Source organism: Arvicanthis niloticus, chromosome 2 (genome assembly GCF_011762505.2).
Source record: "Arvicanthis niloticus isolate mArvNil1 chromosome 2, mArvNil1.pat.X, whole genome shotgun sequence".
NCBI classification, from domain to species: Eukaryota; Metazoa; Chordata; class Mammalia; order Rodentia; family Muridae; genus Arvicanthis; species Arvicanthis niloticus.
In genome coordinates, this window is record NC_047659.1 from 103,561,010 (window position 1) to 103,702,635 (window position 141,626).

At 43.2% G+C, this 141,626-nt stretch overlaps 5 protein-coding genes and 2 long non-coding RNA genes across 13 annotated transcripts in view; 3 read left to right on the forward strand and 4 right to left on the reverse strand.

Moving 5' to 3' along the window:
- Positions 1-5,699: 5,699 nt before the first annotated feature.
- Positions 5,700-18,473, reverse strand: Trmt6 (tRNA methyltransferase 6 non-catalytic subunit). 2 transcript variants are annotated; one of them, XM_034494941.2, is made up of 11 exons: positions 18,221-18,473; positions 14,010-14,137; positions 12,733-12,842; positions 12,166-12,257; positions 11,955-12,038; positions 11,555-11,679; positions 10,561-10,916; positions 10,098-10,183; positions 8,804-8,906; positions 8,618-8,704; positions 5,700-7,103 (listed from the first exon to the last, which is right to left on the reverse strand). In XM_034494941.2, the coding sequence occupies exons 1-11, from the start codon at positions 18,349-18,351 to the stop codon at positions 6,897-6,899; spliced, it is 1,509 nt and encodes a 502-aa protein (XP_034350832.1). In that variant the 5' UTR covers positions 18,352-18,473; the 3' UTR covers positions 5,700-6,896. The 2 variants fall into 2 exon arrangements, with proteins under 2 accessions (XP_034350832.1, XP_076785923.1); XM_076929808.1 differs by lacking the exons at positions 12,733-12,842; positions 18,221-18,473.
- A 72-nt stretch (positions 18,474-18,545) lies between these two features.
- Positions 18,546-48,424, forward strand: Mcm8 (minichromosome maintenance 8 homologous recombination repair factor). Of its 4 annotated transcripts, none has more exons than XM_076929806.1 (19): positions 18,546-18,679; positions 19,521-19,689; positions 20,149-20,232; positions 21,866-21,948; positions 22,236-22,385; positions 23,646-23,749; positions 25,612-25,810; positions 27,170-27,255; positions 28,744-28,895; positions 29,214-29,409; positions 31,748-31,778; positions 32,630-32,770; positions 35,944-36,085; positions 37,609-37,804; positions 38,180-38,399; positions 38,927-39,136; positions 40,590-40,666; positions 43,710-43,899; positions 44,733-45,162. In XM_076929806.1, the coding sequence occupies exons 2-19, from the start codon at positions 19,542-19,544 to the stop codon at positions 44,823-44,825; spliced, it is 2,502 nt and encodes an 833-aa protein (XP_076785921.1). In that variant the 5' UTR covers positions 18,546-18,679; positions 19,521-19,541; the 3' UTR covers positions 44,826-45,162. The 4 variants fall into 4 exon arrangements, with proteins under 4 accessions (XP_076785921.1, XP_076785922.1, XP_076785920.1 ...); XM_076929807.1 differs by lacking the exon at positions 44,733-45,162 and adding an exon at positions 48,293-48,424 and having other exon boundaries at positions 18,553-18,898; XM_076929805.1 differs by having other exon boundaries at positions 18,554-18,797.
- Positions 48,425-48,511: 87 nt separating this feature from the next.
- Positions 48,512-50,287, reverse strand: LOC143441438 (uncharacterized). Its single transcript, XR_013108827.1, has 3 exons — positions 50,018-50,287; positions 48,896-49,069; positions 48,512-48,585 (listed from the first exon to the last, which is right to left on the reverse strand). It is a non-coding gene; the product is annotated as an uncharacterized LOC143441438 (long non-coding RNA).
- Crls1 (cardiolipin synthase 1) lies at positions 49,063-65,088 on the forward strand. Of its 3 annotated transcripts, none has more exons than XM_076929810.1 (8): positions 49,063-49,524; positions 52,282-52,419; positions 57,388-57,517; positions 58,735-58,820; positions 59,856-59,924; positions 61,625-61,716; positions 63,101-63,202; positions 64,123-65,088. In XM_076929810.1, exons 1-8 carry the CDS (start codon positions 49,219-49,221, stop codon positions 64,208-64,210), a joined length of 1,011 nt encoding a protein of 336 aa, XP_076785925.1. In that variant the 5' UTR covers positions 49,063-49,218; the 3' UTR covers positions 64,211-65,088. The 3 variants fall into 3 exon arrangements, with proteins under 3 accessions (XP_076785925.1, XP_034352654.1, XP_076785926.1); XM_076929811.1 differs by lacking the exon at positions 49,063-49,524 and adding an exon at positions 51,640-51,901; XM_034496763.2 differs by lacking the exon at positions 63,101-63,202.
- Positions 65,089-67,887: 2,799 nt separating this feature from the next.
- Lrrn4 (leucine rich repeat neuronal 4) lies at positions 67,888-79,267 on the reverse strand. The gene is made up of 5 exons (XM_034493724.2): positions 79,089-79,267; positions 77,429-78,109; positions 76,258-76,462; positions 70,317-70,454; positions 67,888-69,194 (listed from the first exon to the last, which is right to left on the reverse strand). The coding sequence occupies exons 2-5, from the start codon at positions 78,087-78,089 to the stop codon at positions 68,003-68,005; spliced, it is 2,196 nt and encodes a 731-aa protein (XP_034349615.1). The 5' UTR covers positions 78,090-78,109; positions 79,089-79,267; the 3' UTR covers positions 67,888-68,002.
- Positions 79,268-97,463: 18,196 nt separating this feature from the next.
- On the reverse strand, positions 97,464-141,423 carry Fermt1 (FERM domain containing kindlin 1). Its single transcript, XM_034496958.2, has 16 exons — positions 141,303-141,423; positions 140,691-140,986; positions 137,458-137,626; positions 135,111-135,344; positions 131,717-131,863; positions 130,511-130,724; positions 128,965-129,067; positions 119,160-119,267; positions 118,434-118,565; positions 116,743-116,792; positions 111,172-111,296; positions 110,077-110,183; positions 108,528-108,749; positions 107,819-107,943; positions 103,942-104,083; positions 97,464-101,203 (listed from the first exon to the last, which is right to left on the reverse strand). Exons 3-16 carry the CDS (start codon positions 137,606-137,608, stop codon positions 101,030-101,032), a joined length of 2,034 nt encoding a protein of 677 aa, XP_034352849.1. The 5' UTR covers positions 137,609-137,626; positions 140,691-140,986; positions 141,303-141,423; the 3' UTR covers positions 97,464-101,029.
- Positions 141,424-141,452: 29 nt separating this feature from the next.
- The window catches only part of LOC143441439 (uncharacterized), an 8,842-nt gene continuing 8,668 nt past the window's right edge, over positions 141,453-141,626 (forward strand). Inside the window, exon 1 of the long non-coding RNA XR_013108828.1 lies at positions 141,453-141,626. This exon is cut by the window's right edge and continues 6,605 nt beyond it. This is a non-coding gene — a long non-coding RNA (uncharacterized LOC143441439).

Here is a 141,626-nt window from a genome sequence, read left to right on the forward strand (position 1 = left end):
GGACTTGGACTAGGAAGAGAGACTGAAGAATAAACGGGATTGAATCACACTCTGTCTGGTCTCCATTCCTCTGTCCATCCTCACTCTCTTTCTTGCTGAACCCCGACCCTCAGACTGGAGCAGCTTGGGGCAGTGCAGGCTCTAACAATTTAGCCCCCAAGGCTTTTGGCAGTGAGGGTCCCAACATTGACAGAGTGGTCCGCAACATCTTGGTCCCCAAACGTGAGGCAGCTTGGGTCTCCACATTTTTGGCTCCTAACGTGGGGCAGCTCCGTCCGACAGGCTTGTGGTTTGGTAAAAAGCCCATCACCATCACAGTGGGGGGAGCATGGGAGAGTGGAATTGAAAGCTGACAGCTGAGGCTCACATCCCAAATCACAAACAGTAAACAGTGAAGGCAAGCTGGGAATGACTGACTGGCTTTTTGTTGTTGTTGTTGTTTTGTTTTGTTTTGTTTTTCGAGACAGGGTTTCTCTGTATAGCCCTGGCTGTCCTGGAACTCACTCTGTAGACCAGGCTGGCCTCAAACTCAGAAATCCGCCTGCCTCTGCCTCCCAAGTGCTGGGATTAAAGGCGTGCGCCACCACTGCCCGGCGAATGACTGGCTTTTAAACCTCAAAGCCCATCCCCAGTGACACATTTCCTCCAGCAAGGCTACACCTCCTGACCTTTCCCAAATAGTATCACTAACTGAGAACCAAGTATTCAAATGTCTGAGAATATGGGACATCTAATTTAAATCGACATATAAAAAAACTAGCTGTGGTCCACATTTGGCTTGTGGGCTTTCATATTATATATAAGCATGTCTTACTTTGTGTCACTCACAGGGGATAGAAAAGGACTGTGAGAAGCCACTTTACCCCCTGCCTTAGTTAGGGCTTCTATTGTGATAAAATATCATGACCAAAAACAACTTGGGAGGAAAGGGTTTATTTCAGCTTCTAGCTTCTAGTCTACTGCCCAGGGAATCTCCAACATCGCCTGGTAATATCAACATTGCAATATAAAACATTCCAACATTTAAAAGATCCAGAGCATTAAAATCCAAACACCTTAAATGTTCAGTCTCTTAAAATATCCAAGGCTCTCTAAAATTCTGAAGTCTCTCTAGAATTCTAAAGTCTCTAACTGTGGACTCCTGTAAAACAAAAAAGTTAAATATTTTCTTATTGTAAGAGAGTACAGTTAGGGCTTTTTCCTATTTTAAGAGGGGACAGTCACAATCAAATCTAAGCAAAACCAAACTCCAATAGTGTAAAAAGCTCAGTATTAGATATCTGGAATTTACTCACTGTCTTCTGGGCTCCATTTTTCCAGTTCTGCCATGGTCTCCTAGGCCCAGGCTGCTGTTCTTAGTGGTTGTCACATGCATGGTACTAGCATCTCCAAAATGCTGGGGTCTTTGCAACTGGCTGCACCTTTACCAATACCCTCTTTTGGGCTCTCTTCAAGGACTCTGACTACATCACATGATGCCAAGCCTCAACTTCTCTCATGACCACTCCAGTCCTAGGACTCTGACTGCACTTGGACTACACTTTCACCAGTGGCCTCTTCTGGGCTTGTTTAAGAACTTGTACCATGCCATGCAGTGCCAAGCTTTAGTCTCCATGACCCCTGCAAGCCTTCAAAACCAGTACCACCTGGCTGACTTCTACACATTACCAAGTTTGGCTGTCAGCATAAGATGCAGACTTGACCCTTGCTGGACTACAACTTTCATGTGCTGACCTAAGGAAATACTCCCAAAAGATGCTGGCCTCTTCTTAATCAGTGTTAATTTCCCAGCAGAGCTGAATGAAGCATTCCAGTGGGAGTATGGGATTCAAGAATAGGGCAAGAAATGTGGAAAATATAGGCTTAGCTTATGGGATTTCAGAGGGGAACAAGGAACTAGGAATTGGGCTAGAGGCCATTTGTGTAATATTCTGGTACAGGATAAGATGGTAAGATGCAAGTTGGAAGGGATCTTGGTGTGCTCACTCCAGTTTGAGAGAGCTGTGGAGGCCAGGCAATGTATGGCAGTTAGAGACCCAGCAAAGAGAGGAGGGGGCACTGTGTGAAACTGTGAAGATCAAGCCCAAGATTTCATGGAGTCTGTAGGATGATGGAGATGCCAGAACCATGGGGCATTATGGGACATTTAGGGAGCAAAGCTGTATGCATAGAATAGAGTTGGCTCAAGAGACTGTGTGCTCCATGCAGTAGAGGTTCCTTTGTAACCTAAATAATTCTAACCTGAGTCCCAAATGCTAAACATAGAGCAGCAGGATCTGGTGTTTGCTCAGTGTGGTCTCTTTTGTATTAGGGGTGTTTTACTGTCATTGTATTAAAATTGTGGATTTGTTTTAGAGATTTTTTTTTTTTTTTTGAGATAGGCTGTCTTGGACCCGAAACTCACAATATAGACCCAGCTGGCCTTGAACTCAGATTTACCCGCCTTTGACTTGGAGTGCTGGGGTTATAGTGCTGGGGTTAGACGCATGTGCATTGGTTTTATAGGAGCTCACAGTTTAGAGATTCCCTTGAGTCTCAGTTGAGACTTGGACTTTGAAGCAGTGGTGGAGAGCCCGAAAAAGGGTTCTGCAGGTAATGGCTTTTGCTCGGGCCCGATGACCAGAGTGCAATTCTCACAGTTTACATGGTGGAAGGAGAGAACCAACTCCTGCAAATTGTCCTCAACCTTCACATGGACAGTAACCCTCATGCCTGCACAGAAATATGTATAAATGTCCACAATAAATAATGTAAAATTAAAGTTCTGGAAATGTGAAAGACTTTTGACGTTGGGCCGAATGGATTTTTGTATTATGAGATGATTATGAGATGGCCAGGAGCTCTTGTGGACAAGGTTGCAGCTTAAAGGTGACAAGTTGGAGGCCCAGTGAGATGGCCCAGCAAACAGAGATGATCACACACAAGCATGATATTCTAAGTTTGAGCCTAAGATCCCATTAGGCAGCAGGAGAGAACCAACTCCCTAGAACTATCCTCTGATTATGTGTGCTTCAGTACACAAACACCCATACACACACACACACACACACACACACACACACACACACACACACAAAGAAGCATTTTAGAAAGTGCTCTGTTTGCTGGGCATGGTAGTTCTCTCCTTTAATTCCAGGACTTGGAAGGCAGAGGCACATGGATCTCTATGAGTTCAAGGCCAGCCTAGTCTACATAGTGGCAACTAGAGCGCTATAGTAAGATCTGTATCCAAAAACAAACAACAAATCCCCCAGAAAGCAAACAAGCAAGCAAACAAACAACAGCAAAACATCCACAACAGAAAACTCCTCCCAAAATAAAAAGTGCCAGACTCCAGGTTAGTAGACAGGGGTAAACTTCCTATAGATATTGTCAACAACAGGGAATCTACAATAACTGAAGAGACAAGCCTCTGGGTGAGTTTGTGTGTGAAGGATTATCCAGATTAGGTTATTTGGGGTAGAAAGACCCACCCTAAACACAGGTGGTAATATTCCCAGGGCTGGATCCTGTACTTGGTAAAAAGAAAGCTGACAGCACCACTTGCTGCTGCCTTCTTCAGTAGTGGACCAACCAACAGCCTTATGCCTGTCTCCATTTCCTCCCTGCCATAATTGCTTCTCCCTTAAACTACAAGCCAAAATAAACCCTTAAATTGCTCTGACCAGGTATTTTGTCTCAGCAGTATTAATAATCAATACACCAAAGAAACAAACCACACCACCAACACAGATACCCTTTCCAGAGTGGAAGGATCACAAGATATATTGGAGAACTAAACAATGTGACAGTCGGCAAAAATGGCATGTCTATTGATTCTGAGTTCACTCAAAGATGACCGACCATTCAATGATAAACCAGATGACTTAGGACGAGTACACAGATGGATGTATGCAAGCCTGTAGGGCATTTTCTTAATTAGTGATTGATGGGAGACGAGTCCAATCCATTGTGGGTGGTGGTGCTGGGTTCTATAAGGGAGCTGAGCAAGCTATGAGACCCAAAGCAGTAAGCAGCATCCCACCTTTGCCCTCTCCAGTAGCTCCCGCCCCAGGTTCTTGTGTTCATGAGCTCCTGTCCTGACTTACTTCAATGATTAACTGTGCTGTGGAAGCTAACAAAGAAACCCTCTCCTCCCCAGCTTGCTTTGGTTAAGGTGTCTTAATCATAGCAATAGAAACTCTAAGGCAGACTGTAATTGTGATTTTCAAAAGTTGTTTTTGTGTGTACCATGTGAGTGTGGGTGTGCATGTACATGATAGTCAGTTGACCATCTCAGAAGCTGCTTCTTCATTTTAGAGACAGGGTCTCTTCATTGTTTGCCACTATGTAGTCTAAGATAGTTGGGCCTTGAGCTTCTGAAGGATTCCTGTCTCTGCCTCCCATTTTACCATCACAACACTGGCGTGACTGTGTTTGGCTTTACATTGTTCTGGAACTTCAAGTGTCATGCATCGATGGGTATCATTTTAACCACTGAGCCATCGCCCTAGTATTTACTGTGATTATTTTCCCCCTTTAAAAAAAAAAAAAGTTGCTTCAGGGCTGGCAAGATGGCTCAGGGGATAAAATACTTGTTGCACAAGACTGACTACCCCACATAGAGGAAGAATTGCCTCTTGGGAGCTGTCCTTTAACCTTTACATATACATCATGACATGCATCATGACATGCCATCACCGACACACCAGATACACATACAATAAAATGTTTAGAAATTGCTTGAAGTACATGGGATGAGAACACTTAGCTGTAAACTCTGGGGTTGGTATAGTGTTATAAAACCACCATTTGAAGACCTCAGATTTGGTTAAAATATTTATTCCAATGAAACAAAGGCTCAAAAAGCTGTGGGTACCTTATAAATGTTAACAGGATAGCTAACAGTTTGTTCCTTGTTAAGTAGCTGTCTAGGCTTATAATCTGACCTGTGCTCGGAGTTAAGTCCAAGTAAAATGTGTAATTTAAGAAACACTAACTTGTGTATGATGTGTGGGTGTGAGCACACATGAGCCACAATGTGTGTGACCAAAGGCCGGCTTTGTGGAGCTGGTTCTGTCCTTCCACTCTGTGTGAGTTCTGGAGAACTCAAATCGCCAGGCTTAGGCAGCAAGCATTTTCACCCACTAAGCCACACAGCTGGTCCATGTAATCTTTTATTTTCTTTAAATAAAAATGAATATTATCCTAGAGCTACTTCCAGGAAGGAGATTGAACCACACAGCATGCACCACAAGATGAAGGCCTGATGCTGCAGATCCTGGGTTTTAGGATGGTGTCTCTAGCGTTTGCACGGCTGCAGTGTTCATAACCAATACTCCCAAACCGCATGCAAACACTTGTATTTTCATGTGTTCAAGCTATGACTCAACCTGAGCCCACTCCCTTCAATCTCCCCTCTCTTTTTTCTTTTTCGAGTTATTTGCTAGTGATCTGCCAGTAGCTGAGACCTTAGACCCTCAGACCTCTCACTGGAGAGCGGACTAAATGATTCAGAGAATGGAACAAGTTCTGGACACCAGTTGAGATCATTTTTAACAGTGACCAGCCCCACTGGACAGTCTCATCTGGCCAATCTTACATTCTCCTTAAATGAGACTTGCATGTGACACATTCCAGTGTGTTCTCCACCAGACAGAGACGTGTCACTGTCAGCTCAATGTAATAAACGCAGCATTGTATCATTAATGACTTAAGGCTCAGAGTAGGAAAATTTTATTCTTTAAAAGCAACTGTTTAGAGACAAAGGAATAAAAAGCAAAGTTGGTAAACACAGCGGCCTTTATCAGAACAGCACAAGCTATGAGGAAAGCAACTGTTTTCTTCCAAGATGCCCCACGCTGGCCAGGCTTCTAGGATGACAGGAACACTGCACGTGTCCCACTGCATAAGACAAGACTCTCAAGGGGACAAGAGTCTTCAATTACTCTAGACATTTTTATTCCTTACAATGGAGATGGTAAAGGAATTTGATTATACTTCTTTCAGAGCAGATAAAGACACCCACCTCACGCCAGCAGATCTATACAACCAGTGTGAGAAATCCCCAGAAGGCACTTGAAACACACTTGACAAGGAGTGACAGCTACATACCGAGAGCTGCTGTCCCGCACAAGTCTTTACCACAGTTCAAATCAACATGTATTCATTCTCTATCCCACCACAGGGAGTACATTCCGTCCATGCTGACATATGGATACATCTATATGTATGTACATATGCCAACACCGACATACGTTTCTGTGTGCCTGTGTCTAGACAGGGAAAAACCCAATCGTTTAATAGTACACAGAAGTTCTAATCACTTCATCCAGAACAAAGGAGAAGCTTTCACTGCAAAGGAGCACCCACCAGACCGTTCTACGCACTGAAAAGGGGAGAGGCAGGAAGAGAAATACCTGGATCTTCCTCAGGCCGTTGACTATTAAAATAACAAAATCTAGTATCTAAAAGAAAGCTTCTTCCATTGCAGGGCACAGGGTAGACATTTTTGGTACTGTAAATCTCACAGGCTCACACATCCATATTGCTTAGGAGAAAGAGAGTGGGTGAGAGGAAATTCCCTTCCATTGCTCACCAGGTTTTAGCTAGTTCGTAGTATTCATCTTTGCTTAAAATATAAACAAAGACTTACACATCAACAGTTTCCAGGTGTTGACATCCCCAAGGTATCTGCAGATGCTTTAAGTACTGGGTCTGCAGTGATCCAGAGCTGCTGTACCAGTCCATTACCGTCCATCAGAGTTGCAGCCCTGACTGATCCTTCTGCATCAGAGGCAAACGAAAGGCTACTTCTTCCCAGGAACAGGTGCACAGATACTCTTAGGACAAGGAAAAAACTTTAGTGATGACTCTTAAAGTTTAATTATCAGCTGCAGAATGCCTTGGAGCAAACATTAATCTCCTGAGAGTAAAGAGGCAGATTCCATGCATTTCTGTTTTTTAGCTGCTGGCTCCTCAGGCTTGTGTGAGTCTAAAGTGCCTGTGCAGGACTTGAGGCTGGGGTCTGCTCGAAGGCTGTCTGAGACAACAGTGAATCCTGACAGAAGGTACCCTCCACCTCCACTCATCAACAATTTGGGATGACTCCGGTCTGGCAGAACCTAACCGAGACAGAAAAAACAAACATTCATGTATTTCTGCATTCTTACAAACTGTGTCAACAATCCAACAAAAATCAGAATTTAAATGACAACTCTCTTGGTGATTTACAATGACTAAGTTTTAAGAAGACCACTTCTTCATAGGACAATGAAGAAAGTGTAAAAACATGGGGATTTATTTATTTTAAACAGAACACACGAAGTTCTGTTTCTCTGAAACTGATGCTAGTTTGTGTGAGAGGAGAGTGTGAATGGTTTCTGTAGTACTCTAGCATATGCCCTGATGTCGTCCTTCTGATTTCAGGAAGCTTCATAGCCAACAACAGGGTTTAGGGTGTATGGAGAATCAACACTGGATGGCTACTTCCTGCTATCTGTTAATTCTGCCAAGGGCTCTCCTACTTGTCACCTCTGCCACATAAAAAGGTAGTGTCACCTCTTGCCCTCTTGCTCTTCCCTTCTTGCTCTCGCTCTGTCCCCTCACTCCTTCCCCCCTCTCCACGTGCTCATGGCCTGCCTCTACTCTTCTACTTCTCTATTCGCTCTGCCTCTCCTACCCTCTTAATTCCCCTCCCCCATGCCCTGAATAAATTATTCTATAAACTCTATACTATAAAAAAAAAAAAAAAAAAAAAAAGGCATGTGGTGGATAGCCCTAGCCTCTTGTTGTCATGGTAATTCCACTCCTGGGAGGGGCTGCAAAGGAGGAGTGAATCTTGTAAACCTTCTGTCCAATCAAATTTGTTAAATAAAGGCTACAGCCAGTGATTGGGCAGTGGAAGAGGAGTGGGAGGAGCCAGAGGCAGGGAAAGAGGAGAAGACCAGGAGAGCAGTTGAAGGGAAGAGTAGCAGTTGGTGGAAGAGAGAGCAGTTGGTGGAGAGAGAGAAGACGAAGAAAACCTTGACCTAGGAAACCGCAAGTTGTTAAGAGCTCTTTTAGCCGGGGAATAGTGTAGTTTAATGGTAAATCTGCCCAATCTAGGCATGCAGCATTCATTTGATATTTATTGACTTGTGTCGTTATTCTATGGACTCCCTATGGGCAAGAGATTTACCGCAACAGAGGCAGTGTTAGGTTGGACTACTGTGGAAGACACTCCAAACAGCAGGGTAGGGCACAAGGTAACCCAGGTCCTCCCCCCTCCGATCTCCCTTCCTGAAGGAACTGGCTATGAAGCACTCAGGCAGCAAGGCCCCTCCAGCTGCTGTGACTTTGGGATCATACGGAGGGCAATCAAACTGAGCCCGGGCACAAGAGCAGGAGGTCTGACAGTGGAGCAGTCTGTACTCTCGGCTTCTCACCCGCCTGCCTGAGAATTTCTCCAACTATTGATGTAGGCTGTTCTCTTTCGCAAGCACTCACCTAGCTCATCCCATTTCCTCTCTATTTTTTAAAGGCAGCCATTTCCACAACTACCACTGTAAAACAGTGGCTCTATTTAACAACATACAGCTTTGCTTGAGAAGCCAGGAACCCCAGACCAACTCTAGGGACTGGCAGTGAGAACACTTACCTGGTAATTTCTGAGCCAGGTTTCAGACAGCCTCAGGTTAATGACTCCTCCTCTTTCCCGAAGTTTTGTGTAGCATTCCAACAAAGGCTAAGGGCAAAAACAGAGTCCTATTAGATATATCTCAAGCTACAGTAGGAAGGTCAAAATTTAGATGTAGGAATTCTGTCCATTTCACCTCAACATTACCTCTTTATACTGACAATAGACCACAAACGGCCTTGACGGGGCTACAAAGTCCAGCAAAGACAGCAGCAGGGGAGTGGGGTGGAAACGACTAGCCACAATCAAACTGTAAGGAGAACAGAGAATATTATTCGACACCCTCCAAGAGGAGCATGAGCTTTCAATGTATTTAAAATGATCAGGTTTTAAATCATGTGATTTAGGCATGATTGTACATAGCTAAAATCCTAGTACTCAGGCCCAGACAAGAGGACTGCCTTGAGATCCAGGTTGGCCTGAACTCTATAGGGAGTACTAGGCCAGTGTGAGCTATACAAGTACAGGGCACTTGACAACATTCTAGAACTCAAAGCAGAAGGAAATCATGAGCTATTTATCTCTAAGAAACAGGGTTGTAAGTGCTTGTGCTGTCTGACAAATACATGTTGGATATTCTTGTTTTTTCTTTTAAATCATCTGGAAGCAAATCCAATACTATATCCCCAAATCCACCTCCCATTAACAAGTGTTCTTTTTCTTTAAAGATGTATTAATTTGTGTGTGTGTGTGTGTGTGTGTGTGCGCGTGCGCGCGCGCGTGCGCATGTGCGTGCGTGTACCTGCAGAGGCCAAGAGTGTAAGGTCCCCTGAAACTAGGGTTATAGACAGTTGTGGTAAACGCCAGTTCTGTGTAGAAGCACAAGCACTTAGCCTCTGACAGAGGCTTCTATTAGCTCTGTACTGGCCAGTGTTATAGTCATTTTAATGGCCCTCCCAACCCCTGCACCTAGTAGGACTATACAGTCCTACATGATAATCATTACTGAAGGCTGAGATTTCTTTGATTCCCCTCTGCCAGACTTGGACTTTCTTTAAAACCAACCAACCACAAAGTACTTATTTTTATTAGCCTTAAAATAAAAGCTTTGATGAATTAACTATTTTTTAATGTTATGAATGTGTATGTCTGCATGTAGGTATGTGTATGAATGTGCAAGCTTCCAAGAAGGCCATGGTGTTGGATCTCCCTGAAATTGCAATTACAGATAGGTATGAGTCACTGGGCAGGGTGCTGGAAGCACAGTGCTGGCCCTTTGTAAGAGCAGTGTATGCTCTTAAATGCTTAACCATCTTTCCTGCCCAGACCCAACCTTCTTTAAAGCAAAACACTCCACGCCCCCCACCCCCCACAGCCCCCACGAAAAAAACCCAAACAACATCTCATTTCTCAACAATCAGGGCAGATAGTGGAAAGCGCTGCTGGATTCAGAACAGAATGTGACAGCACTGGAAGTGCCCCGCATCCTTTATCAACATACCCATCTGCATTTCTTTCTCTCAGCAGAGCAGCAGCCTCCATATGCCTTTTCCTCTGCTCTTCTTGTCTCCTTTGTTTTTCCTGAATCTTTAAAAACAGCAAGAAACCAATGTACTGATGGCACTGAGCCAGATTTACAAAAATGCCCTGATCTATCTCAGAGTGGAGCAGTGGTGTTCAGTAGACAACAGGAGGGGCTGGTCTATATGGAAGGTGAGGACATACAAGGAAGCTTGTTCTCAAATGGCAACCCTCACGCTACCAGAACACTGCTGAAGCAGCCACTAGAGTCACCCAGAGTTCCAGCCCAAAGACTAAGTCACACAGCCATGTACAAACACACCCATTTCCCTAAGTGTTTCTGATAGTTAGCATCCGGGGACCTAAGTCAACCCAATCTCACAACTTAAAACTCACCGAGGCTCTGAAGTTATTACAAGAATAATGACCCTTGCCATGCTTACATGATCTCTTTTGCTTCTTTTTTCTTTAGTCTCCTTATTCTCTGGGTCCCCAGGAACAATTTCCATCGGTCTCTGTTCTCCCGTGTTGCTTTCTGGGGCATCTGCAATGTTGTCTTCATCTGCCTGTTCAGCTATCTGTTTTTCCTCAAGCTCACCGTTACTTTCTTCAACTGGTGTGCTGTCTTTAGGCTCTGAGGACAGCATTTCAGCAGAGAATGTTCCATTGAGGAGACTGTTTACTTTGTTGAGAGGGAACTCATGAAGACCACTGAGGAAAGACTTGGGAAATCCAAAGCAAGCTGTTGCTGCCCGAACTGGTCCATCTCCAGGGTACAGCTGAATAATGGAGCCAAAGCCTGAACAGACAGACAAGCAAACATTTGCACAGTGGAGGGAATCTAGACTTCCAATCCTAAGTTCTCACAAGATTCTTCTCCCATGTTTAGAGGTGGAGAATGCCAAAGCCCATGTAGGGAGTGTGGTCCTTAGCTCACTGATATTCCATTCCCTACAGAGAGAGACCCAGTGATCTTGTTCAGAGGTCAGATGACTTGGGCTTATTTTTTTTTCCTTATTCATCCCCACATAGGGTGGATGTAAGCGCTTCTACAGAGTCAGAGAAATCTGACAGATCAGCTTGTGAATTCCAAGAGAGAATTCCTCCTAAGAAGCCCCCCCCCCCCCCCCCCCCCCCCGCTCAGCCCCTCAGTTCCTGACAACACAGTAAACACCAGCTGTTTTATTAACATTATTAGCCAAATGTAGTTCCAGAATCACCCCCCCCCCAGACACCAAATCAGGAAAGGTCAACATCACGAGACATCAACACATCAGTGGGGAGAAATGGACCACACAGGAAGATTCTGGGAGAAGCCATAGAGGCCTACTGAGGTCACTTCCCTATTTTTAAAGAAATTCAATCTGGCTCTCTGAATTTAAACTCTCAGACTCCTCACAACGAGGTGGACTACAGAATTTGAAAACATCATCTTACCCCCCATTCGTTCCATCATGGCACCCAGTACCAAGCCTGAACACGTTTCCATGACAATCATTTTATTCCCAGCTCGGATATTTCCCAATGTCAACATCTGGGCTAGCGTATCATACCTCATGTGGCTAAGGAAGAAAAAAACAAAACAAAACAAAAAACAGGAAGATTCGCTCACTTTTAGCTAAGAAAAGCCTGACACTTAATAACAGCTTTTCTAGTTGTTCTGTAAGAATTATGTCGATAAGATTATTGTTTGCTTGAGGCGACAGTAAAGGACTTACAATTTATGAGGAAGGAGGATACTTTAGCAGGTGAGCAAGCTTTTCATTTTACTTAAAATCATGACTCTCTTAAAAGACTTATTTCCCCCAATTATACTTTGAAAGGAAACAAAGCGTACTTAATTTTTCCAGGTTCTCTTGCATAATACATAATTGAAAGAATACGAGTAGACGGCTTCAAAATAGTAACGATGGCTTCATATCTAGGGGAATTAAGAGCAGAATAGCAATATGAAATAAAAAGATTTAAAACATCTTGTTTTTAGTAATATTTACTCAGTGAATAGAAAACACGTACTATCTTCAACCATTTCAAGCAATGAGACTTACTTTTTCTTCTTCTTTTTAATATATTTATCTTGGGCAAACTCTGTCTTGTCTCGGAATGTTGTACTATTTTCAATTAGCTGTTGAACTATTTCCTGGAAGAAAGGGAGCAAGCAGATTTCCTGAAGCTTCATCCTCTTACCCCAGCACTCAGCCAAACGTCTCAGCTCCAGTCTCTCTCCCACGGAAGTGTGAGCGGAGAAACTGCATTTCCACTTCCACGCTCGGGATTTGGAACAAAGGCATTAGAGCTCCACTTAGACTTTCCCCTGGTGCTGGGCATGAGTACCAGGGCCTTGTTCACAAACTTCCTTCAAACCAAGCTAAAGGAAGAGAGACTGCCAGGAAAGGCAGACTACAGATGAAGATCAGCCAAAAGCAATCAAACATGAGCTGTTATCTTCCACTAGTACTTTGAGTGTGGTCACTCAGTCTATTATTCTTGCATTAAGAAACAAAATCCTGACGTGTTCGACTGCACACACATTATAACTGACATTCCATCTTACCTCAAAACTGACATTAGACAAATTTGTTACATACAAATGAAGGGAAAGAACCCGTTTTTACCTCTCCTTTAATGCCCTTGTCTTTCAGAGCTTTTATGTCATCTTGAGTAAGTTTCTGGGACTTTCCATCATCAACTATATTTCGATTATCAGTGCCCGCTTCTTTGGTCTCTAAGGAAAGAAATTGCTCTATGGTAATTTTTGATATAAAATTATTATTAAAGATTAACTTTAATTACTTAATTTTACACGTATCTGTGTACGTGTAAGGGCTCACACAAGGCATGGTGCGTGTAAGGTCAGAGGACATAGTTCTTCTCTTCTACCATGTCTCAGGGGTCAAACTGAACTCAGGTTGTCAGACTTGGTAACAGGCACCTTTACTCACTGAGCCATCTTTTTTTTAAAAAAAGAGCTGGGCATGGTGGCACAGACCTTTAATTCCAACAGTTGGGAGGCAGAGGAGGATCTCTGTGAGTTAGAGACCAGCATGGTCTACACTGGAAGCTCAGGGCTATATAAAGACCCTTTCTCAAAAAGAAAAAAAAGAAAAAAAAAAAGAAAGAAAGAAACATTTTTGAATATTTAATTGTATGTGTTTGAGTGTTTGACTGTAAACATGTATGTGTACCAGATGCATGCCTGGTGCTTGAACTCAGAAGGGCATCAGACCCCTGGAACTGAAGTTACAGATGGTTGTCAGCCACCATGTGGGTTTTCAGAACTGAACCTGGATCTTTTTTTGGGGGGGTGCGGGGGGGGGGGCTGTTTCGAGACGGGGTTTCTCTGTGTAGCTCCGGCTGTCCTGGAACTCACTCTGTAGACCAGGCTGGCCTCAAACTCAGAAATCCGCCTGCCTCTGCCTCCCAAGTGCTGGGAGTAAAGGCGTGCGCCACCACTGCCTGGCTCCGAACCTGGATCTTCTAAAAGAGCAACAAGTACTTATGACTGTGGGGCTAACTCTTTAGCATCCTGAAAGACTATTTGAGATAAAGTCTCACGTAGCACAGGCTGGTCTCAAAGTCGCCACCTAATTAACTTGAATTCTGACCCCTGACATGATCTCTCGAGTACTTCAATGACTTGTCCAGTTTATGGAGAGCTGCAGATGAGCCTGGGCTTCAGTGTGCTAGGCAAACCCTCTGCATGTCTACATGCCTGCACCCGCAATCTTCTTGTCCTGAGTTCCTACCCACACCCAGGCCATCAGCTCCTCATGTCTGGTCTTCGCTTCTCAGGACCACCTCTTGTTTTAGCTAAGTTTCCTTGAAAGTGTCCAAATTAAATGGAAGTCTGCCAAGCTAACTAGAGAGTGCCCATCTCATCCCAGTGGTGTACCTGATGTGGGCTCTTCCAGCTTCTTCCTGAGCTGAAGACTTCCTCCACTGCTCACTTCAAACGTTGAGCCGTAACTATGGCCAATGGCGTTATCCAGGTAGAACCACTGTTTTTCAAAAGTTACTTTTCTGAGGAAGAAAAAGCAACCAGTCAACTGATTTCTTTTGCATTTCTGCTACAAAAAGTGTGCTAATTCTAATTTATTTCAAGAGTTCTCTTGATAAACAGTTAATAGCATTACTTCTGTGAGGACAAACTGACAAACGAACTAGAGAGAAGCAGGCTGGGGACAGATATAAACATTAGTAAAGAAGCTAGGAAAACCCTGACTGTTAGAAGAAAAGATGTGCTTTTTGTAGGACACAGGTCTGACTGCATTTTGCATTGTCACCCAGGATATTTAAATTTACAGACTCTGCAGATCCCAACAGACTGACAAGATTCCCAGGCCATAAGTATGCTTTGTGATGCCCCATGCAATTCACAGTAGAAAATCCCCAACAAAATAATCACTGAGGTGACAACAAGTTTTAAAACTCTCTAGTCTCTGTCTAATTGACTACTCTATTAGAAAAGTAGGAAATCCAAACAGTCTGTATTAGAGTAAATGTTATCGGTAATCTACACCCTGGAAATGGACATAGCACTAATGAAGGACTGCCTCGGGCTGGGCATTCGGCTTCCTATCTGAGATCTGTCTCCTAGAGCAAGCTCAAAGACAAGCATGGGACAGAAACCCTTTCCTTTCACAGAAATCGAGCTAGCACCTGCTGAGTAACAAGTGGTCAGCAGTGTGCATCCTTCATTCTCTCAGCAATCCTCAGGCGCCCAGGGCAGACACCGGAGCCCTGGGAAACATACTGGTCAAGGGGCAGTTACCTGGTGTGGTGGTACACACTACTCCCAACATGCAGGAGGCAGAGGTGGAAAGATGGCAAATTCCAGGTCAGATTGGCCTTAGCTACTGTTTTAGGATGTTCCTCTGAGTTACAGCACTCTCTCCAAATTGAAATATTTCCTTTAGGAGGGAAGGAGACACTCACCAGCCTCAGGGGGGCAGGCAAAAGGTTACATGTCTGGAGAGCAAAAACCTGGAATATTCTTGAGGGTCCCCTAACTAACGAAATAAAAAGGAGTAAACAGTTGCTGTGTGCTGTGTGTGCTGTGTGGTGTGTGTGTGTGTAGAAATGACAACTGATCAGTCAGGCTGCTGAGAGAAGTTCAGCTTAGGAGCTACTGGACAGCTTCAGAACTGTAGGGTTCTGGGAGTAGTTACTCATGTTGAATGGGCTTTCTCATGATGCAGCTTCCTTTGAGTTATCCCTTCTCCTTGCAACTACCCCCTCAGCCATACTTCTGTTAATAATGCCAAAAAAAAAAAAAAAAAAAAAAAAAAAAAAAAAAAAAAAAACCACAACAACTCATTGGTTCACCAAACTGGACATTGCTGCAGTCACTAGTTTGGTCTGTTGTGGGTTCCATTTCTGAGGTGAACTAATGTGTATGTGTATCGACTCTCCAGAAAAACGATGTCACATAATACAAAATGACAGCTGGATACATGTTTGTGTGAGGAGCTAAAGCTGCAGGAGTCATACAGGTCTCCAGATAGTTTTTTAAATCACATGGCATGGTTGACACAAAGAAAAGCTGTGTACCTAAGGAAGCTTCAGAGTCCAGCTTACATGCACAGAATTCTGAATTCTGGGACCTGTCCTGTCCCGGTGAATTCTGTTTGTGCTCCGCATCGATTTCATTTCATCTTTCCTTTTCAGTTCTCTATCCCACCCTATATTTGTATATCACATCCTTTAAAAAAAACATAGCTACTTTTATCCTCTGTGTGTGTGTGTGTGTGTGTGTGTGTGTGTGTGTGTGTGATGTACATGTATTCGTGCTTGGGTACCACAGCATGCACAGGGAAGTCAGAAGATGAACTCAGGTACTGGTTTCTGCCTTCCATCTTTCTTTGAGACAAGGTTTCTCTTGTTTGCTGCTGCATGTCAGGCTAGTGGCCTCAAACTTCTGGAGATTCTCCTGTGTCTGCCTGCATCTTACTGTGGGAATGCTGGGATTACAGAAATGCACTACCACACCTCATGCTTATGCGAGTAAGAGCTTTACCCTTTGAGGCACCTCTCATCATTCATCAAATGTCACTTGAACCACATGAATGAGGTTTCATGATCTCTGAAGATGTTCCTGACTCCCAATTCTTACTCTTTGCTAGATTTCCAGTAACTAACATCTATTTGTACCTCTTATCCTTATCCTTGAATTGTGTTGGTGTTAATGAAACATTGAAGCTGAGTTGACGTATGCCTCTGCCAGCCTATCTTGTGCAAAGGTGTGTGTGTGGGGGGGGGGGGATGTGTGTATGTGTGTGGGGATGTGGGGGGAGATGCACTCAAACTGACTGCCTGAAAGCTCAGGAAGGACTGTGGGAGGCGGTCTGATAACTAGTGAGCTGCACATCTCCTGGGAAGGAGGAAGAGCTGCAGAGCCATGAGCGCTTTGGTGATAGAGAGTCTGGCTGGGGATGAAGCGTGGGCATTTCCAAAATAAAACAAAAACTACTATCACGGCTTTCCTAAGAACAGGGGTAATAAAAAGAACTTTCAAGTGATTTCTAAAGAGTACTTTTTAGGGAGCTGAAGAAATGAGTCAGCACTTGAGAGCACTTACTGCTCTTCCAGAGGATCTGACTTTGGTTCCCAGCACCTATGTTGTGTGGTTCACAATTGTGCCCCTTGGAAGTCATCTTTATCTTTATCATGTTCTAATCTAATGGCCACCCACACCCTAACAATCACTTGAAAGTCTATCACAGATTTTTTTCATGGCTACAGACACATCCTTAGTAGACAAAGGGCAGAACAGAAGTGCTGGGCTGTTCCTCAAATCTAGGTCCCCAGGAGGAGCTAATGGTAACCCCCTGTGTCCCTTCTCTGTATTACTCCTGCCTTCCTGCTATTTCTAAGCTCTTCTCCCAAATAAATAGCATTTAACCAAATCATTGCTTCCAAAGGAATCTAAACTGACACATCATCACTTGCCATATATTGATAATTCTAATACTATCTTCTCGGTTCCCTCATTTAGTATCGGTCAATGAACTTTTTCTTAAAGGTCCAGGATGTAAATAATTTCAGCCTTGTAGACTGTATAGACTCAGTCTTAAGTATTCAACTTGTAGTGTAGAAGACAGCTGCTAACAACATGCAAATGAATCAGGTGGGGGTGTTTCACCAAAAATTTTCAAAGAAATATCCTGCCTCGTTTGCTAATCTTCTATATAATTAAAGTAAAGGGTCCAGAAAAACTCTACACACAAACACGCACACAATTTAAAACAATACTAGTTTTTTCTGTTGTTGTTTTTTTGAGACCGGATTTCTCTGTGTAGCCAAACAAACTAACAAAAAGAGAGTATTTTTTTTTAGAACTAAAGATACAGTATGCCTTATTGGTAACAAAAAGGTATCATCTAATAAAGCACGTTATAAAAACGACATTCAAATAGAACATGAAGCAAGCTGAACGTGGTGTAGCAGACCTGTAATCCCACCACTTGGGAGGCAGAAAAAAGTGTTTGCTTCAGTTTTCCATCAGCAAGCTCGAATATGTACACTGGGCTTCAGCCATGCACACTGTAGTACGTTCTCTTTTCTTACAGTAGCCAGATTTTTCCCATTGGGCTCCAGAGAGCACTGCCTACCTGCAAGCCAGGCTAGGTGTAAGAGATCTTTCTTTTCCCTCTCCCTTCTCTCTTATGGAGGAAGTTGAATTTATGGAGAAGGTGGGGAGCTGGGAGGAGAGTCAGACATAATGAAGAGATCTGAATGTGAAAGGTTGAATAAGTTTTGTAAGAACAGATAGGGCCCCCAAGAACCTTTGAGAAAGCACCTTCCAGGGTGGGAGTATCAAGAATGGAATTCTTAAGAAGAGAATCTGGCACAGAAGGTAGAATAGAAAGTTGGGGAATGAAAGGTAGAGTAGAGGCGAGTGCAGTTGGATGAGAACCGTACAAAGGAGATCCCATAAGTCAAGGATGCGAAAGGATCCCAGTGGGAAGGCCTCTGTGATAGGAAGACCCGAGTGGTAGCAATAAAGGCTGGGGAGCGGGATTCGAAGAGCCGAGAATGGGACACAGGAGGGAGTGATTATCTGGGTGGTGGTGCGCGCTGTCCAAGGCCAGCAACTAGACTCACTTTCTCCGCTGGACTTGCACTGCTTTGAACACATCTTCTCGCTTCAGCACCACGAAGTCGCCGTCATGGATGTAGTGGTCCCCGAGATGCGGGGGCTGTGAGCTCGGCTGCTCTGCTACTGATGCCTCCATGGAAGCCAGGCAGTCTTCAACCTCCGTTCTTGCTCCAGCCGCTAGGAGCCCGGCACAACCAGAAGGGACCTGAGACTCCGCCGGCACCGCCCCCACGTGCTGCACGCCGCTTCCGCTTTCCGGTCCCGACCTCCGGACGGCTTCCGGGAGCCTGCGACTTCCGTCCCGTCCCTCTGAACTCTTTGATTGGCTACATCCTGCCCTCCAGTCGCGTGGCTTCCTTAAGCAGAAGCGCGTCATAGACGCGCCAAAAAAGAACTTCAGAGGAAGTCGGAGTTTACCTTGTGGTGTAGTGCTCGGTCTTCCCTGCTCTGCGTCTCGCGTTCCGGTGCGCGGTGACTCGGACACCGGGCGGCTCCGGAGACGGAGTGTCCTCGAAGCCCTGCATGGGCGTGCGTACCGCCCACGGCTCTGTCGCGGGCTGGAGGGCTCCGGGACTCCGGAAAGTAGGACGCGAGAAAGACGTGGCGTGAATGAAGTCAGGGAGTGCGGGTGGCTTTTCTCAAGCTGCTTCCCTATGTAGATGTTGGAATTGCCACCGTTCTCAGTATGTTATCCTATTGGATCGATGTGGAACGTAGTGTTGCGATGGAATGTCTCATCCTGAGGATCCTGAAGACTTGAGTTTTTATCTCAGGGCTATCACAGGCAACCTTGAGTTTTATTAGTTTGCATATTTGCGAACCTTTTATTAATTAAATCCTCTTAAGGTTGGAACAGGCTCTCTTAATGCATTGCACCACAGTGTATGAATCTATCAGTAGTTTGTATCTATGGATTAGGAATTTTTAAGTGGAATTATTTTCTTTTGGAATACTTTTAGGACAGCTTGCCACAGAAAATAATACAACGAAGATTGAGCTATAATGTTTCCCTAATATCATGTTGGCGAGGATTGTGTTTAGCCGATACCGCCCGATATTAGTCTCACACTGCAGACAGGTTCAAGCTACTGTCTTGATTTCTCTCTTGGTGGTTCATTGGAAACTGGTGCTGAATAAACGTCTATGGTGTACCTTAATTGTGATGGAGTTTAAAAGAATTAACTACATAACACATAAGGTTTATACTGTAGCATAGAACTTGACAAGCCTGAGTGCTAGTCTAAAACACAGTGCGTTAACCACTCCCCCCCCCTTTTTTTTTTTACTGTGTTAATACACTTTTAGGAGTGCTATTGACTTTTAGACATGAGTGGTGCGTATAGAGGCAGAGGGTTTGGACGAGGAAGATTCCAGAGCTGGAAAAGAGGAAGAGGTGGTGGGAACTTCTCAGGAAGGTGGAGAGAAAGAGAGCACAGAGCTGACCTGAATCAAGCTGCAGGAAAGCATGCTTCTGGTAAGTGCCATCAGGGATCCATTTGTTTTCTCTCAGGAAAGAAACAATTCAAAGGCTAGTAGATGGCTGAGTAGGTAATGCTGCCAAGTCTGAGGACCCTCAGGTCCCTCGAACCCACATGATGGAAGGAGAGAACTGACTCCACAAGCTGCTGTCTGACCTCCACATATGCACTGTGGCATGTGTGGACCCACAAGTGGGCACAGGCAACACAATGTAAAAAAAAAATTACAACCAATGTAAATGATGGTAATGATATATGCCTACTAATAATAATGCCTAGTACATAGCAGGACAGTTTAACTCAAACTTCAAGTCTGGAAGTTAATGTTTATAATTCTTATTGAAATACCTAATTTAGAGTCTATTAATGGACTCTTGTAAAAAAGGAGAAACTAGTTGGAGAAAAAAAGAACCCAGTGGTTTGTTTTTTACTAACATCATATGCCACTTTTTCAGAACAAGCTTCACAACCTTTACGTCAACAGTCAACATTGGATCAGTTTATACCGTATAAGGGCTGGAAGCTTTACTTCTCTGAAGGTAGAGTTAAAGAACCATGAGTTTATACTTTCATCCTTGGATGCTACAATGCGTGTGACCATGGCTCTCTTGACTTTCTGCTATATGCCTTTCTCTCGCTCTTCCAAACATCCGTTTGGAGCATTATTATTATGTAATGTATCAGGAAAACAAGAACGGATGAATGTTTCAAAAGATTTAATACAAGGAATTGGATATCAGAAGTTGGGAGCACGGAGATGGAGGCACAGCAACGGCGTCGTTTTCATCGCAGGGCACCTTCCAAAGCTGAGCTGTGTCACTTCCTGATGAGGATACAGATGAATGAAGCTGATGGTCCCTAGTAGCTGAGGACTGATCAGATATTCCTGGAGGCTAGAACTATATCATCCTGTGCAGTAGCAGGAGCAAGGGGCTGGAGAGATGGCTCAGAAGTTAAACATGCTTGCTGTTCTTCTAGAGACCCTGAGCTTGGTTTCTAAAAGGAAGCTCACTCTGAGACTCTTGTTGACCTCTGCAGATACCTGCATGCATGGCATGTGCACTCGTTCCCCCCTACCCTGCTCATATACACACACACTTAAAAGTAAATCTTATCCAAAAAAAAAAAAAAAAATGAAAACAAGAGTAGTTTCTTGCCACCTTCCAGACCGTCCAGTGTTTGCAATTGGCTGAACCTAATGATTCAATAGGAACTTGGGCAAAGATGACAATCAGACAGCAGGGAACAGCAATAGGCTTCTTACCAAGAATTGGATGGCACTTAATGTTTGTAAAGTGTGGAGATGTTGGCCTTTTTTTTTCCCTATGGTATTTACATTTATTATGATATCTCTTATCAATCTTAAGAGATTACCATATCTCTTAGGAGTTGTGGTTTTGTTCTTGCTTTCTTTGTAGCTGGGGGTTTTCCCTCTCCAGTGTACTGTAGTGCTTGTAGTCTAGGACCGCGTCTTATGACAGACTTTCAGTGTTCATTCTGTGAATGAATTCTTTTCCCCTCCCTATTAGTTTGATAGATGTGTTTTCTAATGTATCCTTTCTTCCTTTAGGATTCATTAGCCACCACCATTTTCATCATTGCCCTGATAGCTAGCTAGCTCAGACCACCGTGAAGTGATTTCTAGATTACTAAAGATGGAACTCAAGGGACACCTTGCTTAAAATTGACCCAGCTGCATTTCAGTAGACTGTTTCTATGAGAAAGAAATTTAAAGATACAACTTTGTAAACATATTAAAAAGTAGCATTATACTTTTGAGATTACAGTTAAGCTTTGGGCTGTCTCCAGATCTTCAAAAGTAATTGACAAGTGGCAGTTAGAGCTAACAATTTACTTTATAAAGGGAGCGATTGTCTTCAGCTTCATTCATGTATATGGCTTTGCATTTCTTATACTTGAATTGATATACCCTTTAAGGAGTCTAAGACTCAGAAAGTTTCTCACATATTTGGACTTTTATATATATTTTAGGTTATTCAGACATTAGGTTTTTTTAGATCTCAAGTATTCATACCAGTATTTATCCAAGTACAATCACAATATGAATTAAGCAAGGAGGAAAAATTTATGGGGTTTCTAGGAATCTGTCTCAGCAATATAAAATGTTTCCATCTGTGATTCTTGGTGCTAATGCTGCATTTGTTGGATTAGTTTACAGTAATAGCTGTCCTTTTATTGAGAAGATTGAAGCATTTGAGAAATTTTTCACAAGGCATATCGACTTATACGATAAGGCAAGTACTTTCTATAGCAACTTTAGCAGTCTGCCTTTATGAGATCGCTAACTGGACAGTGCTTGAGGAACTAGTGAGCATGAGCATGGCAGTTGGGGGAGAGATGTTATAAACACCAACTTCAAAAGTCTGTTAAGTATGTGTATGTAAATATATTTCCAATATTACAGCTGTGTAGTAAAAATTAGAATTATTACTGGGTGACTATTACATACTTTCTGAAGTGTATACTAATGATGATTGACTCAAAAAAGCAATTGTTATATATTAATTTTAATCTTTTATAGGATGAAATAGAAAGAAAAGGAAGCATTTTGGTGGATTTTAAAGAATTGACAAAAGATGACGAAATAACTAACTTGATACCAGATATAGAAAATGCACTAAGAGATGCCCCTGAGAAAACACTGGCATGTATGGGGCTGGCAATACATCAGGTAAATTTGGCAAAAGTTTTAAAAGGAGATATCATGGTGTCTATACTTTTTGAAAGGTACTTACCTTTTGCTAACAGATGTTGGTTACAATTTAAGGATTGCAGTCTTCCCCCAAGAGGTAGCAAGTTCAGTCTATGTACAATAACTTGAATTAGTTTAATTTCACTAAAGATACAGAAGTCATACTTCCTTTTTGAGGAAGTATATTATTTCATCGGAAATATAAAACAGTCATGGAGTTAGGAACTTGGAGAAAAAGGACTTACCTCACATGTAGTTTATTTGGCATTGGGAAAATCACTTATTTCCCTTAGAGTCCCATATGTAAACTGGAAGTGACAGTAGGTTCTATGCTTGTATCAGTTGTTCTTAGGGACAGGTGACACAACTTTCAAAAACACCCACATAAGTGCTTTAAAGTAAAGGGAAGCAGATCCCAGGACAGGCATCTTGGCTGCCTTCAGAGGCTGGGGCACAATGGGGAGGGCCAGAGGAAGATGTGGGCTTATCATAGGTCTTAAGGGGATATGTAGAATCTGCACACAGCAGGGAAGTCAGAATACCCAGGTGCGCAAACAGATAACCACACAATTATGTGTACTGCTAGAAATCCTGCACTGATAATCTCACTTCTTGTCTTCAGACTTGTCCAGTCTGTTATTTCTCTAGTCAGGCAACCACATCATCTCTCTACTCAACATGCTCTAAACCACAGTTCCTTTCCATCCTTCCTGCTCTGGCTTAGACTAAGGTACACCCTACAGAATTCTTTTTAGTGGAACCCTGTGTGTCATGACATAGAGGGCTGTTATGTGTATGAGTGTTTTGTTCATATGTATATATGTGTTGTGTGTGACTAGTGCTCAAAGTGGTTAGAAAAGGGCATTAGTTCCTCTAGAACTGGAGTTAGGGTTGGTTTTTGAGCCACCATGCTGGGAACTGAACCTTGGTCCTTTCCAAGAGCAGCAAGTGTTCTTAACTGCTGAGCCATCTCCCCAGCCCCTACTGTAAGATTTTTTTAATGCTAAGTTTATTTGGGACAAAAGTAGTAAGTAAGTAGGGGTGCTGAAGTGTTCTGATACAGGTTTAAGAAAATCCCAAGTAAATTAATCTTCTGCAAAATAAATAGTCATAATCAAATACCAGTCTTCTAAATGACTGTCAGGGCACTGTTTCATTTTTTTCTGAACTGCTTATAAACTTTGAGTTCTATGAGGATTTTGCTTAAAGAGGATATTTATTTTTCAATTTTCGACTTAGGTATTAACCAAGGACCTTGAAAGGCATGCAGCTGAATTACAAGCTCAAGAGGGATTGTCTAATGGTGGAGAAACAATGGTTAATGTGCCACATATTTATGCAAGGTGAGAGACGTGATGCTATTTTTTTCTCAGTAACTTTTTGATTATTGTACAAACAAATGGGTTTCATTGTGAAATTTTTATATGCATATGAAATGTTACTTTGTTTTTATTTTCCTCACATCCCCCACTGGCTTTTATTTCCCTCGCAACTTTTGGGTGAACCCCTTCCTCCCCTCAAACAGTCCCCACAGAGATTCCATTACCCTCTCTTGTTTTTCTCTCTTATCTCCCTTCAGACTTGTTCCCCGGCTCTCATGACTTTCTGCGTTCATGTCCTCTGTCTGTGTCTGTAAGTCTGGATTTCCTATATGTGAGCAAGCATGCAGTGGGTGTGTTTCCGTCTTATATATTTTGCTTAATGAAATGATTTCCAATTCTATCCATTTTCATGCAAGTGTCATAATTTTATTCTTGTTTACAGTTTAATAAAATTCCATTCTGTACCTTACTCGTTACAGACATCTAGGCTAGTTCCTTATGTTGGCTGTTGTGAGTAGTACACAATAAGTAGAAGTGTACAGGTTTCTGTTGTGCTCGCTCAGAATCCTTCAGGTATACTCAGTAGTGCTATAGCTGAGTCATTTGATAATTGGGATCTCTGTATTGATTACCAGTTCACATTCCCATCAGTAATGTATAAGGAATCAGATAGTCATTCTGATTGAGATGAAATCTCCAAACGGTTTTAATTTGCTTTTCCCTGATGTCTAATGACAGCAAAATCTTTTTGTGTCTGTTGGTCGTTTGTATCTCTTCCCTCGTGAACTATATTCAGTGTATTCTTTTTTGCTCGCATTATTTGGAGTAGTGGGAGGTGTTTAAGAACAGGAACCTTGGGTTACTGAGATAGCTCCGTGGATGAGAGGTGCTGCCGTTGAGCCTGATGGTGTGGACTCAGTCTCCAGAACCCATATAGTGGAGGGAGAGAGCCAGCTCCCCCAGGTTGTCCTCTGACCACCGCATGCATGCTATGGTGCACACACAAAACAGGAAAGGCCAACAACAACAACAAAACCAGATTGAGAATGTCAGTTTATATAAACAAGGAAACTAATGTTTTTTACTAATTTGATACCGTAATCAAATCAGTCTGCTGGGGATTATTCAAAGACATTATACATAACATTTTTCTACTCAGCTGATTTTCCAGCCTGAAAAAGTTTGGTGAAGATTGGTTTTGAACTTGTCAAGAGTACTGTATAGATGTAATAATTTGTGGAGTGTACTTTGTTAAATTCTTAGAGTTACATTGATACAAGAGAATAAATATTCTCCAGTTTATCTTTGTAATATATTCGGTTTTTAAATACTTTAAACTTCAGAGTTTCATTTTTCTCTTCCAAAATTTATAGAAGATATTATATAACAGTGCACACCATTAGTCCCAGCACCCAAGAAGCACAGACAGGTGGATTTCTGAGTTCAAAAATTAGAAACCCATAGCATTTTTCTTTGGGAATATATATATATATATATATATATATATATATATATATATATATATATATAATTTTTGGCTTTTGAGACTGAGTTTCTCTGTGTTGTCTCTGTTGTCCTGGAACTTACTTTGTAGACCAAGCTGGTCTTAACCTCAGAGACCTGCCTGCCTCTTACTCCAGGTGCTGGGATCAAAGGCAAGCACCACCACACTTCCTTTTCTTTAAAGAGGAAGTTCTCCCACTTTTCCCCTAGACAGCAATATATGGGATTTAGCATTTTTCATTTTTAATAAAATTTAACTTGTGAGGTTTCTGGTATGCAGAGGGATGGATTCTGTGGCTGAGCCTAAAAGGAACTTGTGAAAATACAACTCTTTTTACATTGTAAGTTTATGGAGAAACACATTCTTGTTTTATTTTTAGGGTGTACAACTATGAGCCCTTAACACACCTCAAGAACATCCGAGCAACTTGCTATGGAAAATACATCTCTATAAGAGGGACTGTGGTTCGAGTCAGCAACATAAAGCCTCTGTGCACCAAAATGGCTTTTCAATGTGCTGCATGTGGAGAGATTCAGAGTCTTCCTCTTCCAGACGGAAAATACAATGTTCCTACAAAGGTGATATGTTCTTTAATTGACTGCATCTTTTTGTCTTCTTTACTGAGAAGCCACATCAGTTTACAGAAAATTTACCAGTGCGTTTGAACAGAGCTATTGCAGAGCAAATGGCCATACACATAGAGCTCAAAACTACAAGACTTGATTGTGTTTCATGATTCCCTGGTTTAGAAGGCTGTAAGAACCCTCACCTGGGTAATTCTTCCCCTGTGTCTCTATGGAGTTGCCATTACAAAATGGATCTGGTAGACTGAGGTATCACACCTTTCTTATGGGTTGGTTTTGGTTTTTCACACACATTAGGGCAGTTCAGAGCTCCTAGTCAGTCTAATTATGGCTATGACAACTGCTATGGAAAGAGATCAGTTGGGAGGCAGAACGCTGTCTTTCATAAGCCAGCCTCAGAAATCATGTAATTCCATTTCTGTCATGGTTGATTAGTCAGTCACAGACTGCCTGGATTCCAGGAGAGAAAACTAACTCCTGCTCCTGATAGGAGTTATACTGTTGCATATATGATACAATGTCTTAAGCTTATAAATGCATTTTGAGCTTCAAACGAAAAAAAAAAAAAAAAAAAAAGCATAGGAAAACTTGAACACAACTTGCTTATACAATGAGAAGTACTTGACAAGTGACTGTACCACACAGACAGTGCAAGAGGGTTAAGTTTTACTGCTTTGAAGAGACACCACAACCACGGCAACTCTTATAAATGAAAACATTTAGATGGGCTGGCTTACAGTTTCAGAGGTTTAGTCCATTATCATGGTGGGAAGTATGTGGCATGCAGGCAGACATGGTGCTGGAGAAGCTGCTGAGAGCTCTACATCTTGATCTGCAGGCAGCAGAAGGAGACTGGAGCCACACTGGGCATAGCTTGAACATAGGAGACCTCAAAGCCCGCCTCCACATTGACACACTTCCTTCAACAAGGCTATACCTAATAGTGCCATTCCCTATGGCCAAGCACAAGAATCTGTGGGGGCTATTTCTATTCATACCACCACAGGGGGCTAGAGGAGAGCTGAGGGTTAATGAAGATCCATAGTAAAAGGCTTTTCAAAAGTTGAGGGTTGGGTCAAAGCATATGGCCTGAAGGAGGTGGTGTAGTCAAGGAGCCAAGAACTGGGAGACTGCCTGGGACAGAGGAAGCAGTAAGTACATGATACAGAGCTAAGTGGGGAGCTTTGGCTACTCATAGCAAGGGGAAATACAGAGGATGAGGAGGGTCATCTAGAAAAAAAACAAGAATGACAGCTGAAGATGGTAGCAAGAAGTGGGTGACGTTATAACTGAGTTTTCATATCATGTGATCATGGCTTGTCTGAAGCTGACTGTAAATGGCTTGTGTTGCAGTGTCCTGTGCCTGCCTGTCGAGGGAGGTCTTTTGCTCCATTGCGTAGCTCTCCTCTCACGGTTACAATGGACTGGCAGTTGATCAAGTAAGCACTCAAGACCATTACATAAAAGAGAAGCTCCCGTTCTGCTGAGTAAATGTATGATGGCAGTGATTACTGATGAGTCTGTGCTTTAAAATGATAATTGCGTCTTTGAAATTGATTGGTTACTGTATTCTAGAGAGGAGGCAGCCATTACCCCTCATTGCTACTGAGAAGTGGTTCATTTCCTATCTAAATGATGTTATTCGTTACACATTCCATGATGGACTGGGATAATATTGAAGTTTTAGATAAAGGCTCACTTAGAAGTGGCCTGTTTGATGGCATGCTCTCGTTTTCTGTTGAGCATGTTATACCACTTATTATTGGCTTGTTTTGCTTTATTTGCTTTGAAAGTCAGGCATTATTTTTGTATTTTTAAAGAAGATTGATTTGTGTGCAGTGTGTCTCTGTGAGTGTGTACCATGAGTATGAGCACCCATGGAGGTCAGAAGAGGGCATTTAAGGGCAGAGGAAGGGGATTGGAGTTACAGGCAATTCTCAAGTGCTGGGAACCAGACTTGGATTTTCTGGTAGAGCAGTGAGTACCCTTAACCATTGAGGCATCTCTCCAGCCTCATTATTTGTTTTCATCCAGTAATTCTAGGTTTTCTTGATTATATGTCATATGTCCATAAACCATCCCTTTAAAAAAAAAAAAAAGACCTGAGTTGGGTCTGTGTAATTTTCCCTGCTCTTAGTGAAACGTTCAATGCTATTCTGATGCTCATTCCTCTTAGGTGCTAGACGCTTCTGCCCCACCCTATAATATCTTTATTTGTGTAGTTATGAAGTGGTGAAGGAATATTCAGTTTTCCTCATGGGTCTTGACACTTTCTGTCCTGGAGTGTCTTTAGCTGTCCTGTATACTGTCCACTGTTTTCTCTTTGGACTTCCTGTCAGATGCATCCCCTAGATTCCCATTGCCTCTGTTTGCCTTACCCTTTCATATTTCTGTGCGCTTTCTAAATTAAAGTGTCTTTTTGTTCTAACATTTCTAGAAATGCGCGCTTTGTCGTTGTTTTGTAGCCATGTGTAACCTTGCACCACTCTTCCTTAGCTTCCTGGGACTCTGCTGAGAACCTGGGTATCCACTTCTCTATGCCCTTTCTCGACAGCTGTCTCTCAACAGTGATGTGTTAGTTTGTTTCTCTGTATAAGATACATTAGCACCTCAGTAATTAAGGAAATTACTTGTGAGTTTTGTTTGCTGCATTCTGGACTTCATTTTGCCTTACCTGCCACTTTCCGATTTGATGTTTTCAGAAAGAGTGAGTCCTATTTGTTACTTTTTGAGGGGTGCTAGGTAAATGAGTACACAGATTCATTCTGCCATCCTGAATTGGAAACTGCTAACGTGATTTTTTTATATAGCATTGAATTCATTAAAAACCAGCTTGTCTTCACCTAGAACAGCATTATACAGATCCTGAGTTGAAGAAACAACTGTATGTAAAACATACTCTAACTGAAAACTTTGGAATGCCTTAGAATCCAGGAGCTGATGTCTGATGCACAGAGAGAAGCTGGTCGGATCCCTCGAACGATAGAATGTGAACTTGTTCATGACCTTGTGGATAGTTGTGTCCCAGGAGATACAGTGACAATTACTGGAATTGTCAAAGTCTCAAATACTGAAGAAGGTATGTTGTAACTTTCTCAATGGCTTTCTCTCAACAGTGATGTGTTAGCTTTTTTTCTTTGTATAAGATATTTCTGCATCTAAAATAATTTAGGAAATTCCTTGTTCCTTATGTATGATGGAGTGTTTGGTGGCTCAGGCTTAAAATTCCACTCCTTAGGAAGCTGAGGTAGAAGGATAGTCACAGTTTGAGGTTACTTTTGAGGAAAACACCTCAAGTGACGGAGTAGATAAAGTCACTGTGGTACATATCTTTAACACTCTAGTCAAGTTGTATGGAAAATGAAACACTGATTTAATATTTTGTTTGAACTTACAGGTTCTCGAAATAAGAATGATAAGTGCATGTTCCTTTTGTACATTGAAGCAAATTCTGTTAGCAACAGCAAAGGGCAGAAAGCACAGACTGCAGAGGATGGTTGTAAGCACGGGGCCCTGATGGAGTTCTCCCTTAAAGACCTGTATGCCATCCAGGAGATCCAGGCTGAGGAGCACCTGCTTAAGCTCATCGTCAAGTACGTATTAAGTTACCTGAAGCTTTGTTAGGGATATGCATGGCAGCTTGCCCTTGTTACTAGTCAAAAAATCTAGACAGAATGGTTGGCAAACGTGTCCATAAGCCAAATCTAGCTTGCTATCTTTTGTTTTAGAACCTGTGAAGGTTTTTATATTTATGAATGGTTTTTAAAAATAATGAGTACTTCATAGCACATAATTATATGAAATTCATATATCATATGGCATTTGGTATCCATGAGTAAAGCTTTATGAAACAGAGCCACCTTCAGTCACTTATAGGAGTTCTTAGCTGCCTTTGCACTGTGGTGACAGTGAGTGGCAGCAACAAAACCATACACTTGGCATCGGGTATTTATACTGATGCCTTTTCAGAAAAGAGTGGTACCTAGTGTAAATGAAGACCGTCTCTGACAAGGTTTTCATGATACAGTGTGCTTTGGCATCCTGGCAGTTTGGGGCTCATTGTGGAACAATGAGGACAGTCAGGAGACTGACTTTACCATGCCCAGGAGCAGTGAAGAGAGAAGACTTGGAATGTGGTCTGAAGAAATTGGTCCTGTCCTGCTCCCTTTTCCCCAGGCTTTGGGCTCCAGAATTGAGACTTTATCTCTCTGCTTGAAGTATGTCAGTTCGACAACTGGGGAAAGTTTTGAGTTACTTGAGTTCTTGTCCTTAAACTCTCAAGACTTCCCCTCCATTTAGGCATCCCAAATGTTACTCTGTGACAGCTAGTGCTGTGATCGGGCAGCAGATGTAAGCTACACAGGAATTGTCTGTTGTCACGTTGAGGCTCAGACACCTCATCCTTCTTACCAGTTTTAAGTGAAGTTGCCTCTTAGCAGCCTTTTGACTCTCGTCAACAGTTTGCCTTTTCCCCTTCTGTCTTCTTGTTTATGATTTCATCATCCAAAGTAGAGTTTTTCAGGGCCCTTCACTTTATCAGAATATTGGCAAATGAGGCAGGGTATTTCTTTGAAGATTTTTGGTGAAACACCCCCACCTGATTCATTTGCATCTGCCTTCTACACTACAAGTTGAATACTTAAGACTGAGTCTATACAGTCTACAAGGCTGAAATTATTTACATCCTGGACCTTTAAGAAAAAGTTCATTGACCGATACTAAATGAGGGAACCGAGAAGATAGTATTAGAATTACCAATATATGGCAAGTGATGATGTGTCAGTTTAGATTCCTTTGGAAGCAATGATTTGGTTAAATGCTATTTATTTGGGAGAAGAGCTTAGAGATAGCAGGAAGGCAGGAGTAATACAGAGAAGGGACATGGGGCTGTGGTGCCCTAATGAGCAGGTGGTCACCATTAGCTCTTCCTGGGGACCTAGATTTGAGGAACAGTCCAGCACTTCTGTTGTGCCCTGTGTCTACTAAGGATGTGTCTGTAGCCGTGGAAAAGTCTGTGATAGACTTTCAGGTGATTGGTAGGGTGTGGGTGGCCATTAGACTAGAACATGGTAAAGATGAGTTCCAAGGGGCACCAGTTTCTGTTTATATTTATTAAAGGAAGTTTCATAGTTTACTCCTGGCTTCTACCTTATCCATTTTTATTTGTCCCTTGCCTACAAAATGTATATACAAAAACTGTGTTTATGTGTGTATGCATTCTGTATGTTCCTTGTGTTTCTGTTGGTAAGTGTTTCTGTTGGTAAGTGTCTTAGGTTTTGAGTCTGTCTCTCAGTGAACCTGGAGGGTAGAGGTTAACTGGCCTGGCAGTGAGCACCAGGGATCCTTCTGTCTCCACCTTCCCAGTGCTAGGATTACAGTTCACCTGGCTTTTCACGTGGGTTCTGGGAGTCTGAAATCCATGTACTTTCACAGCTCGTACTCTGAAGGCTGAGCCATCTCTCCAGCCCTTGTAGATTTATTTCTTTATATTCACATTCTTAGTGTGACTCCTCTGAAGTGAACTGAAAAGGAATGAAATTTTATACCACCTTCGAATACTAATATTTGTGTATTAGTGTTTTCCTTTCAGTGACTTTACTATACAGGTCTCAAGATGTCTGTTCAAACAAAACAAATAACTGGGATATGTATTTTAAGTGTTAGTTCTGTCAGATCAGCTGTGTGCTGAGTTACTTTAAGATGGTTTGCAAGTACTCCCTTGGAGCATATATTTTAAAGCATTCTTTCCTTTATAGATTAAATAAGACTTTAAAAAGTTTACTATAAGAATTAAAATTATGGGGTTGAGGAGATAAAAATTTGCCTCCCCTTTGATACTGAATAAAGGAGATGAAGCAAATTGTAAAGTAGTTTTTCTAATGGACCTGTACAATTTAAGTGAGAATTTAAAGGTTGTGTTCTGTTTTTCAGCTCACTTTGTCCTGTCATTTTTGGTCATGAAGTAAGTATATTACTTCAGTTAATTAAAAAAGTATATCGTTGTCAATAGTGATACTTTAAAGTAGTGAGATTCTCTTACCAGTCATTAATATTTTAATACGAATCATCATTCTCTATAACAGCAGTTTTCAACCTGTGGGTTGCAATTTATAACAGTAGCAAAATTACAGTTATGAAGTACTGTACACTGAAGTCGTTTTTTGGTGGGGTCACAACAATGTGAGGAACCGGATTAAAGGGTCACAGCATTAGGAAGGTTGAGAACCACTGATCTGTAAGTTTATGTGGAAGGCAAATAATATCCCTGAAACTGTCGACACCTTTCAAAGTGACTAGACACTAAGTAAGCACCAATAAGAGTTTGGTGTTTCTCACTTTGGAGTGGATTGTTGTCTTACAAAGTTGTTTTTAGCAATTGCTAAGATCCCATTGATTTAAATACTTCCAGTCTTGGTTTTAATCATTTGTGTTAATAGTAGATTGATTCTAAACAAGCTTTTTTTTTTTTTTTTTAAGTTTGCTTTGTTGCCCCAGATAACCTTGAACCCATAATCTTACTGTGTCTGTATCTTAAGTGCTGGGATTACAGACATGCTTAGCTTTGCTTTTCAACTTCTTTGTAAAACAGTGAAATTCAGTCACACTAAAAAGTATCCTGGCTGGTGGTGCAGCTCAGGGCTGAGCACCTGACTAATTAGGCACTGAGCCTTGGTCTCCATCAGCACTGCTGAGGGGAGACTCCCCAGACAAACCAGTGCTGTAGACATGCAAGATTGCCCCGTGCCATAGGCATGAGGAGTGCCTCCTGCTGGTCATCTTTATGTTTCTCTCTGTTCTCTCCTTCCACTTGAGCTCGTCAAAGCAGGCCTGACGTTAGCACTCTTTGGCGGTAGCCAGAAGTACGCAGATGACAAAAACAGAATTCCCATTCGAGGAGACCCACACGTCCTGATTGTTGGAGACCCAGGCTTGGGGAAGAGTCAGATGCTGCAGGTAGAAAATCAGTTATTTGGTATTTTGCCTTTTTCTTATATAACTGGCAAGTGACATTTCTCAAAGTATGGCATGTTTGGGTTGTAGAGGAACTAGGATATACAGGTACTGGTGTTTGTGTGAGTAATACACACTGTGTATCTGGCCTGATTTTCACTCCTGCCACACAGACTACATAGACATTTTGGTCTATGGAGGTCTTAACTATGATGAAACATAGTTTCAACATTATTATACCTGGAAATGCTATTGTGCTGTAACTGCATCAATGACCAGATAGTGAAGGAAGTAAAGCTGGGTCATGCATTCTCTCTAACAAGTACATAAGCTTCTTACTACTCTTCAGAATAGTCTGGTAAAGGTAAGGGATCCATCTGTGTACATCTCCACTGTTTCTCTGAATCCAAAGCAAAGCAGCTTCTCTGACCAATCAGTCAGTTTTTAACCACCAAGAGGGTTCTGTCTCTGCCAGCCAGAGTCTGCTGCTGTTTCCCTCTTAGGTTCATAATGGCCCTAGAAGGTGCTTTTTGTTGGAAAGCTGTGGTTTTCTCAAAGTGATACCTAGTAGGCTTGATGCTGTGTCCTTCTTAAGGATGCCCTTCCCCACTCCTTACCAAGGACTCCCTGGCACTGAGTTGCAGAAGGTCCCGCAGTTGACGGTCCCCCAGTTGATGAATCTTCATCCAGCAGTTGAGCACTCTGGTTGTGTCTTGCAGTTATGTTTGAAACTTGAACATGGTATGGGCAGCCTGAAGCCAGCACTTGTGTATATGTAGTCCCCCAAGGTGGTCCTGATGTGCAGACAGGATTGATGTGATCATCCCATGGCATTGGCATCCCACCGTCCTTCCTTCCCATGTGTCTTCTTTATTCCCCTTGGCTGAATATTAAATCAGTCATTTTAATTCCTTTAAAACATTACATCCTTGTTTGGGTCTCTTTGTCCAGAAGAGCCTGCTTTAATCTGTTCTGAGCCCTTGGAACAGCCTATATCTGAGGCAAGATTGCCTAGTCGTAAATGAAACAAAGTTTATAGTAAATGTGAAAACAGAGTCTGAAGAGATGGTTCATTGGTTAAGAAGACTTGGTACTCATGTAGAGGACCTGGATTTGGTTCCCAGCACCCAAATAGTAGATCACAACTGTGTTTCTAGTTTCCAGGGGGGTGGGAGGGATTGATGTCCTCTTCTGGCCTCCAGGGGCACTGCACACATGTGCTTCACTTAATACATGCATGTAAAACACTCATCGACATAAAAATAAATGAATAAATAAGTTTTTTGTTTGTTTGTTTGTTTTGGTTTTTTTGTTTTTTTGTTTTTTTTGTTTTGGTTTTTCGAGACAGGGTTTCTCTGTGTAGCCCTGGCTGTCCTGGAACTCACTCTGTAGACCAGGCTGGCCTCGAACTCAGAAATCCGCCTGCCTCTGCCTCCCAAGTGCTAGGATTAAAGGCGTGCGCCACCACCGCCCGGCTAAATAAGTATTTTTAAAGGGAAAATGGTTAGCCAGATTTTGCAGGAAAAGGTGTATCTGTCTAGGACTATGAGTTGGTGAAATGGTTAGCCAGATTTTGCAGGAAAAGGTGTATCTGTCTAGGACTATGAGTTGGTGAAGCTTTCTTTTATGGTTTGTGGAATTGTGTGTGTAACTTTTGAATTAGTGCTATATATGTGGAAGCCTGCTTTTACTTTCACAGTAGCTGATTGTCTGTGTATAGCCTAAAATTTTATTTATACGTTTTGTTCACAGTGCAAAACAATTGTATTTTGGCACTTCTTTTTTTTTTTTTTTTTTAATTTAGAAGTTCCTCTTGCTAAGTAAATGGTTCCAGAATATATTTGTTGGTCCTAAGAAAAATTTAATACCAAGAAATGACATTGTTAATTTTAGTTTAAACATAGAATGATGCTTTTAAAAGTCCTGGTCAGCCTGGGGAATGGCTCAGGGGGTAAGAGCAGTGCCCGTGTAAATAGCTCTGCATGGCTGCACATGCCTGTAACCCCAGCGCTGCTGAGGTCAACCTCAAGAGCTTACTTACTGATCCCAGCCTGGATGACAATGGTAAACTTCCAGTTCAGTGAGCAGCTCTGTCTCAAAGCAGTAAAGTGGAAAATGATAGAGGAAGACTGTCATTGACTGCGTGCACACACACACACACCACCAGCACCACCACTGCCACTACCACCAACAGCAAAAGTGGAGCGTGATAGAGGAAGACAGTCATTGACTACACAGGCACACTTGCACACAAAATCCAAAAATAATTTTAAAGAGCTGTAACATTAGAGGCCAGGTTTTTAAAGAAATAGACCACTACTAACACAACCTTTAACATTTACATTCCTACTTTTCTTTTGATCACTTAGGAAACCACCCCAGTATCAGCATTGTCAGGATTCTCAAAACAGACTAACAGGGCTGAGTTTATGGCTCAGTGGATAGAATGCTTGCCTGGCTCACACAGAATGACTTCTGTGGTGTTATACCCCTGTAAAACCAGCACTTCAAGGTCATTCCTTGAACCACAGTTTCAACTACATGAGACCCTGTCTCGGGGAATAAAAGTGACTCAACAATTAGGAGCATTGTCTGTTTTTCTAGAGGACCCAAGTTTGGTTCCCAGTACCCATGTCAGTTGGCTCACTTCATTTCTAGCTCCAGGAGGTTCAGTGCCCTATTCTGGCTTTTATGGGCATCAGCACATTTGTGACACACATACACTTAAATGTGCACCAAAACCTGAAAGGACTTAGCAAAGGAAATGAGATACAAGTTCGGGGATTGAGCCATTTACTGATGGTCAGCGATTCTTTATTGGGGTGTGTGTGTGTGTGTGTGTGTGTGTGTGTGTGTGTGTGTGTGTGTGTTACTTTATTGAGGCAGTCATGATGTTGTCAGGTTTCTTCCTCTGTGACTCTGCACCTTATTTTGTGAGAGGGGGCCTCTCACTAAACTCTGGAGCTTATTGTTTCGGGTCAGCTGTTGGACCAGCAAGTGCTTGGGGTCTGCCTTGCTGATCTGAAGTGCTGGGATTATGAACTTACGAACGTTACACTGCTATGCCCAGCTTTTACAAGGAAGCTGAGGATCCAAACTCAGGTGCTTATGTTGTATGGCAAAGACTTTATCTTTTCCAGCCCTCTGAATGATTTTGAAACCTTTGTTTTAAATAGGCAGCATGCAACGTGGCGCCACGTGGTGTGTATGTTTGTGGAAATACCACCACCAGCTCTGGTCTGACTGTAACTCTTTCAAAAGACAGTTCCTCTGGAGATTTTGCTTTGGAAGCTGGTGCCCTGGTACTTGGTGACCAAGGTGAGAGACCAAAGAGACTAATGATTCTGGGGCTTACTACCTTTTTCTTCTTGAAAGAGTTGTCTTGCTGTATAGGTCAGATTGCCTCAAGAGGCATCCTCCAGCCTCTACCACCTAAGAGCTGGAATTAGAGACATGTGCCACCACCTCTGGATCGAGCTCTTCATTTCAATGAATTGACTTTTAGTTTGAGAGTCATTTCAACAGTGCTGTCCCAACCAGTGAATTGACAATGAGTGTCAAATAATAATGGAAAATATAGTACTATCATTTTTATTTCTATTATACAGTTGAAACTGGTGTTATTTTCAGAATCTTATAACAAATATGTCAAAATTAAATAATCAGATAAAATACGGATAGTTTCTACAGCTCCAGCTTTATAACCCTGTTACATTTGTGATCATTTGTTTGGAATTTTATGGTAAGTTCCGTATGGAGTCAGTTTGGACTACCCTGTGGATTCTCATTCCTGCTGCCTAGTGGTGTGTGCACAGGGAGTGCTCGTTGAGAGCACTACTGCGACTTAGCTCACAATAGCTCTAGTTACCTTGAAACAGGAAGATGATGCATGCTGTGTTTCTTTCTATCTAGAAGGATTGCCCCATGAGTTTAGAGCTGTAACTTTTAGTGTTCCACTGTATTTAACTTCTTCTTAGCTTTTTTCTGTGGCAGTCTTTTCTCCTTAACTCGGCTATCTTTCTTTTCATAGCAAGTATCACCACTTTTTCAATAGTCTGCCTCTTGTGGGTCACATATAATGTAAGCTTCACAAGGCAAAAAAAAATTATTTGTTTTTTGGTGCTGTTCTGCATGCCTAGAACATAGCACTGGTGTACAAATAATCAGAAAATATCTACTGAAGCAACTGCTTCATCTGAAGATACTACTTCATCTGGTATTCATCAGAAGCAGCCGTGTGTCTGCTAAGATGTCAGGAAAAGGCAATAGTGCAGAGAAGGATACTTAACTGTCAAACTGTCAGATTGTATTCATTAGAAGTTGGAGTTGGTTAGCGGTTTAGCTATACAAACAGCTAATGGAATTTAAGATATGAAATGTTAAGTCAGTGCCATATATTTTAAATAAACTCATATATATTTAAATAAAGTAAACATTATGAGGCTAAATAGCACTGTTAAGGCAGGTGAGAGGATAGTTACAGAGGAAAGGCTTACAGCAACTCCAGTGACTACCCAGTGGTTTGGGGAGTACATTTCTTAGATGTTTGTATCTTACCTAACTGGTTAAGTCTTATTTGATCCATTTAAAGACTTACATATCTTCATATATGTGGCTGCCACATGTGCTATCCATGGAGGGTGGAGAATAAGTCGTGGCACAAGGCTTAGTAATGAGAGAGATGCATCATTTGCTGTAAAACATGGCAGTCCTCATTGACATTTGATAATTTAAATTCTAGAATCAAATGGAAATAGCCATTGTACAGTAACTTCTGCCTTACAAATTTGGAAACTGACCAGAGAAAAGTGATTTTGCCTATTTTTCTACTGTGCTTGTAGGCATTTGTGGAATAGATGAATTTGATAAAATGGGGAATCAACACCAAGCCTTGTTAGAAGCCATGGAACAGCAGAGCATCAGCCTTGCTAAGGCGGGTGTGGTCTGCAGCCTCCCTGCAAGGACCTCCATTATTGCTGCTGCAAACCCAGTTGGAGGACACTACAATAAAGCCAGGACCGTTTCTGAGAATCTAAAGTAAGTTTCTCCCACTGTGTGTGCTGTGAGTCAGCGCGGAAAGGACAGTTGAGTATATCCGTAGAGAGCTCACAGAAGTCAGGTCCTGAAGACAGCGTGGTCGCCCTGATGGCCTGCACAGAACTGGCCTAGGTTTTAGATGCAGTTGTCAGGGTTAAGGGAGTGGGAAAGAATCTACACATGCTCAATATGTAGGAAACCACCTTGTGTTACTGTGTGCATTCTGTTATTCTAGCCACTTGGCTTAGGAAAGCCTGATTGTGATTAACAAAATGTCTAGTGCAACATTGTTTATCCCCATCAAAAAAACTGGAAATTGTTTAAAACCTTAGTAAGGCTGATTTCAGATATTGCTTCTTCTTTCCTGCTTCCTAGGATGGGGAGTGCCCTACTGTCCAGATTCGATTTGGTCTTTATTTTGTTAGATACACCAAATGAACAGCATGACCACTTACTTTCTGAACACGTGATCTCGATAAGAGCAGGGAAGCAGAGGGTGGTTAGCAGTGCCACAGTCGTTCGTGCACTCAGTCAAGACTCAAATACGTCTGTACTTGAAGTTGTTTCTGAGAAACCATTATCAGAAAGACTAAAGGTATACATGTTTCTTAAATATTTAGTTTCATTCTACTTAAATGTGTGTGATGGGGGCTGCAAGTATGTCTTAGTGGTATAATGTGTTTATCACATACAGGGCTCACTCTAGATTTAAACCTCAGCATTTACCCCCACCCAATAAAATTCACCTTCTTCCTCATGCCTAGACATTTACAGCATACTTTTGTATCATCTAAGGCAGCACTTTTCAACCTGTGGGTCATGACCCCTTTGGGAGTCACATAGCAGATATCCTGCATTTCAGACATTTACATTACAGTTCATAACAGTAGCAAAATTACAGTTATGAATAACAAAAAAATAAATTTCTGGGGAAAGGGGTCCCCACACCATGAGGAACTGTGTTAAAGGGTCGTGACATTAGGAAGGTTGAGAAGCACTGATTAACTAAGGTGATTGGAGCTTTAACCATAGTGCTTGGTTTATTTGGAGAAGCTTTAGAACTTTTTTATTTATCTAAACAAACTAGAAATTTTCAGCCATTTTTTTTTCATCCTACTCTAGGTGGCTCCTGGAGAAAAGACGGATCCGATTCCACATCAGCTGCTGAGGAAGTACATTGGTTATGCACGGCAGTATGTCCACCCAAGGCTATCCTCGGAAGCTGCTCAGGCTCTTCAGGATTTCTACCTGGAGCTCCGCAAGCAGAGCCAGCGTGTGGGCAGCTCACCCATCACCACTCGGCAGCTGGAATCTCTGATCCGTCTGACAGAGGTTTGCATTTTTTGCATTCAGGCCTTTTGTGGCTGTGGGAAGAGGGAAGAGCCTGATGACACAAACCTATAAGCTCAGTTACTCAGAATGCTGACTTTGTATGAGACCTGTCTTGAATTAAAAGAGAAAATGATGTGATGTAGTTCAGTGGTCTTGAGTGTTCGCTCAGCGTGTACAAGGCCCTAGGTTCAGTCTCCAGCGCTGTGAGAGGCTGAGGGTGTGTATGTTATTTATTATTTCCCCTTGGATCAGTTTTCTTCACTATCAACCTTCTAAATCAAAAGTGGGTGAATAAAAGATTTTTTTAGAAGATTTAGTCACTTTTGTAACATATCAAAGTTACAGATTTCTTTCTAGGCAAAGGACCAGTTATACCAAGCAACTTTTATTTTTTTTTAATGACACTGTAGATTTCTAAAGTGTCTGCAAAGTGGTGAGGTTACTTAGACTCCTGGGCTTCCAATATGAGCACATGGGAATGTGGAATATGTCTTGACTGTTGGATTATGTGACAGGTCCGTAGGCTTAGGAAGCCTTTCTAAGAGCAGTACTGTGTATCATATTGCACAATGCTTCAAGTACTGTGGCATGCGTCAGATGTTAAGGTTCTTTTGATCCTAAAATATGATAGACTCTTCTGTTATTTTAGTTCAAATAAACTGATTTCCTGATAGTAATGTAAGGCCCCCACGAAGGAGGACCTCACCCAAGCCTCAGGAATTTGCGGCCACCCAATAACTCACAAGACACCAAATTTGATGCAATCAGCAAGAGGTATATTTTGATCCGCATGCTGAGGTCAAGACCCATGACCCACGCAGGGGCAGTGGGGTCTGACCCCCGGGCTTTAGAGGCAGAGAAAATTTAAAGGCAAAAACCACAACCCAGGGGGGAAACCACAACCCAGGGGGAGTGAAGGGAGGTTATTGGAGAGTACCTATGGAAAGTCCCAGCCCATTATTAAGTTTGTGACAGGGTCCAAGGAACAGTCATGGGGAACATTTTGTATAGGCTATTCTCAAGAGCCTATTCGTAACCAACCATCTATCTTGTGGTCAGCCAAGTTCCTGAAACACAGAGCTCACGACCAAGCTGACCTGCACTCTTGGTTCTGCTCAGCCTGTTAGGAGTTTTTGAAAAATTTTAACCCTTTCAGTAAAAGGCATTAGGAAAACACATTTTCATAATCAAATCTCCTGAAATGAACACTTACTAAAAATATTAGTAGGCAAAGGTAAGTTTTGGCTATATTTTAAGCTATGTGTGCAGTTTTCTAATTTTTTAAAAAAAAAATTTTTCTGTTCTTTGAGAACTGCCTGCATGAATACAATGCATTTCAACGATAGTCGGTATCTAGCCCTCCTTATACAAAAATTGATTAAGCTTTGAGATACAAGCATCTGCACAAATGGTGAAAGTATTTATCTTTTAAACTAATTGTTTTCTTTCACAGGCACGAGCAAGGTTAGAATTGAGAGAGGAAGCAACTAAAGAAGATGCTGAAGATATAATTGAAATTATGAAGCATAGGTAAGATTAACACTAATGTTTTTATGTGTGGGTGAGGAGCAGTGCATCTTCACGTGTGGTCATCAGAGGACAACTTCTGGAAGTCAGTGCTTCCTCTGCATGGGTTCCAGGGATTGAACTAATGTCAGTCAGTCTTGGCAAACAACTTTACTTGTTCAGTCATCTTTCTGCCCATTACTTAATTTTTTTAGGAATCTGTTCTTCCCTTTCTCTTTTTCTTTCTCATCTCCCTTCCTAATCCTCACTCTTTCCTCCCCTCCTCCTTTCTTTCCATCTTCTTCCCCCCTATCCTTTCTTCCTTCCATTTGATGTTTTTGCTAGGTAATATCTGTTCCTTCAAAGGCAGATGTATAGATACAAGTTGCTTCATGTCAGAATCAGGGTGCTTTGCTAGTTCCTCTCTGCTCCTGAATATAGTTTATATAGTTGAACAAGGGTTTTACAGCCCAACTTGAGGCTGCCATGACAGGTTTTACCACAGGGCCACAAGTAGAAGTACCTGGCATACAAATCGGACGATTTGATTCCTGGAAACAACGTAAATGTGGAAGGAGAGAAATAACTCCACAAAGTTGCTCTCTGACTTTCACACTTGTGTTGGGGCATATGTTCACACAATAATAGTGTTCTCCAGTACTAGTGTAGTGCCTATTAGTGGGCACTCCCGTCTGTGCCAGATTTGACCCTATTAAGGTGAGACCACATAGATCCTCTGCCTCTGACTCATACCATGATCAGGTCAGAAGTTACAAAGAAGTTTTAGGGTCCAGCACTCATTGCTGTCCTTCTAATCAGTAGGGGAGTGGAGCCAATGATCATTTGCTCTCTGTCCCAGCAGGGAGGCTTCACCTCACTTTGCTTATGCTCACTATGGCTTCTTTCCTCTGCTTATGGGTAGAAGGGCACTCTGCTTCCCCCTAAGACTTGAGCACCATCTGCAGCTTGTTTCCTGCGTTTATAGGCAGTCTGTCAGCAACAAGGGGAGAGAATAGTTTGATTCCAAGCGGCTAGGATTGCCTGGCATTTTCAGAGATGGAGAGCCAGCTAAACATGTCCCATTCAGGTCTGTTAGACTTATCGTGCTTTCTCAGTCTCTGAGAACAAGGACCTCATCTCATTTACCAGTGTCTTCAGGGCCAAGAATCATGGCTGGTACATGGTATTAAATGTCCTTCATACTCAAAAATGTTTGCTCTTTTGCAGTTCCTATCTCTTCTGCTTCAGTGAAACCATGGTTAATGTGTTATACCTGTAAAATTACATTTTTAACTGAGAAGCAGAAGCCTGAGCAAGAAAAATCTAAGCCATGACATAGTTCATCTGAGTTAGCATAGTACATATTTGTACAGTTTTTGAAAAGTAAATGTTTCTATTTAGTAAATAGTTTACGTTTACTAAATATGGTTTACAAACTTGAAACTATTGTAGAAAGAAGAATAGTGCTACCTCCTGAGAATAGGTTGCTGAGCGCTTTTCCACTTCTGGGAAGTATGTCAGATATTTTACAATTCTTTTTTTTTTTTTTTTCAAATGGAAACAAGGTAGCATGGATTAAAATCCCAGGTGTCAGTCATTAGTAATGTAACATTTAGAAGTCATTCATCCTTATGTGCCAACGCTATCTCTATTTTTAGAACAATTATAATTCCCCAGGCATAGGGTTTCTGGGAGGATGTGTGGTAAATAAATAGAATCACCATCTGTCAGTAACTCAAAGCATTTCCAGCAATAAAGGAACATTAATTTATTGCTTCATTCAGGTGGATTAAGCCTGAAGGTAGTAATTATGTGCACTGAATCAGGAAATGGGTAGACCTCACTGTGCTGTCAGGTGCTCCTGTCTTACTTTATGTTATGCACATTTCTGTTTGTACAGTTTCTCATCTATTCAAGGAACAGACCTTGACTATCAAGGTCATCCCTAAGGACGGGGCTAAAATCTGTTCCTTTCACCTCCCTGCACATCCTAGTGGGTGACCAATATATATTTGATAATTCCTGAGTAAACACTTTGCCTGTTAAACTGCCTATGTCATTTTATGTCCCATTGTACAGATGGGAATCAGCAGTGGAGCTGGATTACAGGGCAGTTGATTCCATCACTAATGGGTGCTGCAGACTCCAGCCAAAACTCACTGTCAATGCCTATTTCTCTTTCTTGGTGTTTCTGTAAAAATAAGAGAGGCGTGGGGTAGAGCCTGACTGTTACCACCGCAAGTCATCATGGGCTGAGTTATTTTCAAGAGTGTTTATTTTTAAGATTTCTCCAGGAGTACAGTTGTCTTGCCTACGCATATCTCTGTGCACCATGTGCATAGTTCCCTCAAGAGGCCAGAATAGAGAATGAAGTCCCATGGAGTTGTGGATGCTCTTAAACCCCTGTCCTCTGCAAGAGCAGTCTGTGATCCAAACCATGGAGCCATTTCTCCAGTCCCCCACTAGATTTTTAAACATCTTTTCTTTGCAGATGCTGTGGTAGGAAATACTAACATGCCTTTACCTAGGAAAGCCTAAAATATTGTGCTCACAAAGTTTAGTTTTCTAAATGAAAAATGATGTTTTTGGTATTTATAATACTACTTTTCAACTCTACACTTTTACATTTCATACATACTTAAAAATTTGTTTCGGCGTTTTGAGATAGGATGCCTTTCTCCATATCCCTAATTGGCCTGGTACCTGTTAATGTATTTTAGACTGTCTTTAAACCCAGGGAGTTCCCTCCATATCCCTAACTGGTCTGGTACCTGTTAATGTATTTCAGGCTGTCTGTAAACCCAGGGAGTTCTTATGCTTTAGATCCTGAGTACTGGGGTTATGGGCATTTACTGCTACTCCTGGCAAAAGTTTGTGGTTGTGGTTTTGTTCTTTTAAAAAATCAGTAATTGTGTTCAAAATACTTTTATGTCAATCTATATCATAATGAATTTTAAAGTGGCTAAGTCTCACAGCCAGTCCCAGACTTCTATTATGAATTGGAACCCAGCCCAAAAATGTCTGTAGCCCTGCCACATGAGATAATCCTTTCTTCTCTATCTTTAAGCATGCTAGGAACTTACTCAGACGAATTTGGAAACCTGGACTTTGAGCGATCCCAGCATGGCTCTGGGATGAGTAACAGGTCAACAGCAAAAAGATTTATTTCTGCTCTCAACAGCATTGCTGAAAGAACTTATAACAACATATTTCAATTTCATCAACTTCGTCAGATTGCTAAAGAACTAAACATTCAGGTATGATGACTTAAATTCTAAGGTTCTTATTAATAGAATAAAACCACTTGTGTTTTGTTTTTCTAGCTGTTTTCTCTGTGTACAGCTCTGGCTGTCCTGGAACTCTGAAGACCAAGCCAACCTTGAACTCAGAGATCTGTCTGCCTCTGCCTCTCTGCTTCTCTCTCTGCCTCTCTCTCTGCCTCTCCTCTGCCTCTCTCTCTCTCTCTCTCTGCCTCTCTCTCTGCCTCTCCTCTGCCTCTCTGCCTCTCTCTCTCTCTGCCTTTCTGCTTCTCTCTCTACCTCTTTCTCTGCTTCTGCCTCTCTCTCTGCCTCTGTCTTTCTCTACCTCTCTCTCTGCCTCTCTACCTCTCTGCCTTTCTACCTCTCTGCCTGCTGCTGCCCCTCTACCCCTCTGCACCTCTGCCTCCTGCGTGCTAGGACTAAAGGCAGGCATATCCTCTTCTCAAAGGTTTTGGCATTTCAGACAAGGGACTTTTTCAGCAACACAGAATAGCTCTGTCTATTCTGGAGCGTCCTGTGGCTACTCATTGTGCTGGCTCTGAATTCTCATTTGGTGACTCAGCGTGATCACTGCTGCTCCTACTTTGTAGTTCTAGTGGAAACTAGTGTAATTGCACTTTAATCATGGCAAGTAGTTTAGATGTAAGATCATGCAATTTCAAAAGCTAGTCTAAGTTGGGCTTTCAGTTAAGACGAAGGATTCTTTATTTAATGGAGTACTACCTGAAGCACACAGTTTTTGTTCGTTTGTTTGCCTGGGAAGCTGTTGAGAGGTTGAAGTCATATTTGGCCTATTACTGAATGCACTGACTCTTAATGTTTACTTTCAGGTTGCTGATTTTGAAAGCTTCATTGGATCACTGAATGACCAGGGTTATCTCTTGAAAAAAGGCCCAAAGATTTACCAACTTCAAACTATGTGAAAGACTTTACCACGTCAGGGCTTCCTGTGGTTTAAAATAGTTCAGAAGTATCTTAATTCCAAAACTGAAAATAAAGGTTCTGAAAAACGACACAACTCCCATAACAGAAAAAAAGGTGTATCCATAGTTTATCCAGAAGAATAAGAGTAAACTGTTTCCATTATTTTATCTAGATAACATAAGTATTATTTATGCTTTTGACTTGTCATATTTTTAGTAGTGGTTTTTAGTTTTGTGTATCAGATGTCTAGCAGGCATTTAGCCAATACGTAAACAAATTAATATTTGTTCAGGTGAAATTTTACTTGAAACCTTAAACTTTGAATCTCATAAATTATTCAGGTCACAAAAACTCTTTGTTTGTTTTTAACTTTATGGTTATGGGCAGTGGGTCTGACTTGGCTTTTCATTTGAAAGTAGTGGAAATTTATTGACTTAATTAGAAGTCTTTTCTGAAAGGTATTGCTTACAGAATTGTATGAATGCTGATGATTAAAAAAAAAACTCTTCCAGGAGTAGTGCATAGAATAAAACTAGTCTATGCCATGGTGCTTAAGGCATTCCTGCCTCTGTAGCTCATAGATGCCATTCCTGTACCTGGAAGAGTCTCTGCAGAAGGTGAAGGGATGGCTCGCCTGCACCAGAGCAGCAGCAAGAAGTACTCTTCATCAGCCTCCTCATGTTGCAGAGTTCAAAAGAGAAAGCACATTCAGAAACGTGGGCTTGAAAAGCCGGGTTACATGCTGGGGAGTTTCTTGTGGTCTGCTTCAAGGAGGCAGGACCAATGAAATCACAATTCACCATATTTTGTGAGTCTTCAAATGGAACTGGACCTCTAGCCAAAGCATTCTTTGTATACATAGCCAACAAACACTTTAGCATTTAAGAGCCAGTGATTGGAAATTAGTTACTTAACTTCCAGGAAACCAGGTAGATGACAAACTAAAAAACCAAAATACCCAAAAACTGAGTTGGGGAGATGGCTCAGTTGGTAAAGTCTGAGGACCTATACTCAGATCCTCTTATAAAAAGCCAAGGATGCTTTATTTGTAACCCTGCTGAGTGTGGGTAGGAGAGAGGCAGTTCCCTGAAGCTCACTCATTGGCCAGCCTGAACTAGTGAAGCCACTTCATAGATAAAGCCAATCTCCAAAAGGTGAGGTGACATCATTCAACATCAGCCTCCGCCCCAAAACCTACACACATACAAAAAGCAGTGTGCATTGAGTAACCAAAATAAAACCAAATGCTAATATTTTACAATGAATATTTAACTGATAGTAAATTCAAACTGAAAATGAAATGTGGGATGATATGCCATAGAATACCATAAAAGTATTAAAGCCTGACTTGAAGGAAGCAAATGGTAGCTGTTACTATAAATATGTTCAAAGTCAGTTGGTCAGATTTAGCTACAATCAGCTCCATTAGTTGGCCCATCCGTCCCATCAGTTGGTGATGTTCACTTTGTCTTGTCAACTCAGTAGATTGTTGTGAGAGAAAGATGGGCCTATCAGACCACTGTATTAAAGGCTAAGACTATGTGCACTATATGCAAAGGGATGTAACCCAAATTTAGAACAGAAACTGTAGCCTTGGCTGTCCTGGAATTGACAGAGATCTATCTGCCTCTGCCTCCCAAGTGCTGGGATTAAAGGTGTGTACCATCACTGTCTGGATTTTTTCCTCTCCTTTTTCTTTTGAAACAAGATCTCATTGTGGAGGCCAAAGTGGTCAGAAACCCTCCTGCCTCTGCCTCCCATGTGCTGAAATTAAAGGTGTGTACCACCACTGCTTGAAGTTTTTTTTTTTTCTTCTTTTTCTCTTTCTTACCACTGCCCAAGTTTGCCTTTTCTTTTTTCTTTGTCTCCTTTTTTTTTTCTTTCTTTTTTTTTTTTTTAATTAAAAAAAAAAAAAAAAAATCCCAGGCTGGCCTTAACTTCCCATATAGCCAAGCTCTCTACCTCCAGAGGAATTACAGGCCTGTGCTGTCACGCCCTGTACTAGGGACTTTATCCCAGGGTTTCCTGTGTGCTAGATAAGAACTCTGCCAATTGAGTCGCACCCCTAGCTGAATGTTTTCTTGTAGTTTGTGCTTGTTTGATTTGGTATCTGCTGTCACTGGACTAAACTGATAGCTAAAGCTGTTTTCTTCTTGACAGCCAGCATTTTTAACTCCAAAGAAATCACAAATCCTCCAGCCCAAACCCCATTTGTATTTCATCTGCTCACAGCATCTCATAAACGGTCTGGCCTCTGCTTTCTTTTCCTTCCTTCTGCCCACTTCTCACAGGATGACCCAAAGTTCGTGCCTATGTCTGAGAAATACATGAGTAGTTCTAATGGTAGTAATTTAAAATTTTAAAAAGTGTCTTTCATTGCTAGCATAACATTTTCACATTTTAAAAAATTATACAGATTTTAAAATTATTATTTCAGTCAGGGTTCTCTATGTAGCTCCTGGCTATCCTGGTACTCTCTCTGTAGACCAGGCTGGACTCAAGCTCACAGAGATCTTGCCATGGCCTCCCAAGTGCTGGGATTCAAACCACTGAAAGTTTTTAATATATGTATATAATATATAAATATGTATATAAATATATATATTAAAAAATATATTATATATAATATAAATATATATATTTTTAGCATGTATGGATTTTTAAAGATTTCCTTAATTTTTAATGTTTTGCCTGAATTTATGTCTGTGCACCATGTGAGTGCCTGGTGGGCAGAAAAGGGCATTAGATTCCCTGGAACTGGAGTTAGCCTGGGAACCCCCAGGTGAGTGCTAGAAATCTAACCTGGGTCGTCTGGAAGAGCACCCAGGGCTTTTAACCATGGAACCATTTCTCAAGTCTCTAGATTTTCTCTTAATAGCAGTCTTCAAATATGCGTACAAGAAATTAAAGACAGCTGGGCCTCCCAGCACTTGGGAGGCAGTTAGGCAGATCTCGGAGTACAGGCCCAACCTGGTCTACAAAGCAAGGTCCAGGCCAGTCAGGGCCACACAAAGATTCTCTCTCAACAAAACAAAGATAAAGATGACCTTGATAGAATGCTCCTTAAGCCGGTGAGATAGCTCAGTAGGTAAAGGTACTTTGCTGGCAAACCTTAAGACCCGAGGTAAATTTCTAGGTCTCACATGGTAGAGAAAGACTGGCTTCTGAAAGTGATCCTCCATATGCATGGTGAGCATGTACAAACACACTAAAATAAATAAATGTGATAAACATTAAAAAAAAAAAAAAAAAAAAGAATGGCCAGGCAGTGGTGGCACACGCCTTTAATCCCAGCACTTGGGAGGCAGAGGCAGGCGGATTTCTGAGTTCGAGGGCAGCCTGGTCTATAGAGTGAGTTCCAGGACAGCCAAGACTACACAGAGAAACCCTGTCTTGAAAAACAAAAAGAATGTTCCTTAAGTCTACAATTGTCAAATGTAATTTGGGCTTTATGAACAACTTTCAGGTGATTGTATGCCATCGCAGACTGGGCTGAAGAGTAGTGGAAAGACTGCAAGACCATACATTGCTGCGTGGTGTTCTTCCACTGGTTTGGTTTTAGCCCAACCCGGGAAGGCCCTGGGTTCAAGCTCAATCCTTTGACAAATGGTAGGAACATTTGTAAGGTTAGGTTTGTAAGGTTAGGAAGACAGTGCACCAGTAACATGTAATTTATAATAACAGGTTCATTTTTTGAACTGATTTATTACTAGTTCGGACTTCTGAGAATAAGCAAGTTTCTTCTGTACATGGGTTTACCTGTAAAAGTAAAGGCAAATACAGAAAGTATGTTAGAGTTGTTGAGAGGATAAATAATGGCACTATAACGTATACAGTAAGCACTTTCCCAAGTAAACAATTAGTGATTGCTATCATTGACATATCTCTTTGCTGCTTTGGACCTATTCATATGCATTTAGTGCTCAAAAAGCAGAGTAAGCACTTACTACTTTGATGCCAACACTAATGCTTTAAATCTCCTCTAGTGGTAATACAGAGCCACGCGCACCAGCCGGCCACTTGGCATCAGGCAGGGCCTGAGATAACTGCTTCCTGTGGTCTTCCCTACCTGTCATTCTTCTTAGCCTGCAGGCACAAGCAACTCTGCTCTCTAGCCACGTCTTCTAGCCCACTGGCCATAGCTGCACGTGCTTGTCGCTGCCGCCTGGGAGCGCCATTGAGCCGAGCTGCAGGGTGTCGTGAAAACGTCGTGAAAGCGGCCTCCCTTGGCGGTTCAGACCACCTGTATAAGCAGAAAGTGCCAGAGTGTAGAAATTAGTATGGAGCTATCCGTACGGCCTTGGCACCGCTCGATTTCTATAGAGAAGCTGGCGGCCGGTGCCAGAGGCTTCTGAGTTCTCGACTCTTGGATTCCGTGGAGGCTACAAGGCCATGCTGGCTTGGCGCGTGGTGCGCGGCGCGTGGGGGCCCCTTCGCGTGGCCGTCCGGCCTCCGGGGGCGCGGCTCGGCAGGGGCGGCTCCCGCAGGGCGCTGCTGCCGCCCGCGGCCTGCTGCCTGGGCTGCCTGGCCGAGCGCTGGCGGCTGCGTCCGGCTGCGTTCGCCTTGCGGCTGCCGGGTGCCGGCCCGCGGACCCACTGCTCCGGCGCGGGGAAGGCAGCCCCGGAGTCCGCCGCCGGAGGAGGTGCCGCCGCGCAGGCCCCCAGCGCCCGGTGGGTTCCGGCGAGCGCCGCCAGCTCGGTACGTACGAGGGTCGGCGGAGCGCCGGGACGCAGGTGACGGGCTCGGCGCTCTGTCGCGACACTCACCCTGTGTTCTGGGAAGTTACGGGCAGCCAGGGCGTTCGATCTCGGTGAACTTCAGGGGTCCCTAGGCGGGTACAGTCTCTGGCCAAGTTGGAACCCACTCTAATCCCCTTCTGTCCACACCCGCTAATGGGAGGTGTGTCTGCACGTTGCATTGGTAAAAACAACTATCGCTCGTCTAGCTAAAAATCTATTTTTAGTGTTTTGAAGTGAATCTTCAGTGTATGTAGGTTAAGTTCCGCGGAATCTTAAGAACGGCCCTTCTGTTCGTTTGTGCAGATTTACATCATCCTTTGGTCTTTAGTAAACTTATATAGTAGCACGAAGGGTAATTATTTGGCTTAGGTTGTAATGAAAAGATCTTTCAACATTGTATATAGAAAACTTAAGACTATCCTTGACGTAACAGAAGGATTTGTCCACCTTACCTGATAAGATAACTTCCCAAGCAGGTGACACCAGAGCATGAGTGTGGCCCAGCTTTTGATGTCATGTTAACAAGCTCTTGCAATTATTACATCTTCAATTGTTAGGTCTTCAGAGGCCACTCTACTGCTCTGCTTTCAGCAGTTACACAGCATGGGCTGAGGTGGCCACACCCCGGCAGGGGTCACAGCTTCAGGAATAGCTTTAAAACTCTTGGAGCTTGAACGCTGGATGCTTTGAAGTTGCCCTCAACCTGGCTGAAGCCCTTCCCAGCACAGTTGGCCGAGTATGCCACAGGTTATCTGGTTGGGTAATTTGAGATTAAGCTTTGTCGACTTTTACAAATGTACAAATGTAATAACTAGATATTAATGAACTTTTTGTAGGTTTGTTTTTTGAGACAGCTCTTCTCTGTGTAGTAACCCTGGCTGTCGTGGAACTTGATCGGCTAGCCTCGAACTCTGTAGATCCACCTGCCCTAGCCTCCTGAGTGCTGAGATCAAAGGCCTGCACCTGGGCTGGTGAACTTTTTTTGTAGGGCGCAGATATACTCACTGGCCCAATAGCCAGCTGTAGTTGGGTCTTTACCAAGGGAAGTGATGAGGCTGCTTGCAGCTTTCAGTTTAGTCTTGCTCTGTCGGTAGTTAGACTAACTTTGGAGCTCTGCGTTCCTAGCTTTTGCTTGCTTGTTTTAGTTTTGGGACGGTTTCTGTGTGTAGTCAGGCTGTCCTGGAACTGTAGACCAGGCTGACCTCTACCTGAGATCCACCTGCCTCTGCCTCTTGAGCACCCAAATTAAAGGCTTATTCGACCACAGTCTGACAGCTTTTGCTTTCTAGCACAACCCTGAGCTAGCTACCTTTCTCTCTCCCCAGCCTTTGTGAGTTGCTATAATATTGGGTCAGTATTTGACTTTGTCCTACAGTGTGGTCAATAGCCTTACTCTTTTTCTTACACATACAAAGGTCAGGGCAAATTCCCTGAGCTGTCTCACCAGCTTGACACTTTTTCTAAATTTCAGGAACATTTTAATCTTTGAACCTGGATGTAAGTGAGCGTGTTTTCATACAACTATACAACATAGTCCTACTTGAATAGAAGATTCCAGAGTAGAGGGTTGTATTGCTTCTGATATGGCCATTGTCCCTGTAGAATTTGAAGTTGTATAATTTTCAGTGACAGTATTCGCCACGTGACTCCAACAACCACCGTATTATCTATCCCTCTACAGCAATACGCTTTTTGTTGGGTTCTTATTATAAGATGCCTTTTCTTACGAGGTGGGTGGGTAGGAGATTTTAAAGATGATCTGAGGAATGAGCATCGCCACTTTTTTCTCTCGGTTCATGCACACATACTTGTTACTGAACAAACATAATGATCTTGGCTGCTTCCCTGGACTGTCTTTTCACTCTACACGTGTGTTCTGGAAACTGAGGTGATCAGAGTGGGCAGCAAGAACCCACACCCAATGAGCTCCCCAGCCTGCTTTTTTTTTTTTTTCCTAAAATGGTTAAGGTTTAGGCAAGTTGGTTACTGATTTACTGATTTGAAGAGATGTTAAAATGGTTCTTTGAAGACAAAGTTCAAGGGGGTGGAATCTTGACTAATGGAGAAAACGGTTCAGGCTCCAGGGAAAGACCTTGTCTTGTTGTTTCTATGCCATATGGCACAGAGTGTTTCAGCTTTGCTAGGCTGGAAAGTTTAAAAGTTGGAGTGCATTCGAGAGTTATCTCTTTGGCAGTGTTGTCCTTCAGCCCAGTTGCCAGGAGCCCTTTCAGTAGTGCCAGTGTCTAACAGCTTTGCTCCATATGAAGTTTCAAGGAATCGAAAATCCCAAGTGGGAGCTGTGAATGCCCTCAGGTTTTTACTTGAGGGAGAAGAAGGTGTCTGAACATCTCCATCACTGCTTTGGAGAGATTTATTTAACTCTCCATTTCCGTGTATCTCTGTCTTAGATTTAGCAGCTTTTGATGAGAGTACCTGGAATTGATAAATTGAATTTTTTTTCCTGACAAAATTCTAGTCTATTTGGCTACTTAGATCTATCAAATCTTTTGCTTTAATGAAGTCATGAGAAACTAGTTTATATGGTGAATAATGCATGTTCATCTTTTATTTTTAAAATTTCTATATATATATATGCTTATATATATGTGCTTATAAGTATTAAAGTTTATCTTCTTACCCTTCAGTTAATAAAATATATATTTAAAAGTATGAATTTATAGTATTTTATTCAAATTGTGCTGTCTTTCTCTTTCAGTATGAAAATCCATGGACAATCCCAAATTTGTTGTCAATGACGAGAATTGGCCTGGCCCCAGTGTTGGGCTACCTGATTCTCGAAGAAGACTTTAATGTTGCACTAGGTGTTTTTGCTTTAGCCGGGCTAACAGATTTGGTAAGTTATGGATATATTTGCTTTTACTCCCTTTCAGATCCCATGCTGTCTGGAACTCCCGTTGTAGCTTGGCCTTAGCTTTTTCTGCAAGGGTGTCCTCAGCATAAGTGGGATCTAGTACTGTGTGTAAGGACTTGACTTTAGCATCCATATGAAACTGCTTTTATATGATTTACGGGAGCGTGTAAACAGAGAGCCCTATGAGAAGGCAGTCTTTATTTACCCTTGGTGTTTAACTTCTTCAAAAGAGAAACTGCCGTGGAAATGCTCAAGGCTGAGTGCTTGCCGTGGAGTAAGTGAAGAGTGAGCAGGCTGGACTGCTTATGTGCTGTGCAAGGAGTAGCCTGACGTGCACGTGGTGGGATGTGAACGTGGTGGCTGGTCATCACGTCCCAGGGAACCAGGGTGTGCCCTGCGAGCTGGTGCAGGCCCATGTGGAGGCTGGCCTGCAGCTGCTCACCTCTGACTGCTGTGCAGCAAAGGCCTTGGTTTAGGATGAGACTAGACATGCTTTCTTCTACTTCCTCAGCATGTGACATGGAGGGGGCTTGAGAGTGTGATATCAAGGTAGAATTGGGAAAATGATTTTATGATAAAAGGCTCTGTTACCTTTGCTGACTGACCACTACCATCATATATGGCTGTATTATTTACCTTTTCACAAACGATTTGAAGTGATTTATAAAATTCCAAGCCTACAGACACAATTGGGAGAGGTGAAGGACAGAGGAAAGACTGAGAGATCAGGGCAGTGTGAGCATGTGGAAATAGAAACAGTATCTTCCCATACAGGGAGCCCCCGGGTAGGGGGCGGTTTATATGTCTTCAACCCTAGTTGTTTTTGTTTTTTTTTTTTTAACATTTTTGCTCAGTATTTATTTAATGATATTAGAAAATTCATTTCCCAAAAGTAAAGGTTGTGTAGCACTTTAAAAGCGTTTGCTTTTCCTTTTGTGGTTCATAGAGGCAGTACTTGCCTAGTAGCAATAGCATTAGTGGTCAGTGTGGAATTAACTGAAGGTTCTGAAGGGGACAGAGGTGAGCAATTACACTGTCTTACGTCGTTTCTAAGTGTGCACAGGTACAGCCTTTCACACGAGCTCCTGTCCTTGCCTGAAAGATGTTAGTCTTCCCTTCTCACTATCTCTCCCCGCTTCTTCAGTGCCTACTTTCCCACTGAAGGCCAAAGATCACCACTCATTATTGGTGTGGGCTGAAAGACTGTCCTAGAATTTTAGACTGATAAAAATGTTTTAGCTTGTAAAGTTTCTTGTTTTCAGATATTGGGTTCACTTTTTATATTTGGTAATTTGTGAGAGTTTTGTGTGGTAGGGAATCAACTGCCACATGAAATGGCCTCATTGAATGAGGGAAGAGCCCCATTAACAAATATGACATGATGTGTAGAAACCAGAATTAATTGGCCCCACACTGTGTACTTTTTCTGTGGAGATTTTGATTCTTCTGCACTCACCAGCTTTAAACAGGGGAATGGTAGTAACTGATTGTGGGGGGAATAGGCTGCGTGCTGATATGTTGATATACCAGACAGGTGGATGGGAGTGAAACAGGTTTACCAAGGTACATGGAAGTAACACTTTCGGGGATGGGAGGCATGAGACAGAACAGTTTCGGGAAAACACCAAGTTTCTATGCCTGCTCGAGCTGAGACAGTAATGTAGAGCAGAGGCCTTCAGAGGGGGAGCTGGCAGGATCTAAGTGAGGAAAGTGGTGTGAGGGAGAGGAGAGGGAGAGGTGGGCAGGAGGAAAAAAACAGAAGCCTGGCGGGGGCGGGGTGTTAGGAGAGAGTGGGAAGGGGAGTTTGGGCAGGAGATGTCCCAGACTTGGTAACCAGCTATTGTGCTGAGCTCACCTGATAGCACAGGAGTGGTCTGCAGGAGAACTTTCTAGAGACATGAGGAAGATTGGCCTAAGCCGATAAGCAAATGAGGGGTGGTAATAACTGGCCCTGCTTCTAAGGAAATTTTGCTCTGTAGGGGAACCCTCTGTAAGGGGCCCTCAGAGAAAGAGAGCCAAGGAATGGTTATTTTAGAGATAGGTATACTGGGAAATATTTTGCATTAGCTGAGTGATAAAAGACCCTGTGGGGCCAGGTAGTGGTGGCGCACGCCTTTAATCCCAGCACTTGGGAGGCAGAGGCAGGTGGATTTCTGAGTTTGAGGCCAGCCTGGTCTACAGAGTGAGTTCCAGGACAGCCAGGGCTACACGGAGAAACCCTGTCTCGAAAAACCAAAAAAAAAAAAAAAAAAAAAAAAAAAAAAAGAAAAAGAAAAGGTAGATGCTGTCAGTAGATGTAGGGTAGCCAGGAATTGAGTGCCCACAGGTACAGTCATGAGTTTGTGGGGTCGGCCCATTTATGTACTTTTCTTGAGCAGTGTTTATGCATAGCAGTGGTGTTGAGGGAGGAGTGAGGTGCAGTGAAGGAGTTGTACGTGTTTGCAAAGGAAAATTGTGAGTTAGGAGAACAGTGAACACAGGAGATGATGGTGAAAAGTGGACTGCGAAGAACAAACTACAGAAAGCCAGGTCTCGAAGGCCTTAGCTCCCACTGCAGACATTTTATGTCTGATTTACTTAAGAAAATAGCGGAGCATGGTGCTGCAGGCCAGTAATCCCAACACCAGAGGCAGGCTGATCGATGCAAGTTTTGGACCAGTGAAGTCTGCATAGTAGGTTCTGGGCTGCAAAGTAAGAGAACCTGTCTCAAAAATCAAAACAGACAGACAAAAAAAAAAAAAAAAAAAAAAAAAAAAAAAAAAAAAAATCTAGAGGGTGAGGGGACTGGGAAGGGGGCAAGGAAGAGGAAGAAAGCTGATAGATTGTTCTGATTGTGATTGGAGTAGTTAGTAGCTGCCTTTTTGAGGACTTGCTAAGATTAGACTGAACAAGTATTACTTGCTGAAGGCAGCCAAGGCGTGTGTAGGTGGGTATTACCTGTTTTAAAACAGGAGTAAGGCCAGGTACCTGCTTGCTCAAGGTCAGTGCAGGAAGGGAATGCAAAGCCAGGTCTTGAACCAGTTAATCCTCTCTGCTGTTCTGTTTGTGTTGTTGCTGATGGGTTTTCTTTTGCTGTGAGGCTAGAGATCACCCCCAGGCCTAGGCCAGTTTCTTAACTACTCCTGTATGCCTGTCTCCTTGAACTTACTGGAATACTTGCAACGAGGAGGACTTACTGTCTTTTAAAGGTATCATGCCTAATTGTAAACAAGTTAGTTTGTATTGTTTTCATAGAAATTTCAAACATTTGTTTAAATATAAAGTTAAATAAAGTGAGTACCATACATCAGAGCCTGGGCTAAACAGGACATTTGTGTCTGTGCAGGGAACTAGGCAGCACCTGGTTTTGGCTCTTTTGTGGCCCCCAATGACCCAAGTCTGGCCCTTTCTTAAATTAAGCTGGAGATTCAGTTTTTATGGTAAAAAGTTTGTCAACCAAGTGTGTGATCTGTGCTTTAAAATATCGTTTTTAATCAAAATAAGTAATAAAAAAAATTTGCCAGGCATGATGTTGATGCTTTTAATCCCAGCTCTTGGGAGGCAGAAACAGGAGAATTTCTGAGTTCAAAGGCCAGCCTGATCTACATAGTAGTGAGATCCTGTTTCAAAAAAAGGAAGGAAGGAAGGCAGGAAAGAAAAAAGAGAAGAGAAAAAAGCCAGGTAGTGGAACACACCTTTAATCCCAGCACTTGGAATGCAGAGGCAGGTGGATCTCAGTTCAAGGCCAAACTGTCAACAGAACGAATTCTAGTACAGGCAGGACTACAAAGAAAAAACCTATCTTAAAAAACAAAACAGGGCTGGAGAGATGGCTCAGTGGTTAAGAACACTTGACTGTTCTTCCACAGGTCCTGAGTTCAATTCCCAGCAACCACATGGTGTCTCACAACCATCTATAGTGAGATCTGGTGCCCTCTTCTGGTGTGTCTGAAGAGAACTACAGTGTACTCACATATACAAAATAAATAGATTTATTTGAAAAAAAAAAAAAAGAAACGAAACAAATCAACAAAAGATAATTAAGTATTAGCATTTTAACTAGGATAGGTACAGAGGATTAAGTTTTGATTGAAATATAGGTAATACAAGCATAATCAGAACATTGAATTAATAGTGGTACTAAAATTGTGTCTGTGTCAGAGAAAGAGAGGGAAGGAGAGAGGGGGAGAGAGAGAGAGAAACAGAGAGGCAGGTGCAGGTCATTAAGCCCAAACCCAGAGCCTCACAGGAGCTAGCTAGTCGGCACTCTTCACTGAACTCTAGCCTAATCCTTTGAACACAATAAATTTTAAAATTGAGAAATAATCTTACAATGAGTTAGATAAGAGAGATAGTTCTGCCAGGACTTGAACCAGTTCAGTGGACCTGAGATTGAATTTCAGTACACACATCAGACAGCTGCCAGCTGCCTGTACCTCCAGTCCAGAGGATCTGACAGTCTCCTTTGGCCTCTGTGGACAGCCACACACACACACACACACACACACACACACACACACATTGAAATAAAGAACCCACAAGAGTCAGATACTACAATAAAACAAGGATGTGAAAGCTGAATGTCACAATTAAAAAGTAGTCCTGAAAGGTGTCCACTTCGGCTCAAAAGAGGAGGCTTCTAGTCCCTCTCGGTCAGTCTGCTTTCTTTGAGTTTTGTGGGGGTTCCTTATTTCTACATCTATGTTTGGGCTCATCCCACACGGGTATGTTGTAAAAATAGTGAGAAATCAGTAGGACACCGTGATGAAGAAAGAACAGTAGTATAAATATGAAATTCATTTCAGACTAATTTTTTCAAAAACTAAAGGAGTAAGAATGTTTGGGGATAAGAAATGAGATTTTACTGACATTTTCTGAAAGTATAGTTGTTTGTCTGGTATCTCTTAAGTTTCAAATGATCTATTCTGCTTGAATTATGATGTTTATTTAAAAAAACACTTCTATTTTCAGTTGGATGGATTTATTGCTCGAAACTGGGCCAATCAAAAATCAGCTTTGGGAAGTGCTCTTGATCCACTTGCTGATAAAGTTCTTATCAGCATCTTATATATTAGCTTGACCTATGCAGATCTTATTCCAGGTAAGAAACTGTGTGCACATTAAATATCAAGGAAGAACAATGGAAGTGAGCTTAGGCCTTTTCTTGAAAGAAATGATTTCTCTTCCAAAATATATTTTCAACTTTAAACTGTTTCCTCGATTTTAAATAAACTGTTTTACTTATCACAGTCACACTGTTTATTACAGAGTTTGTATCCTTGTTATGCTAGATAACTTTGTTTAAAATTAATTGAGATAGTAGTCCATGATTCATAATACTCTAGAAAATTTTTGGTGATATGCTGTGTTTTAGTGCCCAGATATTTGGAAGTAATTTAAAATCTTTGTAAGTCACTGATTTTTCTTGTCAGTTTTTATTTAATGTATGTGGTATGTGTGAGTGTTTTGTCTGCGTGTATGTCTGTGCCCACTTGGTGCCTGGTGCTTATGGAAGGTAGAAGAGTGTATCAGATCCCCTCTTCCAGAGGAATTACAGATAGAGACAGTGCAGGAGCGCTTCACTGCCCGAGTCTGCACGCCATAGACCTCCACAGTTCGGAGTTTCGGATTGTTTGGGGATTAGTGATGCTCAGCTGACAATATGCAAATATTCTAGAACTTAAACTGAAATCTGAAATGTCTAAGCACATTGGACTCAGCCTGTGATAAAATTGATTGACAGGTTGGTCAGGGAGAAGGAGAACACATGTCTGGGTAGAAGCTAGCTCAGCAAGAGTGGAAATTTTTTGTATTTCGGGGAAACTGTGTATGTAAAACTCTAGAGAATAGACTAACATTCAGAGACAAGAAATTCTGAGACTTCCAGGATATTTCAGCTTCTCTGACATGCCCCTTCAACTCCTTATTGTTGCTCTTCATTGAATTCCAGTGAACATGAGATCTTTTTTCTAGAAACTCAAAGCTGACAAGAGTCAGGTGTGGGAATGCTGGGTGTAGCTCTCACTATTACATACGGACTTGCAGTTTATAGACAGACGCACGAGAGAAAGCCTGGTGAGTGGATTGGAATTCTAGAGCTAGCTAAGTCACAGAGCCAGAGCCTGCAGTTCATTCTGATTATAAGAAGGAATGGAAAGACCAGGGCTTCACTGTAAGGGGCCTGAATCATCAATAAATATTTACTACAAAATCTTACTTAAAGGAAACATTGAGTAGACTGAATGAGTCTTTACTGCAGTCATACTATCTATTAGTAATTTTTAAACTCATTAAAATTATTTTATATTTGATTTTCAGTCCCACTCACTTACATGATAATTTCAAGAGATGTAATGTTGATCGCTGCTGTGTTTTATGTCAGATACCGAACTCTGCCAACACCGGTAAGATTCAGAACATATTCCTTTAGTATTACTTCTAGCTTAATTATTGAATGCAGGTTCACTTTAGGGGAGTTATTTATGGCAGTTATTTCTTAATTTATTTACCAGGAATTAGAAAAAATATGCCCTGCAATTATGAATAGTCCATTTTAAAAGCTGGATTTGTCAGCTGGGTGTGCTGACACATGCTTTTAATCTCAACATTCCAGAGGCAGAAGCAGGTGGATCTCTATGAGACTGAGACTACTCTAGGGGCTACAAGGCTACAGTGAGAACCTAATCAAAACGAAAACAAACAAAAGCCTCTATTTTAAAAAGTTTCTATTTTAAGTCCAGCTCTTCAGTTGATGGTGTGTGAAGCCCAGGGCAGGCAGCTAGGCCCCAGCAGACTGTTAGAGGTGTTTCCTGTCTCCAAGCTGTCAATGCTTCACTTAGTCACTGTGGATGGTGTAGAAGTGGGTTTTAAACTGAATCATAGAAGAATGGAATAGCTTGCTTACATACTGGTCACTGGCCCTGTAAATGTTTGAGCACATAAGTATAGCATTACCATTTTGGTTCTCAGGAAAATAGAGATATATTTTATTTATTTTACTTTTTAACCTGTAGAAGAGAGTAACGTAAGTTTCTTTAGTGATTATATGAAGCAGAATGGGTGGGAGTGACTGTATACAATTGTGTAGCACTTGGCAAATTTATATTTTGGAGAATCTTTTTTTTTTTTTTTTTGGTTTTTCGAGACAGGGTTTCTCTGTGTAGTCCTGGCTGTCCTGGAACTCACTCTGTAGACCAGGCTGGCCTCGAACTCAGAAATCCACCTGCCTCTGCCTCCCGAGTGCTGGGATTAAAGGCGTGCGCCACCACCGCCCGGCGAGAATCTTATTTTTAATAGTCTCATTATAGCAAAACAAAGTATGTAAATAGTGCTCATTTTACTCAATAAGCAAGCTATGTGCACACTGGGGCTGAGCATAGGGTATGCACTAGTAACTTCTGTTGGAATCCTGAACGATAAACTTTTTTTTCTTTTGCCAGCGAACACTAGCTAAGTACTTCAATCCTTGCTATGCTACTGCTAGGTTAAAACCAACATTCATCAGCAAGGTAAGATGCTCATAGCAGCCTTTTAAAGATGTCAGTCCTTAATGAACTTTTCTTATAATGAAATGCATAAGTCAGGAGCAGCTTAGTATGAGAACATTGTTAAACGTTTGTTTATAAGTGTGTACGTGCACACGGGAGGAGGGCAGAGACATCTTGTGAGGGTCAAGTCTCTCTTTCCATCTTGTGGGTCCTGGGAATTGAACTCAGGTTGTTAGGTTGGGCTACACTTGATTTGATTGCTGAGCTATCTCACCAACTTGAGAATGAGATGAATTTACATGCATTGATTAGAGGGACTAGAAAATGGGTCATGTCTGTCTTCTAAATTTTGTTTAGATTGTTAGTATGTGCAGTTTATCTTTGTTGATGGTCTTAAGAATTATCCCTTGAATGAGATCACAGGGCAGGTGAGGAGTGAAATGTACGTACTCTTTGGTTGAGATGCAAAATTAGGAAGAGTTTCTTGTGCTTTTCCTATCATTCATTTATTCATTTTAATTACAAGTGCCTGTGTATAGTATAGTATAGTATTGTGTGTGTGTGTGTGTGTGTGTGTGTAGACTGATATTGGTAGTTTTCCTCTCACTTTCCACAATTATTGATTGAGGCAGTCTCCTAATTGAATCTTGAGCTTGCCTTAGCTCCAGGGATTTCCTGTCTTTACCCTGCTGAGTCATATCTAGCCCCAACCCTTTTATTTTTAAAGAGTGTTAGATGAAAAGGGAATAGACAGTTGTACTCACCTGTCTATTGTGTTTTGCTAAGTCTTTCAAGATCATAAATGTACAACAACCTTTGCACAGCAAAGATATCAATGCCTTGATAAGTTCACTGAGGCTATCCTTCCATTTCTTATAACAGAGATGCAACAGATTAGGTATCTTTGACATAAAGGGACCATTGTTTTTGTATTAGGCTCCCTGGCACAAAATATTAGCACTCTAAGAGGGAGCTTTTGTCTTCATATGACTTTGTGTCAAGTGCAGCAGTTTGAATGTAGCACTTGAAGTGCTGGGACAAATGCACCAGTAAACACTTGTTCTGAAAAACACATTATTCATTTTAAGGTCAAAGTGTGATCACTGTCATATGATGCAGAATAACTAACAGGACCAGGGAGTATTACACCTTCCTTAACTGCCCCTTGCTCAGGTTGTCTCATAAAATGTTGTCTTCTGACTCTTGCTGGTTCTGTTTTGTGCTGTTGAGGGTAAACAGTGCTTATTTCCCTAGAAAATTTCACAGCAATAAATGAATTTCAGTTTTCTGACCTCACAGGGTACACAGGCAGCAAGTCAAGTGGCCTTGGAAGTCTGGGTTCCAGGTTTTACTCTAGTGCTTATTGTGTCCTTTCACCCAAGAAGAAGCCACTTCATTGTTGCATGTTTACAGAGCTGTGTGCAGACAGCTAGGGACAAGGGTAAAGAATTGTATAGCATCATTGAATTGTTATGGGATTCAAGGGGTGGTACTTTCTGATAGTTGTCCCTGAACATTATGAATGAAGGGTACCTGGGCAGATGGGTCAGTTAGTGACTCTGATCTGGTACTTACTCTCACCCAGGAATGCCAACTTTGGCATGGATAATGCCAGTCAATATCCAGAACGCTTAGAGTGTATCATGATGAGAATACTTTTGCCTCCAAAGCTTAAAACAGGGTTCATTTGACACTGTTGATTTCTAATGCCTTTATTTAAGGTAAATACAGCAGTCCAGTTAATTTTGGTGGCAGCTTCTTTGGCAGCTCCAGTTTTCAATTATGCTGACAGCATTTATCTTCAGATGCTATGGTAAGTTTACTTCACGTTTACATTCAAACTATAAAGTTACTAAATTTACTGTGGTAAACTTAGAATTATTCTGAGAATATCAGTACGATGGCTTATTGTGATAAGTCTAGAATGACTTTGTTCTTGAAGTGTGTAGTGAACATGAGGTAGACAAGCGGTGGCCGCCATCTTGTCTTCTCTTCCTGTTCTTCCTGTTCTTCCTGTTCTCTTCCCCACTCTTTATCCTGACTTTGTTTTGCACCAAGTCCACTCAGTGCTACAGAGTGCCTGGACATGCTGGAGCACAGGCACTCAGGAGCCATAGCCCTAGAGAAAGTTTTCTCTCACCCAGCAGCCCTCAGTTGCCAATTGCTCCTCAGAAAGGAATTGAACTTTGAGTCCTCCATGCAGAGTTTTTAGCTGGTTTGTGCATGATACAGTCAGCTACTATAATTTCATGTGTGCAGTGTCTTTGCCAATAAATACTGTTTTGTGGCAAATGCCCACTACCTCTGGCTCTAATAATTTTCCTCAGCTTCTTGCATGTTAATCCCTGAGCCTTGCAGGTAGGGAGTGTGCTAGAGCTCTTCTATTTGTACTGTGTATCCCATAGTCTCGCATAAGCAATAGTTAGTACCCAGCGGTAAACCCTGAGAGCTACAATAGCAAGTGGAAGATTACCCATGTTTGCAGTAGTGGCATAAATGTTATGGGAGGAACCAACCACTTTCTGATTGGATTTAAAACCTGCTTCACAAAATGGACCTAAAACCCGGTTCCTTTAACAGGATCCCCAAACCACTGGCTGGCTAAGGCATAGGCCCTAGGAGAGAACTTAGCATTCTGCTGAGTGGACATAGTAATGACCTGCCTCCCTGAGTTCCTGTCTGTATCCCATATTTTAGCTGGTCCACTGCTTTTTACAAAGATAGTGAGTAACACAACTAACCAACATGCACCATCATTCTTAGTTGTATTGTAACACAGCTAACCAATGTGCACGGTCATTCTTAGTCTTACTGTAACACAACTAACCAGGATGCACCTATCAGTCTTGGTCTTACTGTAAGGCATGGAGCACAGACATTAGCAGTCACAACTTGGAGGGATGAGAAGAAGGACTGCTAATGTGTTAAGACTTGGAGGAAGAGAAAATAAGAAGAGGGATGATAACTGCAGGAAGAAGTGTCATTTGAACCACAGCGATAGGTGAACTGGATGCCCAGCAGACATTGGACAGTGGTATTACAGACCCAGCCTAGTAGAGGGGTGCAGTGGGAGGACACCCCGGGCGAGCACTTGGAAGTTTGTTTCTGCGTGCTGATTCTTCAGCTGTAAATATCTTGAAATGTGTCGGACTCAAACTTTTTTTTTAAGGTTTATTTGTTTAATTTATGTATTTTAGCTGTCTTCAGACACACCAGAAGAGGGCATTGGATTCCATTACAGATGGTTGTGAGCCACCATGTGGTTGCTGGGAATTGAACTCAGGACCTTTGGAAGAACAGTCAGTGCTCTTAACCACTGAGCCATCTCTCCAGCCTCCAATGTGTCTGTCTGTCTGTCTGTCTGTCTGTCTGTCTGTCTGTCTCTCTCTCTCTCTCTCTCTCTCTCTCTCTCGTTTTTTGAAAACATTTAATAATAATTAAAACTCACTTTAGATCTCTTGACAAAGTTCGTTAATTAAAGTAAATTATTCTAAACACTTTTAAAAATGATACAGTCTAAACTTTATTTTCTTACATAAAATAAGGTTTTTTCCCCCCTTTTGTATTTAGGGTTATCAATGGAGGATCTTTTTCTCTCAAATAAACTGCATCCAGATATAACCCGATCTCCTGGTTTTTTGTTTGTTTTTTAAATTTAAGATTTATGTGTGTATGAGTACACTGTTGCTGTCTTCAGACACACCAGAAGAGGGCATCAGATCTCATTACAGATGGTTGTGAGCCACCATGTGGTTGCTGGGAGTTGAACTCAGGACCTCTGGAAGAGCCATCTCTCCAGCCCTGATCTTTTGTTTTTGCTTCAGGGTATTGCATGACTTTAGGTAGGCACCAAGCAGTCTTAAGTAGGAACTGTCTAGTTTGAGCCATATCTCTCTAGTCTTTTTACAGTTGTCTCCATTCATGTCTCTATGACTGTTTTTGTGGGAGAAAAATGAGAACATAAAACACTTAGGGTTGTGTGTGGGCAAGGACAGTCACTAGTACTACTAGTCTTAGCTTCTGTAATTAGATGGCTTTTATTTGGCATCACCAGTTTAAATGAAATCTTAAAGGAAGCCATGAATTTAGATTTTGTAGTTAGACAATTTCATCACACAGTCCTATTTTCTTAGCTCATTTTTACATGTGTGTACTTTCATGAGTTCTGCTGTTGGTGTTTTTGGATTTGATAACTGAATCCCATTTCTCTCCTTTCAAGGTGTTGTACAGCATTCACTACAGCCGCGTCAGCTTACAGTTATTATCACTATGGTCGGAAAACGGTTCAGGTGATAAAGGGCAAATGAGAGGACCCAGATCCAGCAGCAAGGAAGTGACTTGAGTCATCGGTAGCAGCGCCGCCGAAAGCTACAGGACTTTCCCGATCTTGGTGTTCAGCTTGCAAAAGGTCTTGTCAGACAGACCATGTCTTCAAAACTGAAGAAATGTGCATCGAAAATAAGCTCGATCATGGGCCTATACAGAATTTCCAGTGTATTTTTAAATACAAATAAAACTATAATGTAGAATTTTTAATCTTAGGTTTTTTGATTAATTTGTGAGATGAATTATTCTAGTTATTCTTTTTTTTAAATGTTTTTTAAAAACATAGTTGGTAACATGGAAACAAAGAAAAGCCGGAGGGAATTTCCTGAGTCTAGATACATACCATACACAGCATGATTATACATTTTTATGCCTCAATTTTAAATCTGTAAACACATTAACAGTTCATGTGATTAATACTTGACCATTTGAAAAGTGAGAATAAACTTAGCTGTGGGTAGTGTAAAGGTATACAGAGCTTTAAAATGCAGCACATTTTGAAAAAAAAACAAAAACAAAAAAAAAAAAAACAAAAAACAAAATAGAAGGCATTGAAGTTCACTGTTAGTCTTCCAGCCTCTCAGGTACCAAATAGTTTATGTATCAGGATAACAGATGACACAGGAGTCAAAAGGGAGAACACGTGTATTGGCCTTTGCATCTAAAAGGCAGAGAATGATTTCATGCCTTCTCACTGTTTCTCATGGGATGTTTGTATGATACTAGAACCTGTACTCATATGTCATGTAAATAGTATGAAACTTTCTATTTTTCAAAGTTTTTTTTTTAAACTTTGGGGAATCTTCTATTGTTAACATAATGAAAAATAAAAGAACTGGAAAAAACCCTGCGCCTTCCACTTGGGTTGTTCTGTGGTGTGTGTTTATGAGACTGCGTAAGTTTCCCAATCTATGAAGTGCACTTAGATGCAGCACTTCCCCTACATTGTAAAACTTACTAGTTCCAGACCATCTGACCTTAAAGACCTGCTCTACCCTTGTGTTTAGAGTAGTAGGGTCAGGAGCTGGGGGGCTTCTCCACGTACTAGAGGCCTTTCTCCTTAGCTTAACCTAAGTATAATGTGGATGTAAAAGTTCAGGGCTTTTCAGCACCCGCCCTTTGAAATGACAAGAGACCTGGTATATTTATTGATAAACTTCTTGCACTATAGCTGGGCAGAGTTGTGATTTATTCTAACCCTGCCATGCTGTCTACTACCCAGCCACATACCCTATTACCTGCCTTCCTAGTCTCACCCTGGCTGCTCCTCCCCATCTGTGTCCTCATGGCAACTCCCTCTTGGCCACTCATCAGTCTCCACCCAGTACCCCCTCACTGGAATTGGAAGCCTAGCTTCAACTCTCCTCCCCAGCTATAGGCTGACCAGCTCTTGAACCAATCAGAGGTAAAGGAGAACAATATCTTAGAAAATACTGAGTCAGAAAATGCTTCGTAATGATGACAATACCAAACTCTGGACTGCACCCAGATGATCTCTGGGTACAGAAATAAGCATTCGAATACACTGCACAAAAACATTTCCCAACATGGAACTATACAGTAAGCCTCAAGTAATTTTGTTGAACCGTGTTAAAATAGAAATTAGAAACTCAAGCTTTATTGCATTGGGCAACTCTATTGCCGGTCCTGGCTTCTCATCCCAGAGCACCAGCTTAGCCACTGGTGGTTTGGATGAGAATGTCCTCCGTCCTGGGTGTTTGAATATTTGGTTTGGGAGGTTTAGGAGAAAGAAGCGTGTTACTGGGAACAGGCTCTGAGGTTTCGAGGCCATGCGCCATTCCCAGTTTGCCAAAAACCTCTCTGCTTTTGTTTGTGATTCAAGATTTGAACTGTCAGCTTTTAACTCCAACTGCTGTTCCTACCTACTGCCAGCTTCCGACCCTCTGGAACCACAACAAATAATCCTTTCCTTATAGAAGCTGCTTCAGTCATGGTGTTTTGTCACAGCGGCAGAAAAGTAATGGAGCCACGCTGGGCTTGGAGCATACTAAACCTTACCACTGAATCACAAGGGCAAAAGAGAAGGATGGGGGGCAAGGCTGGCCATTGCCTCTGCCTCAACTCTCCTGTAACAGTTTTTTAACTGGGAGCTGCTAAGGCTGGAGGAGCATCCAGGATGGTGATTGAGAAATGTCAAATAAAAAGATGACAGAGTGAAGTTTCGTGTTTACTCTGCTTTTATTATATTTGCTTATTGTGGCTACTGATGGCCCATAGGATCCTTAGCATATGAAGGGTTTTCGATCTAGCTCTGGTCGACACACTTTTTCCATATCTACTCTTACAGTCCAAATGCCCTCAGGATTTTCTGTATCGAATTGTTACAAAATACATTCTGTCCATTAAACATACTAGAATTGTATTTAAATGAGAATATTAGAGTATACATTTATGTATACAAATTGGCAAATTTATTGTTTCCATAGAGTAGACTCATTCTTGAGAGTAGGCTAAAAACACTGAAGCCATTTAAGTAACATGTCTTAGGACTTAATACTAATTCACTTTAAAATTTTTTTATTAATCACTCCATTCCTTTACATCTGAAATGATATCCCCCTTCTCGGTTACCCTTCCACAAACCCCCCATCCCTCATCCACCCTCTCCCTCCCCCACTGCACCACTTTTGTAACTTAAGCCAGATCTAGAGGGGTCTTTCAAATTCTCTGGGGCATATATTTGATGAGACTAAGGATACAGTTTAGAATGTTGAAAGCATGCTTGGACACTTACCCACTTAGAAATGTATAGTGTGGTTCATATTTAGGTCCAGCTTTGATATGCTTGCTGTCTGTGTTTATGCTGCAGCCTGTTCTTAAGATGAGAGATACGTTCAAACAACTTTGTCTTACAATAGAAATAAGCACTGTTGTGAGTTCAGTTCTGCCTCCTCTCCAAATGTCTAAAATCCCACCATTTGGAAAGACAGAGGCAGAAGGATCCAAGTTTGAAGCCAGTGTGGGCTGCACAGTAAGGCCTGTCTAAGCAAGAGAGGTCATACTATTTTTGTCTATTGAGTCTTGGGTGAAATGCAAAAAGCCCTGGAAGCAAATAGCCTTTCCCTGTGGCTCACAAATGTTACCAGAAGGCCAATCTTAACTGAATTGCTGGAAATACATGGTTTGACATACCCTGAAATACAAGTAAGAATCCAGAAGGCCTTAGACAACCAACAATAGTTCTTCCCTTGGCCATCAGCTCAAGGCCCACAGAATTCATTGTGCTAAAATTGGGCCATGAGGGAACATCCATGCAAGAAACTTAGAGATGGTATTTTCCAAAGAAGCTGTGTTTCTTGTTACAACTGCTTTCTTTGTTATCTCATCTCCTTCTGTGCAGTACCCCACTTGGTACTGAGGGATATACTGGGGATATACTGAATGCTGATAAACCTGAAGGATTTCACAGAATGACATGAGCCAGTAAGACTGACATCAGGTTAGTGAGAACTATAGGAGGAAGGGTGATACTCATTCCTTCAAGAGAGGATGATAAAGTATAGTTCTGTGTGAGCCTGAGACACGGTGGCTTTAGAGAATTTGGAGCTCTGTTGTCTTTAGGTATCAGAACATTTCTGCATGCAGATGTGTTTTGAATGGGAGACACTGGAATAATTGAAGTTCTAGAGCCTCAGCAGGTGGTCAAACACTGGTTTATTTAATATGGTTGCTGGAAGTAAACTCAAGGCCTCAAATGCGTCTGATTTGGAAGTTGGGGATAAACCCCAGGCCTTGTACAAGCTAGGAAGTCACTACCACTGAGTTACTTCCTCAGCCCTGGCTGGGTTTTTGAAGGCCACCAGGTTTGTGTCATAGAATTGCCTGTGTGGCTTCCAGCACTGCCTCCAGAGACACACAGACAGCACCAGGGTGCTAACCAGTAACAGGCCACTGGTGGTACACAGTCCCCAGAAGATAACCACGGAGCTGGGCTTGGTTGTGAAGGTAGCACATGACCTCCTCCAGCCTGAGGTCTGTGGCTGGCTTAGGCCAGCTCTGTTGGCTGCCAGCACACAAACATGGTAGGTGGTGCCTGGTGACAGCTTATACAGGGGGTGCTGCCGGGCAGTAGCATAGATATCCACTACTGACTGGTTCCCAGATCCTCCTTCCGCCAAGTAGTGAATATGATACCAGATCACCACTGAGTTGGGGGCACACCAGTGGATGAGCACTGATGTGTCAGTCATCTCTGACACCCTCTGCAGCGTGGGAGGGTCTGGAATGGTATTCTCCCCACTGAGACCAGGGCAGCGGCACCTGAAGCGCCTCTGCAGCTCTGCGCATGGGGTCTGCAGATGCTTGCAGGGGTGGTAATCACAAGATACATCCTGGTGAGGTGCTGCCACCTGGCCTTGAGTCTCTTCCTCGCTATCATCATCTAACAGCAAAACTGGAATCTCATCCTGTGGGGGATCTGTGTGAAGAGCCTTGGGGGTGGCTTGTGTCCTCTGGTTGGTCTGAGATATACTCCTAGGGTTCGGTGAAGTAGGCAAGGGTTCAATGTATTTGCTGACTAATGGGGTAGAGGCAGATAAGATACTGGGTTCAAGGATATGTTTGGCAGTCTGCTCTGCCCCTGAACTGGCACGGCCAGGCAGAGCCCTGGAAGGACTGTAAACTATCTCAGAGTTAGTAGTGTAATGGGCAGTTTCCTCTGAAGTATCTTTATACATCCGTGTGGGTGAAGCCATGAGGAGGGAGGGGACTTTGGTGATATTTTGTTGACTTCTTCCAGGCTGAGCAGACAGCGCCATGCTCTGTCCAATGGAAGGCCCCTGTGTCCGTGGTGCAGAAACGAAGTGATCGAAGCGGGGTAGGTTTGAAGCCAGGAGGGTGGTGCTTTGGTCTGACCTGCACACATTTGACAGGTGGGAGAGGGACAGAGGGCCTGAGAAGGGGCCCGTGGATCCTAAAGCAGGCTCACACATGGTATCTCCTGCCCTGTAAGAGAAACCAATCATTAGGAGATACATGAAGTTCAAGGTTTTGAATCCTCAATGTGGGGTGTCTCCTCTACCACCATATCTCTATCAGATATATCCTAGTAACATCATTTTATTGGCCTAGGAAACGTTTGAAGGAAGTCCTGTCATACCTTCTGGGCAGAGAAAAAAATAGGAAGTAGGTGCTAACTGTCCAAGATGCCATAGCCGTATGCACAGTCATATCTACAGTTGGAAGTGGAATGGAGCAAGACTTTCTGACGTTAGCCTGTGCTCTTAACATTTTTTTTAACATCATGGTGAGCCCCTGACTCTTAAGGGATTTAAGATTGCCATTGGAAACAAAGTAGGGAATGGAAGTAAGGAGCCCCATACCACAGCTGGACTTTTGAGGATGGTTGATTCCAAAATGGAGCAATTAGCTGTGGGGGTGGCCTAGGAGTGTTCATGATTGTTGATATCCCTAGATCCTTAAAACCCATCTTCTCATGCCTGCTTGGGTATGGTTCCCCTGGTATACCTTAGAGAAAAGCTCTTCTAAGCCAAAAGATACCATTAGAATTTGTTTCCTGCCAGAAAAAAGCTCTGTAAACATACTGGCCTTAGGCTGAATGGTCAAGAGCTAAGCTGTCTCTTGGGTGGTCAAAGGGCCTAGTGGTTAAGAGTACAGATGTAGATGGAGATCAATAGTGCCTCCAACATCCAACAGCTACACGAGTTGATGTATCAAGTGCTTCACTTGTTTTGGCTCCATTACCTTATCTGTAAAATGAAACACTGATACAGCTGTTCTTGCTTTGCCCACAGGGCATGCAGACTACATCTCCCAGACTCCTTTGCAGTTAGGTGTGGCCTGCCCATACACTGTTGGCCAATGGATGAGTGGAAATGGTGAGCACCCTCTGGCAGCCTATTCCTTTTAAAAGCTTCTAAGTCCATTCCCCATGTTCTTCGTCCTTTCTGGCTAGCTGCAATAGAAGCAGAGTCTCCATCCCCACCAGAGTGACTACACTGGGGTGAGTACTAGTCTGGTCAGATGGGCAATACACAAGCTGGGGCAGCTCCAGCTCTGGAAGGTTGATTCTCACCTCACAGCCATCTACTTGGTTAAATGTGTTACCTGTGTAAGACAGTTTTGTTTACATCCATGAGAAGCCAAGCCAGCTCACAGCTGCAAATGAGAGGGTTGTCAAAGAGGCTGATGAACAAGATCTGGGAGGAATTCACAGTCCAAGGACCAAAGGAACTCAAGTTGCAGCTGAAATGACACACACATGCACACAAGTCAGCTGAGTCATGCTTTTAGGTTCACAATGTTCCCATTAGGTAGCCCCGTGGTTAAGAGCACTGGCTGCTTTTCTAGAGGACCTGGGCTCAGTTCTCAGCACCCACGTGGTGGCTCACAACCATCTGTAACTCCAACTAGCTCCAGAGGATCTCACATCTTCTGACTTCTGTGGTGCACAGACATAGAAACAAATAATTAAATCTTTACAAAAAAGTATTTATTTATGTATTTTATGTATATGAGTGCTGTATTTGCATGTTTGCCTGCATGACAGAAGAGGGCGTTAGATCCAATTATAGACGGTTATGAGCCACCATGTGGTTTCTAGGAATTGAACTCAGGACCTCTGGAAGAGCAGCCAGTGCTCTTAACCACTGAGCCATCTCTCTAGCCCCCAAATAAATAGATCTTAAAAAAAAAAAAAAAAAGAAAAAAAATGTTTCTAAGAGACATAGTGGTATTATGGAGAAAACAATTCTGTTAGTGGTAGAACTTTGAATAGAACCCAAAATGAGCTTTGACCTCCTATATTGCCAACCAAACTCTGTCATTATTATTTCATACGGAATAAAGAAAATATCCCCATGCCAAGTGCTCTTATCAAGGGTCTGTGATGATGAATGTATGTATAAATACAAATATCTGCACCAAAAGTAGATAGTAGATGCTATTGTTATATATCAGTGCTGGGGATGAACCCAGAGCCTCACACATACTAGGTCAGCATACCACCACAGAGCTATACACACCCCTAGTCCAAAAGTTTTAGTGAAAACACCACTGAACAAGCCACCAGAACCAGATGCTGTAATAAGTCTCCAACCCCAATAAGCCCATGCAAATAACACACAGCTCTGTTATAATATTTATAAGCTGCACGCCTAGATTGGGCAGATTCACCACTATACTACTCTATTCCCCAGCTATGAGATCCCTTGTTACTTGCTGCTTCTCCAGCCCACTTGGTTTTTTCCCATCTTCTTCCCATCTCCTCTTCCTCCATCTTCCTCTGTCTTCCTCATCTCCCCCTCCTCCTTCTTCTCTCCCCTCTCTAAAACTTCCAGCCCCACCTTTCCCTTCTACTGCCCAGTTAAAATGGGGAGAAGGTTCACAGGAAATCACCTGAGTACAGGATCCACTCCTTGCTGGGGGCAGCCCCGCTTGAGGAAGTGGAATTAACATCAAAATACAAAAAGCACCAGGGCGACCCACAGCAGCCAGAGAGTAGAGCGAGTCAGGACAAAGATTCTGTTAGATTCCATGGAAGAAAGAGGAGAGAGTCTGGAGTGTGTCTGCCATTGCTGGGTATGGTGAATAGTTTGTAAAAATGGCCACAGGTCCTCTTTCCTCTGGAAGCACGTACCTTTGCAGCGTGATGGCATCTCTCCACATCAAAAGCTACTATGTATTTCTAGACCCCTGGAAACATGGCGACATACTTAGGCCAGCAGGATATTAGCAAATGTGATGTAGACAGAAATGAGAAATCGGTGGAGTTGGGCCATAGTTGATGGCACGATGCCAGCACTCACCAATGCCTTCTTGTTGTGTACCAGTTAGCTCATGCTTCTTCATCCTCCCGTATTGCCTCTTGTGAGTTAGGCATGGGTGTCTGTTGGACTACACAGGTCAAGGCTTTTCCTTGCACTGTAGGAAGACACAGCTGAACACTTTCTGGATGTTAGCTCACTCACAGGAAACTGTGAGGACAGCTGAGAGTCAGCAGGAAGCCACTCTGCCCACTGGCTCTGCAGCGGAAGCCAGCGCCCTGCAGGCCTGTCTGGTGTCAGGGGCCTGTAGGGCCATGAAAGGGGTCTTTTGGTAGAAGTGCTGGCTGGAAGTAGCCCTGCAAGGGACGGGCATCTATTCCACTGCTCTCCCAGAATCCAGGCTCCTAACATGTGGCATGGAACTCCATTAATCTGTGCGCGTTCAATCATGTAGGATGCAGCCCCTCCCAAGGGGCACAGGTAGAGGGCGTGACTACAGGCCTCAGCCTCAGGAGATTTACATACTAATAGATACCTGAAGGCCAGAGGGCATAGCCAATTAAGCATTCTTCCTCCCCCTTTCTCCCTCCCTATTTAACTCAGGTCTGCACTGAGTTTGGGGGGGGGGGGGGTGCATCCAGATGCATCTACCGTCCGCCATGAAAATAAACTCTTAAACCCACGAACTCCACGTGTCTTCTGGGGCCCGCCGCGGGGAAACATGGAGAAGGCCTTTAATGCTGAGCTGCTGCCGCAGCCACCGCTCCTAACTTCCCACCTGAAGGACTTCTCTGGGTTCCAGCCACAAGGACCCGCAGGGGCCCAGCCTGTTTACTGTTAGCCCTCACAGACAGCATTGGCATTTTACGTGAAGAGCAAAGGAGGATGTGACAGACGGCGGCAGCAGCCTTGAGCTTTTCAATAACGATTGAAACCATGGGCTGGTTTTGTGCGTCAACTTGACACAAACTAGAGAGTCATCAGAGAGAAGGAGCCTCTGTTGAGGAAATGCCTCCATGACATCCAGCTGTAGAGCATTTTCTCAGTGATCAATGGGGGAGGCGAGCCCACCCCATGGTGGGTGGTGCCATCCCTGCGTCACAGGTTCTATAAGGAAGCCGGCTGAGCAAACTAGTAAGCAGCACCCCTCCACGGCCTCTGCATCAGCTCCTGCCTCCAGGTTCCTGCCCTGCTTGAGTTTCTGTCCTGACTTCCTTTGGTGATGAACAGCAATGTAGAAGTGTAAGCTGAATAAACCCTTCTCCCCAACTTGCTTTTGGTCATGTGTTTCCTTGCAGCAACAGAAACCCTAAGACAATCACCTATAGAGAGCCTCAACTGGGTCTGGACGTCTCTCCACGCACCTCTCACCACCTGAGAGGTCAGCCTAGACTATCACATGCTGGTCTGTGTACCTGAGGCTATCTGCAGAGATTTGCCGGCCTCTGGCTGGGCTGGAGTGACCAAGGAGCTGAGCTCTCCGAGGGGGAAGACAGGGGTTGGATTGAGGCAGCCCCTGTAGCTCTTGATGTTAAGGGTGGGTAAGAGGTGGGTAGGTGGTGGGGTGGGAGGTAGGGGGATCAGGGGGCTGGGGGTGGCACAAGGAGAGAGTTGGTAGTCAGATCTGGGTGAGCTGCCAGGTCTCTTCCATGGCCGCTGCCACTGCTCTGGAGCCAGTCTGGTGCTTCGGAACAGTATGCAGAGTTGGCGAGGAGCTGAGGTGGGGAAGTGAGGTTGGAGCAGCTCCCAGCAGGGAAACGTCAGGAAAGAACTCTCTTCTCTAGAGCGTTTCAGCTCTTATATGACAGATGCTCCAGAAGACCTTTGGTGAAACAATTCTCACGCCTTTATTCCTTGTGGACAGGGTCTTATGTACGTTTTGGGGGGTGGCTTGGGATCTAAAACCAGATGCTTTCTATCAGCTTGGTCTGGGATGTTAGGGATGCCATCTGTATGTAGAGGGGCTTCAGGGTGCTGTCCCTATGGGACTGATTGTCATGGTCCTCTCCACGAGGTGCTATGGTCATGTGATGGGGACCTGGTCAGGAGTAGGTGAAACACCTACCATCCTCAAGTCTGAGGGTCCAGGGTTTCTGAACCCACTCAACCTTACCAAGTTTCCAGGCACAGTCCACTGCCCCACAAACACACGGCAGTCGGGGCTCCAAGATGAAGAGACACAAACTCCAACTTTCAGTGCTTTCTACTTTCTGTCTCATTTTGCCAATTCAGTACTGGCTCAAGTATGTCACCAAGCTTCAGGTGTCAGGCTTTTAATGGGTGATGGTGAGCGATCACAAACGAGGCGGCCATGCCTACAGAAATGGTGGAGAATCCTCGACTCTCCTAGATTTTAATTCCCCACCCTTTGTACTGAGTTGTAATTCATCCTGGGCAACATGGGCTGCAAAGCGCTATGGCTCCCACACATCCTCCTTACTCAGCCTCAAGGAGCATTCTCATCACCTGCTTTATGACACAGCACAGGGCCTCTTCTGGGGGTTCTGATGGCTTGTGCTAGTTGGCAGACATCTGGTTTTTGTACTAAAGGTCTTGAAAGTAGGAACCGTGTTGTCATTACTGTCATAACCACCATTTTCAGCAGCAGCAGTACCAGCTTCACCACCACCACCATCATCATCATCACCACCATCATCATCACCACCACCACCATCATCACCACCTCCACCAGTTAGTATTATTATCATTTGTGTTTGTGTGACAGGGGTTTAGGGGAGGAAAGGCATGTTGATGTGCATGTGAGAAGGTGTATCCATGCATGTGCCTGTGGAGGTCAGAGACTGACATCAGAATGTTCTCCTCAATCGTCTTCCTCATTTTTTTGAAGCAGGGTCTCAACACTGCACCTGAAGCTTGCCGTTTAGCCTCGACTGGTCAGTTAGCAAATTCCAGGAATCTACCTGTCTCTGCGTCGCCTATGCTGGTGCCTGTAGTGCCAGCGATTGGAACTCAGGTCCCCATGCTTGTCCCTTTCTAAGCCTCTGCTCTAGTCCCACCTTTACCAATTCTATAAACACTCACTATGCTCCAGAAACTGACTCACGGTTCCCGTTTGCTTTTCCCAGGCGAAAAGCCCCAGAGAGAGCAACACTTTGTATCGCTTTCCAATGTTTAATTCCTTTTCCTTTGAACCTTTGTATTTTTATCAAGCTCAAAGGAGTCAGAGCCACAAAGTGTTTTCTTTCTCCCCACCTGTGCTCAGTAGCCGGTTCCTGGCTGAAGGACTTCACTCTTAAGGAAACATAATTCCATCTTTGACACCCACATTGAGCAAAGGAGAGCTAAGAAAACCCACTCCTAGGCTTCTCTGGGATTGCTAGCCACGACACCACCCTTATCCACAATGTGAAAGTCCTTTAGTGCCCGAGAGACCATCTCACTTACTCTAGGGGACAGGCCTTCAACCTCTGAAAAGTACTAGGCCCAAGTGGGTCAGGGAACACAAAGCCTCACAGCAGAACTAAGGTTCAGTGTCGCTGCTTTTAATGTTTGCAAATGGTCAGTGACCCAGAACAGATTGTTACATAGCTGGATATTTCAAACAGAGCTGTTTTAGGCTTAGATTCAGCAGAAACCATAAGGGCTAAGAGCACTGAGTAAGGGGATGGCTGAGGTCCCAGGACCCAAGGAGAATCGCTCTACAACCTGCTCAAGACAGGGACGACTGAGAGATGGGGTTTACCCACCTGTAAACTCAAAGAGGGAAGACAAGACTGGACAGTGGTTTGGAATCTTCTCTGATTCTCATCCCTACCAAAACACAAGGGAGAAGAGAGGATACTTCTATGTCCAATGACTAGTCCCAGATGTGACTAGTCCCAGATGGAGCCCCCACTGACAGGAGGTGGCCTGGGGTCATGCTCAGTGTCCTACCACTCTGAGAAGTCAAACCAGTGCCTACTACTAGAATAAAAGGACCAGGTCCAGAGTCTACTGCATGGTAAACCTTCCTACCCACTCTCCTTCCCTCTCAACCCTACTCATACCCTGGGATGGGCTGAGAAGTCATCATCTGGGAAAAAGAGGGGGTTTCAGTGGAGAGGAGGCCTGGCGTCCTCAGCTCCTCATTGCTAAGCACTAGGCTGTGGAGACTGTCTGGGGCCTTTGTAAAACACCATGAGGAAAATGAAGGAGAACAGAAGCCCAGGAGAATTTGGAAGAGCAGTGGTAGAAACCGTAAGGAAACCATGTGTCATAAAAATTCAATATAGTTTAATAATGATATCAGACTTGTGCTAGAAGCTGGGCTTCGAATCACTTACTTCTGGAACTGAAGAGCGTGTAGATTGGGTGTGTCCTGAAAGATCTCTGTGTTGACAGACGTAAGTGCTGAGGATTCTTGACAATCCAGCTGCTGCAGGTTGGGAGTCATCTTGAAAATGTCTCCCTCCAGTGTCTTCAGCCTGGACATCTTTCTCAGGTAGAGGGATTTGAGCTTTGGCAGGTTTCTGATCCACCCAGAGTCAACTGAAGTCAAAGGGAATTATCCATTACAATAAGGAACAAAACCCCAGGGGACCAGAACCAGCAATAAAGAAATTAGTGACAGGGTGAGGTCACTGATACAGCAGCTGGGAAGGCTCTTTCTCTGCTATAACTAATCCTCCTTACAGCACAAGTTGGTTAAGATCACAGAGAAGCAACGGACAACCCACAGCCAAACAGGTGTGAATCTGTACCCGGGACATTATCTCTAAGCCTGCTGCTGTCCACAGCCTCTGGTTACACTCCACATACAAAATAGCCAGACTTAGCTCCAACACCTTCCGAGAGCGTTTGAGGAACGTAAGAAAGGACAAGAGGGCACATGGTTGGAGGAGGCGCCAGGAATTTTGTAATCTCCCAATATATGGAGAACATTCCCCTTTCTGAATTTCTCCTTCTCTCTAGCCCCCCTGCCACCTTTCTTCACACGGTTGTGATGAACAGTAGTTATAGACACATGAAGTATCTTTAAAGAACAATAAACTCATGCTCTTGAATCAAAGGCACTTCCCTCCTACATTCTGTTGAAAGGATTCAACATCCACAGAAACGATGGGGGCGGGGGAGGGGCGGCGAAATCAATGAATTCCTCATCAGCACACTTGAGGCTAAGTTCGTCTGTCATGGGCCACAATGATAACTTCACCTCGCCATCCCATGGCGTTCATCTAGCCAGTACCGCAGTGGCTAAGATGTTGAGCTCTGCCTGTGGAATGCTTGGGCTTGGATCTGGGGACATTAGGCGCTAGACCTCTGAGACTTTGGTAAAGTCACGCCACGATCCTGTGCCTTAGTTTCCTCATATGTAATCCGGAGATTGTCAGCAGTTCTGTGATTGCGGGGCACTTTGGGCACACGCGGCTGGTTTCTGGGGCCACCTCTGGAAGAACGCAGCCCTAACCTCCAGCCTCCCCAGATGCACACGTGTAGCCCTCACACCGCACTCACCTCTTTCCAGGCTCGTGCCACTCAGGTCCAAGAGCTCCAGCGCCGCCAGGGGCCCACCGTCCACCCCAGCGAATGCCTCCTGGGCGATGTGGCCCAGCTCGCTGCAGGAGAGGTTGAGAAGCTGCAGCGCTGGGAAGCAAGTGAAGGTCCGTGGCTGCAGCTCCCGCAGTGGGTTCCCGGCCAGCGCCAGCGAGCGCAGGCTGCTCCCCGAGGGCCCCACGCAGGGCGGCAGCTCGGTCAGCAGGTTGTGGCTGAGGTCGAGCTCACGCAGCCCGGCTAGTGTGCTGCGGCCCCAGTGCAGCACGGAGATGCGGTTGTGGTGCAGCGTGAGCACGCGCAGCTCGGGCAGGCGGCCGAGCACAAGCTCACTAAGGGCGCGCAGCAGGTTGTGGCTGCCGTCGAGGCTGCGCAGCGTGCGCGGCAGGCAGCTGGGCAGGCTCTCCAGGCTGCGGTTCGCCAGGTTCAGGGCCGTGGCTCCCGCGACGGGGAGCCCCTCGCAGGGAGAGTCGGTGGCGTGGCGATCGAGGCTGTCCCAGACTCCCTGTTGAGTGAGTCGGAAGAGGGGGATAGTCTTTTGGGAAGGTCCCTCCAGGCTCTGACTCTGCACCATCAGCAGTTGTAGCAGGAGCTGCAGCAGCGGCAGCATCAGCGTCCACCGCATGTCAAGTCTCTAGGGAAAGACTACCGAGGGCCCATGATTTCAGAGGAAACCCCGAACGACACACAACGTTCTCTCTCTCTCTCTCTCTCTCTCTCTCTCTCTCTCTCTCTCTCTCTCTCTCTCTCTCTCTCTCTCTTTCTCTCTCTCTCTGTGTGTGTGTGTGTTTGGTGTGTATGTCCGCGTCCAGGGAGGAAGCACCCCCACCCTTATCCCCACTCTCATCTTCATCCCCACCCCCACCTCGTGCTTGTCAGTGAGCAGGTGGAGATCAGCTTTTTCCTCATCCCTGGCGCAGGATCCACCACACACCTGCTTGCCCTTGCTTTTCTAACAGGAGCCTCCCCTTGTCTTTTCCATGTCTGATCTGACTCTTCCAGGATCCCCGCCCTCATGCTTCCGCGTGCCCCTTCTATGAGTTTTTGAGAGAAGGTTGTTTGTTTTCTGTTCCTCTGTAAACCCCCACTTCCCCCAGGCTAAGCAGCTTCGTCCAAATCGTGAACACCTCCAGATTAAACCTCTGCTGAGATTAAAAATTTGGACTCAAGGAAGATTTAGTTGGACCTAGAAACACTCACCTGGCTAACTTTTCATAATACAAGGGCCCTGCCACTTCCTAGTTTGCATAAAATAAGTTCTGGGGTCTCTTTCTTAAGAGAAAGTTTGGGGTTGTCTTCAGAAGAAGATAGGAGCCGTAGACACCTGCAAGATTTGGGATCCGGTGAACCAGCACTCACTGAGAGTCAGCCCTCTGCAGGAGGGATTGCCCAGCCCTGTTAGTTGTGCTTCTCCAATAGTCAGGAGAGAAGCTCTGGTGGCAAAGTGGCTTCTAAGCAGGGCGTGAAGTCACCGCCTGATAGCCCACGTTACTGCGGATTCCCGCCCTGGCTCCCTGACTGATCTCTGAGCCACCATAAGGCTCCTAGGGGAAGTTAAAGCGGTGAGAAAGTTGCTGGTAATTGGAGCCCGGTGCTGATGTATCCTGTAGTATGCCATACTTACCTGGAAGCTGTCCCAGTGGGATGTGGCACCCCTTTAGGCCCTCAATCTTTTGGATATTGCAGGAACCAGTGACTTCTCTCTCGGGTCAGCTCTGAATGTCAGAGAGAAAAAGCCTGGTTCCCGGCTGGCCCTCCTCCAGCTCCATCCAGGAGGAGCTTGAGATACTTCAGCCCTGAAGCCCCTCCTTCTCCACTCAGACTTTTGTTGTTTTCTATCCCTCTTCTTCCCTCTCCCCTCAGGCCTCTCTTTCCATAGACCTGGCATTTCCAGCCCCAGCCCCACCCCCACTCCCAGCCCCACCCCCACTCCTCCCCTTCCTCCTCTTTCCTTGCTAAACTTTTCCCAAGCTTGAGAAAAGAAGCCAGCAGCAAGGGCTGGTGCCCAGTACGGCAGCATGGTCACCTCCCAGGTATCTTATTTTCTCTTCTATGTGATTCCAATCATCCTGGGATGGGTGGAGGCTGGTAAACTGGGAGAGAAAGAGCTTGCCTTTCCTGAGGGAGGGATGGTTTCCCAGAGAGGCTTGCAGAGCTTGTGACCATAGACCTGCAGAGGAGTCTTCAGGCTGGGCCTAGCTCAAAACACATGTAAGAGTCCCCAAGAAGAGAGATTGCTGAAACCCAATTCAGTGACAATCTGGTGTCTGCTTCTGAAACGTGGTGAGAATAAATAGAGACTAGAAATGCAGAAAGGACATTCCTGTCCCGAGGCTGAGATGATGGTTCCCAATTATCAAAACCTGCAGGTCCCCTAGAGGACATGGTGACACAGCACCTGCTTGGAACAGACAATGCTATTCTCCCATAGAGTTCCTGGGCCCCTCCCTGCTCCTCCCAGGCTCACCAGGAAGATTGAGAGCAAGCTGGGCTATTATCTCCACTTCTTTGTATATAGACCCTGGGACCAGAGCCTCCAGTTTTCCTCCCTGTCAGCTCTTATCTGGGCATCTCTGAGAAGTCCCAGGAGTCTTGCAAACTGGTCTGATGAGATTACTAGTCCCTGGCGGTTTCCTTTGAAGTAACCTTCATGAAATGTCTCAAAGATAAGTGTTTCAGTCTAGGCCAGCTGAGGCCTTATTCAGAAGCATTCCTCCTTTGCCTGATCCAGGTTAAGGGAAGTCTGCTCAATGCTCTCTGCTAGGAAAGAGGCCAGGAGGTCTGGGTCCTGGCCCTGGTGACACCACTGGTTGATCAGAGAGGGAGGGATGAGTGGGAGGGAGGTGTAGAAGTCCAGGGACAGACGGAAAGGGAAGGGAATTGAGGTTGGCTCCTGTGGCCCAGCCATGAAATCCTTAATGCTTTGGGCAGAGTTGCAGACCCAAGAATCAAAAGCCTCAGACTTCTCTCAATATTAAATATGCTTTGTCCACTGTGGTCAAGCCATTGCCTCCTTTGAAGCCAGCAGGGGTGGGCTGGTTTCAGTTGGAGACACCAGATAAAAAGGACCAGAACCCATTGAAATAGAAGTACTTTGTTCAGATAGACCACAAGGAGGAAAGACATTCATACACCTGGAAGGTCTATAAAATAGGACTTAAGAAACCATGTTGGTGACACTACTCTGTGTACTAGTGGGGAGGGGTAGGGAGAGCCCCTGGCCCTGAGATCATCCTTGTACTCTCCTGGAGCTCACACCCTCTTAACCAGCTTCCTGTTGTGTTTCTTGCTGCCTGCTGTGTCAGTGCTGGCCAGAACTGGCCCATCTAGACTACTAATATGCTCTTTAAGCAGGGTCCTCTGAGTTGCTCTATTGTTTCAACAGATAGATTCCTGGCACTATCCAATTGGGCCCCTATGCTGGGGAAATTGATGTCAGTCCCTGTGTGGGTTTCTTTAGGATTCCTTTTTTATGCATTGGGTTGCCTTTATATAGTACTTTCTGATGTTCATCACCACCTCCCAGTTTACAATTAAAGTACTTTCCGCTGCTAGATTCCAGGTTCATACACATTCTCTCATTGAATCTTCTCAAGGTACTGCCTACTATCCCATGATAAGGATTGACTGGGCTCTGGAGCAGATGGTGAGCAAGCCATCTGGGTATTCTGAACCAAAACGCATTCAGTAGCTTTCAGTGGATTCAGTGTATTCCCTTGAGAGATAACCATTCTTAGCTATTTAGATGAATCCATATCACTTAAGACACTAAAACATATAGAAAATTTCCTTTTGTCTATGAGCTGACTTCTTGGGCATAGTAGGAATGAGGAAGTGCCACTATATGGCTCTTGGGCACTTTTCAGGGACACTGAAGAACTCTGTGGCAGCCCTTTCTCCTCTTCTAGCACTTCAGGAGGATAGGAAAAGATGACATAAGTGTTTTACCATAGGAGGATGCTAAAGTCCTATGACAAAGTCCTGGGACCATGAAGAATGTGTTTTTAAAATATCTACCACATTCTTCCCCTGATGTGGTGCCTGAACTATTTATTCCCCTGCTGGAGTGTCTCCCCCTTTGAGCAACTAAGTCTCTTAATCAACTTCCTCTCTACTTGATGTTTCCCTCAGAAGGAGACCTTTAAGGACTCAAGTGCAGGGAGCTTATTTGGGGAACGATCTGAGAAAGCTCAGAGAGTCTGATAGTAATGAGCAGGCGCTGATGTGAAAAGAAAGGCTTCATTGTGCTGGAGACGCTCTGGGGGAATGTATCATATCTATTAAGTGTTGAGGAGTATTGCATTCACCCCCAGCTTCTGTATTCTGCTGGCCCCGGGTTCTTAGTGCTGCAGCTCCCAGACATATCTGGCTTCTTCTGACATGGAAGGAGTCACTCTAAGGAGGCCCACTGGCTATGGGTGATCGCTAAGTGTGCCTGGTACAGTTCTTATCAAGATTTCCTTCCCTTGCTCTAAGCTGCATTAAGTGTCCATCCCAGGTGTCCTTTCCTGGATGGTGCTGGCTGCATGACACAGATGACTGATGGAGTCCCTCCATCTGTAAGACTAAGAACTAGGCACATTGCCCATCTCACTAGCTCCAGGGTGCAGAATCTAGCACCTGGGGAAAATGTTTGACAAGACAAATGAATGGAGAAAGGCATTGTGGGATCATGGTCAGCCTAGTGTTGAGATGGTTAAGAAGAGAGTGGAGATTGGGGAGGGAACTAAAGCAGAAATAGAATATTAAATCACTGGGGCTGGAGAGATGGCCCAGTGGTTAAGAGCACTGACTGCTCTTCCAGAGGCCCTGGGTTCAATTCCCAGCATCCACATTGCATCTCACAACTGTCTGTAACACCAGTTCCAGGGGATCTGACATCCTCACACAGACACACATGGAGGCAAAACATCAATACACACAAATAAAAATAAATTATTTAAAAAAAAAAAAGAAAGAAAATTAAACCACCATGGGTCTAGAGAGCTTGCTCAGTGGTTAAGAGCACTTACCATCACAGAATACCTGGGTTTGGCTTCTAGTACCCACAGGATGCCTCAAAACTATAACTCTAGTTCCATGGGATTCAGTGGCTCCTTCTGACCTTTTTTGGGATCCAGTGTGCACAGGGAGTACATACATATCTTTAAAGAAATGTAAATCATCAAGGATTTTGCAATCACAGGTTCTCAACAGGGCTTTGGGGCAGGGGATTTCTCCTGGAAGATCACATGGTTAGGTTAGAATGTTAGAACTACATGGCCCCCGGGGAAACAAACAATCAGCAATTACACTTCTCTCTCTCTCTCTCTCTCTCTCTCTCTTTCTCTCTCTCCCTCCCTCCCTCCCTCCCCCCCACCCCCCATAAGAATCAGGGTCAAAAATCCTTGCTTTTAGAAAGATCTTGACCATTTGTCCAGTCCTGTCCCCACTCTGTTCATTTTGGAGACAGAAAACTGCATTCTAGAGAGAATCACGGCTTGCCTGACGTCACATAGTTGTGGGTTGTAGCTAGTGAGGAAAAGGTTGACCTCATTCTCGTAAATCCTTCCAGACAATTTCTGCATAGTCCCGGGTCTCTCTCCTGCCCTGGTGTAGGAGTGGGAGCCTGCATGGATTGCTAAGTCACTCATTTCCTGAATGCTAAGCACTGGTGAGAACTCTAGGACTTTTGACCTGTGCTGTTCTGCCCCATTCCCGAGACTGTCAGAATATATACCCCAGATAAAGGTTGCCCCAGAGATCTTCCAAGGGGGTCTTGTCTAGCCGTGTTCACATCTCTGGCAGCCTGGAGTAGGGTGACAGGGGTTGGCCAGGTGACTTCCCAGCCAATGCATCATCAGCTTGGCCTTTCAGATGCCCCCTGGCTCTGGTGAAGGCTTCCCTGCCCAGCTGCTGGAGTTGGAATGTGCATGAGTAAGGCTTCATTCTTCTCTGACACTTGAGATAAGCTGGTGAAATGGGAGGGTGATCTTGGGAGGACTTGGTACCAGGTTGTCAAGTCTCCGAAAAGGGCCTCCTCCTCGTGGAGTGGTATGCAGCACAAAGGCTTCAAGAGCTGGAAACATTCATGTGGACTCACCAACAACCTGCCAGTGAGGAAGATGTCTTGAGTAAGATGGTGACATCTGAGACACAGGCTTTACCTCAGTGTCAGTAAGGCTTCAACATAGGTATCTGTGGCATGTTTAATATAGGGACTTGTGGGATGTTTCGGATGTAAAGGCATATCACGTTAAAAAAAAAATCCATCATTGAAAAGATTCAAACTGAGCTGAGGAGCTAGGCACAAATTTGTCACTTTCTTTTGCATGTAGATGTAGGAGGTGAGATAAAGCACACATAGGCTGTGCTCATCAACTGATTCTGGAGTTCTCCACAGCTAGGGATGCACCAGAGAGCAAAGAACTTCAAAGAGGGACACAGGATGTGAATTGTCATTTTAGAGTTCCTTTACCTTTCTGAGGACAATAGCTATAAATCCTACCTGTTGTATATGGCATTTGTCAAGTAGATCAGCTGGAATAGCAACTCAGTGTGCTCATGCTGACATACATGTTGGGTGCTCACATATAAAATGAAGTTCTGAATAAGACTGAATAAGACTTGGACCCTGGCCTCTAGCAGAAGACAGAAGATGCCACTCACACGATGGTGTGAGCACACTATCTCGAGGAGCTGGTCTGTGAGCTGTTTTCAGCTTATCCTTTGCTCATCCCTGTATTTGGCAGTTCTCATCCATGATACATGTGCTGGGTGTTGGACATGAAATGGCCTCAAAGGCCCCCCAAAAGCTTGGTTTCTTGTCCCTGGCACTGCTGGGAGGTATTTGGAAACTTTAAGAGATAGGCATTACTGATAGGAAGTTGTCTTATCAGAAATGTACTCTTGAAGGAGATATTAGAACCCAAGTCTTCATCTTTCTTTGCTTCCTGGCCACCAGGAAGTGAGTGGGGTTGTCCCACTACCTTCTACTACCAGATTGTACTGTCTTACAAAGACCCCAAATGATGGGCACTCTACCATGGACTGAAACTTCTGAACCTGTGTGCTAAAACAAATCTTTCCTCCTTGTAAGGTGGTTGACTACCTTGGGTTTTTGTTACAGGAACAGAAAGCTAACAATATACCTGCTTAACTGATATTTGCTGAATGCATGTTTATTAATTATTCTGTGCCTTTCTATTTCTGATTAGTTATGTTTCCTTATTTGGAATGTTTTAGAGATGGACAATCAGGTTTAAGTATATTTAGATTTCTAGTATATTTAGGGAGATCCTTACAAAATAAAAGTGCTCAAGTTACACAATCCTTACAATGATTTGCAATCCTAAGAAACTTGGGTATTATTTGTTACCATTTTTCTACAGCAACTTGCACGTTCAATGTACAAGCTAAACCGTGTTTTGTTGAATAAGGTACAATGACCTGCATGCTTTAGGGATTAGCCTAACTGGGGTGACAGGAAATAAAGAAGGATGTATATTCAGAAAAGCTGGGCTGGGTTGTGTGTTCTGATGGAGATGAGCCTCCTCTGGGAGAAGGAAGCTAGTTTCTGTACACAATTTCAACATTCCAGGAGGATGAAGATGCTACAGTTGATACTTTCTGCACACATTGATTTCAGCTAAAGGTCAATTAGTTGCTCATCAATGTTTGCACTGGGATGGGGGAAGTCTTTGTCATCAATGGGTATTAGACATTGGGGTCCTTGACATGGCTGCACCCATGTCAGTAATACACATTCACTCAGGACTTCATCTGCTCCCCACAATAAAGAAATGCACATTGTTCAGTAGGCAGGTAAACATGTGCTTAAAATCATTACTCACCATGGAAATACACATTTATGCCATAATGAGACACTCACATTGGCCAAAATTGTGTGTACCATCACAATGGCCAAAATTGAAAAAAAAAAAAAAAAAAAGTAAAGCAAAAGCCATGTAAAACCAATACCCAGTATTGCCAAGGATGTGGAGTGAAAAGAACTCTTATGAACAGTTCATAGGTATGCCATGTGATATCATACAAGTACCCTATTATCAAGAAATTATACCCCAAGCTTATACTCAAGAGAAGGAATGTTGAAAACAACTTCATTTTTATATGTCTGCAACTGGATGGTGCCTCCTAACTCATATAGTTGGGTTTCCAAATTGTGCCTCATCAATGAGTGTAGAAAGTTGCATGTGTCACTTTTAGAAATTATATTTAATTGTTGCTATGAGACCTTTGGATGGGTGGGTGGGTGATGTTTTCCCTTTCACATCACATAACTGTTGATCTATCTATCCATCCATCCATCCATCCATCCATCCATCCATTCATCTACTTACCTACCTACCTATTTGTGATGGTGGGTGCTCCATCTGCCTGGTTCTCTAGGAACTCTCTCTGGACTGAACACTTGGATAGGTAGTGTGACACAAAAGTGACTTGTCATGCACCTGATTATTTAGATAATTGTGGGCCTTGGTTATGGTGTCAGGTTCATTCATTCAAGACACTGAATGTCTCTGTTCTATCTGCAGCTGTTCTAAATCTGGAGCCAACATTTCTTTACTAACAGTAAGCAAATAAACAAGGTGCTTACCAGTTGCAGTGAGCATTATGAAGGGATGAGGAAGGAGAGGGGGAATGGTCATCAGAAGGCATTGCTTCTTTGGAACCCTGGAAGGGGAAGAGCTGTGTCATGAACAGGGTCACAGGCAGTGCGTTCCATGGGATGGTAAGAAACATCCTTCTCAGTCTGAGTCACAAAAGCAGATCTTTGTGTCTTGCAGCTAGTGAATGAGGAGGGAGGTAGGCAATGGTGCTATCATGTAAGTAAGATGGAAAGGACATGTATCAGGTGTTCAGAGGTTAAAAGTTGCTGTGGTGGTTTGAAGGAAAAAGCAGAAGTAGAATTATTTTTCAGTGAAGACGTGTTGTGGATGTCCCTGGCAAAAGTTCTATTGCTGACCCAAGAGCAAAGGTGAAGACAAATACTCAATCTTGAAGTGCTAGGCAATTAGAAGTAACACAATTTATTAATAGATTAGAAATGAATGCAGTAGGATGAATAATAGCCTGAGAGATGTTCATTGCTTAGTTAGGGTAAATGTTACCTTATTTAGCAAAGAGAACATGGCACCACCAGCCCAGGAATGGCACCATCCCAAGTTAGCTGGGGCTACCCACACCAATTGCTACTCAAGATATCACACTACTGCCCTACTAACAAGTCTTATGGAAGCATTTTCTCAACTAAGAGTCCCTCTTCCCAAATGACTCTAGATTGTGTTCAGCTGACATAAAACTAACCAAGACAACAAACACCCAGAGCACTTTCATCAGTTCCAACAATCTGTACCCATGAACGACAGACAGCTCCCTCTGCCCACTGTGTAGCTCCTGGTAACTTCTACTGTGTTTCCTTTTCCTTCATTTGCCTACTTAAAGCACTTCATGTAAATGGAATCAAATACATTTGTCCTTTGTTCCTGGATTATTTCATTAAACATATTTTCAAGGCCTACCCACGTTATATTATATATTAAATTTCATTCCCTTTTGTGAGTGGGTAGCATTGCTTGTTATTTTAAGCAACCAAATTTGTGTGATTGGTTAAGGTTGCCATGGGAAACTAATTTATGTGATGAGAGGAAAAGAAGATATCAAGATGACTCTAGGTGTTTGGTGGAGAGTTGGGTGGATCAAAGCAGGAATCTACAAATACAACAGATCAGGTACAGGCTCTGTTCTGGGCCATGTTAGATTGGAAATGGCTGTTCTGTCTTCAGAGGACATGCTGAGGAGGTAGTTGACTATGTTTCTCTGGAATTCCCCCCAAGTGCTGGGGAGTTGCAGCCTTTGGGAGGCACCAGTACATAGATGATTCTTAAGGAAAATTGATGGGTTGTACTCACCCAAGAAATGTGTGTACACCAACAAAGATGAGGCAAGGTCAAACCAGCATTGAAAGGTAAAGCAGAGGAAGCCAGGGCAGCTGGGCAGGAGCAGGCAGAGGGTTGGCAGAAAACTCAGGGAAACTTGACTCAGGAGATTGAGAATGGTTTTTCCTAGAAAAGCATGGCCAGTCAGGTTCTGAGCAAACAGGCAAGGGAGAGCTACTTATGATTTGAATACGAGGGGTGTGCTATGTGGGCATAAGCAAGAAAGGTATGGGCTTAAGACAGGAGACAATGTGTGTTAGTTTTCTTAGTGCTTCATCCTAGTGCTGGGAAGGCAAAACACTGGGACAAATTTTAAATAGTTTCCAAAGTTTATGCATATGTATGTTTTGCCTACATGTATGTCTATGCACTACATGCGTGTCCTGTGTCTTCAGAGGCCAGAAGAGGGTGTTGGTTCTTTTGGGACTGGAGTTACTGATGGATGTGAGCCACAGTGTGGATGCTGGGACTCAAACCCAAGTCCTTTAGAAGAACAGCCCGTACTCTTAATGAACCCCTGAGCCAACTCCCTAGCCCCACTGGGGCAAATTTTGCTGTTAGGTGTAAAAGGAGAGGGGACAACAGACAGTTTTGAAACCACTTGAAATGCAAGATGTTATGAATAGTTCTCGCTATTTAACAAAAACCCAAGCCTTAGTGGCTTTAACCAAGTCCCTGTAGTCTATTCCATGATTTTCTAGTTAGGAGTACGGCAGAGCTTGGCTATGTGTCTCATTTACTTCCGGTAGCGTTGGATGAAGTCATAGGTAAGAATGAGTTTAGTCTGGGCTGGATTTGAGAACTTGGGTGATCTGACTTGATGGCTGATACTGTTCTGAGGACGGCTAGAAGGTCTCTTTTATTGGGCCAGTTCAGTTGCCAAGGGCTTTGGTCAGTTAGACATGGCACACGGTTTGTGGTTACCTATGCCTGGAAGCTACATAGTATCGCTTCTGCTGTGTTCTATGGTCAGGTCAACTGCAAGCCCACCCGGATCTAGTAGGAGATGATCTAGATCCAGTCTCTTCATGGGAACACTATTAAATCATCTATAGCTATGATTGACACCCCCCCCCCAAGGCAGAATACATTTACAGACTAGATAGGAATGTGTCAGGAAGCTGGAAAAAAATCAGTAATACTTAAGAGAAGGGAATTTGCAGGAGTGAGGCCCTTTAGAAGCCTAAAGGGGACACCCAGAGGGCTGGAGATGGGTACTCTTCTCACCGAGACAGGAGAGAAGGAAGTCATGGCAAGGGCAGACAGTGGCAGGCTGATGCTACATGGTTCAATAATGCCCAAATGAACATACTGGCCAGGGTCAAATGAGGAGAGCTGAGAAGGCAGAGCATGACAGCCTCAGGGCTGGGACACTAGGGCTGTTTGTTTGTTTTGTTTTGTTTGTTTAAAGCAGATTTTAATAGGAATGGCATTCAGTCATTACTGCAAATAACATCAATTAGAAATATGTGATTGCTAATTCCTACTAATGTATTAGTAAGCCTGTAACTTTATTGCTAATTATTAGCTTTCTGAAATATTTTACCGAATCTGTAAGGGAATAGTCCATATTTCAGGAGTTGTTGGCTATGCTGGTTAGTTTTGTTAACTTGACACAATCTGGAATCACAAACTAGGGAGCCTCAGCTAAGGAGTTAACTCCATTAGATTGGCCTGCGGCACACACACACACACAGACATATACACATACACATGGCTTTTCTTTGTAATTAAAAATCTTAAAATTTTAAAATATTTATTTATGTGTATTTATGTGTATTATGAGAATTTTACCTGATGTATGTATATGCACCACATGTATGGGTGGTGTGTGTGTGTGTGGGGGGGGGTTAGAACAGGGTGTCAGGTCTCCTGGAACTGGAATTACAGAGTTGTGAATCAACATGTGGTGTCAGGAACCAAACCCTGGTCTTCTGCAACAGCATTGAGTGATCTTCACCACGGAGACATCTCTCTGGCCACAATAAAAACTCTTTTTAAAAATGCGGCAGGAATTAGTCCTCAGAAATTTACTTGATAGGCAATTTTTTTTTTTTTTTTTTTTTTTTTTGTAAATGATGCACAAACATGTTTGCAATTCTTTTGATACATTTATTTATGTGAAGTGGGGGGTAGGGGAGATGCTATGGCAGGCATGTGGGAGTCAGAGGACAACTTTTGGGGATCAAACTCAGGTCATCAGGCTTAGTGGCCTTTACCCTCACCCAGAGACATCCTGCTGACTTACAAATGTTTATAATTGTTGTTCTGAAATTTCTTTCAGGAATTTATGATACATACTCTCTCTCTCTCTCTCTCTCTCTCTCTCTCTCTCTCTCCCTCTCTCTCTCTCTCTCATCATCATCCTCATCCTCAGGCAGAGTTTTGTTTTTTAAAATCACTCACTAAAATTATTTTATCATAATCTCACTTTAGTCTTCTATATTTCCCAAGATTGGATTATCATGGGAGTAATACAGTTTTATTGATGATGAGGACATTCTAAAGTAGACGAGACCTTGCTGAGAATTTCCAAGGGGGAATTAACAAAATATTTTGGGCAACACCGGTGTAAAAGTTGATAGGGTTCATAGAGTTACATCAGGAGTGGAAACTTAAGGGTTCTTTGGAAAGTTGGTTGGATGGTGTTTTGCTGGGGCAAACACGTAAAGAAATGTTTTGCTGAAGCAGACACAGGAGAGAGGATGTTCTACTAAAGCAAGCATGGGAAAGGACGTGTGACCAAAGATTCTTTGTTAATGATATGCATGTATTGGTCTGCCTTACATTACGTAGTTGAGCTGCATTTATAGGGATGCCATAGAGAGAAATGCACCAAAAAACTTCTGGTGGTGTGCTGCAGTTTGTTGCTGCTTCCAAGGACCCAGGTGGATTGGATGCACGTGAGAAGGCAAGACCCATGCTGAGGACCGAGCTGAGGCAAGACACATGACGGACATGTGATGTTTGCTGGGTATAAACAGGACTCCACAGAGTGATGGAGTCAGAGCTAGGCTTGCTGGTAGAGTTAGCTGTGCAACACTTGTGGGTCTTGAATCTTTGCTGATCTTTGCTTCCCTGAGAGAGGCACAGAGCTTCTCCTGGTGTTCCTGCTGGTCCATCCTGCTGACTGGAGGTCATGTCACTGATGTTGCTAACTTGACTCTACAGAACTAGACTGCTGGTGTTTCCAGGTATTTGTAGGTAGATTGAGCTGCCACCACCTGCTAACCTGTGCACTGAACTTCTGATTTCCAAACAACACAGACAGAAGTTGTTCCAAAGAACCTTTCTAAACAGGTCCACTTCCCCGTATTCTTTCTTTCCCGCTACCTCTGGTGGATGATGGGCTATAAGGAAGGTTAAAATGTTTAAGAACCACCATTAAAAGTAGGATTTGAGCCAGGCAGTGGTGGCACACGCCTTTAATCCCAGCACTTGGGAGGCAGAGGCAGGCAGATTTCTGAGTTCAAGGCCAGCCAGGTCTACAGAGTGAGTTTCAGGACAGCCAGGGCTACACAGAGAAACCCTGTCTCAAAAAAACAAAACAAAACAAAACAAAACAAAACAAAACAAAACAAACCCAGGATTTGAAAAATGAAAGTTACATACAACACATTTGGCATAACTGGTCTCTTATCTCCTCCCCAGCTACATGTTGGGGCCCACTGACTACCTACCCCCTCTATGTCCTTTTTACTGTATACAGTATACTTCATGTTTCTATACTGGATTCCCATTTACTCAGCTTGCTGAGCTGGAAATTTTAGGTTCAAGCTTGACTCTGTTCCCTCATTGTGCAAATTCAGTGTGGGGGCAGTGAGGAGGAATGTGTTCAGTTGTAGGTTCCAGAAAAACTACTTAATAATGGTGTAAGTGCAATGAGGGTCAGTGAAACACCCAGAGATACCCTCTGTCCCTTGTCAGTCAAAATGGACAGAAATGAAAAGTACCACAAATGTATAAGCAGGAGCAAGCATTCATTTTCCCTTCAGCTGCCCCATGTTGGCACGGAAGTATTCTGTGCGAGAGGTGCACTAATCTTGGTGTGCTCCTCATTCTTGGGCTTATTGCCCCTGGCTGCAAGAGGATTACAGTGCTTCCAAGTATTGCATTCACATTCATGAAAGGGTGGACTAGAAAGGTGAAGTCTAAACAACTGGCATTGCCTTTTCATAAAGATGACAGATAGTCACAGGAATCTCCACAGCATACCCCAGGCCCCACTGGTCAGAACTAGGTCATATGTACACCCTTATCCACAAAAGACAATGAGAGCTTGGGAAATAGGGTTCTCATTATTGATGTAGAGCAGTATGTATCCAGCACTGGGGCTAGACACCATCAAAAATCAAGTTCTGTTATGGTGGAGTAAAGGAAAATGTGGGGTTTTGCTTTTTGTTTTGTTTGTTTGTTTGTTTTGCATGTAGATAATAGTCTTGGCCACAGCAGCAAACTCTTTTTGGCTCTGAGATAGTTTGCCAGTGTTTTTCTACCCCACCTACTGCCTCTGGCCAGGTCTCCGGCCATCTATAGATAATAACAGACGTTGAACTGCCTCTGAACCTTCTAGTGTGGCCTGACTTCTCTGTTAGTCCCCACACTTGTGTTTCTGCATGCCAAGCTGACTGTGGGCCATTGTGGAGAAGAGAGATGCCTGGTTTTCTCCACTGATGACATCTGCCAAGCTTGACTGAATCCTTGCCCCTCTCTCTACTTGGCAAATCTGTTGTTAACCTTCAAGGCTGAGTTAAAATACTCCCCCCTGAGAAAACTTTCCTGATGTGTTCTTGATTGTACTATCACAAACTAGAGTCAGCTCCTTGGTTTCCTGTGTTTATTTATTGTGTTTGCTCTGCCCAAACCCCAATCCTAACCTTCTAACACTAACCCTCTAGCCCTAACCATAAGCCTCTAACACAAACCCTAACCTCTAGCCCTAACCTTAACTCTAACCCTTTTAGCCCTCTAACCCTGACCTTGACCCTGACCCTAACCCCAACCCTGTCTTTCACTTCTTCATGCGTGTTGTTTCTGGCACATTGCACATGCCTGTGGAAGAGGCAGTCACTTGTCTCCCAATATCCGTTCTCCTTATTTCATCAGTAAAATAACCCTGACTTCTAGCTGAGTCTGTGGCTACTTTGAATAAAGAGCAAATACTTCACTTCCCTTGAGGAGAGTTAACGCCATGTGACACACCTGGCATCATAGCTGCCTCGTTGGACCAAGGGATGACTTTGAGGGTACAAGCTATATGTGGTGGAGCAGAGGATGACCGTTTGTGGGTTGCTGGCTTGTGTACTGATCTGTAGTCGAGCATTGCCTACAGGAGGAGGTTCAGGGGGAAGAAGAGAACATTTCCCCAAGTAGCAACTCAACGGAGAAAAATTTCCAGTAGCAAAAAATTATAGTGTATTCTTTAAAAGAAATTGATTTAGACCAGACATGGTGTCACATGCCAGTTATCTAGGCATTCAGGAGGTTAAGGCAGAAGAATCTTGAGTTTAAGATCAGCTTGGGTTGAAAAGCAGGAGTCTGAAAAAAAAAAAAAAAAAAAAAAAAAAAAAAAGGTCAGGGAGGCTGAGGATGTGAGGATGGGGATACAGCTCAGTGATAAGAGTTTGCCTCCACGTGCAAAGCCCAGGACTCTATCTCCAGCACAACAAGGGGCAAAAAATTGATTTGGTTGAATTACAATAGTGAAGCCTTACCACAGGTTGAAAATGATTGGTGGTTAGGTCTGTTAGGCTTTGACATATAGTGTGCCGTGTGGTATTTTTTTTTTTAAAAATATTTATTTACTTTTAATTTTTAATTATGTATTTGTAAGTATCTCCATATGGAGGTATGCACATGTAAGCTCAGATGCAAGGCACTGGGTTACCCAGGGCTGGAGTCACAAGCAGCTATGAGTTATCCCATGTAGGTGCTGGGAACAGAACTTGAGTCCTCTGCAAGAGCAATGTGCACCCTTCACCACTGAGCCAGCTGACCAGCTGTGTCATGTGGGAACACTGAAATCAGAACACGTGCCCTCACTGCTGCCTGTCACCTGCAGATGCCACAGAGCAGAGACAGGAATCTTTAAAGTTGCATTTTATTCTGGCAATCTGAGAAGACAGTGGTGGATTAACATCTCGAGATCTGTCCTGCATCTTATCACCAGAAGGCAGATTATATGTAGGGACCAGGATGAGGACAAAAGCATTCAACCATCCTGGAGCTCAGAGTTTTGATATCTAGCTCTCGTTACCATCCCTTGCCCTCTTTCCCTCCTCCTGTGGATATTTTGGCCCAGGCACTTCTTAAAATGTTGAGCCCGGTTAATTTAGTGTCTGCTGCTAACCACTTTGTACTCTTCCAGGGTCATCTGGACGAGGGGTGGCTGTTAACTCAAAAGACATGTGCCATTAGCAGTGGGCATGTGCTAAGCTGCTAGTACCATGGGCATGACAATTCTTCTTTCATGATGTGCACTACGAGAGCATCTTTTTCACACCGAATACAAATGTGTCACCTTCAGTCTCCTCCTCTACAAATAGGAGGCGGGTGTGTATGGCTTGCAAATGACCTTATACCACTTGCCTGTCTATTTCCTGCCTCAGTGATTTTGTGTTTGGGACACTCTGTTCTACAGGTTACAAGGAGGGAGCTATTTAGCAACAGTTTTCCAAACCTTTGCTGGCCATTTGTTCTCTTGATGAGCACTTGACTTGGCTTCCAGAGTCAGCCGCAAAGGGAGCAAAAGGTCAGGACAACATCTCACTCGACTTCCCCAATTGGGGCTTGGTCCCCAAGGGAGAGTCATTGCTCTCTGGTGTGATTTGGCATCAACCACTTGTGAGCAACAGGGATGTTTGGGCCGAGTGCTTGTTGCAGATCTCTGGTTGGGGTTTGATATCCCTTTCTTCCCTCTTGAGCCCACTGCTGACCCAAACTTGCAAGTAAGTGACCCATTGGAAAAGTACAGTGACACTTGGCATCTGAGGAGCTGTGTGACACTTGGCATCTGAGGAGCTGTTTAGTAGAAAATGTGGCATTTGGAATCTAATGTAAAGTAATTGGAAAGGAAAATTCCATGATTTTATTAATTTCATCTAAATATCTTCTGTGAAAAATCAACTCAGGTATTACCTGCTGGTGGTTGGGTCTGAGCTAGGTGTTTTCAGGTGACTATTGCTGTGATAAAGAACATGACTGTCCTAGTTAGGGTTATAATCTCTGTGATGAAACACCATGACCAAAAGCACCTTGAGGAGGAAAGGGTTTATTTGACTTACACTTCCACATCATTGTTCATCATTGAGGGAAGTCAGGACAGGAGCTCAAACAGGGCAGGAACCTTGAGGCAGGAGCTAATGCAGAGGCCATAGAGGGGCGCTGTTTACTGGCTTTCTCCTTGTGGTTTGCTCAGCCTGCTTTCTTTTCTTTTCTTCTTCTTTTTTTTTTTTGTTTTTCGAGACAGGGTTTCTCTGTGTAGTCCTGGCTGTCCTGGAACTCACTCTGTAGACCAGGCTGGCCTCGAACGCAGAAATCCGCCTACCTCTGCCTCCCAAGTGCTGGGATTAAAGGCGTGTGCCACCACCGCCCGCGTGCTTTCTTATAGAACCCAGGACCACCGTTCTAGGGATGGCACCACCTACAACAGCTAGGTCTTATGGAGACATTTTCTCAATTGAGGTACCATCTTCTCAGATTATTCTAGCTTGTGTCAAGTGGACATAAAACTACCCAGCACGATGACCAAAAATTACTCGGGAGGAATTTCATCTTACAGATGTAGCTCATCATGAAGGGAAGGCAGGGCAGCAATGAATCCACTGTCCAGATTGACAACCATAGTGAGTGAAGACACTCAAAGGCCTTGACTATTGTTAGGAGTTTCCTTTTGCGGAGTTCAAGTTGGTTACTAAGGGACATAGCACGAGCAGTTCTCTGCTTTAATCAGTAGATCTGGATTATGTAAGCCTTTGCATGTTTTGTGTGCCCCTATCCATAATGTATCTGCAATAACTCTCATGTCTCCAACTATACTTAGGCATAAGATGGTAAAACGGGGATTCTTTCTAAAAGTTCACTTGGGAACATCATTTTTCTTTTTGTTCATATACCCCCAAATAGTTCAACCTGGACTGAACCCTGCCTCCTGTACCCAGCCATAACTGGCAGTATGTTAGAATGTTCAAATTTGATGGTCAGTGGGAGAGGAGAAACTTATTTGGAGAAGGCGGTGCATGCAGCTCAACACAGGTTTGGGTCTGTAGGTTACAAACAAGCTCTCTCTCTCTCTCTTTCTCTCTCTCTCTGTGTGTGTGTGTGTGTGTGAGAGAGAGAGAGAGAGAGAGAGAGAGAGAGAGAGAGAGAGAGAGAGAGAGAGAGAGCAGAGAAAGAGAGAGAGCAGAGAAAGGAAGGAGGGAGGGAGATAGGAAGAGAGAGGAGAAGGAAGGGGAGGTTTGGGAAACCAAACTGTTCTCTATACTTCCCTGCCTCACAAAGGATGCTATCATGAATAGTTACAACCTAGGATTCCTGGCATAGAAGTTTAAATTCACACTGAAAAATCAAGTGCAGTGCTGAAGAGTGTACTTGAGTTCAGAAGATCTGGACGCAAAGCCTTGCTCCCTGCACACTTGTGACCTTGACAAGCTTCTTGACTTCGTGCACAACTACACAGTGTGCTGGAGCTGGATTATCTCATCTGGGTCACCTGATGTCCACATCTCTTTCCAACCTTGTGTCCACTACTGTCACATTAGCTGTGGCATGAGTCTTTACATCCCAGGAATTGGCAAATTGGCATTCCCCATGGCCAGTTTCTAAACACTTACCAGCACTTCGTTCCAAATTTGTGCAGTGAAGCTTGTGGTCCATGCCTGATTGAGGGAGGCATGAAGCACAAGTGACAATCAGCATTGCTCCAGCCTCTCTCAAAATCAGTCTCTCTCTGCCATGACCCCTGAGCTATATTGTTGAAACTGCCCTTTGGGGAGGTAGCAGCTGGTTTCACTCATTGCCTCCTAACTTTGCATAGCTGTTTCACCTCCCGGGATCTCTCTTGCCCTGGGGCATATCTGACAATGGTAGCATGAAATGTAAATGACATAGCCAGAGGAGCTCGAGATGACAAGGTTGGATTGGCATCTGCACAGGCCTCCTGCCATGTGCCTTACAGAGCCATGCTGACTCCATGCTGGTTTGGGATTTAAGTTCCTGATACACGTGCTGGCTGAGGTCTACACTTTGAGTAGCAAGGCCTTAAGTTGAAACTAATGTGGGTTTAATATTTGGTATCTAGCCTTCAACAGCAAATGAGGAAATTCACATTTGATGTGTGTATCTTTGGGGGAAACACCAGTTTTACTTTAAAAAATGTAGTAGTGGTTCTTACAGATTTGGTTGGGTTGGCTTGGCTTCCAGTCCTGGTTCTTTGAGGACAGGCAGAAGCTTGAGTGACAGCATAGAGACCTAGCCCCTTCTGTAAGTACTCCAGCCATCTCCAGTTCCCAGAATACCCCACCATTACCATGCCAGACTTCCAGGAACAGTGTTCTTGCTCTCTCCTAACAGACATATGGCCCACTTGGGATCCAGCTAGGTGTTGTATTCAAACTAGCTGCCCCACTGCCAGCACATTGCCTTCCCTGTTACAGGCCCTACAGAGGGCCCCAAGGTCTTTCAGGATGATGTATTGTTTGGATCATACCACATAGGCTTCGGTGCCTCCCTTTCCAGAAGTCTTCTGCTCCCTCACAAAGGGCTCTGCCTCCTCCTTAGGGTCTGCTTTTTCATGTCATGTGATCACAAATGTTGGGGGCACTCTTGGAGGCCTTTTCTATACCTTTTACTCTGGTGGCATTAAAGATTGAGTTCCATGTGACTCTGAACTCAGGTCTAGTTGACTTATCAGGACCCTATTCTTTACGTAGCAAGAGGGTTTTCTATGCAAAGAAACCTGAGAAGTTACCATATACACTTAGGTTTACACTAATGTGAATGTGCTTTGAAATTATGCTTCATGCATGCGAGACATACACTCTCCCAACTGATACACATCCTCAGACCAATTAAAATGATTTTTAAAATTACTGCAAGAAATAATTATTGCATTGCACCTTGGCTTCTAAGTCTGCTGACAAAAGAAGCATTGACTAGCTTTCAAATGGAAAGACTCCTTATTTTCTTACTGTTTAGGATTCAAAACCCAAATTATGAACAACAACAAAAACTTTTTAGTGAGGTATTTCTCTGTCTCTCAGACTTCGTTGGTCCACCTCTATCTTACCCATCCAACTCTGGTGCAGCCAATTTCCCGAGCTGGTGATACTTTCCCACCTGATGTGGGGAAGTTGACTTGGTGGCTGGGAATGGTAGCCTCTGGGTCACACTGAACCTGGGAGTGGGGAACACTGAGCCTCATTGAGTGGGAGGTGGCTAGTGTCTCGAGGCTGAGCAGGGCTGGAGAAGGTTGACAAACTTGGCTTTGGATCCTTTTTCCCACTGGCTTTTCAACAACAACCTGAGGGTAGTTTCTGTTCTTCAGTAGAATGAGTAGAAGAGCTCTTCTTGCCCCCTATGGGCTGATGTGAGAATTGCATGTGGAGAGATTCCTATAAACCACAGGTTTAAACCTTCTAGGTATCATTATCCATTAAATAAAGAGGTGCCTTTAGCATCCAGCTATCAAACGCTGGGGCCTTGGCTCTTCCTTTCTCTCTGGATATATAGTTATTTTCTTTCTGGTAGTTTTTCAAAATCTAGAAAAGGTCAAGACAGGCCACAGTAAGGATGGCACAAGACATCTGATACTTATCAATGAGAGAAGAGCTGAAAGCAAAGATTAAGAAAGGTCTTAGCTGACATCTTAGAAACTCAAGGTCAAACACTCTAATCGCCTGGAGAAGGAGATGAAATCTTGGTGTGCAGAAGCACATGACAGGCCTGAGCGGCTCTTCCTTCATAGCAGAGAGAATGGTCACCTTTAAACAGACAGTAGGCAGGATAGGACACAACTGGACTGTATTCAGACACATAAAAAAAATCAAATTTAAAGTCATATAAATAATACAATGCAGATTTCAGCATCAATGGCAGATAATACAGCTAATAATATGTGTGTGTAGGGGACAAATTAAAATTTCACCAAGGACAAGTCACCAAGGACAAGTCACCAAATGTTAGCCTCCTCGTCCTAAAAAAAGGACCAAACTTCTCTTTAGAACAGTGGCATTTAAGATTTTCTTCTTATACCAATTTATTCCTTTGAGATGTAGCTGCGTAGCCATGGGAGAAATGCTACCCAAAACTGCATAGTGTCTGCAGCCAACTTCTCCAAGTGTTTCATGGAAATGTCAGCCAACCATGAAATGTTAAGGAGGGGCTGACCTGAAGGCCTGGTCTGGGTAAACTAGGGAAGCTGAATTCTCATGGGCAGCATGTAATCAAGGTGACATGTAATCAAGGAGGTCATTGTGACCAGGATTTGAAAGATCTGTCTAGGCTCTAGTATACAAATATTTTTCATTTGAGAAAGGCTCTGAGGGTTCGAATCCCGCTTTCCCCGTGTGACTCAGCCCAAGTCTCATGGGAGAGAAAAAAAAAAAGGCTCTGATTATGGAGCCCTGGCTGGCCTCAGACTCACAGAGGTCTGCCTGCGTTCGCCTTCTGAGTTCTGGGATTAAAGGTGTAGATACCGAGTTTACGATACACCCAGTCTAGTGTGGTGTACCCAGGAGAATACCATACCCTGTCTAGGCCTTAAACAGTTGAGCCCAGGACAGTAGAGGAAAGAACAGCACCATGTTTACGGCACACGCTTAACACACTTGTCTGCATAAAAACACCTCAAATTAAGTTCTTTGTGACAGGAACCAGACCTTCCAAATGCTTAAAGTACTTCTGAGCAAAGTTGAGGCCCAGCAATTCAGTGGGTACCTGGAAAAGTTCATGAGTACACACCTCTAGGGAGGGGCTACAGGAAACCTCCAGAAGGTTCTTCTGGCTCAGGTCTGTGGTCTCAGGCCAGGACTGTCTCCTGACTCCTGGAATTGCAGAACTCACCCTTCCCAGGTGGCTTTGTTGGGAAATAAAGCAACAGCTGAGGCTTGAAGGTCTCTGGGCTCCATCCAAAACCCTGAAACACGCAGCCTAGGAGACAGGCAGAGTTCAAGGAAAGCTCTCGCTCTGCCTGTGCAGTCTGAGTTCGTGTGGAAGGAGAAGGCTGTGTATCAACAGAAGAAAACACCTCCCTTTAGCTCTGAGGCTGCGGTCCACCTACACAAAACCCACTCATTCCCTCTGACTGAAAACCCATGACATTCAGGCAGCTGTCCAGGGCTTATGCTTGTAGCAGGGCAGGGATGACACTGCAAAAAACAGCCACCAAGAGTCTGTTACTGTTTCGTGATTTACAAAACTGAAGATGTTTAGGGAAAAATAGCAAGAATCTCCACATCCAGAATGCAGCTGAGTGGTAAGAACAACTCTTTCTTACAACCCAGACCAGCCAAGGCTCTGAAAGCAGCCAGCCATCGGTCCCCAGAACTTCAACATGGTGGACTCTAGAAAGAGATTTGCCCTCCTTTCCTTACTTGGTTGGAACGGAGGCCTGACTGAACTTGAATCCTGCCAGAGATTTTTTAGGAGTAGTTTTTAAGTGTGTGTGTGTGCGTGTGCATGTGCGTGTGTGCAGGTGCTCACAGGGTCCAGAAGAAGGTATCAGATCCCCTAAAGCTAGGTATTTAGAACTCAGTTGAGGTCCCCCGTAAGAGCAGCAAGCCCTCTTAACTGCTGATGGAACTTCCCAGCTCCATGGAAGGTGCTTTTGATTAACAGAGAGCTGGGCCTGTTTTCTTGCGACCCATTCCAGAATCAAATTGACTGAGTCATGGATCTTGGCTAAGAAAGGGCTCCCATGTATCCCTTCAGCACCTATGTCTTTAAGAAGGACTTCAATGTGTCTGTGGGATTCTCTCGGAATGGAGCTTCTCGTGTCAGCAATACATGACCAATGATTAGACCAGATGGTAGATGGTGAGTGGTCACCTTAACAGATGTGACAGTCACTGTAAACTGGTGATGCTGAAGACCACTGTAACCTGCTCCTTCCACTCATCTCTTTGACCTCCAAAGAAAAAAAGTGTCGAGAGTCCCTCCGCCATTTTGGCAAGATGAGAGCTACACTCAGCTTTGTTAAGGAAGGACCTGAGTGTGTGGAGTGAGTTTTGTGCTCGCTACACATCCCTTTTATTTCGCTCTTCTCTCTGCTGACTTACCGTGAGGCATATAAGCAGAAGGTCAGCTGCTGGTTAGCATTTACATGTGCCTGCAAAGCCACATTGCTGGAGAGCCACGATGGGCCTCAGAGCATCCATAGAGTACCAGCCCTCTCTCTCCCCACCCACTTTATAGGAAAAGCAGCAGGAACCCAGTCTACTGCTGGCAGTGGGAGGCCAAGTAAGGATAGGAATGTGTTCAGTGTGCTCAGATGAGGCAAGGACCTGGGCATCTGATGGTAAGCATACGTTGTGTTGGTCTGGAAGCTACACACAGGGAAAGCCACACACAGATCCTATCCACTCAGGAAGGGACTCCTAGGTCCATGTAGGCCAAGTAGGCCTGCTTCACTTCAGTCCTGACCGCCAGTCAGTTTGTGAAAGAGGTCCTCATCGAGCGTTTCATTTTGGTCCTTGGATCGGGTGGACAAGAAGATATAGCCACCAATGTATTCGTGTACAATCTTGCAGTCTGCACTTAGGCAAGTGAATGCGATAGAGACGTTTTGGTCAAACTCGATTGCCACCTGGAAAAGTAAGCGGTGGATTAACTTAAACTCCCCGACAAGGAAGGATGAGAAAGCACCTAGAGATTGTCCCCCAAACCACACGGAAATAGCTTTCTAAGAAATGTCCTTGCTCTTTGCGCCCTCTTGTGGTACCTGCACTGATGTGTGCCTGGTAAGTCATTGGGCGTTTGTTTCCTTACGTCTTGCTTTTTCAGAGGTTAAGAATGTCCCTATTCTATCTATCTATCTATCTATCTATCTATCTATCTATCTATCTATCTATCTAACCACTTTACATTCTGATAGCTGTCCCCCCTCCTGGCTCTCCCCTCCCACAGTTTCTCTTCTTACCCTTCCCCTTCTCTGAGGAGAGGGAAGGGAGGGTGGTCTCTACCCGGTATCCCCCCACCCTGGCACATCAAGTCTCTGCAGGACTTCTTCTCCCACTGAGGCCAGACAAGTAAGCAGAGAAAAGAATACTTTGAGGAAAGGAGCCAAGGAAACATGAGGGGTTGTAGTTGGGAATGGGGGGAACAAGACCAAAGTACTATTAATAATTATGCCATGGCTTGGCCAACTTCAACTTTATACTGAAGATTTTAGTTTTTGCTTAAAAACTCCCTAGGTTTTCACTGGAACTATTGGAATAAAAGTTATTTAAAAGAAAAAAAAAAAAGAATGTCCCAATTACTCTCTGTGTGGAGGGACAGGAAGCTTTGTGGACTCTTTAAGATGAGGTCTCACTGTCCGTAGCCTAGTCTGGAAACCCTAACCTGCAGTGGTCCCCCGGTCTTAGCTTCTTGAGTGCTAGGATTACAGGAGTGAGCCACCATTAGGCACTGCAGACTGTTTAATGAAGGATAAAAGGCCTGTCTTAGTTTTTCAGTAGCCATCGCCCTTTATCTCTTCCTACATGAGAGCTACAAAGTTCTAAACAATGGAAGACTTAGAGGATGGCCCATTCTCGCCCCCTTCCCCCAGAGTTCCCTGCCTATCTTTAAAAATGGCTGACTCTCAGTTTCCACTCCTGGACAGTAATACTAGTTTGGCCTAGGGTGTTTGATCTACTTCTGACCTTTATTCTATGCATGCGTGACCAGACAGATAACATTGTCGAGAGCATTCTGAAAAGATTGTGGGTCTCTTACTGCTCCTTCATGGTGCTACTTCTCCTTTAGAAAAGCGAGAAGGTAAAAGGAATGATGGAGGATAGATGTGTTTGTATTTGGTGTGTGAGCTGGGGTGGTTGGGTATGTATGTGCACCCATGTGCATCCATGTGGCCAGAAAACATGATCATGTTCTTCTCTATCGCTCTCTACTTACTCCTTTAAGACAGGGTCTGTCGCTGAACAAGAACTCCGTGTTTGAGCTAGCTACGCTGTTCACAAGCCTGGGATGTGCCTGACTTCTGCCGAGGTTACATGCATTTATAATTGTGCCTAATGTTTTACATGAATGCTAAGGATTCAAATCTAGGTCCCTAAAGCTTACATAGGGACCTAGCTTACCCACTGAGCTACCCTGCCATCCACAAGATAGATTTTTGTTTTTGTTGTTGTTTTGAGACAGAGTCTCTCTGTGTAGCTTTGGCTGTCCTGGAACTCACTCTGTAGACCAGGCTGGCCTCGAACTCAGAAATCTGCCTACCACTGCCTCCCAAGTGCTGGGATTAAAGGCGTGCGCCACCACTGCCCGGCACAAGATAGATTTTTAAAACATGATTTATTTATTTTTATTTCATGTGCATTGATGTTTTGACTAAATGTATGTTTGTGTGAGGGTATGAGTTTCACACAGTTTTGAACTACCATGTGGGTGCTGGGAACTGAACTCAGGTCCTCTGGAAGAGTAGCCCACTGCTTGTAACTGCTAAGCTGTCTCTTCATCCTCTGTCTCCATGCAAAATAGATTTAAAAACTTATTTAAATGTATATGAGTACACTGTCACTGACACACCAGAAGAGGGCATCGGATCCCATTACAGATGGTTGTGAGCCACCATGTGGTTGCTGGGAATTGAATTTAGGACCTCTGGAAGAACAGCCAGTGCTCTTAACTGCTGAGCCATCTCTCCAGCCCCCACATGATAAATTTTTATACCGGTAGCGTCAAACTATTCTGCATCATCAGTAGAATGCTAAGGTACCTCTAACTTGATCTAGTATTTTCTATGATGTATGCTTGCTACTGGCCTAAGTATAGCTCTTAGGATATAAAATGAAGAGAAATGTTACCCAGCTGTGGGCTCAAGAGCTCATCCCATAAGACAAGCTTTCCTTGGTCGGCCCTAAGCATCTCTCCTGTGCCTTCAGCACCACTCCCCTCCTGGGCCTGGACTGTTCTCTGGGTAGGCAACTCAACCTGTGGGTCCACAGGCAGTTAGATGAGGATTCATGGGTTTGTTTTGTGTAGGATTCGTCTAAGGTGGTTTCTGCTAAAGCAACGATGATACTCACTCACATATAATCCTGTGGTGAGTTGATGAAAATGGAACAAACTGCACAGCAGCTTTATAATCTACATGGAAAATCTTCACAGAGGCTAAGCCAACTGGCAGTGTTAACCGAAGAACCCTGGGTCTAGATTTAGGAAACTGTCCAGAAATACAAGCTAGTATTTTTGTAGGCAATTATCACATGTCCATAGCTCCAGAGTTCTAACTATAAAAGCACCTTTAAAAAAAATCAGAGTAAGCTGAATCTCGGAAAATGTGCACTGATGGGCAAGTTGGGCTATCAGAAGCTTCTGCCTCACCTGTCGGATTTCCCAGTTGACATTCCACTGCTTCATATTGGCGAATCTCCATGTTGTAACTGGTATCCCAGTAACTGCATCCATTCTAATCAACCTGTTGTATGAAACTCCCAGGATGTCATCTTTCTTGCTTCCTTTAAATCTGAAAATAATAGCATAAGTTAAGGGAACTGTTATTCATATACAATTTCTTTAAGATCACTTATTATTATTGTCTGTATGCATGATGTATATGTGTGGGTGCAAAAACACATGTGCGAAGGTCAGAGGCCAACTTTTATGGTGTCAGTTCTCTCCTTCCACCAATGTGTGGGTTCTGGGGAACTCAGATAACCAGGTTTGTGCAGCTTTTACCTGTTGAGCCAGCTTACTGGCCCCACATATATAGTTTCTTAAAGGCCACCTCATAATATTTCTAAATTATCTCAAAAGACAGTGAGCAACTTGTTTCCTAAAGGAGGGCTCTCTTGTGGTGATAAAGAAGTTAGTTATGAAGAATGGGAGGGAATTAAAGCTTTCCTGAAGATCGTCATTAAAAGAAGATGACATCAGAAGAAAATGAAATAAGAGGAGGTCAAATCACTTCCTACAAAATCAGCACCACTGTGTTCTAGGCTGAGGAGGTAGAATATTCCTGACCGTCAGGGAGTAAAGAGCTTGGATCACTGAAGTCCATGTACCAAATAAGGTAACAGAAACAAAGGGAGGCCTGACTGGGAGTTTGAACATGAGATTATTATCATTTTAGATAGTGGTCAGAGAAGAAGATGACAGAACCAAAGAATCAATGCCTGGGGGTGAGTGAGCTATGTGGATATCTGGACAAAAAGTAGTCCAGGCAGAGGGTACAGCCGCTTATGTGTATGAGTATACTTAAGGACTGCCAGGAGGCCAGGGTAGCAGGCTTGCATGAGGAGGACACAGGAAAGGACACAGAGAGCTAAGCTGCAAAAAACTGAGCTGACTCTGAGGGGCACAGAAAGACTCTAGGTTGTTTTGAGCAGAGGCTTAGCATGGACTGTCTTAGGTTCACAAGAATCACTCGTCCTGGTGTTTTGGAAGAAAGGGCTAGCAGCAGGGACACTAAGTAAGGTCACCTGGCACTGCCCAGGTGGTGGTGATGTTAGTGGTGCTGCTGCTGCGATTCTGTGTGTGCTTTGGAGGCAGAGCTGGTTGGATTTGCCAGAATACATGATGCCAATGTGGCAGAGAGACATCTACAAGAAGAGTTTTTATTTAGCGAGAATAATTCAAGGAGCGGCAGCTTTAGAGGGGGAGAGAATAGGAGTATTGGACATGGTAAGATGGGATGCCAACTCACTGGACACTGATGTGGTTGGATGGATGAGTCTGCAGTTTTAGAGAGGGTTCCTGGCTCAGGATGCACATCTCAGAGCAACCAGTTCCTTATATAAAGGAAACTAAACAAACAGCTGAGCCCGAAGAGGTGAGTATAGTTTGAGGAGTGGTTTAAGCCCCATGGGCTTGTGCACTCCAGTATTATAAGAAACCAAGGGGACAAGAATGAACTAGAAAGGACTGAAGGAGCTGAGGGGGTTAGCAACACCACAGGAAGAACAACAATATCAACCAACCCGACCCCCTAAAGTCCCCAAGGACTAAACCACCAACCAAAGAGTACACATGGAAGGACCCATGGCTCCAGCTGCATATGTAGCAGAGGATGGCCTTTTCTGGCATCAATGGGAGGGGAGTCCCTTGGTCCAGTGGAGGCTGGATGACCCAGGATAGGGCAATGCTAGGGCACTGAGGTGGGTGGGGGAGCGCCCTCATAGAAGCAGGGAGGATGGGGGAGGGGATAGGGGTTTTAACTGGGAAGGGGGATAACATTTGAAATGTAAATAAATAAAAGAATCAATAAAAAGTATCAGAAAAAAAAGAATAAGCCAGGAAAGGAGATTAAAGTTATTGGCTAAGGATTGAAGAGGGCAACCAGAGAGGGCTGCTGTGTTGGTAGTCAAAGGCAGGCTTTACAGTCAAAGGCTGCTAATAGGTCTTGAGGCAGAAGGGCTCAGAGGTAGCCACTTGATTCAGCAAAGGTCAAGGGTAACCAGCAGGTGACCTGGATGACAAGTGGAACGGGGAGGGACATGCTTGGAGCCGGTCTAACATGCTGGAGGAATTCTGCTAGAAAAGGAACAGACACAGGGCAGCAAGGGAGGATGTGAGGATGGGAGGCTGATAGCAGTGTGGATGTTGCAAAAAAGAGAAAAAGCAATCTGGGAGCCATTTTAATTGAACAAACCACTTTTCGTCCTTTGTATCTCTATCTACCTTCCCAGGATAATTCCTATACCTTTTATTATTCATTCTATTACCTTAAGTCTTTACTTTGAATGAATAAATAAATGAATTTTTAGAGACAGGTTTCTACGTAGTCCAGGCTGATCTTTCGCTTTCATCTTTCAAGGGCTGGGGTTACAAGTCTGCACTACCACGCCCAGTTTTATGAAATACTGAGGACTGAACCCAGCATTGTGTTCATGCTAAGCAAGATCGCTACCAACTGAGCTACACCTGTAGCCCCCCCCAACATTTTTATATTACTTTTTTTGAATATGATTTTTATTTAATTTTTTTTTTTACAGTCCAGATTTTATCCCCCTCCAGGTCCACCCTCTGACTGTTCCACATCCCATACCTCCTCCCTCCCATAAGGATGGCTATGTAGCTCAGGCTAGTCTTCAGGCTACCCTTAAACACAAAGTTCCCTTGCCCTTACCTTGATTGGCGGGCTGATAAGGGTGTGCCACGCTATGCCATTCCCCTTAACCTTTTTGTTGTTGTGACTGGAGAAGAAGAGATTGTTTTGGGGGACAAAAAGTGTAAGCGAAGGTTAAATGAGATGCAAACAGAAGGTAGTGGATTAAGAAGTGTGAAGACACTCCCTTGTTAGCAGAGGCAGGAGGAGCCAGCCATTTGGCCAGAGCTAAGGGAACATGTACCTTTGTATATAACAGCTTCTTCAGTACAAGCCCACCAGCCATGCTGTGAAATGAGGTTGGGATGTACTGCTACCATTCTCCCTTTCTTAAAAAAGTAGACTCGGCTGGCTTAAGAAAATAAAAAGAGTACTTGAAATTGGGAAAATAATTGGAGAGATCTGGAAGGTTCTGGAGAGAAGGGAGTGGTAGAAGCTGGATTTGATGATGATGTCAATTTATAAGCCTGTCTGTGGACACACTTTGGAGAATCATACTCCATATGGTGGACACAGTCATCACACTGGGGACACAGTCATCATACTGGGACCAACTACCAATGTCAGTATCTCTGACTATTGGGCGAACTTGGACAAATCATGTAACTTTTTTTTCCATAGAAAAATATGATCTCATCTGTAAAATACAAGAAAGTAATAACAGATGAGCCACACCCAGGGTGTTCAGATCCAGCAATCGACTGTGATCCACAGGAACGGGGTCTCTCTCTGGAAAGGCTGGGGAACATAATTTAGGACATCTGTCTGGAACCCCAAAACTCTACAAAGCCACACAAGGGCCACCGTGTGAGATACATGACAGGGAAGTCACATGTGGCACCAACTCAACAGCTGGTATTGTTGACTTCTCCTTTTGGTTTAGCCCAGGTGGTTAGCCTAAAAGAACACAATTTCTTGGTAAAATGTGAACATTTTTCCTACATTTAGCTGAGTTTCACAGAGTGCTGACTCACTGAGCAGAAGGCATGGAAAATTCTTAAGGGCAGTCAATGTACTTGGGCCATTTGTAAAATGGCAACATTCTAAAACAAGAAGAACTTGACATTCTAGACTAAGTGAGAAAACAGCAGCAGGCTTGCAGAAAGCCACCTATGGTTGGACGGCAGATGGAAGGCAAATCGACCCTGTAATCACCTGACAAGGTAGTAGGTGAGGCCGAACTCAGGTAAGGACTGCCATGCCTGGATGAACTGCAGTTTGGCTTCGACCAGAGGCATCTGGGCTACGTTATGGTGAGCTTCCAGGATCCGGGCCGCCAGCTAAGCAGAAATCAGAGAGATCAAACTCGACTTCAGAGCTACTGCTTGCTTCGTAACCACTCTTCTCGATCCAGATCTCCAGTGAGAACGATAAATACAGGCCTCCACTGAACTCTGCACAGATGGCTCATTCTATTAATTAACTAATGAACCAACTCACTTCCTCCTTTCTGCTGAGTTCTGAAACTGATTGAGTAGAAGGAGGGCCAAGATCAGGTAACACCCACAGACTTCTAAGGGTCATGCAAATGGCCCTCTCTTCAGCGTTGATTCCACTGGAAAAGGTTCACCTGTGGAACTTTTAACCCACTCTATGGAAGCATAATTTGGATTTCTAATTTGTAGAGACTAAATGACTTTATCCTTAATTAAGTTCAACCAGGGACTATTACTATATTCAAACAGTGGTAAAATAATCTCTAACAAAATCAACAATGGTTCTATCTTATTGTTTACGACCCAATGCATAGTCAAATTTCTCTATTAACCTATTTTTCATAGTGATGGCCTTCATTGGATGCAGCCCCTCCTTTTCTCTTAGTGCATGCATAAGTACTGTATAAAACAACTGAGCAGGCAAGAACCTGTTTAGACTTGTGCTTTTTTGCACAGCGGGGAGATACTAAGCATTCCGGGTTCATATCCATGCTTTCGAGACTGGAAGCCACCAGAGGTGATGAGTTCCGGTTTTTCATCTTGAGAAATGAAAGGATGCTGACGACCTCTGGCTGATAGGAGCTGTCTGCCATGGTTTTACCCTTCGATGCCAAGATGCAGGCAGCCATCCACCGGGCATATTGATCCTCCTGAAACAAAAGCCAGAGAGCTTAGAAGTAGGTTCACCTGTGACAGGGCCACCTTGCCACAGACACAACAGAGCTTGGCTCTAGAGTTGATTGTAGCCAAAAGGTTCAGTAGCAATAGAAACCTTGGGCTATGATATAAAGCTATCACCTTCCAGTCACGAAACATGTGAGGTGCACATGCTCTGAGTGGCTGTTAACCACTGAATGTATCACCCAGCATGCTTTGAGCCATTCTGCACAGGGAACTTTGTGCGATGATGCAAGGAGACATAGGAGTCCTGAGCTGTGCAGACAAATGAGGCTTCAAACTTCCAGAGAGCTTCCTAGATCCGATTTCCATCTTCATATCATGGTTGACATACATGATGAAGAACCCCTCCCCTCACCAGCTCTCTGTATTGTTTGTAACTTCATCTCTCCTAGGTGAAGATTTTAACTCTAAGGACGCGATTAGGGCCTTGGATGGAATTTGAACCAGTCAATAGCAGTTGGTATTAGTCTTTAAAGCCTGGGCCATGCAGCCTGGGACACAGAATAAATAAGTCAGCTCAAACTACAGCAAGGAGCCATGCCTAGCTAGACCTGTATCCAATCGGATGCAGCCAGCTAAGAGCAGCCTGGAACATCAGACTCCCCCAGCCAAAATTCAGGTACTTTGGAACATCAGTGCAACAGAGCTGCAGTTTGAGATACAGTTTCTATAGGGCTGCTATTTATACAGTTCTATAGAGAAGCCTTCAGTTTTGCTGTGATGTGAAAACATAAGGTTTAATGATCATCATTTTTCCCTTTCAATAGAGAATTCAATACAATACATTACAGTATTTAGTACTACGATGTAATCTAGGCTTTGTCTTAGGTGACTCGGCCTATGTGAGGGCTCATGTGTGTGTTCCCAGCATAGCTAAGGTGTCCTAAGCTGGGATGTTTGTAGGTTAGGTGTTTTCAATGCAATTTTGGCTGAACAGTAATTTTATGATGTGTTTATGGGATTTAACCATTATATAAAAATCAGTAAGTTATTTGTAGGCTTTGCTGTAGTATTAAATTGTATGTATGTATGTATGTATGTATGTATGTTATATATGTATGATGTATTTATTTATGTTTGTGGGGTGGGTAAGTGCAGTGTGTATACTGCATGAGTGGAGAAGGTCAAAAGACAAGCTGGGGGATCTAGCTTTTTCCTTCTACTGTGTGAGTCCAGGGAATTGAACTCAGATCATCTAGCTTGGCAGCAGACACCTTTATTCTCTGAGCCATCTCATCAGCCCCTGCTCCTAGTCTTAATACAGAGGAACTGATGAGACCTAGGGGTGTTACTTACGTGGTCGCATCTCAAATACACTTCATTCATACCATCAGCAACAGGGATTAGTAACTTGATTCCAAATTTTCTCCCCGATACATTCACATCTGGCACAATCTCACAGCCTGAAGAACAAAAAGGAGGGGCAAAACTGAGTGCTGGGAAATCCGTTGTAATAAAGGTCATCAAAGTCTTTGCTACAGCAGAGACTTGCTTGTAAGCAGAAACTAGAGGAGTAACCAATAACAATAATTCAAGGAAAACTGACTAGGCTTATAAACAACATGGATAAAAATATGATTTTATTATTTTCTTTAAAAATCAACTGAATTCATTTTTAGGACAATATTGACTATCTTGTTAGGAATACTTAGACATACATATACATATGCACACATATATACACACACATATATGTACATATATGCATACATGTACATATGTATATATACACACATTATATATATATATATATATATATATATATATATATATGTGTGTGTGTGTGTGTGTGTGTGTGTGTGTGTGTGTACATATGTGTGTATATATATTGAGACAAGACCTCAATGTGTTCCAGGCTGGCCTTGAATTTGCTAGGTAGCTTGGGCAGACCTTGAATCCATAATCTTCCTGCCTCAGGTTGTTATCCCCACTCCTGATATGAATACAAAATTTAAAAGAGATCAAAGCAGAAGTGATTCTTTGCTACCATGATGGCAGAGCTGAGTACACTGCTGATTAAATAACTCAGGGGGCAGAGACACCAATACACTCACAGTCACTTTCAGACGTGAGAATGGACACTAATGTAATTAAGAATGAAACACAAGATTTCTTGGCACGTTTTCCCTCTTCTGCAGTCTTGGGAACCAGGAACCTGCACAAAAGTACATGCTGTGCCACAGAGTCCCATCCTCAACCTGAACACAGCTGTTTTTGAATCAGACAACCTCACATGCTGGATGAGAAGGGAGAGCACAGCACAGACTCCGTGCAATGACCATTGCCCTGTGATGGAGAGGAGCTGTCATTCGGCAAGCAGCAAGGCTCAGAGGTTCTTCCGGATACTACTGTTTTCAGTATGCACCACAGTGAAGTGCAAGAATCTCTTACCTCTAATGTTTAGCTTCTCTATTGGTTCTCCTTGTTCAAGCTCCTTATTTTTAAAGTAGGCTATGGATGTGTCTTTAAAGACAAACCAGTATTGCTTGAAAGCTTTTAACATTAGCTTCTTGGGCCTGCAAATGAAAATACAGCCAATATTTAAATGCCAGTCAGAACTCTGCAGAATACATTGCAAAATTTGAGTGGATGGAGGCCTTGAGATAACATGATCTTTAATTTCTAAAACAATTTTCAAATTTCTGGTTTTTCTTTTCTTTTTTTTTTTTTTTTTTTTTTTTTTTTTTATGGTGCTGAGCATCAAACCCCGGGCTCTGTGCATGCTGGGTAAATGCCATCCCACCAAGCTGCATCCCCAGACCACTAACATAAAAGCAAGAAATGAACCATCGCTGTGCAATGCACAAATGAATGCAAATAAATGCAAAGGCCCAGGAGTTGGGAGTCTGGCCTCTTTGGTCCATGTTCTTCCTCTGCCACATCTCATTGAAACAATGAGAACCCGCCTCCTGGATGTATGTGTAAGTGTTGATAAGCAGTAACACTGCACTACTAAAATATCATTAACCTACACAAAGACGTAAGGTGAATGTCATGCACAGCCCACTTCAAGAAAGGAAGCTGTTCCTCAGAAACCAACGGGTTTATCCCAGCCGTGATTACTGAACCACGATGCCATAGTCCTGCCTGTACCAGTATTTGTTGTGACAGAACTACTAATTTTCATCTTCTCTGAAGCCAGTCACTCACTTAGGAAAGTTAAGTAGAATATACCAACTTAAGGAATTTTAGTCAGTATGTTTCAAACTCATCATAGTTCTTGAATTAGATGATATTTAACATGGAAATACGTGTTACTGAGTCTCAAAAGCATCCGGACTTTTTATCTTCTTTTATGGCTTTTAGGGATGAACAAGGACCTGGCACACTAGATGGACATTCTACCTTTGAACTACGTCCTCAGTCATTACTGTTTTTATAAAACCACTTTATTGGGGGAGGGGAGGTGGAGGGGAATTAAGGAGCAGAAAGTATAATGACACTTAACTGTCATTATACAGTGGAAGGTGCCATGATGCATTACTTTGTAAGCCAGCTTAAACATTACTCAAACCCTGTATTGGGGTATGAGTGACATATACAGACCTGTGCATATCTGATGCATCAATCCGGATGGATTTGGGGTGCCAGTGTGAGGTCATTGTCATGAGTGTTCCATACGTGTTTGGAACATCTCAGTTTCCTCAGACCTCCCTCATTACTATTCTCCTTAGAGCACAAATGGTTAATTTTCTTAGCAAGTTACTCTCAGCTGCAGAGACCTCTAGGGCCTTTTATCTTATATACTAAGTCTCTGTATCCTTTCACCATCAGCTCGTCTCCTCCTTGGTCAGAACACACCACCATGCTACCCTGTACGTCTGTGAATTTGATCTTTAGATCGACAACATTTCTCTTTTTAATACAAGGCGTGATTACTGGCAATGGGGTAACCATGGAAACATGGTAGAATATTTTTTAAAATGTTATCTTTGGTGGCTGTAGAGTCGGCTCGGCAGTTCAGAGCACTTATTGCGTCTACATGGCAGCTCACAACCATCTATAACTCTATTTACATGGGATCCAATGCCCTCTTCTGGCCTCTGTAGGCACCAGGCATGCATGTGGCACACATACATACATGCAGGCAAATCACTCATATACACGAAATATTAAAAAATTGAAAAAAAATAATTGAAAAATTTCCCAACATTACTATCATTCAAAAACTAGTTATACTATTGCTATTTCATATCTGTTTGTTCCTTCAAGGGGAACATCAGTGTGTTTATTGTTTTGGAGGCATGAGGTGGCTTACGAGGGATGTCCGTAGGGTCATCAGTTTGGGATACTTATTTTTGAAAAACAAAATGTCATAATACCACTTACAGGCATTTGCCTACATGAAGTCAGTGAGCCTTTTTTTCCCCCTTGTTTTTGTTTTGTTTTTGACTTTTTGAGACAGAGTTTCTTTGAATAGCACTGGCTGTCCTAGAATTCAGTCTGTAGAATAAGCTAGCCTTCAAATGAGAGATCTACTTGCTGCTGCCTCCAAAGTACTGAGATTAAAGGCATATGCCACTATCCCCCAGCTATCAGGAAGTCTAGTCTTATGGGGGGTGGGGAAACCAAGCTTTCATGATCATTCCCCATTTACTGGAAAGATTCCAGAATATTTTAAGACTCTTATCTTGTCAAGTAAACCCCATAGCTCAAGTGTAAGTCCCTTGCTATGGTAGCTGCCTATACATAAGTCAATGAACAAACTTTATCTGGAACATTCCTGTTAACTTCTCTTTTTTTGTTTTGTTTTTGTTTTTTGAGACAGGGTTTCTCTGTGTAGCCCTGGCTGTCCTGGAATTCACTCTGTAGACCAGGCTGGCCTCGAACTCAGAAATCCACCTGCCTCTGCTCCCAGTGCTGGGATTAACCGCATGCGCCACCACTGCCCGGTCTCCTGTTAACTTCTCATGGAGCCATTTGATCTCCTCCAAAGTGGCACCGGTAGCAGCTGTGGCCCCTTGCAGCTTTGCCATGTTTCCTGTTCACATGATGTCACTTACTAGTAGTGCCAAGACTTATGAATCTGTTTTTCTCAAATGTGGATTTATTAGGATCATGTTTGTGTGGTAAATATTTATGGACCTATAGGAAGTAGACTTGAAAGGTTTGACTGAGCGCTCACTCTCTCAGCACTACCTAGACCATTTCCCATCTGCACTGGTCACCCATGTGACATGACCGGGCTGCCACCTCTCTGTTGTCCTCCAGCAGGGAGTCCAATCTTTTCTCCCTCTGGTATTAAAGACTTTCCCTTATCAATGGTCGTGTTTATCAGGATTTACTGATTTCTCTTGCCAGAGACCCATGATCCATGAATTTAAAAATTTTTATTTTAAACATTTATGAAAACCACTTAAGTATTCTCTTTTGAATGTTTCATTCTTTTCAACCATTTTTCCTAGAACTCCCAGTAGATACAAGTTGGGCCTTTTAGTGTATTAAGTCATATTTTTAATTTATGCCTTTTTGGGCTTTCTTTGATGGTATTGAATAATTTGATGATTAATATTCTGAAAGAATTACAAATTGTATCTTGAGTCAAGTTCTCACTGTGCAACCCAGGCTGGCCTCAAACTTGTAGCACATCCTCACCTCTTCCTAGCAATTTAATATTTCTATGCTACACATTTGTCTTCAGAATTTCTACTTGGATCCTTTCAATAATTCATACTCTATTTTGCTATAATTTTTACTTTTAAATTTACTTAATCATTATAATCATGCTCACTTGGTAGTTTCTTAATATTTTATCATCTAAAATTATTAATGGCCCATGAGCTCATGTAGCTGTGATTCTTAGTGGAAACTCAAGTTGTTTTCCATATGAAGAGTGTGGGTGTCTCCCTTTTAAGTATTTTCAGAGCTACAGTTGCTGGGGCTTGAGGCCCAAACCCACTTCAGTTTAGATTCCCTTATCATTCATCTTAATCTGTTTAAAGCTTAAAGCTCTGGCTGTGAGTCTGTCAGAGAGGCTTTCTCTTTCCCCACAGATGGCATGGATAATGTCTGTGCAAAAATAACACCTACGAACACATCAGTCCTAGCTAACTGTGGTGGCATACCTTTTTAACTCCTCCAGCACCTGGAGGCAGAGGCAGGCAGATCTCCGTGAGTTTCAGCCCAGCCTGGTCTACATAGTGAGTTCCAGGTCAGCCACAGCTACACAGTAGCCTGTCTCAAAACAAGCGACCAACCCAATCAACTCAACAAAGCAAACCAGCAGATGCCAGTCTCAAGCCATGAGAACCCAGTTCCTGTGTGGCTGTAGCTTTGTTTGTAGAACTAAATCTCTTCAAGCTGAAACCTCTCAGCTTCACTTTATGAGCATTTTTGTTGTTTGCAATCTAGTATTTTACAAGGAATTCATGTGTACTTATAGCCAGATCGGGATGTTCATTAGACCCAGTGTCATGTTGCTAGAACCTGGAGCTCACTGTTGAACAGTAATAGTGGGTGCAACAGAGTTTGCTTAGAAAAAAAAAAAAAAAGAGCTTCCCTGTAAAAAGAATAAATAGGAATCCTCAGAGGATCAGTCCACTGTTCTTATATCAATGAGGAGAGGAAACCCAGGGAGACGCAGGGCCTTCTGCACAATCTACTAGGAAGGCAGCTCTACTGACTCCCCAGTACTCCCTGCCCCTTTTCTCTGTCTCAGTCTCACATTACCTCTCCCTCTCCTTTCTGCATTTCTTCCATCCAGGAACACTACATATTACATTACTGGATAATAAACTTGGTGTCTTGAGACATTTAGTAGATAGTGTCCATTAAACAGATACTAGGACAATCTTAGTGATTCAGAGTATAAGTTACAGCTAAAGCCATCAGGAGGCAGAAGTGAAGAGGTTACAGGTCACGTGCAACATGTCATCTCTTTGTAAAACACTAGACCATGTACAGGAAAGGGCTGTCTTCTCTTGAAGTGCTGGCTATACTCTATTCAGAGACTATGAAGACCAAATTTCTTTGTGAAACGATTACACATATTTTATGAAGCTGTGCTTGCCACATCCAGTTACTCTTTTCCCCTGAAGGTCTGAGTACTATTAGACGGATCAATTGTAGTTACAGGCACTTATGTCACAGAAGTTACCTGAGATCACACCCTATCATCACAACAAGAGACTAAATAAGCCAATACTAGAAACCCAGTGACAGATACCTCTTTGGACCCTTCATTCTCTTGTAGACCCCATTTGCCATTCAGTCTTTGTAAGGCCTTTACATCTTACATAGTTGTTAAAAGCAACTTGCATTTCCCACCCCCACCCAGCTCCCTGAAACGCCAGCTGCCCCAGTGAAGTACTGGTTTGTTAAGAAAAGTCAATAAGCCATAAAGTGACACAGTGACTTGCATTGTTTCTTTCAATCCAGCACTCCTTGGCACTATCACAAAGGTGGCAGTCACCCGTTAAAGCAAACAGAAACAGTAGTAGATTGGACAACACTGAGCAGGTAAATGGAGGTTAACACAAGGGACTCCTCCCTGGAAGCCCAGGAACACTGCTCAACAGCTCTCAGAGGGTGTCAGGTCCTGAGCCTCCCAAGCTGACCCTAACAAAAATGCCACTTGGGCATACACGTTCATTTTTGGTGACCTGCTCATATTTATACCACTGATGTGTGAGTCTCTATACACCAAGCACTGTGTTAAATTCTTCAAATGCCTCATTTTATTGAATGCTCCCAACAAACTTAAGAAGAGGATACTCCCACTTTTATAGCATAAGAAACCAAAGCAGAGAGTCATAAAAATTCCACTCCAGGTGACCAGGGCATGTGGTGGGGAGTTAAGGTTCAACCCACTATTGTCTTATGGCCAAAGCCCGTAACACAGAGCCCACCTTTGACCCGTGAACCTGTCTGCTGTAAGCAATCATGTTCAATCTCAGCCCCCCCCCATCCCCCGCTTGTGAGGGTCTGTTACAAGGCATTCGTTTGCCATTTCAAGATACTTACTTAAATAATTTGAGATAATCTGCGAGTTTAGGGATGTCAGTAATGTCCTCCTAAGGAGAAATATGAGAGTTACTAGCAGGAACTTCACAGATGGAGCTGCAAGTTCACACCTGTGGCACCCAGCATGTCAGTCACTTGCCACAGAGACTTAAAATCTGAATCAATGAAAATGAAATAAAATGAGAAACTGAGTTCCTTAGTTATGTAAACCACAGTAGTCATTGCTGGGGCAAGTCAAGGGGCAGGGGGAGTGGAAATTGAATGGGAAGCATGCAGGGACCCCTGGGCAGGTGACAAAGTCCTGTTTTTTAATTCTGGATGGTGACTTGGTTGACAATATTATTTTGTTAATATGTATATTTGTATGTGTTTTAACTCTGTGAGGATAAGAATATGAAAAAAAGTAAAAAAAAATAATAATCAACTGGTACGTCTTACACCTGCGTGTCATTCAAGTTGAAAATCCGAGTTAGAAATGACTTTAATGTATGAACAGATCTGTATGAACATATATCTTTTGTAATTTTAAAGTTAAAGTGGGTAACTCTAGTAACGTCAAGGTCACTGATTAAACCTGGAAGGCACCTGGTTCAAAGTTCATTCTGAGGTGGCAGTTGACGTCTGGCTGCAGCATATAAAGCTACAGAGGGAAGGAAGGAATTTCTTGTTTGTTCCAAGAAGATTAACTTCCTGTTACATATTCAGTGTAGGAGGCAGGCAAAAAGGAGCTCCAACTTCTGCTCGGGCAGGGCTTTGCTTTGTGTATTGAGAAACCAACTTCTTGTTTTAAGGCAGTTATTGGTAAGAGGATTCTGAGTGAATGTGAAAGAATGTGGCGACTCATTTAGCTCCAGTTTCAGCGGACCCACTGCTTGGATTCAATGCGATTAAACCAGTAATTATTCCCTTGGTTGAAGAAGTTAAAACAAGAGTGCTCAGTGAGAGAATCAAACCAGTGCGGCATTGCGATTGCAGGGCTGAATCCAGCCACCTCTGGGGTGAGGGTCAAGAGTGATAACCAGTTTTCATTCTGAGGTATGACTGGAGGGTTTTAGTTTCTGAAATAAAAATGTTTAGGAGTGTTTGATGATATCCTAAAACCTTCCTAATGCTGTGACCCTTTAATACAGTTCCTCATGTTGTGGTGACCCCAGCCATAAAATGATTTTTGTTGCTACTTTCTGTGATTTTGCTGCTGCAGTTAATCGTAATGTATTAAATAACTGATATGCGGAGTATCTGAGATGCAACAGCTGTGAAAAGGTCGTTCAACCCCCCAGAAGAGGTCACAACCCATAGGTTGAGAACCATTGTTCTAGAGAAAGGCCATCCTCCCTGCCAGCCTTACTCAGTGGTAACATACGACCGGACACCAAGGCTTTTAAAGCCTTTTCTTCACCCTCATGGGTGCCCTGTGCCACAGGCTGTATGGCTCCTTCTAGATAGTGTTGTGGAGCCCATTGAAATTTCTCCACATACAGTGCCCAGGAAGAAATGGAGTACAACAGCTTCAGTTGGTGGTGATAAAATTCTCCTAATGGTCTCTTGTAGAGCTAACCCAAGAGAAGCCAGTTCTTGCCAACTTTAAGCCTGTCACACGTGCAGCGTATTTTTCTTTTTGAAAGACATTTTCTCTTAGCTTCAATCTGCCCTTGCTAGAACAAATTCTGAGTTAACAGAAGCATTCATACCAAAGTGGTGTCCGCCTTCCCGCCTTCAAGGGTCACTTCCAAACTAGACAACGCTGCTTCTACCTCGTCAACCTCAGACTTGGTTGCAAAGTCCTGTATTTCAGCACACAGGGACAGCTTGCTGATGTGATACTAAAACATAAACAGAGGTTTTTATTTTTATTTAATTACTTAAATTAATGTGTGTTCTTGAGACAGAATCTTGCTAAAGGTTCTAGACTGTTTAGGCTAGTCTCAAACTCTCTAGGCAGCCTAAACTGCCTTTGATTTATGATCTTCCTGCCTCAGTTCTCCCGAATGGTGGGATTACAGGTATGCCCTACCTCACCTTGCTCAAGACAGAGGCTTTAGAAATGTTACAGCCACAAATGGATCCTTAACCATCTCTTCTTTTTCGAGGAGAATTTCCCTCAAATCCTCAACACCTCCTGGAAGGAAGTTTGTCTGTGCAGGAAAATGACATCTAATTAAACTAGTTGTGAGATTTAGCATTAGTTCTGGTCAAACCTAGCTCTGCCTCATCACTGTGCCTGTGGAGGCAAGCGACAGGAGATGCAGAATAGTTGCCTTACACCGTATGTGCACACGAGAAGATGGCAAGGAACATTTTACATGGAAACCTACTCTCCTAGTTTTCATTTTTCTTCAACGAAACAAACAATGCTTTAACTAGAACAAACTAAAATTCTTCCCCCCGCCCAGGAAAAGCTGCAGACATCGTATAACCTGCAGGGCTGCAAAGATCAACATTTCTTCTTCTGTGCAGTCGATTTCCTCCAAGAGAACAGCCCACCTGGCTTGCTCGTAGAGTTGGTTTATTCGGACAGCATCATACTAGAGAAAGAAAAAGGTATATTCTTGAGGACCGCACTGCCTCACACTTGGGGGCCACTATGTCCCATCCCGGCCCGGTCCATGCTGCTCCAGGCTGCCAGTCAGGGTCTAGCAAGAGAGAGTGTGGGGATGGAGGGGAAAGAGACAAGAAGAATGGAGACAAGATAGGGTGTGTGGTCAAGTCTCTAGTCTTGTTTATTGAAAGGAAATCCTGGGTATTTATAAGCACAAGCAGGGAAATAGAGCTGAAGACATTTTACCATGTGCACCTTGCAGGTGGGAGCACTAAACAACAAAACAAGATATGTGGGATAAACAAGGTATTTATCAGAGTGTGCTCAGCTGTTGTAGGCTGTTGAAAACAAGTCTCTTGTCAGGGTATATGGCTCGAGATGGCTACAAAGATAATAGCCGCTTTCTGCTAGAAGTCGGCTCCCAACAGTGTGTGTGTGTGTGTGTGTGTGTGTGTGAATCTATTTATATTTCATAGCACAGAAGTTCTTGAATAACTGAGGCTAATCTCTGTGAATCACATGTTCTAAAGTCTAGCTCAGGCAACTGCAAAGAGCCTGCTATCTTCCCCTGCCCACCGCTCCCTTTGACTCAGTCTGAGGTCGGAAGGAACTAAATATTTAGTTTTCCAGAGCTTATTCAAACAGCCAAATCAATCCAGCTCAGGTTCCACGACTTTTCTTCTCTGTATCACGTTTCTATTGAGAGTAAAAACAGGCACTAGATAATAGGTAGTCAAAAATGAAGCTGATCTTCAAACTCCGCCAATCAACAAAGAATATTATAGTCTTTTAAAATGGAACTTTACACCAATTATTTAAGTAAACTAGAGGAAGTAATAAGTATTGTCAGGATAACTTTGAAAAAGAACCACATTGAAGGAGATATACTAGACACGCAACACAGTAACCACAACACCATGGCACTGGTTTATGATGGACTGGACAACAGTTACTAATGCATATAATGCATATGTATGTGTATATATATATATATATATATATATATATATATATATATATATTTACTAGAAAGTAAAAAAATATACAGTGCGAAAAATTCATGGGTATTCAGGGAACAAAAATCCCAAACAAGAAAAAAAAATAACACCACCCCACATGAGTTGACAAAGGGATTAAAGAATTTAAAATACAAAATCTCAGTGTGGTTCCACCTCATACCACTGTGATGATTCCAATCTGAAAACCAGGCAATAACCAGAGGTGGTGAGGACAGGGTGCAGTTAGAACATGAATCTATAGCTAGCTTTAACATGGGACAGAGAAACCAGAAACTAGGAGCCAGCAGTTTGACTCCTATAGACAACTGAGAGTGAGAACTCAAACAGATTGAACTTCTTCACAGAAACATTATCCACAGCAACATGGATGTTCATCAATGAACAAGATGAATAAAAGAACATGCACACAATGGAATGACATTTACTCCATGTGGGAGTTTGAATGAGAATAGTCCCCATGAGCTTATATTTGACTATTTAGTCCCCAGGTGGTGGAACTGTTTGGAAGGATTAGGAGGGGCAACCTCATTGGAGAAGGTATGTCACTGAGGGTTGGGCTTTGACGTTTCAAAGCCTATGCCATTCCCAGTTAACTCTCTCTGTCTGTAGCACCATGCCTTGTTGGTGTGTGCTATGTGAAGTTGTCCTTCCTCACCTACCTAAGGAATTCTCTCATTGTCTTTAATAAAAGTCTGATGGACAATTAGCTAGGCAGGAAGTGGAAGGTGGGACTTCCTGGGAGGGAGAAAGGAGCTCTGAGAAGAAGACAATGGAAGGCATTTTTGCTAGGAGACATGAAGGGAGACAGATATAGGCTTAGAAGGTACAGCTAGCCACATTGACAGAGCTAGATGGTCAGGTTAACTTAGATGAGCTAGTCCAGAGCCTGCCCAGATAAGGCCTAAGCTCTGAAATATTAAAAGCTCTCTGTATGGTTGTTTGGGGAACTAGTTGGTTAAGGAATAACTGCAGCCTTACTAATTTTCAGAGCTAATATATACAGAATATTAGTAACTATTGTTTTAAACAATGTCTGCTACTATGTTCCCCCACATGATGGGCATGGGCTCACCCTCTAAATCTGTAAGCCCTCAATAATCTCTTTCTTCTATAAACTGTCTTGGCCATGGTGTTTTGTCACAGGTATTGAAAAGTAACAGATATTTGGCTTTTGTTTGTTTATTTTTATTTTTTGAGACAGGGTTTCTGTGTAGACACTGGATCTCCCTTTGTAGACCAGGGTGTCCTTGAACTGACAGAGATCTGTTTGCCTCTGCCTTCCAAGTGCTGGGATTAAAGGTGTGCTCCACCACTGCTCAGCTGATTTTTGACTTTAAAAGGAAGGGACTTCTGATTGATGCTGTAACATGGATGAGTCCCAAAAGATGAAATATTTGAGACATGCTCTAAGGAAAAATAGTGCATGATGGCATTTATATGTACCTCCTAAGTTAAGCAGATTCATCTATCCAAAAAGTCAGAAGTAAAAGATTTGGTCATTGCCAGGGGCTTAGGGAAGGAGAAAAGAGCTGTTGTTTAATGAGTAGCAGTTAGGGATGATAAAGAAAGTTTTAAAAATTATGGACATTAATAATACTTGCACAACACTATGAATGTGCTTGTAACACCGTTACCATTTACGAGGTAATGAGTAATATGTCTACTATAAAGAATAAAAAAATCACAAATTTGTGCATAAATGATTATAACATTATTAAGAATAGTAAAAATGGACATAATTCAGATATTCTTTGATGAATTAATAGATATATATAGTATATAAAATAATAGAATATTATTTGGTAACAGAATGAAATACTTGTACTGCTACAATATAGATGAACTTTGAAAACATACTATGTGAGTGAAATTAATCACAAAGTTCTTCATGCTGTACAATTCTACTTATTACTTAAAAAACTCTTTGAGGCAGAGTCTCATATAGCTCAGGCTGGCCTGGAACTCTCTATATATTATTTGAGGATGACCATGAACTCCTCCTGCTTTCAGCTCCCACGTATGAGAACTGGGATTACAAAGATGAACTATCACACAAAGTTTTCTGTGGTGCTGGCAATGGAACTCAGTGCCAGGCAAACACCCTATCAAAGGAATTAAGTCCTCAGCCAGAACAGGCAAATCCATAAAGAAATTAGTTAGGTTCTTGCCTGGGGCTGGGAGGATTGAATGGTGATCAGGAATGCTTGCTAATGGGGTGCAGGCCTTCTTATGGGGTCATGGAATGTTTTGAAACTTGACAGCAGTTATGGTTGAACAATTCTGTGAATACATAAAAAAACACTGCACTGTGCATATTGCACAGGTGAATATATGGTCTTTAAATAAGTGGAGGGAGTCTTCCGTTTCTCTTCCTTTCTCCCCTTTCCTCCTTCCCTTCTTCTTCCTGTTTTTACTCTCTCTTTTTGGTTTTGGGATTGAACCTAGAACCTGGCACATGCTAAATGCATGCTCTACCATTGAACTTCACTCCCTAGGGAGGAGGTTTTTCGTAAGACAAGATGCCTAAAAGTTATGATGTATGATGCAGACTTGACATATAAAATTAAGAATTTACAATGAAAAATACCGTTTAAAGGCTATAAGAGAAAGACTGAAAGAATGTATTTCAATAAGTAGAAGAGATAATATCCATGACTCCAAACCCATGAATGAACATAAAAATCAGACAATCCACAAGGATAAAGAACAAACACAATCAGGTGTCTCACAGAGAAGAGCAGATGGCCATTTAAACACTGGAAAAGATGCCCAGCCTTATCATAAATTAGAGAATTCTAACTAAAACAAGATGAAAGAGTTCCTGTTCTTTTTGACTGGCCTGTTAGATATTGATGGCGTCTGATGTTGTGTGACAAGGAGCAGCAGGTACTCTTTGCTGGTGTGGTCATTAGGAAGGCTATCTAGACACAACTCTTAATATCCTCCTGCACTTCGATGAGTATCTAGACAGAAATGCAGGCACTTACCAGACACTCTGGTAAGAATGTTTGTCACATTTGGGTCCCAACAGTCTATGGGCCAGCCTTTCTTTGATTATATTTCAGTTGATAAATGAGCAAATTAGACTATATACGAGCATGAAAGACAGCTCCAAAAAAGTAAAAAGCTGCAAACTCAAGGCATGGAAAAGCTCCAATCTATTTAGGGAATATAAGGCTCTGGAAATCTGGTAAAATATAGGCTAATAAACATGTGTAAAGAATCTGTAAGGATGGTTAGCCGTGAAAGTGTGGCTGCCCTTAGGAGAAAGGTCAAGGCAAAGGATGATTTTCTTCTCTGTTCTTTTGAAGAGAGTTTAATGTGTATATTTTTTGTGTATATTTAGGATTTTAAACATGAAACAATGGTAAAATATGGGTTATAATTTGGATTTGTGTGTGAAAAGAGCAGCTAATTTATCAAACATCATAATTTAACAAAAACTTGCAATATAAATATATGTTTACTGGCCATGGTTCTCATGCCCTACATGAACTCTCCAGAACTATTCATCTGTTGCTTGTCACTTTCCACCCTCTGACCTATAGGTCTCCCTATTGCCTATGTTCATGTTAAAGAAAGAAAAACTGCCAGGGCTGGCCCCTGGCACATACGTGTCCTCCAGACCCGTCTGTGGTGTGGCAAGTGTCAAGATCTCTTTTAACTCCATTCATATATATGCATATAAGACTTCACAGAGTTTATTCATTCAGGCTAAACATTATTTTTTATTCTAAATAACCTGTCTTTGCATTTCACTTAAAATAATCTCAATTGTGGTAGAATATGTCTAACAGAACTTGTCTTGACCATTTAAGATAAGATGCACGGTTTAGTGGCATAGGTACATCCACGATACTGTATCACCATCACCACCACAAGCTCTTCAGCTTGTAAGACCAAAATTCTATTCTCATTAAATCATAGTTTTTATGTTAGGTTTTGTTCTGTTTTTAGAAAATGCTTTTCTAATCTCTCTCTCTCTCTCTCTCTCTCTCTCTCTCTGTAGTAGTGTGTGGGTGTGCACGTGTGTGTGAATGTGGTGTGTGCTTGTGTGCAGTATGGGCATATATTCGTGTAGGCATATGAAAGCAGGCCAGAGGACTGTGCTAGTATCCTCTTCCATCACTCTCTGCCTGTTCCTTTGCGGTAAGGCTTCTCCCTGAACACAGAGTTCATGGTTTTTCAGCTTGGCTGACATCCACAAAGCCTCAGTGTCACCTCTGTGTCTGCCTGCCTCAGTCATGAAGTTATAGGCCCATGTGAGACCATGCCTAGTTAGCTACTTGGGTGCTAGGATCTAAACTCAGGTCCTCAGGGTTGTGCAACAAGCAGTCTTAATCACTGAGGCACTTCTCCAGACCCATTTGAAAGAATTTTTTTAACAATAGCCATACATTATATACGTAGAAGAAATAAAATTGATAAAGAAAACATGAAGGAGAAATGGAAAATACTCAGAGGACCTCAGTAGACTCCGGGTGAGCTGGTTAGCACTGGCTTATCTTTCCTTTTGTATTAATCTTATGCCTGTTAAGAACAGACGCACTAGGGAACGTGTAAATGTGAAGCAAGCCCAAACCAGTGAAGAGCCCTGATCATGGTAAATAGGAAAGCTGACATGCTGGAACCACAGGCACGTGCCATGACCCGTGACATCCAGAGAATGAGTTTTATAGTACATAAATTATTGTTCAATCAAGGCTTTACAACTAAAAGAAATTCACATGTACAGTACACATGAATCCAGGTGAGGTGGCATATGCTTGTCATCTCAGATACAGGGGAGCCTGAAGCAGGGGGATCATTTGAGCACTGGAGCCTGGGCAACATAGCCAGTCTCCTCTCAAAAACAAACAAAGCTAAAGCCAAGCAACTACTAACACACCACACACCCACACCCTGTTTTAAATCATATAGACAAAATCTAAATAGTGATGGCAAAACAGTCAAAACTTACATTTGACCAACAAGGCCAACCTAGATGTTTGTCAGCCCCTCAGTCCTAGTATATCTAGTTACTAATACTTCAGAGACTCAGTGGGATAGACTGCTCAGCAAGGCTTTCTTCAGAGTAGTTAATGAAGATTTTAAAAGTGTAATAGAAGCTCCCACACCTGAACATCTTTACATACTCCACAAGCCAAATAAAATAATGGTGTGTAAGATACATTAAACTACAATTATCTGCAGTTACAAGTTAACAGTAGGAGATCCATAGGATCCTGAATAAGGGCTCAATGCTGGCCAAGCCCTGTCCCCAGAGCTGTCCAGAGACTCTCTATTGATTCTGCCTAGCTTTGAGGTTTCCCTCTCAGAGGCTGGTTTTCCCATGAGGAGCTGAAGCACATCTGTAAGTCATTAACAGGCATCCTGTAGGTTTCTATCTCTGAGAATACTTTGATCTCTTCTCCACTGATTTAAGAACAGCTCTTTCTTCCGTGGATATGCTGGATAGTTTTATGTCAACTTGACACCAGCTAACGTCACTAGAGAGGAGGGGGTCTCATTGAGAGAATGCCTCTAATGGTCTGTAGACAAGTCTGTAGGGCATTTTCTTAACTAGTGATTAATGGAGAGGGCCCAGCCAATTACGAGTGGTGCCATGCATGAGCTGGTGGTCCTGGGTTCTCTAAGAAAGTACGAACGTGTCATGAGGAGCAAGCCAGAAAGTAGCCTCCCCAACCCCCATGGCTTTGGTGTCACCTTTTGCCTCTATGTCCCTCTATGTGAGTTCCTACACCGACTTCCTTTGATGAACAGTGATATGGAAGAATAAGCCAAATAAACCCTTTCCTCCCCAGGTTGCTTTGGTAATGGTGTTTCATTACAGCAATAGTAACAACCAGGACATTGGGTATGGGCTACCCAGGTTAATGCTTAATCTTCATTTTTCTGTCTCCTGGTTGAGACTAAAGCTAGAACCTCACACCTTGGAGGGCATGGATGGATTCTGCCATCACTGTTATGTATATTCCTGTTTCTGTCTGTCTCATTAGCTCAGTGAATGCTTTCCCCACATGTTAACCATGACACGCACAGGACAATAAACCTGTATCATCATTTCCATGTTCTCAAGAAAGTTTACTATTTAATCTGACCACAAAGTTCTCTGACTGCTGGGAATGGAGGTCAGTATCCTGGGGTCCTCTAGTGTTCTTAATGCTTACAAAACTTGAAGATAGTGTGGACTTTCAGAACTAGAAAAGAAAGTTTCTTTTCTTAATTTACGTTTTAAACATACTTAAAAGTGTTCACAAACAAAACAACAACAACAACAACTACAAAAACCCAAATGAGCTGACACATTCTCTTTATCAACAGTATGGTATAAATGTATCATAATCTACTTAAGCAAGTCTCTACTGATGGACATTTAGGTGGTTTCCAGTCATTTTTAAAGACCAATGACACAGTAATAACCCATAGTAGTAATATATAAAGTTACATAAGAACCACTACACTATGAATAAGTTTGCAGGTCAAAGTAGAGTTGTAATTCTGATAGATATTGCCACATTGCTTTCCAGAGGCTAGATGATTTTGCATTTTGACTTACAATGACTTGTGAAACCTACTCTGGGTTTTATTATTTATTCAATTAAGAGCACATTGTTAGCATTCCTTCTAGGCTCCGCCCCACAGTTACCTGGCAATGGCCAGATGTGCCTGACTCACTATAAAAGGGGCTGTTTGCCCCCTCCTCATTCTCCTACTCTCTTACCCTCTTACACTCTTACCCATTCTCTTCCTTCTCTCCCCATTCCCCTCCCTCCTTTCTCCATGTATTCCTGACAGATCTCTCTGTGCTCTCTCTGTGCTCTCTCTGTGCTCTCTCTGTGCTCTCTCTGTGCTCTCTCTCTCTCTCTCTCTCTCTCTCTCTCTCTCTCTCTGCCTTTCTCTATCTCTACTCCCTCCTCAACTCCCCTTCTCATGCCCTAAATAAACTCTATTCTATACTGTATCCATTGTATGGCTGGTACCATGGAGTTAAACTAGGGATAGGGCTTAAACATTAAATCACAAAGCCCCCAGCAATAGTTATGAGAAATCTCTTTCTGGGTTGTTGATCAGGGGAGTCTAAGAGACTCCTAAGTAATATAGGTTATAGCTGTCACTCTTGGTTGCCTCCCGGAAGTTGAAGGTAAGTCCCTGTTTATGACACCACAATATTTAATCATAGGACTCAGAGGATTAAGAGCTAGCTGTGACCTGAAATCCTTCTTCCTGGAGTATTGTTTTTATAGTACCAGAAGGTGCTATGCAAAACTCCAAGAAAGAAAAGCAAGTAAAAGTCTATATCTATGAATCACAACAATAACTAGCATGGCAAGATAATCTTATAGTGCAATAGTGGTACTCATATCTTGGCTGTAATCAACAGCTCTCTAATTAGACTTGAGTCTCACTGAATAGGAGAGATCATGTTGGTACTGAAAACCTAGGATAACCTTCTGCTGTCACTTTCCTAGACCAGTATAATTCCTAACTTCATTTTTACACACACAGATAAGTGTAGCTTTTATCCCCCATCAAAGAAGGTTATTTTGCCACAAATGGAGACCATTACAGGTGTCCACAATTGGTCAAAATGCAGATGACAACTGACCATAGGGTGCTGGCCCCAGGTGATACATCTACAACCCATCTCCTGCACCTAAGGCTCAGGCCATTCTGGAAGCAGGAGTGGAAAAATTGCAAGAACCAGATGACCAGCAAGTCTGCTATGAGATGACAGGGAAGCTACACCCGTGAAATTTCAACCATGTATATGCCTTGATAAGACCTGAACAATTTTAACAACAGCTGACTTTCCAGCATGGATGGCATGGATGTCTCATGGGACTCCATCCGTAGATACGGAGCAACAAGCAGTTAATGACTGCTGAGAGAGGGAGATTTAGTCTTCTCCAAGGATGAATCCCTTAATTGATTATCCAGTACCAAGTGATCTACCTTACACCCACACCCCCCCACACACACACCCCCACAGAGAGAGAGAGAGAGAGAGAGAGAGAGAGAGAGAGAGAGAGAGAATATGGTGTTTTATTTTGTTTTGTTCATTTTGTTGTTGTTTGTTTTTGGAAGAAATTAAGTAGGAAAGCCAGGGAACTGAGACTGGCCATTGAAAGCTACACGTCAACCAAGAGGGCAGAGGTGTTGTTGCAGGGGAGGAAAAGTGCAGAGAAAGGTAGAGGCAGGCTCCTTACACAAAGGCTCAGAGAGAAATGAAGAAGAGCAGGAGGCACAAGCCCTGAGCCGGGCTGATGCGGGGAGGTTGCCTGGCTGATGCAGGAGGTTGCCTGGCTGATGTGGGGAGGTTGCCTGGCCACACAGAGACCAACCACACTGTTTCATTCTGTTTTCTACAATGGGTCAGTTAGCTACTGATGCTCAACTCCACAAAACGGCTTTCCTGTAAGCAGGAAAGCGGTAGAAGTCCAAAAGACTCATCTAAGCTCTCATTAACTTTCCTAATATGCATCAGGTAGAGATTTGCCAGTGCTCTTTACTTAGGTGGTCTCTTTGTGCTAAGGCATTTTATACTGTGGTGGGGTGTCTTGTGTGGGCCACCTTGTGGTCCTGGCTCGCTCTTAGGAAAGAAAGTGTCCTCAAGCACATCAGGAAAGGAAAACAAAATGAAACAAAAGAACGATTTCTTACTTTAGGATTCAAGTCGAAGAAGGTGTAGTATTTAAATCTCAACAGCAGCTGCTCATCCTCCTGGATGCTTTGCTCCATGAGGGATCTTGAGGAATCCAGCCAACTAGGAAACACCAGGTTAGGATTTAAAAACCAGCTCACTTTCTATACATACACACCACGCTGAGTTACACATGACATAAATCCATGGGCACGGGCAGGGGAAACAATGTCAATGAAACCAGTGAGCACATAATAGCTTATATTTGCACCGTACCTTACCGTTATATTCTTAATGACACGTGAAAGGGCTATGAGGGTTGAGATCTAGCGTTTCTCTTCTTTTTTTTCTTTTCTTTTCCCTCCCTTGTTCCCTCCCCTTCCCTCCCTTTTCCTTCCTTCCTTTTCTTTTCCTTCCTTTCTTCCTTCCTTTTTTTTTTTTTTTTTTTTTTTTGAGACAGAATTTCATGTGTATTCCAAGCTGGCTTTGAACATGCGATCTTCTTGCTTCTGAATGCTGGAATCATGGACACATACCATCATGTCTGACACTACCTCAGTGTAGCAGACGAAGTGACCATGTCTCTGTGAATTTTATGATCTATGCGAGGGTCTAGCTCCATGGTGGAGCCAGCACGTAAGTCCCTGTGTCTACCTGCCGCCCTGTTGCTCCACTGTGGTCAGCCCGAAGCTAGGTCTAGCTTAGCCAGTGTGCAGTCTCTTGACAAGCAACTACACAACTGCACAGCAAAATAAAATTTAAAACTCATAATTCAAGGAACTTTGTAATTTTGTATTATGCTGTATTTGTGGCTATCTTGTGCATGTGTGGCCCATGGGTCGTGGGTTGGACATGCCTAGTAGATCCTTTTGCAGAGATGGAAAAAAAAAAAATCACATGCTTTGCAATGCATTAACCTCTAGCCAGATATGGCTACTGAACAGTTAAACGTAAATAATGTCACATCTTAATTCCTTTTTAGTTTATTTATTCTATGTATGAGTGCTCTATCTGCAAGTACAACTGTGTGCTAGAAGAGACCTTCAGATCCCATTATAGATGGTCATGAGCCACCATGTGGTTGCTGGGAATTGAACTCTGGACCTCTGAAATAGCAGCCAATGTTCTTAACCACTGAGTCATCTCTCCAGCCCTGCAACTTAATTTTAACTAGGGAGAAGCATTGTTCTGTAAAATACAGTGTAAGCTGGGTTTACCACCTTCAATGTCTCCAACAGGTTCATAAAGGGCACCATGCTTATAAGCTACTCTCTACCTACCAAAAACTCTTTTCACACATGTAACAGCAAGAGTCATAGCTACGAACAGGAAGACATTAAGTTATTTGAATACAACAGTTTTGTCACCTTTTAAAGGTATTAAGACCACTCCAGTCCTTTTCATCTTTTTTTTTTTTTTGTCTGTTAAAGTTAGCCTTCTGAATTTTTCTAAAAAGCACAACATTCATGCCTATAACTCCACAAATTAGACAGTCTCCATCTCTTTGACATCTCTTAGTGCACGAACACCAGTTCAGACAGGAAGAAGATGGAACCCCATCCTTACCCTGCATTCATCTTGGCTTTGTCAACCAAAGATCGAGGCTGGAACATGTCGGCGAGGACATCTGGTGAAGGAGGAGGTTGGCTGAAGGCCAGAACACTGCAGTTTTGCTCTGTCAAAGGGCTGTCACCAAACCAAGTCATAGTGGATAAGGCTGGTGTCCCGTTGATAGGGTCATATGTGGGTGTCATAGTCTTACTGTACAAGCCAGGGCTTACTATGAAGCAAGGAGAGAGACACGTTGGTAGGTGATTTATCTCAGGAATCTTTAGAAGAGGTTATACTGAAACAATTTTGATTTAAATGTGCCAGGAGTCAGGATGGTAGAGAAGTCAGTTACATACAGGTAAAGATTTTGTCTGGACCTTCCAGTCCTGAGATCTCAAACATGTATGTAAAAGTTTCCAAAAACTCAACACAGATAAATGTTGGCAAGTAAACCTTTTCTAACCATTCAAAGTCCTCTTGTCTTCTGGTGCCAGTAGGGAACTGAGAACATAGACACAAAATGTCTCAGACAGCAAAGGGCTGTTTTTAAGAACATGGTAACTGCTTACCTGACTCTCCCTCTGAACACTGCTCAAATCTACTTTTTACTCTTTGCATTGGAATACATTATATAAGAAAGCCCCTGATATTACAAGAGAGCTAGTGAAGTTGTATTGATATGGGGAGAAAGGATATATCTTCTCAGAATTTTTACCTGCCTTCCTTGTACAAGCCAATGAAAACATTGGCTTAAGAAAGAGTCACACAAAGACAAACCAGAAAAAGAGAAATATATTTAAATGATATGAGTTGCCTTCTTTCTAACATTTACTTTTTCACTCACAATTCATGGTTATATATGTACTTGCATTTTACAACATATGATACACAATCAAAACCATGAGTTACTAAGCATACCGTTGTAAGAGTCTAAATTTAAAACTTCCTTAAACTTCCCTCCTCAACTTGTCAGTTGATTCTTCTTTGCTTGAAGAGAGGGAGGGGCAAGAGAAAGGAAGAGGGAGACACAGAGATCACCTTTGTTGCTTCAAGGGTCCTGGTGCGACTCCTTTAGACTCTTATCCAGTCAGTTCCCAAACTGGTGTGTGTGTGTGTGTGTGAGAGAGAGAGAGAGAGAGAGAGAGAGAGAGAGAGAGAGAGAGAGAGAGAGAGGTTTTCTTTTGGGGTCTACAGTCAGAAGCTGACGCAGCAGCCTCTCACCTGGGGAGCCCGAGCTTGTTGAAGAACTTTCTAGGTTCAGGACGTCTTCAATCACTGGCTCTTTGCTATTTTTTTCTTTCTTCTTTTTCTTTTTACAATAGTCACTAGAAGGCTTTAATAATGAAAGTTCTTCTGGCCTTCTGATATCTGAAATAAAACAAAGTAACAACTGAGAAAAACAAAAAGCAAGAGAACTAAAGAGAAAAAGAATCCCTTCTGAGACTCATGGCTGTTCTGTGTATTTGACAGGCCTCTGTCAGGCTGGGGAGATCTTGACAGCAAATGGGATCCATTGCATCTAATTTGAAAGAGAAAAGGAACAAAGTTCCCCAAGTTAGGTAAGGATAGCAAACAGCGGTAGGAGGTTCAGACTAGTGAAACTTCTAGTTGATTGTGTTTTAACTTGTGATGAAGTTATTTCAAATGCACGCAGAGCAAAGGGGGTGGTATCATGCCTTCACCACAGGCTTGCCAGCGAGCTCCAAGCACTGTCAGTGCTGTGCTACCCACGAGCTACTGATTTTTCCCTCTTCCCCCCCCCCCCCCCCCCCGGTTTGTAAATAACCACAAAGGGTCCCAACATCATTTTTGACATGTGGACCATTGACTGTGCAATCTTTCTTCCCCTACACAATGGCCATCATTTCCTGCCATCCCTTGGAGGTGTCCTCGTGTTCTGTTTTGCCTTCTGAGTCTCCATCTTTTTAATGTGTGTCAACCTGACTCCCAGTAGTTTGAGAACATCTGGGTGTCTGTCAAGAGCTTGTGCTGCCTGCTAGCCATGCTGTCTGTACTGTGTACCTCCAACAGTCCACGTGAGAGGATTCATGCTCCCCACAAAGAGCCTTCAGCGGTAGGCTCCTTCTTTGGTACCTTCACCCTCCTGGAACAGCCGAGGATGTCTATACTGCCTCTCAGAGGTCCTGGCTGCCTACAGTGTGACACTGGAAGCTGAGTGTCTATAATCTCTCTTCCACACAGTATATCTTAGCATCAGGACCTAAGTTCTAGATTCCTTATCTCAGAGTTGGCTTTTGAAGACACCAAGCTGTGATAACCCTTCCTTGACTCATCCAACAGTGCAACTGTAGTCAGAGCTGCTGATAACCCACTGAGAAGCCTTAATTTCAGCTATAATCCAAGGAAGTGGCTGCTTTAAGGACTCTGGTACCTTCTCTCCCAGATCCTCTCATCCAGTCAGTTCACAAACTGCATGGTGTTCAGAGGTCTGAGCAATGCAGCTGTCTCTCCATCAGCCAAGATGTCTGACCATCAGGTTACAAACACACCTGGGACCATTTTATATACATCTGATAACTTAAATATTATAGTGTAAGCATTAAACATACAATAAGAAACCAAAGCTCCACTGACGATTGGTGCCTCTTCTGTTTCTCAGGGGAAACTGCCATACTGCTAAATCGATCTGAGCCAGTGGTGATAGATGTAAGAACCGTGATTGGAGACACTGAGCAGAGCTGTCTCTTAATGTGTCTTCAAAGCCACAGTCAGAGAGGAGAGCAGCTGACTGCTTGCCCTCAACTGTGATGTGTCACCTGGTCCCTTCGGGGTGTGGGAAAAGGCCTTTTCATTTGGTCTGTTACTTGATGTTGGAACCCTCACTAGAATACTACCAACCACAAGAACAACAACATGCCCTTTAGCTTCACATTTGCCTACCACATGTCAGGGACACTCTAGGAACTTGTGCTCCCCAATGGAATATTCCATGTATTGAATGGTTCACTAAACAGCCACAGAGCAGCCAGTGTGTGCCGGACATTGATATGCAGAGTTAGTTAGTGTTTCTGACCTAATCCTGTTTCAGGCCATCAGAACCCTTCATGTCTAACATGGACATTCCTAAACTTGTGAACACCTTCCTTCCTTTCCTCTACCTCCCGACCCACTTTAATGCTCTCTACGCTTCCTTGCCTGTTTGCTGACTAGCTGTCTCTGCCTGTTTCAAAGGGCAAGATGCCTGCGATCTTCATCACAGAATCAGCCATACACTGTGCTGCCTGCTGCACCATAGGGCTCAACAAGCATTTGTTGAATGAATGAATGAATGAATGAATGGATGGATGAGGGAGAGGGAATACTCAGTGAGACATAGTATTCTGTGTTCACATGCTGGGCGATATTTAATGTTCTTGGTACCAAAGAAGACACCTACACATTTAAAAATGTAGGAAATAAGAACCACTCATAGTACAAGGGTCCCTGTTTCTATGGTGTATCATAAAGAAAAAAATAGAGTAGTGTTGTCTCTGTGATGCTATACCACGAGACACTAATTCATCAGGTAAGCCTGGTGGCACATGCTGGTAATCCTAGTATTTTTTAGGCAAGAGGATCACAAGTTTGAGGTAAGCTTTGGCTACATAAGATCATATTTAAAGCTGGGCGGTGGTGGTGCACGCCTGTGATCCCAGCACTTGGGAGGCAGAGGCAGGAGGATTTCTGAGTTCGAGGCCAGTCTGGTCTACAAAGTGAGTTCCAGGACAGCCAGGACTACACAGAGAAACCCTGTCTCCAAAAACCAAAAACCAAAAACCAAAAACCAAAAAAAAAAAAAAAAAAAAAAAAAATCATATTAAAAAAAAAAAAATAAGATTAGCCCTCTATTCATAAATATGTTTTATGTGTAGGTGTGTATAGTAAATATGTAGATGTTTGTGTGTTTTCAGGCACATGTGCACTTGTGTGCACATATGTGTAAGGCCAGGAGATATCCTTGGTGTCAGTCCTCAGGAGCCATCCACCTTGTTTTATTGAGATGGGGGTCTTTCACTGGCCTGAACCTTGCCAGGTAGGGCAGGCTAGCTGGCCAGTGAATCCCAGAGATCCACCGGTCTCAGCCTCCTCACTGCTGGGCTTACAAGTGTATACCTCCATGTTCATCTTTTTAAAAACATGGTTTCTGGGGATTGATAAGGCAAACACTGTACTTACTAATCTCTCTTTCCAAAGAGTGCTTTTCTGTTTAAGCTTCTTAAATGACTTTTGTCATTATTTACAGGATCTCAAAGATAGAGACCACACAGTGTGTCACAGTAAAAGATTTAAAAGGGCTCTCATTTCTTTGTCTTAAATATCTGAGTGGAGTTTGGAGAAACAAGTTTGGAGTGGCACGTGTAACATGGCCACTTCTACTTACAAATGTATTTGAGTAACTAATTATAAGCTTGTGGAAATGATTTATGCAAATAGCGTTCCTTTCCCCTCATTCCACTTGAAGGGCTACAGTGCTCTGCCCTGGGCATGGGAGTTTACTTCCTTGTAAAGGAGGGTTCTCCAGCAAAGGCTTGAGGCGGGCAGAAAGCACAAGTAATTTTCCTGTCTTCCTTTGCCAAGAGTCTAAAGGGCACAGTGGCCCCGGCGGGGAACTCACTCAGCACTTTGCAGATATCAGCGACAGCCTTAAACACCACAGCCGAAAAGCTGACGCGCAGCCGCACGGTCTTGGCGTTGGGTAGGCGAAGGCGAAGCATCTTATGCTGAGGGGTGAAGAGAAGCTTGGCATCGGCCTGGACCCCACACTTGTCCAGGGTCCAGTGCGTTTTCAGAAGCCAGCAGCGCTTCTGCTCCCACCACAGAGCAAAGTCTGACCAGTCTTGGGCTATGTCTGCAAAAGTGGAGAACACAGTTTATGAGAGGAAGCCGAGCACGCAGGTTGCAGACACCCCAGTCTATTCACGGCGGGTGAAGCACTAATCTTTAGCTTATCATCTCTTTTTATGGTTCAGGGCTCTACAGTTAGTTCTTAGCTTCCTTCCAAAGTCTCCCAGGAGGGGTGGGGAACAAATGTCGTCTGAACTCTACTCTTATTTACCTTTAAGTATTGTGAAAAAAAAAAAAAAAAAACAACCAACCAAAACAAATCTCTGTTGTAATGAATGCTAAATCATATCCCCAAGCCCTCTATGCATCAGTCTTGATGGCTTAATCAATCGTAATCTCTTATAGAAATTAATTCTTGTACTGCTGGCTCACAAGGGAACAGTGACGGCTCCCACGGGCCACACAGAACACAGAAAGCGGACAGTTCATTCTTCTCAGCTGCGTCCACCTCCTCTAGCAGTTTTATGCATGCAGTGTGCAGAGCACAGCGCTGACGTCAGAGCTGCACACGCTCCCCCTCGGTGTGGGCATCCAGACTTTCCTTCAGCACTACTATCAAAGGTGAGATTTCCTTCCGTCAGTGTGAAGTCAGTTCAATCTTTCATTTTGCTAAATTAGGAGACATCACTTTTTTTTTTTTTTTTTTTTTTTTTTTTTTTTTTTTAAGTGTTGATAGGGGAGTTTTGAGATAGAGTTTCTCTGTGTAGCCCTGGATGTCTTGGAACTCACTCGGTAGACCAGGCTGGCCTCGAGAGACATCAACATTTTAATTTACTTGTTATTTTTCTCTCAGGGATCTCTGCCTCTTCTTGAGTTAGAAAACCCTTCTTTCAATGCTTTTAGTAGAAGCATCAGATTATTTTGGAAGGTAATGGACCAGTAATTGTTCTCTGTGGCACAGAATATCTCTGCTGTGATTGGATTATGGCTGGAGTAGCCCCCAGGGCTTTATGAGTTAAGGGTTGATCCTAACTGTTAAGAATAAAGAATGTGGAGATTTAATCTGACCTCAGTATTGGGATGTGGAGCCTTTGGAAAGTATGTATGATTAAGTATGACTATTAAAACGCAGCCCTTCTGGTCGAATCTGTTGCCATGACAACAAAGCAGGAGAATCCAGGTAGAGACACTCATGGGAACACACAGATTTACGCCCCCCCCCCCCCCCCCCAAATACCTCACTCTGTCTTGAGAGCCTTTTGGTCTTCTGTCGTCAGATATAGTCCCTAGCCCTTTGGCCAGAACCATGTGCCAAAATAACCCTTTTTTCTTTACAGTCACCTAGCCTCAGGTATTTTTGTTATAACAATAAAGAAATGAAATAATTCAGTCCTCAAAAGAAATGTTTATCAAGAGATAATATATTCTACTACCAATATGAAGTGAAAATGAAAATAACTCAAATGTTCATCAAGGGATAAGTGGAAAAATTGTGGTAGGTTCATACAATCAAATATTATTTAGCAACAAAATTAGATGCACCCAAACTATATACAACAATATGGATTTCTTTTAAATATAAAATTAAATCAAAGAAAGCAACTATGTAAGCATATATCCTTTATGAGCCCATTTATATGAAGTCAAAAACAGCAAAATGAGAGGTCAACATCCAAGGCCTCAAAGAAACAGACAACAAAACACTAAACTCTAAGGCCAGAAGAAGACTTCTCTTTGTTGGTGGACAAGGGTGAAATGACACATTGACAGCAAGCTGAAGTTAGCATGAAAATTATTAAGTATTTACAAAGAATGGACTCCGTAGTCACATGTCACCTACGATCTCTGTGGGTGTCTGGTGGGATGAGCCTTGACCTTGTGGGAGTATGGCATTATACCTGTTATACACACACACACACACACACACACACACACACACACACACACACATATGTATTCTAATATAGTTTGCCATCATATTTTGAGCTTTTACAAAGTTGTCTGGATCCATTGGAAAGCTTTTACACGGTTCCTTCTTTCTCTTCCTGGGAGAGACTAGAGGTGGGGAAGGGGACCATGCTGTCAGGAAATCTAGGGCCAGCCATGGAACATCATGGAAGGGGGAGGTAGCACAGAGGGGTTCAAACACAGAGAAACCATGGAGAAGGCAGACTTACTCATCTGTTCCACAAGCCTGAGCATCACTCCTCCGATGTGCAGGTCTCCAGACACCCTCAGCGTGACCTCTGTCTGCTGCTCTTCATTGGCATGGTCAACTCGGACCACAAGCTCCCAGGACGCAGATGTAAAGTCACCAGACGATAGCATGGTGGCCCAGGCAGGTGTCTTCAGGAACAAAAGACAAAGATCAGCATGGCAGGGGACAGTGGAAGGTGGCAGCAGGTTCTCAGAGAAAAGCCATGACTTTTCATTTTTATATTTTTATTTTAGTTTCTTGTTCAAAGAATTCTGAAAGGTTCCTGGTACCTAGATATTAAATTAGGATCCTAATTGTACAAAGAGACTTATAAAAGTAATCCCAACTATCTAAAGTTCTGTTATTTTATTTTCTCTGTTGGGGTATGTCTTTTTGTCCCTATCAATCTTGGTTTTCCCTTTCTACTAGTTTTTCTCTGAACTATTTTGACAAAACACAATAAGCCATAGCAACCTTCCATGAGATCTTGAAGTAACTTCCATATTGACTGAAATATAGTTTGTGTGTGATAAAATGTACAGTAAAAATCTGTAAATTAAAATATGTAACAGTTCAACACATTTTGTGGTATCTAAAATATACTTCAGTAAACTCAATTTTAAGAAGCTTTCCACTAAAACCATTTCCCACTGAAGTCCTCTTTAGGATCTCTCATAGACCAGTGTTATTATACTCCTCCTAGTAATAGTGGCATCTTCTGGTATGAGAGCCCTAAAATAAAAACTCAGCAAAATAACTGCATATCAGTCATTATCTTACCTTAATGTGTACGATGGCATAGGCATATGACAATAATAATTGTTGTGTCTGTGTGTACTTGATTTAATTAAGCTACTGTTTTATTTCTATAGTGTTAGGGTGTCTGACCCAGGGCCTTTAAAAATATTTTAAATAAAGGCACTTAAATGACTGTCAGGACGCTTTTTTCATGTCCCTATGCAAGACAGCTTAAGAGAAGAAGGCATGCATTCTAGTCAAATGATCTTAGCACTGAGCTGTATAGCCCCCACCCAAAGAAAGTCACTCTTTTAAAGCACAAGATTTTTATTTTTGAGACAAGGTCACTCTATGGCCACCACCTTGCAATCCTCTTGTCTCAGCCTCCCAAGGGCTGGCATGACAGGTGTGTGCCACTACTCTTGGTTTTAGATACATTGTTGGCAAAAGATAAAACAACAACAACAACAACAAACCCCCAAAATCCAACCAACTAACAAACAAAAAACAAACATGAGTGACAGGCCAAAATTTAGTCTTTAAGATAGAGTAGGGAGTTTAAACCCATAGTTTTCTCCTACCTGGAGGTGCTAAAAGGCAAAACAAACAAACAAACAAACAAACAAAACAAATATAACCCAGACTGTTATGATCTTGTGGTTTTGGGAAAACCAGAATCCAAAGCAGACAGAACTTCAGCAAAACTTGAGATATTGGCTCAAATGAGGTTGCTAATTTGGGCCTTTAAAAAAGATTTTAAATAAAGGCACTTAAATGACTGTAAGGACGCTTTTCCATGTCCCTATGCAAGACAGCTTATGAGAAGGCCATGCTTCACAAGGTCTATCTCGAGGGACCTACTGTACTAACATTCCCAAGACAGCACTCCTAACTGTGACAGCCAGTCTCATACTCTGAGACCCAGCAGCTTCTGTGGCTCACATTCTGCTTCACAACAGGCAAGAGAAAAAGTAGATGCAGGACTCAGTCCCTGCATCAACCAGCAGGACCCATCTGAAGCTGAGATGGTGATGGTGTGGTGTGTGAGGGGCACTGCCTTCATAACAGTGGATAATTAAACCACCAATGTCACGCCACGTGTTCATCTCAGATGGCATATCTATCTGTAAGCCCTAAGTGAATTTCAAAAATGCACTAGATACATTCACTACCACAAATCCAAAGATCTACTAAGGCACATCTGAATGTGGTTAGGACAGATTTAAGGTGTCTGAATCAAATTCAAGAGCTCAGGAATGCTTTATAACCAGAGGTATCCCAAGGAGCAGTGCAAGGATGCTGGGGGTGGGGTGGGGGCTCTCAACACAGAGGCCAAAAGACCGATTGCAGTTACTGATTGAACTGGCCAGAATGCTGGCTCCCCTCATCAGCCTGCAGCATTTCTGTGCATCAGCTCCTTCACTCTCATCAACACCCATTATAAACTAGGAAACTGGGGTTTAGGGATGGTGATCTTACTGCAAAATCACATTAAGTTCAGTGGGGGAACCCAAACATGAATGGTTTCCCTTTACTCTAAACTTATCCGTCACTCTGAGAACCGTCCTTGGCGATTTTGCAACAACCGGAGAAAAAACTCTTAACACGGGAATGAATTCTTTTAACAACGTCAATCATTTCTACAGACAGATCAGCAGTGAAGAGACAATAAAAACAGCCTCTTCACGGTCAACTCGACATGGAAGAGCCTTGCAATCTCCAAAATGCTATTTTTTTTTTTTTTTGGAGGCTGAGTTTCAAATAATGTTTTGCACATAAATAAATAACTTTATTTTTAAAAGATGATTTATTTTTGCTCATTTTCTGGGCCTTCAGGGTCAATTTTAAAACAAAGGACACGGGGTTTTTAGTTTTCCTGATTGGAGTGAATAACTCATTTGTATAGAAATGGACAGATCCCTTGCAACGAAAATTCCTCCTAAATGAAGAGGATCTGGTTTTCCCACATTCCTTTCCTATCTCTCCGCGCCTTCATGCCTTCATTTTGGCCAGACGTTCTCATCCTCAACAAGTTGTTACTTGAGGATCAAACTTCAGCCGGGCGGAAGCTCACCCACGGAGACCGAAAATAGGAGGCAACGAGGCTCGTTGGATTTACCTTCCCTGGTGAAGGTCGCTCCGCCCCATTGAAAGAGAATGTGGGGAAGAAAAGAGAGGGAAGAAAGCCCGGGATATAACCCGGACGCACGGTTTTGGAGGGTGTCGCAGGGCCCTAGGTGCCCAGACACCTGCCCTTTGCCTATTAACGAATGCAGCCCGCGCTGAATACAAGTGTTTCCTGTGCACGGCCAGATTCCTGGGCCCGAGAAGGTGATCACCTCCTGACAAAATTATTTCAATTCAACAACGATTTAACCGCACAGAGCTGCAGAAAAGAAAGGGAACAAGGGTCCCAAGTCCCCGCAGTACAGGTTCCAACCTGGCGATCCCCGCCTCCGCAGCCAGAGAGCTCACCTGTTATGGAGCCCGCGGCGTCCAGTCTGCAGCCGGCACGTGGACAGCTGCGTCCCCAGAGGCCGCCTTGGGCGAGCAGGGGTCTCGCGGGAACCGCACAAAGGCACAGCAGGTCTAGTGACGTTGCGGGGACCTCGCGACAGCCAGTACGAGCTCCTGGAGCCAGCCGCCCAGCGCCCAAGCACGGTCCGCGTCCCGGGGCCGCAGCGTCCGCGGCGCGGGCTAGCGCGGCGGGCAGGCGGGGGCACGTCCAGCCCAGCCTGCTAGGTCTTGCTCTCGCTCCAAGGAGGAGAAGGCTGCAGATACAATAAGGGTTTAAGGGAGCCGCAGGGCTGCTCCAGGTAGGAGCCAAGCAGCCTGGAACACACTCCACCCCTCCTGCCTCCACTTTTATATGGCTTTTCCTGGACGCCTCCAGCGTTCTGGGTATCCTGAAGCTCTCCAGTACTGGCCCAGGACTCAAGGCCCAGTCGTTTTTCCCTGCCCCTTAGGTAAATTCGTCACTGATACCCGGGACCCGGGAGAATCCCTTCTTGTCTGCAACTGTCTACCTATGCGGAGTTCTGGAGCAAACCTGACCAGACAGGTGGCATGCACAGAGAGGCGATTCACCTCTGAGTAAAAGGGTGATGTCAATCCTCTAAAAAAGGTGAGGCATGCCAGGAGGAAGCCCTCTGATCAGACTAAGCTCCAGGCCAAAGGCTAGACCACTCCTGGAGTGGCTCACCCCAGGCAGTCATCTGTTATTTTCCTGTTGGATGTATTCTCCAGACAGCTGCCCGCCCAGGAAGTGTGGGCGACTTTGGGTAATTACCACAGCGGGTCAAACTCCCCCCTCCCCCTGGGCAGCATACATTTGAATGTTTACTGTGCCAGGCCTGGGGCGGGGATCTGGGGATACAGTGGTTAAGAAAACAATAGTTCTTCAACTGGAAA

Excerpts from the sequence above, each read along its gene's own strand:
- Lrrn4 (XM_034493724.2), bottom strand. The coding sequence starts at position 78,089 with ATGCGGTGGACGCTGATGCTGCCGCTGCTGCAGCTCCTGCTACAACTG. Across the intron at positions 76,463-77,428 it reads TGGCACGAGCCTGGAAAGAG|TTGACTCTGGGTGGATCAGA; the intron begins GTGAGTGCGGTG and ends CTTTGACTTCAG. Across the intron at positions 69,195-70,316 it reads AACAAAACTGTCTTACACAG|GGCAGGAGATACCATGTGTG; the intron begins GTAACACATTTA and ends TTTCTCTTACAG.
- Trmt6 (XM_034494941.2), bottom strand. The coding sequence starts at position 18,351 with ATGGAGGCATCAGTAGCAGAGCAGCCGAGCTCACAGCCCCCGCATCTC. Across the intron at positions 12,258-12,732 it reads ACAAGGGCATTAAAGGAGAG|GAAATAGTTCAACAGCTAAT; the intron begins GTAAAAACGGGT and ends CCTTTCTTCCAG. Across the intron at positions 7,104-8,617 it reads CCTGGCTCAGAAATTACCAG|GTTCTGCCAGACCGGAGTCA; the intron begins GTAAGTGTTCTC and ends TGTCTCGGTTAG.
- Fermt1 (XM_034496958.2), bottom strand. The coding sequence starts at position 137,608 with ATGCTATCGTCTGGTGACTTTACATCTGCGTCCTGGGAGCTTGTGGTC. Across the intron at positions 135,345-137,457 it reads CAGGCTTGTGGAACAGATGA|ACATAGCCCAAGACTGGTCA; the intron begins GTAAGTCTGCCT and ends CCACTTTTGCAG. Across the intron at positions 129,068-130,510 it reads AAAGCCAAGATGAATGCAGG|TTGGCTGGATTCCTCAAGAT; the intron begins GTAAGGATGGGG and ends GGTGTTTCCTAG.
- Crls1 (XM_076929810.1), top strand. The coding sequence starts at position 49,219 with ATGCTGGCTTGGCGCGTGGTGCGCGGCGCGTGGGGGCCCCTTCGCGTG. Across the intron at positions 57,518-58,734 it reads CTATGCAGATCTTATTCCAG|TCCCACTCACTTACATGATA; the intron begins GTAAGAAACTGT and ends TTTGATTTTCAG. Across the intron at positions 61,717-63,100 it reads ATTTATCTTCAGATGCTATG|CTGTCTTCAGACACACCAGA; the intron begins GTAAGTTTACTT and ends TATGTATTTTAG.
- Mcm8 (XM_076929806.1), top strand. The coding sequence starts at position 19,542 with ATGAGTGGTGCGTATAGAGGCAGAGGGTTTGGACGAGGAAGATTCCAG. Across the intron at positions 22,386-23,645 it reads TGGGGCTGGCAATACATCAG|GTATTAACCAAGGACCTTGA; the intron begins GTAAATTTGGCA and ends TTTTCGACTTAG. Across the intron at positions 36,086-37,608 it reads CCTGGTACTTGGTGACCAAG|GCATTTGTGGAATAGATGAA; the intron begins GTGAGAGACCAA and ends CTGTGCTTGTAG.